At 43.8% G+C, this 144,179-nt stretch overlaps 2 protein-coding genes across 4 annotated transcripts; one reads left to right on the plus strand and one right to left on the minus strand.

Moving 5' to 3' along the window:
• The first annotated feature begins 1,098 nt into the window (after nucleotides 1-1,098).
• RMDN3 (regulator of microtubule dynamics 3) lies at nucleotides 1,099-64,015 on the plus strand. 3 transcript variants are annotated; one of them, XM_027831532.3, is made up of 13 exons: nucleotides 1,099-1,308; nucleotides 2,162-2,370; nucleotides 8,503-8,698; nucleotides 10,158-10,304; nucleotides 19,693-19,960; nucleotides 21,262-21,364; nucleotides 22,351-22,411; nucleotides 43,836-43,911; nucleotides 44,614-44,691; nucleotides 51,481-51,579; nucleotides 53,303-53,356; nucleotides 57,788-57,868; nucleotides 62,497-64,015. In XM_027831532.3, the coding sequence occupies exons 1-13, from the start codon at nucleotides 1,277-1,279 to the stop codon at nucleotides 62,548-62,550; spliced, it is 1,458 nt and encodes a 485-aa protein (XP_027687333.2). In that variant the 5' UTR covers nucleotides 1,099-1,276; the 3' UTR covers nucleotides 62,551-64,015. The 3 variants fall into 3 exon arrangements, with proteins under 3 accessions (XP_027687333.2, XP_007069444.2, XP_037756404.1); XM_007069382.4 differs by having other exon boundaries at nucleotides 1,227-1,375; XM_037900476.2 differs by lacking the exon at nucleotides 1,099-1,308 and adding an exon at nucleotides 1,666-1,814.
• A 17,679-nt stretch (nucleotides 64,016-81,694) lies between these two features.
• Nucleotides 81,695-86,054, minus strand: LOC102933069 (cytochrome P450 1B1). Its single transcript, XM_007069410.4, has one exon. The coding sequence runs from the start codon at nucleotides 85,222-85,224 to the stop codon at nucleotides 83,635-83,637; it is 1,590 nt and encodes a 529-aa protein (XP_007069472.3). The 5' UTR covers nucleotides 85,225-86,054; the 3' UTR covers nucleotides 81,695-83,634.
• Nucleotides 86,055-144,179: the final 58,125 nt, after the last annotated feature.

A 144,179-nucleotide genomic window follows, 5' to 3' on the forward strand; every position in this document is an offset into this window, starting at 1 on the left:
TGATAGAGCCTCAAAAAGCATCTTTTCTTCGCCTATCACCTAAATACAGTGAAAAGCCAAAAATTATTTTAAGGAAGAAGAATTGAATTTAAATGAAGAATAAGTTTAGTGCCTGAATGTTCCAAACTTGTATCAGAGGAGGCTTTGAAATCCTCCAGTACTGTTCTCTGGCTTTCTGACATAACTAATAAACCCATCAGCAATCCAAATTTTACCTTGGTGATCACTTCAAAATGAAATGATGTAAGGGTGTTCCTGCTTGGGGAAAATCTGAGTGTCCCTCCACTGCTGTTTTTTTTTTTTTTGGTCAGGTGTCTCTATAGCAGAGAGGGTTAGACACTTGGTTGTGAAGCCACACAGGGCCCTGTGTTCTGGGGGCTCCACATTTTGGACCTCATCCTTGAGATTACAGAACAGTTGAGTTAGCAGACCTGAAATTCCCCTGGGCTCTAAGGCCCAGATTCTCAAAGGTAGTGAGGGAAATCAATAGCAGTTAGGAGCCTAAATACCTCTGGGCCCCATCTTTGTGAGTGTAACCAGCTACAGGGACAGAGACTCAACCAAAAGGGTTCAGGGGAAGAAGGCTAGAGGCAGCCTAAACCACTGCACTATGTCCCCATCCGATGATCAGAACCTCTCTCCCCCATAGGTCCTCCTGACGCTCGCACTTCTTTTGTTTTTTCTTACACGTGCCCTGACTCCACGGCTACTGAAGCCCGCCCACCTAATGACAAGTGCGCCCTAGATGACGGTACCCGGCACAGCCAGCTCCCGCACAAGCCGGGTTAGTGAGCAGCCGGGCCCTGCGCTCAGCACAGCCCTAGGTGAAGCCTAGGGCAGGGGCTTGCAAAGAGCTGGAGGCGGGCACGTGGGAGCAGCGCGTGGGACCGGGGGGGGGGCAGAGAGGCTAGCCAATGAAAGAGCAAACCATGCAGATGCAGCATCGGGCTGAGAAATGAGCCCACAAGCAGCCCAGCAACCCTCGGAGCTTCCATTCAATCTCCACCCTGCTCCCCACACCTCCACCTGCCCCCCGGACATGAGCACACCCGGCCTCATCGTCATATACACGCCCACCTCCTGGCCCACGCTCATTGGCTCCCCGGAGTCACGTGCCCTTAGCCCAAGGGCAGAGAGACACGTGATGTAGTCTCAACTGGCGCTTTTAGCCTAGTAAGGCGGAGCTGATGACATCATCCCACCGGCGACACTTTGGGCGGTGCTGAGGGCTGGAAGGGGCAGTGCGGGGGCGGCTGGCTTTCCATACGTCATCTCTATGCACCGGCGGGAGGGTGGCTCATGGGCAGGGTGAGGGGCGCGTGTGGCAGGCGAGCGGCAGGACGGTGGCCGCGCGGGGAGCGCAGGGCTTCGCGGTGTGAGTAGCCCCGAGTGCCCCGTTGTGGAGCCTAGGGCGTGTGTGTCACCGCGCAGCGCCGGCCGCCGGCTCCGCTCTCCCGGGCTGCTGCGGGTAGCTCCACGCTCCCTGCGGCGACAGTCGCTGGCCGGCAGCGTCGTCCCAGCCCTCCCGCCCGAGCCTGGCGCGAGCCGGGTGTAACCGCCCGGGCTGCGGGGTGATAAACGGCCGGCCCCGCCCCCGGCTCTTCCCCGGGGCCGGGCCCGAGCTGCGCCCTCGGCCGGTGGGGCGGTGCGTGCCTGGGTGACAGGCGGGCCCCGGGGCGGCCGTGTCAGCACAAGGCTGGTGCGGGGCTGGGTGAGCGGGGTGCCGCAGGGCTGCGGAGAGCACGCCTCCCCCCCGCCCCTGCTCGGCAGGCTTAGACACCCGTGACTCGGGGGCTGCTCGCTTGGTTGCAGAGGTCAGGGCTGGCTCGAGAGGTTTCGGGCTGGAGCACTGGGGCTGGGGGGGGAGATAGCTCAGTGGTTTGAGCATTGGCCTGCTAAACCCAGGGTTGTGAGTTCAGTCCTTGAGGGGGCCATTTAGGGGATCGGGGCAAAAATTGGGGATTGGTCCTGCTTTGAGCAGGGGGGTGGACTAGATGACCTCCTGAGGTCCCTTCCAACCCTGATATTCTATGATTCAATGACTGCTACCCCTGCGGGAGGCCGGCGTAAAGGGGGCTCGCCTCCCTGCCGTCCGAGGTGCTGCAGTGGGGGGAGGTGGTGACTGGCATTCATGTGACTTGTATCTGTCTGCTTATTTCAGGCACATCATGTCCAAACTGAGGGTGTCCCGTGTGGGGCTTGGGATACTGCTGAGTGCAGCTGCTGGGATCGGGTTCTTGTATGTGCTCTACAAACAGAGGCGGAAAAGGCCCTGGTGGGGAGGCAGCTCCGGGCACTCTCTGGTTCAGCTCATGCAGAACTCTGTGGGGCCCCATGAAAATGCAGAGACTCTGGGGCACCATAACCAGGGTACAGTAATTATTTCTGTTTCTACTTCTGTGTTATCTGCAAAATTGGTCTCTGACTGGCAAGGGTGGATTTGTCCTTCATACCTGAACTTCGGTTCAGTGCTACCACTACTGCTTTTTCTGTTTGTAGCTCAGAAGTGGTTAGTATATAATTGGGATATTACCATTGTAGGAGGTAAACTGCGCACCCTAAAGATGATCAGTAGATCAGCTTAAAATAACTGACGTAAATTAAAAATAATCCACTGTTACTCAAAAAACTAAATGCACACTATCATCAAATTAATACAGTTAATAAAATCTGACTGACTGCTAATAACCTGTTAAAGAATTTTAAAGATCCAAGATAAGCAACCTTCTTCCAGACAGTTGGTAAGTACTGAACAAACCCCAATTTATTTCAGAGAAGAATTAAACAGAATAAAATATTATTAAACATTTTTAAGAACACAAATCCTAAACAAGCAGGATGCAAAACATCATTGTTCAACCATTTTGCAGTGTGTAACATCACATTCTCCAGTCTTTGGCCCTAATTTTGGAGGGAGCTCTGTGTGGTGGACCTCCCACGCATTGAAGTCAGTGAGGCACATGCAGCCAGTTGCAGGGTCTTGCCCTGAGTGATTACCATAATTTGTTTTTCACCATTTATGATGTTTCATTTGTTTTAGGATGCTATTTAGCTTGGATACTAAATAGTAACTTTTGCTTTCTTATTTAGTCAGTTTCTGTTCCCTTTCACTTTTGCAGATATACTAGCACAAGGCTATTCTGCAGATTTGCAAATCTGTAGTAGGGAAACGCCTCAAGTGACACAGACTTTAAGGTCAGAAGGGACCATCATGATCATCTAGTCTGACCTCCTGCATATTGCATGCCACAAAACTTTACCCACCTCCTGCTGTGATAGACCTGTAACCTCTGGCTGAGTTACTGCAGTCCTCAAGTCATGATTTAAAGACTTCAAGTTACAGAGAATCCACCATTTACACTAGTTTAAACAGCAAGTGACCCATGCTGCAGAGGAAGCTGAAAAAGTCCTAGGGTGTCTTGCAGTCTGACCAGGGGGAAAATTCCTTCCTGACCCCAAATACAGTGATCACTTAGACCCTCAGCATGTGGGCAAGAACCTCCAGCCAGACACCTGGAAAAGATGTAGTCAACTTACCAAAGTGACTTTTTTTCATTTAAAAAGTCATTTGCTACATGTGTTATAAATAATACGGAAGACAAAAGAGAGATGTTTTTTCTCTGCTTTTTCTGATTTGTTTCCTTTGCATACAGTCAGTGTCATTGTTTTCCCCTATATCATTTGGGGTAGATCCTGCAACTGGCTCCACCTGGATTTGCTCTGGTGTTCATGCAGAGCCACATCAGCTTTAATAGGGCTTACTTTACAGGAGCTAGACCAGTGGTTCTCAACCAAGGGGCTGCAAGCCCTTTCGGGGAGGGGCTGAAACCTTGAGCCTCGGCACTCCCCTGCTGTGGGGCTGAAACCCTGAGTCCCTGTGCCCACCCGCAACGGGGCTGAAACCTCAAGCACTGGTTCTCCCCCCACTGCAGTGCCAGAATGGGACAGTTCTAGGGGCAGCTCCACTCCCACCCCTTCCTCCTCTCCCCGGCCCCGAAGCTGGAGTCAGGCAGTGCGGCGTTCACCGAGGCAAGTCATGGAGCAGGCAGCCATGGCATTCTCCCGTCTGCTGCGGGTGCCCGAGGTTGTGGCTGCTCCTGAGCTCACGCAGTCGGTAAGAGCTTCCCAGGCAGGGGGACCCCCCCTCTGTGGCCGGCAGAGCCCTTGGAGGAGCAGTGATCACAGGGGAGCCCTTCTGGCACACAGCCCCTAGCTACCCCTTCCCTACATCCTGAGCTACCTCCCTGCCCATGCACAGCTCCTAGCTACCCTCTCCTTGCACTCTGAGCAGTTGCCAAACTTTTTGAGCAGAACCCCCACCGCACACAACCCACACAGGCTAGGTGGCCTGCTGAGGTGAGTCAGGGGGTGGAGGTGGCATTGCCTTCCTGGACCCTGCTGTGCAGAACTGGCCCAGGCCCTGCTGGCCTCTGCCTCCCCAAAATAGAAATACCAACTACACCTATGCCTGAGGGCCTGCCCGGAGCCCCAAGTCCCCCATCTCTCCCCAGCTGGGCCCTGGACTTTTTATAGCATGTTGAGCAGGGCCTCAGGGGGAAAAAAAAAGGTTGAGAACCCCTGAGCTAGACCATAGTAAGTTTCTAAATGTTTTGTTTGTGGGTGTGTGCGTGTGAGAGAGAGAGAGTTTTTTATAAGCAAATAAGGGACAAAATATTTTATTTAAAGAGAACCAGGACCCCAGTGTGCTAGGTGCTGTACAAACACAAAATAAAAAGACATTCTGTACCCCAAAGAGCTTACATCTAACTGATGTTAATTTTCTTTATACTATTTTACTTCTCTTAAAACACTTGTTTAAAAGTTGTGATGTGGACAAGGGCATGGAACTGAATAATTAGATTACAGTAACTAGATTGTGTTCAGCTGCATAAAACTAAGGACATAAGGGCTATGCTGGGACAGGCTACAAATCCACCTAGCACAATATCCTGTCTTCCAACAGTGGCCAGTGTTAGATGCTTCAGAGGGAAGGAACGGAACAGGTCATTTATCAAATGATCCATCTCCTTTTGTCCACTCCCAGCTTCTAGCAATTACAGGCTTAGGGAGACCCAGGGCATGGGGTTCCATCCCTGACCATCTTGGTTAATAACCATTGATGGAGGTATTCTTCATGAACTTATCTTATTCTTTTCTGAACTCAATTATAGTTTTGGCCTTCACAGCATCCCCTGGCAACAAGTTCCATAGGTTGACTGTGTTTTGTGTGAAGAAGTACTTACTTTGGTTTGTTTCAAGTTGTAACTGTAGTGTGTAGGTTGTATGAGACAAGTGCACTGAACCACTTTTTTAAGTGGGTTTTTCCCAAGGTCATTCTCTATCAACAGTATTTGAAAACGCATTATTTCTCTGCAAAGAAATTTCTCTCAGGTCCTTTACTTTTCCTCTTAGTTTTTGCATTGCTTTTCATTAACAAACTTTACTGTGCCATTTACAGGCTAATACAGGTTCTATTATGTGGAGAGTTGTTTTTTGTGGTGTATTTTTAGGGTTTGGTTGAAGTAAAACGTAAAGGGACACTTACAATTTTCTTAAAACTAAGACCAATGAAATTGTAGAAATATTTTGTTACAAACATTAAAAAAATAAATCCAGTTAAAATATCGTAAAAAATTGATATCCCCTTGCCTGTCCATGACCAAACTTTTTACAGCTAGGAATTTGAAAATGTAACTAACTTGATTGATAGTAATTGTCCAAGCTGAAAAATGGAACAAGTTAAACAATGATTCTAAATTGAGTGAAACAAATTGGAGTGTTAAATGTTTCACTTTCAATAAATCATGGTGATGTTAGTAACCTAGATAAAGAAACTTGCTTACACCAGAGGACTTTTTTTTTCAGTTGTATCCCTCTAAATATTTTGAAAAAAGTGTAGTGATTTCAGTGTAGAAAATAAAGGCTAGTTGGAGGACAGAATCTTGTAATTCAGGATATTCAGTACATCAGTTTAACTAGTTTTACGGCATGAGCAGCAAGCTTTCACTCAGTTTGGGTTTTAATTTTTGTATTATACAATATGTTGCTATTATATTTTAAAAAGGGACAGTCAGCCCAAAATTTAATTTCTTTTTCTTTTGGGGGGGGGGGCTTGGTGACTTGTTACCAGGGTGCTGGGTGTGCTTTTGGAAAAAAAAACACTGCATATTTGCAATAAAAACATTTTCACTGAAATCATAAGAAATTTGATTTTTTTACTTAGCATTCTTCCGCAGTGCTGTGTACCATCCCAGCAATGTAAAATTTTGTGAACCAGAAAGTGAAATCTAGAAGTCTAACCTCGTTTGTTTGTGGTGTTAATGTCCAAATCAACAGCATAAGTAATGAGAAGCAAAATACTTATCATTTTTTAGTTTTAATAATCTGAAGGGTTGACAGACTGTTTTATTTAAAAGATTCCTTCCTTCGAAGTCCTTAAGTTATTTTTCTTACTATAGTCATACTTGACTTAAGGTGTGATTATTTGTGTCTTATAAAAATAAATTTCTGGCCTTATGGTAAGAAATAGAGAAACAAGTTTAAAAACAAGACCGTTTGTAGAGAGCTTTGATAATAGTTAAATCAGTGGTCATACCAGCAGTACATGTTGATCATGTTGCAGCTGGAGCAAAGTACAGCATCTTAACAGATAAGCTAAAATATCATAAATATTTAGGGCACAGCAACCATATGTTTGAATTTGCTCATCTGATATTAAGAGTCCATGCCCCTGTCTGCAACAGTAGAGATTTTTCCTCATGTCCTTGGCTGGAATTAGTTTGCATACCTCTGTTCCACTGTCGTACATTATTTTATGAACTAGTTGATCTTCTGGCTGATATTCTGCATTCCAGAGTTGGTTGCATTTCAGAAGTAAAGTGAAGTGTGGCTATTTAAGACTATTTTAGAGCCATATAAATAGTATTTCATGTGCTTAATTATGTGTAACTACATAATCATAAGAACAGCCATACTAGGTCAGACCAAAGATCCATCTAGCCCAGTATCCTGTATTCCGACAGTGGCCAATGCCAGGTGCTTCAGAGGGAATGAACAGAACAGGTATTCATCCCCTGTCACCCATTCCCAGTTTCTGGCAAATAGAGGCTAGGGACACGGTCCCTGCCCATCTTGACCAATAGCCATTGATGGAACTTATCCTCCAGGAACTTATCCAGTTCTTTTTTGAACCCTGTTATAGTCTTGGTCTTCATATCTTCTGGCAAAAAGTTCCACAGGTTGACTGTGCATTGTGTGAAGAAATATTTCCTTTTGTTTTAAACCTGCTGCCTATTAATTTCATTGGTTGACCCCTAGTTCTTGCATGATGAGAAGGAGTAAATAGGACTTCTTTATTTACTTACTCCACACAAGTCATTATTTTATAGACCTCCATCATCTCTTAGTCATTTCTTGAGTGGTAACAACTAATTTAGACCCCATCATTTTATATGTATAGTTGGGATTATGTTTTTCAATATGCATTACTTTGCATTTTTCAACATTGAATTTCATCTCCCATTTTGTTGCCCAGTCACCCAGTTTTGTGAGATGTCTTTGCAACTCTTCACAATCTGCTTTGGACTTAACTGTCTTGAGTAGTTTTGTATTATCTGCAAATTTTGCCACCTCACTGTTTGCCAATTTTTCAGATCCTTTATGAATATGTTATTTAGGGATCTGGGGCAAAAATTGGGGATTGGTCCTGCTTTGAGCAAGGGGTTGGACTAGATGACCTTCTGAGGTCCCTTCCAACTCTTATACTCTATGATTCTATGTTGAAGTACTGATCCCCATACAGATCCCTAGGGAACACCACTATTTACCTCTCTCCATTCTGAAAACTGACCGTTTATTCCTACCCTTTGTTTCTTATCTTTTAACCAGTTACTGATCCATGAGGGGACCTTCCCTCTTATCCCATGAGCGCTTACTTTTCTTTAAGAGTCTTTGGTGAGGGATCCTTGTCAAAGGCTTTCTGAAAATCCAAGTATATTATATCCACTGGATTACCCTTGTCCACATGCTTGTTGACCCCCCTCAAAGAATTCTAGTAGATTGGTGAGGCGTGATTTCCCTTTACAAAAATCATGTTGAATCTTCCCAAGCAAATCATGTTCATCTATGTGTCTGATCATTCTGTTCTTAACCAGTTTTCCCAGTACTGAAGTCAGGTTTACCGGCCTGTAATTGCTGGGATTACCTCTGGAGCCTTTCATAAGAATTGCTGTCACCTTACTCTTAGTGGGAATATAACTTTAAAACCTGCCTGTGACAGACAGATAGTTTTAACCAAGGAAAAGAAAGGGAAGCATGCTTAAAAGTAAGCAACCTCCTCGATTGCAGTGGTCACTGATGTATTCATTTTTTTCTGCAGTGCACTATTACATGGTTTTATTCCCCTCTTTGAATGTCCAGAAACAAGCATCTGGTAATGTTTTCCTGTTTCTAATCTTTGTCACTCACCTCTATGTCTAATTAAGTTTTTTCTCACTCTTTTAGTTCTGCTTATAAGACAAGCACCAATGGAGGCTGGTGATGGCATTACGTACACCTCTCTTTTAACACGAGAAGAGCAAGTGGAAGTGCTGAACCGTCTGGACTTCGTGCTGAAAAACATTATAGAGCTACGAAAAGAAGTGGAGGAACTGAAGAACAGCCTGCAGAGTTTAGCTGGGGAGATCAGTGGAGAAGTCAAGTAAGTACAAAACCACCTTCCTTTTGTCAATCATAGACAATTAGAAAACCATCTCTCTATATGCCTTGAAAGAGCTCACAGATCAGCAGGTTTTAGGTGAAAACAATCTTGTCCTCTCTGCCTTCTCTAATGAAGAGATCAACCTATGTATCTTTTATAAATGGGAATCAGGACAAGTCTCTCATGCAAAGAGCATATCCACCCTTCATTACAATAATGCTCTAAAAATGGGCAAGGGTGTAAGCTACTGTTTTCTAAAATTTGTCCCATCTTCCCCCACCTAACTCCCCCAAACAGAGAGCCAATGCCAGTCAAGGAAATTTGAAATCCAATGTATGCTCGATATTCTACAATTTGGATAATCTGAGCATGCACAGGCATGTGTTTACAATCTCTTTTTGTGTAAATCCCACTAAAGGGTAGGATTATTGAAACTGGAAAGGAGAAGATCCAGAAGGAATTGGCTTTAAGTTGTCAAAATTGTGACAAGAATAGTGAAAACTAATCATTCAGTCCTTTTTGATTTGTTCGTTACACTAGAACAAGGAGATATTCAGTGAAATTAAAAGCCCAGTAAATCTAGAACCAATAAATGGAAATATTTCTATTACACAGTTTGTTTGTTCACTAGAGGTGAAATTCTGGCCCTACTGAAGTCAAAACTCCCTTTGACTTCACTGGGGTCAGTATTTCACCCTAGATGTACACTTACTCAAAGGTCAGTGGAACAGTTACTCTGGATTCTTAGGCCTATAACTTTATGACAATCAATATTTATAGTTGTACAAAACAATGACAGTATGAGAAGTCGTATCTATGCTTCAGGATGTCTGATCATCTCCCTATTTCAGGAATTAAGTTTTCTTGTCATGTACAACACTGTACATAAGACTAGGTGCATTGTGGGTGTTTTCCTTCCTCTAAGCATTGGGTGCTCTCAGCTATCTTAGACAGATGCTGAACCAGATGGACTAGTGGTCTGTAAATTTCTGGCTCTTGTCTCTGTAGCAATGGTTGTCCCATTCATATCTACTGTAGATTATGTAGTGAATGGAATATCCTGTAAAACATGAGCTCCTCGGGGGCAGGGGCTGTCCTTTTGTTTTGTGTTCATAGAACACCTAGCACAGTGAGGCCCTTGTCTCTGACTAGGGCCTTTAGGCACTATGATAATATGAATGATAAATAATGTTCCTTCATCTTTCTTCACAGGAAGGATGATTATATACACTTTCTATTTGCCTGTGGGTTTCTGTTTGATCTCATTTATAGTGTAGCCCACAGTATTTTAAACTTGGCAATTTGTGACTTCACCCACACAAAGCAGGAACAAGTACCATTTTAATTATTGCTCCTTTGGTGTGGAGTGGATGTAATAGATTATGAGGGTAGAAGCAAAGAAATTGACATGGATTGAAATAGACACTTCTCTAGTCATTACTGTGTTTCTGTCTTTCAGATCCCACCTGGAAGAAACCCAGAAGGTAACTCGGCGGAGGAGGTACCCATTTCCTAGAGAGAGGAGTGATTCCACAGGGTCCAGCTCTATTTATTTCACAGCCAGCTCAAGAGGGGCCAATACAGATGATGGTGAAAGTGAGGGAGGGTAAGCAGAACATCAGTTAGGAACTGTTCTTGGTCTTGGAAACTCAGTAGCCACTTACTTCGTTGTATTCTGTATCACAGATGGGATGTTTCAATAGATGCATTTTTTTTCCTGCTCTACTTGCATTCAGTTTCATTGCATGAAACCTAGCTGTTGATTTTCTTAAAAAAGCCAGAAGTTTTAGATACTACACCTGCCCCTGAGTGCTCCTACCAAGAATTGTAATTTTGCTACCACATTTTATAATTTAAAAAAAAAAAAAAAATTATCCCTTCCAGTTCCTGTTTGATCAACAGTCAGGGTGATGTGTGACAGTTTATATGCCATTGCAGGCAAACTGGCAAGGAAATTATGACAGAGCTGGAGGGAAATAAGAAATACTCCAGTTGGCTCTAGTTATAATTGTGGAGTATGGTGTTCTTTGAATTGTAATTCAAGAGAGGTGCTCTAGTTAGGGGCAGGCAACTTTCACTGAGAGTTTGAGCAGCAGGGCTCCATTTAACACAAACCTATGAAATCTTCTGTAGTTTGAACCAGAACTGGCAGTTAGGTACAGCTGGAGCAAGAACCCACTGTTGAGGGTGAAGCGGAGTTCACTGACTAAAGGGTGATGGGAATAAGCCTTTGGCTGGACTGGAAGGAGATGGGTGCTATAATTCTAAACGTGACATTCTGGGAGAGATTATGTAAATCTGGTTTACACTAACAAATCATTTGGGGTCAGAATGGCAAAAGAGCAACAGCAACTGTCAGACCATAAACCAAAATTACTTTTGAAGTAATGTTTTCTAAAAGATCCTGAAATTAAAAGGAAGTTAAACAGAATACAGCACATCTAATTCTAAGACTATGTAAAGCCTCGTTTTGACAGAATCATGCTTACATGTTTGTCATTTTATTTAGGTTCTTACCACACCTATCCTTGTACTATCTGAGTACCGTAAGTCACCTGATGCTTTATAAGTAGGATGCCTACTGGGTGCATGTGCCTCTGGTCAAGAGGAGGAAAGTCTTCTCTTTCCTGATTTTTTTTTTTTTTTTTTTTTTAAGTCAATAGATTAAGAAGGGCATGAAGCAGATTCCTGAGCATAAAATTCTCTGTCAGTATTTTCTCATGGAAAGGCAAATTATATGTTTTTTAGACCGAGGGTTCCAAACACCATGTGTGTTTTCTCAGTGTCACTGGCAGGTTTTAATGAATCTTCAAATAATTTTGCCAGTGCATATAACTAGCATGTTGCCTCTACCTGCTGATAATGGGTAGGCCAACTTGTAAAGTGTGTGTGGCTGCATGGAGGAAGAAAACTGAAAGTTTCTATCTCTTTGTACAGTGTTTGTCTTCAGCTGATGGTAAAACTCTTCCAGATTCTCATATTTTGTGAGATCTTCCTTAGAGGAGGAATTTGAGCTGATCTCATTGTCATTTTTTAACCCCCTGCAAATGATATATGATAACTAATGTGCTTCAAAGTGACTAAAGAATAGTTCCACAATAATTCTGCTTTATAAAAGGAAAAAAGGCAATTCTTGACTTAGCAGGATGTTGTTTACAGTATCTTGGAATTTGGAATATGCTTTCTTGGGATTCCCATGCTTATTCTACAGAGGTGTAAGATTTGTCTGGGTTCTTTGGCTTTGACAAAACAGAAAACATTACTCCTAAGAGACATTGAGGAAAGTATTAAAATAACAAAGAAAAGCTGTCTGAAGAGAACAGAGAATCATTTGTAGGACATGGAAATGACGGAGATGTTTCCAGCTGCAGATATATTGAGAGCATTTTACAGCTTGTCCTCTCAATCTTGTTTTGATGAAGATGGTATTCCTTTCAGATAAAATATGTAAGCTTATAGTTGATTCAGAGAAACTTTTTTTTACTTGTACAGACTATTCAGGGTGATTAAAATCCAGTTATAAATATTTCCACAGGTTTGATCATCCTTCTAGTAAGGTCACTTTTAATTACGCTCTGCAAAAGACAGTTTTGGAACAATCTCAATATAAGGATGGCAATTGTTCACCGTTGTAACACCATCCGCACCATGGTGCTAATTACTGAACAATCTTTTTGATCACTTTTGACTGTAGCCTATTGATTAATAGTTTGGGAGGGAAGGTTTTAAATTAATCTTTTATGTGCTCACTCACCTTGATTGACACAGCACAGTTGGTTATAACTGAATTGCTGTCTCCAAGTGAAATGCCCTGTTTTTTCTTTAATACTGACAGCTAAGAGGTTTTACTGAACAGCTTGCATATGTTGTTTAATGGGTTTTGTAGGGTGATTTGTAACTTTTTGAAACAAGTCACGTATGTCTGTTTTTTCTGAAGTGAAAGGTGGTCAGTAAGCCCCAATTTTGTGTGGCTAATTCCTGTTAGTTGTAGGCTAGGTACTGGATCCTAACTGCAAGAGAAATGTAATTATGTTTGTTTTGTGTGAGGATGACATTATGGAATATAAGGGGACAGGTTAAAAAAAATCCTTATTATACAAATAATACTTTAATATAATTGCACCAGTTATGCTCATCACTTCTTACATTTTTCTTGGTGTTGGTCGATGACGAGACTAGTCAGTTTCATTTTAGTCTACTTCACTTTGAGAATTTCAAGGGGTTTGTTTGCAGGAAAATGTGTAGACACTTATCTGCACTCACAGCTTGCATTGTTGGCAGCATATTGGTAGACCATGTCACTTAACCATCCGCTCTACCAGCACAGATAAATGTTCACAGACTTTCCCACTGTAAAGAGATCTGTATAGTCTGTAGTCTACCTTGCAAAGGTGTGTTTAAAAGTTAAAGAATGCTTCTATTTAATTAAAAATGGAAATATTAACTCAGTTTGTTTTAACAAAAGTCTTCAAGTTTTATAAAAGCTAAACTTTGGGCCAGATTTGACCTAACAACATTTTTCTGAAGCTGACCTAAACAGATAGTGTTTTTTAAGATTTCAGGTTAATAAAGTGTAGAGACTTAAAATTACAACTTTAAAACAAAAGTGTCTGTCTCATCCATTTATGAACAAGAATATGAAAAGGTGCCTGCTCCCCCTGAAATCATTGACTTAAAAGGGAGTAGGAGCAGGCCTATGGTAGTAATATTTACACAGGAAGAAAACCAACATCCACCATCTTACCTACCAATCAAAGTATTTTCAAAAGGCTTTGTTTGACTGTCAGACATGTCAGGTATTCCTTTATATGGACGTTCTACTCCCCTTCCATTACTACCATATTAATTTATAACCATATGGGTCCACATTTGCCCTAAAAGTCCATGATTCTTCTAGAACAAAATTGAGTGTCACACCTATTTTTTGCTTAGCAGTTAGGAGCTAAATTCAGGGCCCTGCAATATTTCTCTGCAATAGCTGGAAGTACCTACAGCAGGATAGAGTATTCATTTCTCTCTTTATTTTGTGTGAAGGATCTTCAACTATCACAGAAGAAAATCAACCCTAAATCTGGATCTTGGAATGCTAAAAGCTTTTCAGTTCATCTCATAAAATAGTAGTTAGAACAAGGCATTGACAAGACGGATTGCACAATCACTTCATTCACCTGGAAATAGTCTGAAGACATTAAAAACATTTGGCTAATGGGGGAGTTACTGAGTAACTGATTCATGGAGGGTCAAAACTGAGATTCTGGTAGGAGGAAGGTTTAGTTTAGTGATTTGGCTAAACAAGACTTTACTCTGTGTAACTGGTTCTGAAAAAGTCCTTGTGTTAAAGAAGTTCTGTATGTAATAACAGATGTATTAAATCTTCATTGTCACAAGTTACTATACTGACATCTTTTAGAAGATGTAAATGTCAATTCCAGAACCCAACGGGCACAGTGGATAATGGATTTTTTTTGAGATGTTGGTCTAGTGCTACTAAAGAGGCATTAACTAATAAAGATAATTGCAATGGATTAAAAGGTAGTGCTCCTACTATTTACAGGTTGCAGAAAAGAGATCCTCTGATAGAGGAAACAGCTTAATGTCATTGAGCTGCCTCAGCCAGCAGTATTCTGTTACCCTGAGATAGGGCAGTACAGACTTGTTGCAGGGCTGTTGGGCTTACTCCTGTCTGTCTTTCATGGTGGCTTTTAAATTACTAATAAGTATTCAGGTTTCAGAGTAACAGCCGTGTTAGTCTGTATTCGCAAAAAGAAAAGGAGTACTTGTGGCACCTTAGAGACTAACCAATTTATTTGAGCATAAGCTTTCGTGAGCTACAGCTCATTTCATCGGATGCATACTATGGAAAGTGTAGAAGATCTTTATATATATATAAAAATATAAACACACACATACTTCTATATACATTTTTTCATGCTTTGTGTGTATATAAAAAGATCTTCTACACTTTCAACAGTATGCATCCGATGAAGTGAGCTGTAGCTCACGAAAGCTTATGCTCAAATAAATTGGTTAGTCTCTAAGGTGCCACAAGTACTCCTTTTCTTTTTAATAAGTATTCAGTTGAACCTTCTTGATTGACTGTAGTACTGATCTAATAACAAATGCCTGCAGGTGGGTAAAATCTTTGTAGAACATATCTAACAGAGGAAGACTAGTGAAAGGATAAGTGTCACGATAAGACTTTTAAACTTGAGAATCACCATAGCAAGTTAAATCCTTTTAACTTGGCTAACCTACTTTCTCAGTTAATACAAATAAGGAAAAAGCTTGGAGATAAAGTTCCATAGTGGAGGTTGCAACCAGCTTTCCATTATAAACTTGCTTTTTTCTCTCCTTTCTTTTTAAAATCCAAAATCTATAGCTTAGATGTGAGTCAGGGAATGACTTTAACGTGACACCTTAAAAATGGGTGTTCAGGAGAGTTCAGAAAGTTGAGACTTTTTGCCATTTTTAGAACAGGTAATAAATGTAGTTTACTGGATCCCCTAGCTGAGAATTAGCTCCCAAGACCAAAACATATATTTGATTACAAATGTAAAGCTATTTGACTTTAATGTCATTATGAAATGTATGTTTTAGCGCGCTTGATATAAGATATCACAGGGATGCTGAGAAAGTAAATTTCAAGCTTTTTTTCCAACAGAGTTCAAAATGTCTCTTGATTATTAGAGAGTAAAGATAATTTTTCAGCCAAAAAGCTTATGAGAGAGGACTGCAAGCCTCCAAAGACTTAGCTGTGATTCTCTACAGCAGACCTTAAGAGGGCCACCAAGTGGGGAGAGGCCCCTCTGATCTCCAATATTGCTAACACTTGTGATTTAATTGTGAGTCTTGTGTTTAATAGGTGTTTTTCTTAATTCCACAGCTCCTGAAATCATGTTATGATAATCACAGCTTTTGTTTAACCTCTCTACCTAAGTTTCTAGCCCTCATGGTTGCAGAGAGAAGTTTGAAAATGTGAAGCTCAGAGCAGATTTTTTTAAATTAAATTTGACTGTTAAGCTTGCCTCATGATTTTGGGGAGCATGACTCCTGGCACTGGCAATACTGTATCTTCACATTGCCAACTGTCAGCTATCATCCAGTTCCCACTTGCTGTGTCCCTTCTGACATTTGTGGAAAGGGAGCCCTGCTCCTGCAGACTCTAGCAGATATGCCAGTGGGAGAGGGGTGGGGCTGGAAGGAGAGAAGGGACTTTGTGTGGGAAGGTAAGAAATTGGGGCATTCTCTATATTCACATTTGCACTCCCTCCCTGTGAATCAGTTGTAAGGATTTGGAAGTCAGCTTCTGTGTTTCATTGCTTCTTTGCAATTCTTTGGTTTGTTTAAAATATATTTAAACAGTTCAGACCAGTAGCAGGTCAGTAATTTAAAACTTTGCAGACAGCTTTAAGAGTCACTGTGATGAATTAGTGGATAAGCAATCCTGGCCTAATGTAAAACAAGTTTGTGGTACTAAACTGAAGATTCCACGTTACTTATGCCTCCAGTATTAATCCTATGTAGCTGTGTATGGTAGCCACTCTGGAACTGACTTGTAACTTTCTGAATTAGCACAGATTATCCTCGGATTCCTGCAATACATTTTTTTTTTTTTTTTGGCAGTTGCTTTCTTTTACCCTTTGGTGAAATCTTATAAAACTTCTGCTGCTGCTACTTATAATCCAAACAGGCATCAGTAGCGCCTCATGTTTCACTTCCAGATGACCCAAATTGTTCCATGCTATCAGCAGCAAGAAGTCTTGGATTGTGGAGTGGAAGTTAATTGTCTTGCATTGTTTGGCACTGTGAGGGGCAGACAAGCCCACTGGGGCCTTTTTATTTTTTTCACATGCTTATTAGCACCAAATAGCTTGTTGTTAATTTAGGAAATGTGCCACGTAGGGACTTTCACATATTAATGCATTTAAGAACTGCCTGTCTTCCTAAAGTTGAGAAAAACAGGATAAAAACACTTAAATCCCTTGGTCTTTTTGAATACTTTTGTTTTTATTGAATTATATTCAGCACGATTTCTTTTTTAAACTGGAAGCATCTCATACATGAGCCATCTCAGTAGAGCGAGTCTATCTGGGTGAGAGGAAAATGTATACATCACGAGCCATCACTGAATAGTAATTATCTTTTTTCTAAAAACAAGAAGAAAGATTGACACAGCATTTTGAAATGATTTTTAGATCTTGTACTTTTGATTGTGCTTCAGGATAAAAAGTCATTTTCAGCCTAGATACACAAATCATTCTAAGCACCTTTAAAATGCTGCCAGTCTGGAATGTGGCATGGCAGCTGTTTATCTGCCCACACCCACGCTGCACAGCTGTGTAGGACAGAAAATGAAGAGTAGCACGCTGAATTGGAACTGCAGCATGAATTAAGGGAGACTGAGCAGTTACATTCTAACAGGATTTGACTAGGGAACCAAGTTTGTATCGTTGTTCTTATGAAAGTGCCACAAGATGTTTAATAACAAGTGGTCAGTACCTTAGGTTTTACAACTTGCATAAAATATGGCAACACCTCTAGTACAGCATGTCCTTCACCATACTGATTCATTGCTTCACTATGGATTCAGAGGGAAGAATATCTACTGAATCTGCAACATAATGATTAAGTGTTCTTAGAGGCGTCTCCTCCACAAAATGACAAGACAACACGGCTTAGCCTGAGATTTGGTCTGATTACCTGGTAGTGTACAGTTCATGATGATCTAGAGAGAGTGATGGGGCTGGTGTGGTGTCTACCCTCTGAGTTGACAGTATTTGTTGGTTCTCTACCAAGGAGAGAGTGAGTTCAGGGATCCAACTGTACTGCTCATGACTCCTGAAGAAACAGTACTCTGGTAGCCAAGAGTACCTCTTTTCATCTGTGTTTGGCAAAATTGCTATCCACCTTTCTCTTAGATGTGTACCTTGGCACATGCCTTCTGTCTCTAGATTTGATAACTGTAATGTTCCCTGTTTGAGGCTGTCTTTGGAGAATACTTGGACATTTCAGCTGTTGCAAAATGTGATGGTCTGATTGCTTAACATAGCTGACCGTAGGTAAAGCTATGATTTAGCCATGCGTATTTTTAGTAAAAGTCATGGACAGGTCACGGGCAGTAAACAAATATTCATGGCCTGTGACCTGTCGATGACTTTTACTATATACTTTTACTATAAAACTTGGGCGGGGGACTGCAGGTGCTCTGGGGGGGCAGTCTGAGGGCACCATGGGTGCTGGGAGAGGTGGCCCGGGACCCCCGCTGGTGCTGGGGAGGGTTGGTGGGGCTGTTAGGGGCTCCCTACCCAGTTCCGCGTGTTCCTGCAGCTCCTAGGCGGCAGAGGAGCCAGGGGGCTCTGTCTGCTGCTCCGGCCGCAAGCACTGGCTGCACAGCTCCTATTAGCTGGGAACTGCAGCCAATGGGAGCTGCGGGGGCAGGGCCTGCGGGTATGGGCAGCATGCAGGAGCCCCCTGGCCCCTCTGCCTAGGAGCTGCAGTGCTATGCCAGTGGGAGCCAGGGAGCCCCCCCATCCTAAGTAAAGCACCCCCCCGCATCCCCCTGACCTGAGCCCCCTCCCACACACCCAAACTGCTGCTGCTGGCCCAGGGGCTGCCCGTCTCGACCTCCATGACAGACTTGCAGCCTTAACCATAGGCAGCACATTATGCTAGTGTCCCATAGGCTGCAATGGTTTCCTACTTGCTTCTGGTGCAAATTCATGCATTGAGCTTTTAAAGTTACACATGGTTTGGGTCTTAGTTACATCTGGTTAATCTTCCTTTTCATTGCTGTAATAGTTGCAGTCAGGGTCTGTAGTTAAATGTCATGGGGGCTTATGGCAGGCTGCTTGCAGCAGAGGGCCCTCTCCTTTGGACTAATGAGGGAAACAAGTTCCAACGAAGCCTGAAATTAAAACTGAACGTTCTTAAACAATGAGGGCTAATGTAGTGCTTCCTCCTTTGTGAAGAGCTCCTTTGTGAGTTAGAGAAGGGACACCTTAGGCTAAGCTTTTTTTTTTTAAAGGGAGGGTTCTAAATTTAAGCTTCAGAACGCATATTTCATACCTTAATAAGTGACCTGACTTCAATGAGAGCTGCTGGGTATTTAGCGCGTTTTTTTTTTTTTTTTTTTTTTTTAAATCAGGCCACCTATTTAGATGCCTGAACATAATTTTGGGAACTTAACGTTAGACAGTCCCTTATGGAAAATCTTGGTCTGAGTCATACCCTGTCTAATCTGGACCACTTTAATTGTTAATCATTGTCTGCGTTTACATAGATATCATGTCTTTACATGGCTCAGCTGCTAGTCCTTAATTTGTCTTTTTGTACATGTGCAATGATTTTGATCACTCACCCACCGTTTTCACACCTTTTCCCCCGTCAGCTTGAACAAGCTGTTTCATATTTAGTGCTCAGACAGTCTTGATCAAAATACTAATCTTGCCAAGAAAGTTGTGTTTGAAATTCTCTGGAACAGACCAAAAACCTCAAGCTGTATCTCCCACCCAGATAAGTCTGTTAAACTTCCTGCTGAGGTATCTGATGTATAATCTGTGAGTTCCCAAGTGACTTGCTTTGCTGGTTCTGTTCTGTGTATGCTTTTGTAGGCTTTAAAGCTAAATGGTCTAAAAAAGCTCTCTCACGAGGCCAGCGGATGCAGACTCCTGTGTCTTGACTTCCACGCTAGCTTCCTTTTGAATTTATTTTCTTCACCCCTTTTGTATTTGTCTGTACTACATGGTGTACATGGAATTGGTGAAAGATGCATAACTGCAGAGATTTAAAATTAGACTGCACAAAATTCTGGAGAATACAGTGTAGAGAAAACACTTCTGCACTAGAGAAGGTTGGGCCTAGGACATCTATTAGTCCACCTCCCATCTCTCTGATTTTTTTAAATATTTTCTCTTGGTTTATAAACTGTTTGCCCTGCATCTTGTTTTGAGTACATGTGATGTGACTTAATTCTATATTTTAATTTTTACTGAAAGGTACACCACAGCCAATGCAGAGTCTGATTATGACCGGGAGTCAGAGAGAGAGAGTGAGGAAGGAGAAGATGAAGTGAGCTGTGAGACAGTGAAGACTGCACGGAGGGATTCACTGGACCTAGTCAATGAGGATGAAACTGTTTTGGTCTTTGACTCAACAGTGGAGGAAGAATTTGGTCAACTGCTGCAGCAAGCTGACCAGCTGCATAGTGGGAATAACCAGGAGAAGAGGGAAGGATTCCAGCTGCTGCATAATAATAAACTGGTGGTAAAGTTTGTTTTAATTTCCCAGCAAAATTGTGTGTTCCACTAACAGGGAAAGATGAAGTTGGGCTTTTAGTTGTCATTGTGCGAGACCTAGTCCGTGCTACAAATGTAATGGAGTCAATGGACCTGGTGATAATATGGCTTAGAAGTGTAGTGTAGATGGTACCTAACAAAACTAAAACCCTGACAGTCCAAGGACTTGGCTTTCTTAAATGTACCATCTTGCATTCTGTCTATAGTACAAATCTAAACAGTGTTGTAATTGGGTCCCTTGACTCAGTTATAGAGTTCAAGGATTGTATAGTCAGTACAGGAAATTACATAGCTTTTTTTTACATAGGTGCCTGTTTAAAAAGCAAAACAATTTGGCTGCTGTATCTTCAACATTAAAATAAAAAATGATGTAGAGGCGAGAGATAACAAATGACTTAATCAACATTAAGCATAAGTAAAGTTTCTCTGTAAGCCCCAAAAGGGATCATGCCATGAATTTATTTAATGCTCCAGTGTATCCCTTTTCTTAAATGTTTCTCCTGCTTATTAATAGTCTAAGATAATACCAAAGTAAGCCAACTTTAGTGGATATTGTCAAGTAGCTTAGGCTTAAAACTTGTACTTTTTAAAAAAGGGTTTAACAAAACCTAGTATGAAGAGTTGGGTTTTTTAATATTTCACTGAAAATACATTGGTTTCTGTTTTTAACTGAACTTTGCCACTGCAGTTTTGGCAATCCAGCCACAACAGCCTCATGGCTGTTTTGTGTAAACCAGAATATGAAACTGTCCAATCTTCCTATGTCCAAGCTGACTGAAATGCAAAAAGTGAGCAGACAGCATAAATAAGTAAACTGAACTTTTTAAAACTTGTGATTTTTCTCTTGCTTTTTGAGATGGAGTCAGACAAGTGGATGTGTGGCTCCAATGCTTGTCCCCTCATCCGAACTAAAACGACTTTGAAGGAGGGTAGGGGAGAATCCATTTATGGTGATGTGATAAATTAGACCTGTTCTGATCTCCTTTGAATTGTGGGTTTGGTTGCAAATTTGGACGTTCATTTTACTCTTTTTGTACTTCTGCTGGAATTCTTGTTGGTTTGGGCCCATTAAAGTTTTTTTCAAAGTGTTTTTTGCATATGTTTACTCTGTGTAGCTAGATATATAAAAGAATCATCCACTTGTTTGAATAAAATAACATACTGCCTGTTACTGCTGCCACTTGACGGTCCTCTTCCTTATATCTTTGTACCAGTGGAAGAAAGGGGCTCTCTAACAGGTGATCTGAAATACTTATGTTCTGTCTGCAGTATGGAGACCGACAGGATTTCCTATGGCGCCTGGCTCGAGCATACAGTGATCTGTATGAAATCACAGAGGATGCAGACGAAAAGAAATCATATGCTTCTGATGGTAAGAAAAAGTGTTTGTGAGGCAGCTCAGTGTAGGGTTTTTATTGGATAAACTTTTTTTTTTTACTGTATCTTGTTAAAAAGACCTTATATTACTAATGCAAATTTTAAAAATACAGTTTTCTTGTTTTGTTTACTTGATCAGTTTCACTACTTCTCATTCACTAGTTCAGATGCGGTTTGTTTGGGGTTTTTAACATTATACAGGACTTGAAATAGAACCAGGAGATTTTAATTAACACTTCTGCTCCTATCAACTTTAGGAAATCATCTCCCCTTTTTAATTTAACCTAAACTTTAAGCCTGAATTGCCTGAGTAGTCCCTTTCAGCAATTGATAGCAGTCATTTAAGGCAATCATTTTCAGACTCTTTTAATGTATATAGTCCTTTCTGATGGCTTGCGAAATTCCCACATTTTTGGGAATACAAACACATGGAGCAGAGAGAGGAGAGAGCTCCATGAAATTGTGTGAGTGTGTGAGAGAGAGAGAGCTCTGTGTGGTGGTAGGTGCCCAGTATCACTGAAAGATACTTAGCTGGTAGTGAGTGGAAGAGCAACTGTCCATCTCAACAGACAGTGGTGTAAGCACCAAGGCACCTTTGAGGCCTGTTGCACTTTATTTTTTGCTCTCTGCTTTTTTCTCTCTCAGCCACCTCTTTTCAGCCTCTTTGACTCCCTGGTACAGTGCAGCCAGCCACTGTAGCCTGTTGCTAGCTGCAATCTCTCAGCTTGCAGTGTCGATGCTGAAAGTGTCCTTGAACCTGATCTTAGGTCAGCCCAGCGGCCTTGGAGCATCTGAGTTCTCCATACAGGAGATCTTTTGGAATGTGTCCATAGTCTCAAGCTAAATTTACTAGGTGGCTAACAAATGTTTAACTTCTTTACCCTTTCCTGTCACTGTAGAGACCCTAGCACTTTGGGAGGTACGTATTCAGAGAAATTCAGTGACTTTCACTCTTTCTAAATTAGTGCTTTCTGTCTGCAGGGAAAGAAGAGGCAGAGGCAGCCCTACAGAGAGGGGATCAAAGTGCTGAGGGTCACCAGTGGTATGTAACTTTCTGCTGTGTGGGAGAAGAACAAGGGAGGTTAAAGATCATATTAAGAGTTGGGCTTTATCACAGTCTATTCAGTAGACAAGTTTGTTTCTTACCTTAAATATACATTATTGAATCTGCTTTTCCTAACAGACTTTATTTTAGTTTCTTTTCCTTGTTAGTAGGCATGAATAAGCGACAAACAATACTGGTTACAATTAGCAAGATAAATTTTGTTTTTATTTGGTTCATGACAACTAATTAAGAACTTGGTTCCGAGGGGAGATGGCCTGGTGGAGTTCTTGAACAGAAGATGGAGGCAGCTATAATAATGTGTGTTCTTTAGTTTCTGAGAAACTGATTGTATCAAGTTCTTATGAGTCTGCATCTCATAGCTTAATGAGCTTCATCAAGGATGGTAAAAGATCAGCTTATAGATGAGTCTTGCAGAAAGGGGCTTCTAGGAAAAAGAAATTGAGATGCAGAGTTCAGTGCGCTCGGGAAGTTTTTAAGCATTTTAAATTTGGAGACTAAAACTGTGTTTTAAAAGGATTCCCTTTGAGTTATTAAATTGATCTCTGGAAATCCTAATTATATCTTCAAAAAAAGAAAAGGAGGACTTGTGGCACCTTAGAGACTAACAAATTTATTTGAGCATAAGCTTTCGTGAGCTACAGCTCACTTTATTGGATGCTTTCAGTGGAAAATACAGTGGGGAGATTTTATATACACAGAGAACATGAAACAATGGATGTTACCATACACACTGTAACTAGAGTGATCAGGTAAGGTGAGCTATTACCAGCAGGAGAGAAAAAAAACAAAAACAAACAAACACAAAAACACCTTTTGTAGTGATAATCAAGGTGGGTCATTTCCAGCAGTTGACAAGAACGAGTGAGGAACAGAATGGGTGGGAGGGAATAATTGGCTGCTACTCTGAAACCTATAGTTATATCTTCTAACTGTGTGTGTTGTGAGAACATGAGTGTGAAATGGAGGAAAGTTTGTTCCAGCATTAAGAGGTTTTTTTCTTAGTTCAGCTGGAGTTTTTCTTTTCAAATGACAAGAAAACAAGGAATTTGTAAACCGCTCTGCCAAAACAAATATTATATTCTATTAATGGAGTAATTCTTCTTGCTGTATCTGATGTCTCCTGTGGCCAGTGAGACATGTTGTTGTGGTTGGTGATCTCACACACTCTGGGTCATAGTCCCACAAGCAATTCTTTCAGTTAGTAACTATGAATGATGTTCATGTAGGAAGGATGATCCAGTGGCTAGTACATTAGTCTGAGATTTGGGAGTTCTGGTTGAATTCCCTGCTTTCCTCAAGGTCACACAAGAAGTCTGTGGCAGGTCATTTCTGTCTCTCTGTGCCTTACTTCTCCAACTGTAAAGTAGGGGAGTACCATTATCCCGATCTTACAGAGATGTTGTAAGGATAAGTACATTAAGGATTGTGAGATGCTCAGATACTGTGGTAAACGGGGCTGGATAGAAGTAGCTAGAAGAGACCTCATGAAAGATCTTGGCTCAGAAATGAGCTGAACTTTATTGATGATCCTTTTGGTTCTGTGTGTCCTGGGAAAATGACTACTTATGTATCCTGCTGTTATGTGCTGGAAATTAATCTGGTAGGTGAGGGTTAGGAAGCCCATTTCACACAGCTCATTTACAGAAAATTGTAATTCCTTTGTTCAAGAACTGGAACTGGGGTGGCCTCTCTTATTTTCTTTCTCATCTGCTCTGTTTCTGTTGGCCCCTCTTTAGTCCCCTACAGAGCAACCTCTTATGTCATTGAAAGCCAAATTAACAGCCAGCTGCACAAGCTACGGGGGCAGTAACTTGAGAGCTAGATGGTTAATGATGACCTGACATTCTTCCTTCTTCCTTTCTTGTTTTACTAGGATTAGTTGCTTTTCTTATTTTCATTTCTTATTGACATTTCAAAAGCTTACACAGTGCCAGGTAAAGTAGAAACTCTATTTTAAGAAAGGCTAATCCCTTGGCTCTAGGGTTTGGAGAGAAAGCGTCCATATTTTTGGGATGGAGGGAATAAGGGAGAGATTTGACCGCTACAGTTGTCACTGAGGTATTGGGCAATTTATCTCTTATGTCTTCAGAACAAGATGTCCCTTGCAACATGAGACTTCCATAATTCTGAAATCTGTCATCTGGGCTTGAAATGTATGGATTGTTGGAGTTTGTTCGTGGTTAAAAGGAAAAGAATTTCTAGTTACTCTATATGGCAGGTTCTCCTTGGCCGTATCCAGAGGAGGGCTAAGATAGTGGCTGTCTCTCTGTAGTGGAGGGTAAGCATTCTGCTACCATTACAATTTTGCTTTAAACTGATGGCTGTGATTGACTATATGTAAACGTTATCTAAACAGCTTACATTGTATGTCACAACTATACTCCTACAAAATAAAGGGTTTTGCCTTCAGAAAACAGGAAATGCTAAATTAACATTGAACATGCAATCTTAAATTGGTGCATTAAGTATTTATTTTACAGTAGACTAAGTTGTTGTCACATGCTATTTCCTCAGACAATACAACTCTTTCTTCAGCTTCTCATACTTACATGTAACTAAGATAATTTGATCACAACAGATTATTATCTTGAAATCTAGTTAATTTCAAAAATACATTAAGTATTTTTGGGTACTTTACCTGGCCCTGAGTTGCCCTCAGTTTAAGTGGTATTCACTGAACTTTTTCCACTCTCTTTACTTAGTTGCTATGTGAAAGACCTATGTACATGGAAAAACTTCTTATCTACAAGGGAAACCGTAAAACTGACTACACTGTTATACAATTTTTTCTCATCTTGATCTTGTTCATTTTTAGTTTTATCATGGCCATTGCTAGAGGTTTGCAAAAGCCTTGGCTTTTTGTATTTGTGAGGTGTCTTAATCTAGGTAACCTTTTATACAGGGTCTTCCAGAGAAACCAGTGCCATGCCAGAACACAATCTTCCGATCCTATGCTCTTCTCATTTGGTTCAGTTATTTTACATAACTGAATGGCTCTGAAATAAGTCTAACCAGCATAAGTAGTAGTATTGGCATACAGCTTCCACATAGGCAAAAAGAAAAGGAGTACTTGTGGCACCTTAGAGACTAACCAATTTATCTGAGCATAAGCTTTCGTGAGCTACAGCTCACTTCATCGGATGCATCCGATGAAGTGAGCTGTAGCTCACGAAAGCTTATGCTCAGATAAATTGGTTAGTCTCTAAGGTGCCACAAGTACTCCTTTTCTTTTTGCGAATACAGACTAACACGGCTGTTACTCTGAAACCTGTCACATAGGCAAAGTTTTTATTTTCCTTCGTGATTTAAACTAAAATTATCTGTAATAAATACCTTTGTTTTTTCATTGCTATTTTTGAACAAGTGTTGTGGCTGGCTAGAAGTGAGGAGTTTCTCATTTTCCCTACCATCCTCAGTGGCTTGAGTATCTACCAGGCTTTTGTAGAAACTTGTGTATGGAGCTGATGGTTGCTGATTCTGCTGCTATGATTAAACTAAAGCTGTTAATCGTGAGGTAGCCTAGTTTAGTACAAATGATGGTTATAGAGAGAAGAGAAAATTCCTCTGTTTTTTGGAGTGAACTGCTTGATAAATTGTGTTGGATTTCTGACATGACTGATGCATTACTGCTGGCAGGTGGGATTTTGAAGGTGGAATGTTAAACACATTAACAATCAGTGTTAGGATCGCTGGATTGTCAAGGGCATGGAGGTTAAAACTCTTTTAGGGAATAATCTCTCTTCTTTTGCTTTCTGAAGATCTGCTTGGACCATTACTTCACAGGAGAAATACCTTGTAGCCTAGAAGTTGAATTTGAGGTTTGGAGAAAATTCTTTTCATATTAGTAGTTAGATGCCTTTGGTCACTAACGTGTTTGTCATGTTGGTGAGAGGCAAAAATAGGGGAAGAAACCAGCATGACTTGATCTCTGTAATGGAATCAGGTGTTTGGCTCTTTCTGCTGGTTTAACTACTGGAATGTTGGTGAACCACCACGTTGCCTGTTAAAGTTTTAAACAGTTCTGGCACTTGAGCTTTGCATATGTGACAGAGTATGATTCTGCTTCTGAGCTAAAGAGTGATGGATTAGCCTAATGATTCAGAGTTTTATTGTGTCAAAAGTAAGTAACTGATCCAAAGAAATGTCAGAGCAGTATTGAATTCTGGAGATGGAGTGAAATCTGATTAGCCACAGATTATATGCATGACACTTGTAGTATTATGGTTACATGCTGTCAAAAAAAGGCTGATAGTGCAAGTCACTCCCTCCTCTCATCCCTTCTGAAAGACCTTGATAAGGCCCCTATAGATGCAGAATGTTCACGTCATGATAGTTCTGTGGTAACATGTTGCTTAATCATTTGTCTCCAGTGCAGTATCCCCTTGTGCTGAAACAGTCTTGGCATATTCTAAGCGCATGTGTTGTCGTCTGTACCCACCTCTTCCAAGAACAGCATCATTGGAAAGGTGCACAGGCTTAAATTCTGTCTCTGTAGACTTGCCCTTTTGCTGAGTGGGGGCATGCACTTCTATGTCTTGCTTTTATTTCTTCAGAACAGCTGCAGAAAGGGAAGAAAGAGGACAGCCATAGAAAGGAAATAGCAGAACAGCATGTGGGAGGCATGGGATATGAATAATTACCTTTATTAGTAGAAAGACATAATTACACTTTCATGAATATATAACTGGAAATGTTCTCCTTCCAGCGCCATCTGGGTCGTGGGACAGTTGCAAGCTGTTTTAGTCGCAGCCTGTTTTGTTTATGTTAATTAGCCACCCTGAGAAAAAGCTGCTTCTTCACCAAGGAAAAAACAAAGAGGAGTCCTTGTGGCACCTTAGAGACTAACAAATTTATTTGGACATAAGCTTTCATGGGCTAAAACCCACTTAATCAGATGCATGGAGTGACACATACAGTAAGCAGAATATATATCATAGCACATGAAAAGATGGGAGTTGCCTTACCAAGTGGGGGTCAGTGCTAACAAGCCAATTCAATTAAGGTGGAAGTGGCCTATTCTCAACAGTTGACAAGAAAGGGTGAATACCAAGGGAGGGAAAATTACTTTTGTAGTGCTAACGAGGCCAATGCAATCAGGGTGGCCCATTTCCAACAGTTGACAAAAAGGTGTGAGTATCAGCAGAGGGAAAATTACTTTTTGTAATTTGTAAAAACATGTCCCCATCCCCCCCCCCCCCCACTTCTGATTTTTTGTATACTGGGGAACCCAACATAATGACAAAGTATCGTACATCCTAAGGTCTTCCACTTAGGATATGTCTACACTACCCACATTACAGCGCAGCCGCGGCAGCGCTGTGACGTGGGCAGTATAGACACGCTTTATCACCGGGGGAGAGCTCTCCTGGAGATTTAAAAAAAAAAAAAAAAAAAACAACCCACCCCTGACGAGCAGTGGTAGCTTTATTGCTGGGAGAATGGTTCCCAGCGATAAAGCGCTGTCTATACTGGCGCTTTTCAGCACTAAAATTTTTGTCGCTCAGGGGGGTGTTTTTTCAAACCCCTGAACGACAAAAGTTTTAGCACTGAAATTGGCAGTGTAGACACAGCCTTACTCACACCTTAATGTCTCTGCATTATCTAGGATGTAGTTGTGCTGCTTTCCCTCCCTTTGTTTGTTTCATTGTGTGCTGCTATCTTACTACTGCATGTTACCCCAGCTTTCTTTTCCTCTCCTAATTCTGGATCATGATGACCTGGAACAAGGTAGGATTGTTCTCATGTAGTGCGGAGTTGATAAGGGTGTACTATGGTAGTGGTCTCCTCTTCGTAGAGACGAACAGTCTGACTACAGTTGTAGGAAAGACTGCTACTTTTCCCTGCTTTGGTCTCTGGCATTTTCTGTGGTGTTGGGTGTGGTTTAAAAAACCACTAAACCTTTGTAGAATAGAATAGAATCATAGGGGCTAGCTGAAAACACTGAGCAGGAAATGACTGACTAACCACAGCTCTATAGCATGCTTTTGACTAGCTGGCTTGGATGCTATGGAAACATGATCACAGATCCTTTCTCAAGAATGATTTAGAGAAAGGGAGTTTATATAGGACCCTGTCTGGACTGGCCTTGGGGCCAAAACCAAGTAGGAAAGGGAACCCTCACATTGATTCTTGGAGTCTGTACAACACAATAATGCAAATGGCAATTGCTACAGTTTACACTCAGATCTTGGCAGATCCCAAGCGACCTCTCCACATGGAGGAAACAGAACTGTGATCTGATCCCAGTGGTGAATAGAATATTAATCCTTTGTACAGCAAAGCAACTTCCATGTCTGTAGTTCTCAGGCAGGCACTGCTTTAGGAATACATGGAGATGGGTAAGAAGTGGTCTTGTGTATTAGATGCTGCTTCCAAATGATTCTGGACCAAATTCGTACCTCATGTAAAGCCATTTGGGACAAGAATCTAGCATTCTCTTACTACTTTCATGGGCCTGTCTAATACATTTTGAAATTTGATTCCTAGTTCTACAGCTCTTACCAGTGTAGCCTGTGCCATAATATGAAAGCTCTGAAACCAATATGTACATTTTACTACTCAACTAGTTATCTTGTAACATCTTTGTAAAACGTGCTATATCCCATGGTTGAATGCTTTGTAGAAATTATGGAAAAGGAGAAAACAAGCATGAGTGGGGAAGGTTTTTTTTGTTTAACAAAAAACACAACCTGGGGCGTTGCATGTGGGACAGGCATGTGTATTAAGCTGCTGAGGCCCGAATAAACAAACTTCTCAAGAATTTAGAGAGAAAAACAAATGATTCCCTATCCATTTCAATGCGTCTGTGTGCTGTGCAATTCTAAGCGCACAACACCAGCTTTAAGGATCAGGAAGAGAGGGAGCTGTGTGTTTGCCTTGGCTTCAGCCGTGGTGCTAAAAGAAATATTGGAAGTACAACTAGAGTAGCAGGGGATTTCAGGGGTCCGTCTAGGGAGGATTTTGCAGGTGCAGCATTATTCTCCTTAATTGTCAAGGGGAGAAATAGTCAAATGGAACAAGATGGTATTTGCTGATTGCTGAGAGCTCTCATTGTAGATGAAGTAATAAGTTTTTGTTGCCTGTTTTTGAAATGTGATCATTCCATGTTGGTTATTGGAAGTGATAATAGTCTTCTGGATTGAAAGAAATTTTTTTGAAACATGGTCTCTTTTCTTTAAAGGAAAATCAGTTACTTTGTTCAATGTAGCATCTTCAGAGTTCACAGGAGAACCACTTACACAAATGTATTTAAATACTTTTTAATTTCACTTGGTGTGTCTGGACTTCTTGAGGTGGGCACTTTTGTCTTACTGTAAAGTGAACAGCATTCTGGACACAGAACAGGCTTCTGATCCTCAGCTCTGGGCTAATTCGCCAATCAGCAGGACCTTGCTGATTAACTCTTCACAGAGTACTGCATGGAACTCATGAATTTTGAGCTAAATCTAGACTTATGCTGAATGCTCCCTATTAATCATGTGGATTAAACAGAAGAGCGTTAGAACATAAGTCAGGAGCCAAAGAAAAACCCTCTCCTTTCTGTCTAGCTAATCTCCTTCTAGTAATACCCCTCCCCTAAAATTAAGTTTTTGTGGTGGTTTTTTTAGACCTAACATGTCATTGCAAGTATCATAGTGTCTAGCACATTGTGACCACATTTGTGGCTGGTCCTTAGGCATTACTCTAATAAACATGATTAATAATACATGTTGGGTGGGGTGAGGTGAGGTGGGAGGGGAAAATCATTTGTCATAGAAATAAATAAGTTTTCAATTGCCTTAAAATTTCTCTTGTCCCTCAGTTAGTCTTTTACTAACAATGCTCCAGAAGGTAGCAGGAATCTTCTGTTAAAACTGAAGGCCTGGAAATATAGAGACTGTATGAACATGATGTAATGCCTTAACTTGAATATTTCAATATGCATCACCTCATTTGTATATCAGGCTTTAAAATGAAAAACATTTTATTTCTACTGTTATCTCAGTTGCTTTGCTACAGTGATGGACATGCCATAAGTATAAACTAACTTTAGTAGACATTTAAGTGCTTAATGAGACTAAAGCATAAATACAGACTGAGGCTAAACACTTAGTTTTCTGATTTTTAAAAGTAATATTTGCTGACAATCTGATGGGAGAGGTCATCTGTCAGAAACTCCAATAATCTCTAAGGGAGGGAGAGTGAGGAGCCAGGCACCAAGGAAAAATACCATGGTAACTCTATTAATGTTAGATATCCAACTGGAGTCCAGGCTGTTGGCTCCTTTGGGACGGGAGAGTGGGGGAGAGGCTTTCTCTGGAGATGAGGAGGGAATTGTATCAGACCCACTTGTCCGGCTCACTGAAAGCTGGGGTTGTAGTCACGGAAATTATCATTCCATGCCATTGATGGTGGCTGGACACTGCTCCTGCTGCTGCTCCCCTACAGCTGGAGCTGTGGATCTGAAAGGCCCTTCATGCACAAAGGAGGTGTGAGGCATTCTACCCCACACAGTGTTTATGCTGTGAGACTTTCTGAGAGATACCAGAATGTAAATAGTAAAGATGCCAGGCAGTAGTACTCAGGAATATGTAGCATGGTCCTACAAAACCCAGGAACTAATAAAAACTTGTTCACTGGAAATGGCTTTTTTAATGCAGCATTTTACATTCCCTCAACACAAGTGTGATACTCTACCCAGAAATATTCAGATCCCACAAACTATGAATGTTTTCGGGTAGAACATCTTGCCGGCAGTTTCTGTTAAGTCTCCCTGTTTCCCTGGAAGATCCAGGCATCCACTTATTAGTCCATGACAGGGTTAAGTAAAATCGGGAGTCTCTGGAGGAAAATGGGAGACTGAATAGATATGAAGTTACTACCCAAAATATATTCTAGAGCATCTTTAGTTGAATCTAGCTGTGTAACTGACTATTGTGGAGGAGGGAACTATTAGTATCTTTTACAACATAAGTTTTAACTTTTTTCTGTTCTGTTCTAGATCCCTCCTTTCCCCCCAGTCTAGTTAGAGACCGTAAGCCCATAGATCCAGGACTGGCTCAAAATTCACCCCATCTTTGCTAAATCTTGCATATATTAAATCTTGAACACTTTGCTTGGAATTCGTTTTATCATAGAATATCAGGATTGGAAAGGACCGCGGGAAGTCATCTAGTTCAACTCCCTGCTCCAAGCAGGACCAATCCCCAATTTTTGCCCCAATCCCTAAATGGCCCCCTCAGGGATTGAACTCACAACCCTGGATTTAGCAGGCCAATGCTCAAACCACTGAGCTATTCCTCCCCCCAGTATTAAGACAAAATGGAACTGGTGGAGAGCAAAGGAGGTGAAGAGGACTGGTATGTTATCATTTCTCCTCTTGTGACCATGATTCAAATCCTGGTTTAAGTCACAAATTAAATTAATTTGGCTTCAGCCAAGTTAAGTCTCAGGCTTCCTTTGTGCATGAAGGGCCTTTCAGAGAGGGAGCTCCAGCTGTAGGGGAGGAGGAGCAGGAGCAGTGTACAGCCACTATCAATACACATCAGAAAAGCAACACATGACTTTGCACAATTTGCCCTGATTGACTGTCCAAAATAGGCACATGATAAAAGTATGAGGCCAACCACCTGGCTCAGACTTATGCTGTTCATTTCCTTGCTCCTTTTTCATTAGCACAGGATTAATTCACAAATTAGAAGCTAGTTTTTAGTCCCTGGTGTTTCACATTCACCTTGGTGGCGTATCCAGAATTCATTTTTCAGCAGTAAGAGGCTCATACAGTTTCAACCCATCTTTAATTACTGGTAGTTTTACAGCTAGTAAGAAGTGCTGCTCTACTTATGAACTTTCTAAAGATGAGCGTGAATGAGGGGTGGGGGGAGGCAGCATTGTTTTCAACCGCTAACAGAATTTACCTCTGCTCCTGGTATATCAGCTGCTTGTTTCACTAGGAGAGGCATACAGTTGTAGGCAGTGCTTAATTTGTGCCAGGGCTGAGCCCCCCAGCACTTCTATGGTTGCTCTTTCAGAGTAACAGCCGTGTTAGTCTGTATTCGTAAAAAGAAAAGGAGTACTTGTGGCACCTTAGAGACTAACCAGTTTATTTGAGCATGAGCTTTCGTGAGCTATGCATCCGATGAAGTGAGCTGTAGCTCACGAAAGCTCATGCTCAAATAAACTGGTTAGTCTCTAAGGTGCCACAAGTACTCCTTTTCTTTTTATGGTTGCTGTGTTAGTTATAAAAGTTTAAAAAATTACTTGAGGCCCAGCATCTCTTTCATTACAGATTAAGCACTGTAATGAGGTTGGGTGTTGTCAGTTCCTAAGCAACAGGAATACCCGTGCATTCTATTATGGGAGGGAGAACAAGCTGCATTGTCCCCTCCACTAGGCTTTCAAATCTTATTGTGTGATCTTTTTGATAGCATTTATCAAGTAAACTAATATATATGAAACCCAAGAGCTCTAGTCTAGGGTACTTCTCAGTCATGCTTGTGTCTCTGTCCTCCTGTATGTCCCCATTCATGCTACCATACTGCAAAAAAGATAGAAGAGAACAAACTTGTCCCCTGAGGAAAATGGCTCTGTGCGTGCCTGCTTGGTGGCAAAGGATTATGGAGTGTGCACTTATTCTTCACATAGTGTTAATGGAAAAGAGAGCTGCATATGTTTTGTTCTACTGATGCAGTAAATATTGGTTTGTTTTCCTTCACCACCACCCTCAAATCCCACATGGAATATGCTAGTGCCTTGATTCCAGTTGCTCATCAGTTGTTCCCTGGGACAAGAGCCCTCACTTTCTCTTGTGACAAGGGAGGGAGCTAAGCTTTCAGGAGGACAGTAACAGTCTTCAGCACACCCTCATCCTGGATGTTTCCTAACTTGTGAGTGCTCTGCCTGCTCACTTCTGCCGAGGGAGGGGAATTGCAGTTGGCAGACAGTGTGACAAAGTTCCTCCTCTACCTTGGTGGGTCTTGCGCTTATTGACTGATTTGCTTGCCTCAGAGATTCACGGCAACCCTCAGTTTGGCCATTTTCGTGAACCCACAGTCCAGGTCAACTTCTCCTGTGTCTGATCAGGAGTTGGGAGGTTTGGTGGGAACCCGGGCCCGCCCTCTACTCCGGGTTCCAGCCCAGGGCCCTGTGGAATGCAGCTGTCTAGAGTGCCTCCTGGAACAGCTGTGCAACAGCTACAACTCCCTGGGCTACTTCCCCATGGCCTCCTCCCAACACCTTCTTTATCCTCACCATAGGACCTTCCTCCTAGTATCTGATAATGCTTGTACTCCTCAGTCCTCCAACAGTACGCATTCTCTCTCTCAACTCCTAGTGCCTCTTGCTCCCAGCTCCTCACACGCTCACCACAAACTGAAGTGAGCTCCTTTTTAAAGCCAGGCGCCCTGATTAGCCTGCCTTAATTGATTCTAGCAGTTTCTTCATTGGCTGCAGGTGTTCTAATCAGCCTGTCTTAATTGTTTCCAGAAGGTTCCTGATTGTTCTGGAACCTTCCCTGTTATCTTACCCAGGGAAAAGGGACCTACTTAACCTGGGGCTAATATATCTGCCTTCTGTCACTCTCCTGTAGCCATCTGGCCCGACCCTGTCACAACAGGTATATGGAGAACACAGACTATGAGTGGTTGCCATCACAAGGGGATATGGTTTGTGGTTAAGTGTCTACTTCAGGCATTGAAGGGGAAATTGGTGTGCTTAATCATATTTTTTAAAGTAATGTAAAGAATTCTATATAAACAAAAGAACAATGATAGGTGTAAATAAATGGGTGGATGTGAAATGGCTCAGAAAATAGGTCCTATAATAAATAGTAATTTTCTTTAGAAAGATGAAGTCTGAGCAACTTTTTAGGTGTTGGTCAAGAAGCCAAAGGAGAAGATTTATACTTTACTCTTACTTTGTACGTGTATGAGAAAGGAATCATCAAAACATGCATAGCAAATCTAAATGATCAGATGACCTTGTAATCCTCATCCTCCCTTCCCTCATTCCCCCTATTGTATGTAGTTCTCACTTGTTACGTTTGTTTACCATTAGATTATAAACCCTTGAGGCAAGGAATGTCTGTCTATATGTTCTGCTTTGTACACTTTCTAGGCATTGTGAATAAATAATAGGAGTCCATGGGCATTTTGGGAGCCTCTGGACAGTGAGAGAATGTTGCCTCTGCATTTCTTCATTTCATGAACACCTTTCTGATGGAAAATTCCCTTTTTTCAAAGTTGAAATTTAACTTTGCCACCAAAAAAAGCCTTCCGTGTTCCATCAGGAAAATCGTAATAAAAATCCAGCTGCTCAACTGGAAGGATCTTAATCTCACTTTCTGCCTGCAAACAGACAGACAGCAAGATGAAAAGTTTATTTTGATCCTCCCAAAATCTAACTTTTCTGGAAATCTCCATGTGAAAAATTTGGCATTTGTCTTTACATCTATTTGGAATGAAAATGTTAAAAATGTGGCATTTTTAAATAGGAACGGATTTCCATTTGCCAGCTGTGTCTGTTCTAGACAAATATAGTGAACGAACTATAAACTGCTATGCAGTGGCTATGTTCTTTGTGATTATTCTGTTCTTCCATTTCATGGAACAATGTACTAATCCTGGAACATGGGATTCAATAGTGTAGTAGCCAGGAGTAAAATATTAAATCCATTCCTCCACCACCAAATTTTTATTCACATAAAGGTTGGCAGAGTTTTTTCACCCAGAAGATGGAATAGCATTCTGGGCATATTTTAGGATAGTACAACTATCCACTACTATCTAGTGAATCCATTCTAATATCACTGACTTGAACTTCTAATGTCTCCTAGTCTACCTGTGGTCATACTGGAGTGTAGAAACCTCTGATACTATCTAGCCTATTGAAGTTGCAAATTCTTCCATGACCATGAATAGTTCTTGTTTCATACGCCGGTAGGTTTTTATGAAAATTTACCTTTTTCCACAGCTAATTTCTGACATTCCAAATATACATCAGCAGAGTAGTAGCTGGGAGATTTAGTGATGTAACTTCACTAAATTTAATGGGAGTCACATGTTTCAGTGGCTTCTCAGTAAGGGACAGTGGAGAGGCCAGTGATGTGAGGCAAGCAGATTTCTGCACACAAGTGTATTTGAAAGTACGAGGTAGACAGTTCAGCACGTAATTATCACCCTGTGCAAATGTTCATCATCTCACAGGACAGAATCTGTACATACTAACACTGGGATTTTGGACAGCTATTGTTTGTTGGAAGAAAATTAACTAAGCTTTTGAATTAATGGAAGTAGCACTTGAGAGGGGCTTGTACTGTTTCCATTTGAATTCACCTAGCAAAATGTTGTGTGGTGATGGTTTTTCTCGTATGTCCGCAAGATTTAATGCGTACATGAATAAAATCAACTCCTCAGCACCTCATAATGAGCAAAACCACTTTATTTTCATATCAAAATCAGGCATGTACTATCTACCACACAGGTGGATAGGGCAGATTCATAAGTAAATAAGTTGACTAGTATACCATTCCTTCCTCAACTGTGCTTTCTGGACTATGAAAAGAACCAATAATCTCTCCAAATTCCATTTTCGCTCCTATGATATGAATACATTGCAGACCGTGTTCCTGCGTATGAAGAGAGCTACTGAAACCTTAGGGTGTTTCCTGCCAGGCGAGGTTGGGAATTGTCATTGTTTTGCTGTCCCTCAGCCACCATGCCAAGACTGTTTCTTAGGGAGCCTGCTGTAAACATATGGGGACTGGAGTCTGATGTAATGTGTGAAATCGGAAGATTACCAATAAACTCCATAGAAAATTTTAAATAAAACTGCTAAACTGAAACTATATTAGTGATGATAAAGTTCCAAATAACCATATTATGGGCTGCAACCAACCCCCCTCTTCCTGAAATCCAGGTTACTTGGCAGCTCCTGAAATTTCCCACTTCAGTTCATCAAAGCTCTTCCTTTCCTCATGCTCAATAGAATTAGCTTTATGCTGTGCCAGCATAATTGGGAAAATGGAAGATTGAGGACACTGATAAGCAGAAGTGCTAGTTGAATACTAACCTGCAACGAAATGTTGCTCAGTGCAGTGTTTGTTTGCCTTAGTCAAATATCCAAACTGAGGTGCTTACAACTGCATTGTTCCTATCTTCTGAGTTGAGAGACTTATCCTTTTAAGCAGTAATTCTCCACAGCAAGCCTTTAATGTAGCATAAGAATTGTTGTTCTTCCTCTTTATGGGATTTTTTGGGGTTGTTGCTTTAATCTTTGTAGCTCTTGATCAAATGAAGCATTTCCCTGATTTCCGTTTTGTCCAGATGTGAGCCTTTTGGAAAGGAGTAGGCTTTGCTTATACACAGCAAGCTTCCACTGCTCATTCCTGAGGAGGAGGTTCACTTTCAGGTCATCTTGAATTGCTGCTTTGATTGAGTAAACTTGGTGGCTTCATCAGCGTGAAGATGAAAAGCTTGCTTTTTTGGCACTGTAGACCTTGGTCTGCATTGAATATTCAATGGGAGAAAATAGTGTTGTCTTTATTCTTTAAAAATTAAAAAAAGCCCTTTTCATAAAGAACAATGAATGCCCCTCTCTCTCTCTATACATACACACATACCATAAAATATTTCTGTGAAAAGTTGGAGTTGTAGGGGCTGGGAATAGAATGATATTGGTAGGCTTGGAATGATTAAATTTTTATTGTTAGATGTCCATAATTATTGCTTTCACTGTATGCACACAAACCGATGACAAAATATTTGTCGTCAATAGTCAAAACTTACAGATAGGCAAAGCAAGAAAAATACTGCTTGAGAATATACTAGAGTTTGAATTAAGAATACTTTGTATATTTTGATATGGGATGTTGACCCCCCTCCCCCAATTTAATGCAACTGTGAAAATTTTAATTGATATATTTATAATTGAGCTAAAAGTTACTTTTTGATGTAAGCAAGAGATCCCGTCTCTTAAGAGCTTGATAAATTTATGGAGGGGATGGTATGATGAGACTGCCTACAATGGCATATGGCCCGTTGGCAACTGCCAGTAGCAAAAAACCCCAGCTGCTGGAGATGGGACACTAGATGGGGATGTCTGAGTTACTACAGAGAATTCTTTCCCAGATATCTGGCTGGTGGGTCTTGTCTGTGTGCTCAGGGTCAACTGATCTGCATATTTTGAGGTCAGGAAGGAATTTCCCCCACGTCAGATTGCCAGAGACCCTGGGGTCTTTTGCCTTCCTCTGCAGCATGGTGCACGGGTCAATTGCAGGTTTAAACTAGTGTAAATGGAGGATTCTCTGTAACTTGAAGTCTTTAAATCATGATTTGTGGACTTCAGTAACTCAGCCAGAGGTTATAGGTCTATTACAGGAATGGGTGGGTGAGGTTTTGTGGCCTGCAATGTGTAGGAGGTCCGACTAGATTATCATGATTGTCCCTTCTGACCTTAAAGTCTATGATGTGGACCACTTCACACACCACTGGATGCAACTGTTGTCCAAGGACTTGTCTAAACACACAAATTGTACCACATTATCTATTCCAGTATAGTTAGTAGAATAACCCCACCCGACTCCCAGTGTGGATGCAGTTATACAAATTTACTTCCATACAGGAAAGGGAGTAAGCTATTTTGCTATATGTGTGCCGTAGGCCTGGCCTATACTTAAAAGTTAGGCTGCCATAGCTACAGCACACAGGGGTGTGAAAAATGCTGACCTACTCCCCAGAATAGTTGTGGCTAGGTTGCTGGAAGAATTCTCTGTTGACTAAGCTTCTCCTGCTCGGAGAGGTGGATTATCTGCAGCAATAGAATGATTATTTCCATTGCTGTAGGAAGTGTCTAAGCATAGCTATAGCTCCATAGCTGCTATTCTTCTTTTAGCACCCATAGTATAGATATGGCTTTATACTGATATAACTGTGTTCACTCTAGGGGTTGTGGTGTGACTGTGGAGGGGCGGGGGCAAATCTAACTGAAATAGCTATAGCAGTATGGAGAGTGAATAGACTAGGTTTTGGCTCTGTCTAGATGGGGTATGTGTGAGGTGGTGGTTTGTTTTGTAAAACATGTTGGTTAATACATTTTAATATGATTTCCTTAATTACCACAAGGGTCAGAACTTTTCATGCAAAAGCCAGCACCTTTGGCACCTGTCATGCTAGTTACAGTATTTAATCAGAGGGACTAGTACCACCCACTGAATTGTCACAACCATTTTTTAGAAAGCATCTGGGTGTTCAGTTCTTGTCCAAGAACTGACCTGTTTGCCTCATTTGTGTGAACTGAAGGGACTACTGCCCAAGGTGGTATGGCTGCAAGTCCTGTTATGGTAGCATAATTGTGCTTGATGAAATGAGATGGCCCGGGAGAGCAGATCCATACTTGTTTACAGTAATGCTTCCTTCAGTGGTATGAAAAACAGGTGTGTCTTGTGGTGGTGGTCATAGGATGAAATGGACCTAGAGAATTGCCCAGGGTGGCAGGGTGTATGTTAAAATATGAAGTCTGTATAAAACTGTTTTAATTGAAATAATGCCTAAGCACGAAACTTGCTTTCTTCCTTGTTTTACCTGACCAGTGCAGTAACTTGTGAGAGAAAGAAAGCGAGCGTTCTCTTTAACTGGAGCCAGACCTGCAAACTCACCACTAATTACTAGCTGTTCAAATACTTCTTGTAACCAGCAGTAATGGGAACTCCCAATGCAGTCTCCCAAGTGTGGTAGGATTTACAAGCAGTCATGCTGAGTAATAGAACACCTCTCTAGGGTTTCTTTCTTTGTTAATGCCAAGCCTCAGGGCAAATATGGACAGACTGAAAGCATTTTTATTTAAAGATCCATTTGAGTTCAAATGGGGTTTATATGGCTTGTTGTTAATGTTGTAAAACTGCATTTTAAATCGCAATTTTCAACCCCATTGTAATTATCCTAATTATGTCAGCTTCTCCTAACACTGATGTAGGCTTTGTCCATCCCTATTGAATTCCTGAACTTTCCGTTCCCTTGCCCTTTTACAGTCTTCATTCTCAAATATTTGTGTTGCTGCCATTACTCTTCCACCCTAGGGAGAATGATTGTAGCTCCCCTTAAAATCTGAGGGATTCAAAGCAGCCCATCTCAATTTCCTTCCCCAAAGCCAAAAGCCCTCCCTGCCTCCAGAGTACTCCTGAACCCCATCAGCCTGGGAAATAATATTTTATAATAATAAAAAATGTGCACTTCTAAATTACTGTACTGTACCGTGTGAGTTAGATAAGGAATATAATCCTGCTCATTCTTCCATAGCTATATTGACTAGTGCAATGCTAATAGGAATAAAAGTATTTGTTGATGACTCTTGAAAGTACACAGAGCAGTTCTTTTAGTTCAAATAAATAAAAGGAAAGCTCTTTCCCATTGTTGTAATGGTCACCTATCTGAGTTTCAGACTTCAAGCCTCACTTGGCAAAATAAAATGACCTGCTCAGTTCCACTATATCATTTTGGTTAGAAACAGTTTTCCCACCCCACATCTCCCCTCCCCCATTTCGTTTTTTACATTTACTGTCTGTACTGTGTGAAAAGGAACCACCAACACAGTGTTGCTATTTCGAAGGTCTATCAGTTGAGGAAGATAAGGGGGTTGTTTGGTTGGCATGACCCCCTAAATGCTACTTTGCAGGTGCTGGGCTGTGGAGAAGTGTGTATTTTACGTTTTGTCAGCCCACGAGGGCAAAAGTCCTGCTTAAATTGGAGTCAGCCGAAGTGCAGTGTTGGAAATGAGGTCTTAAAGCAGCCATGTGACCTGAACTCTGGAACTTGAGTAGGGGAGGGCAGACGTACGTGTGTGTGTGTCCTGCCTATATCATCAGCCACTCCTGATCCGTGGAGTTCATTTCTCAGCAAATGGAGAACCCATTATCGTGCTGAGACCCCTGTGGGAGCTTGTGGTTTGACCCAGGTCAACAGCTTAATGAACAGTTCTGGTTAATAATGAGTGCTGCAAGTGGCATACTCCAAAGTTTCAGGAACTGCTTAGACAGCTGTCTGAAATGGGACTTTCTAATTCATGCTGTATTTCAGATATTACCTAATGTTTATAGGAGATGAAAATCCCCTCTTCTAACTCCTTTTAAAAAAAAAAAAAAGTCTTATCACACTTAGTCAATCCTCTTATAATTCTATCGGGCCTCTCAAAGTGCATCCCAAGGCACTTTGCAAAATGAATTAAAATGAACAGCTCATATATTGAAGAATAAGCCAAATTAAACAAATGAAAGAAGAAACAATATTGGCATTGCAAACTGACTGAGGAGGGGAATTCCAGATCTAAAAGGCACAATGAGAGAGTTCTGAAATAGTCTTACAGATAGTTAAGAATCACCAACAGGCTGACACCCCTGGAACTCAAGGCATAACTTGGACCAGGAGATTGCAGTATAGAGCTAAGATGTGCAAGCTAGGTTTGGCCTATTGTCTGTAATACTGGGATCATAATCAAGAGCCAGTTTAGTGAATTCTTAATACATAGTTATTCTCTATTCTCTGTTAATTTTATTGACAAGCACTATTATAGCAACACAGTTTACAGGTTTCTTAGGTCAGGTGAATCGTAGAATTGTAGGACTGGAAGGGACCTCAAGAGGTCATCTAGTCCACTCCCCTGAAGTGTATTGAAAACACCTGGTATAGGTAATAACACTAGCAGCTGGATACAGCACCAGTTGAAATCTGTGTAGCTGTCTAGCAGAGTTCACACAGGGCTCTAATTGGACTGGGTTACTTACCAGGGCTGGGGTAGGTGGGTGTTTTGAGGCTGTCATCTTGTTCAAAATGTCAGCTTTCATTTTTTAACAAAATGCAGTAATTCTTAGCTGCTATGGTTGCTAATAAAACCTTTAAAATCTGACCTGGGTGTAGTCAGTGCAGCAATGCCCAAGTTTGCAGAGAACCTGATACAATCTCTGAGAAGGATGAGTTTCCCCCACTCATCTCAGCAGAATGATCACTCAGATGCCCAATGATGATTTAAATGTCAAACATTAACTATTTCACTGTGTTCCTCAAAACATGTGAGAAGGAGAGGGACTGTCATACTATGAAGAGCTGCACAGTCTGTTTTGGTGCCATGAGCGGGTGGCACTTGGGGGAGTTCCACAATTTTATTTTTCTTCTTCATTATGACCCATGAAGTCGAAAAGCCAGAGAGGATCAATCAAACCCAGTGTGTCAAGATCCCAGCAAGGGCAGTCAGGACCAAGGGTCAGTGCAGAGGAAAAACAGAGGCTGGGAGCAGCAGAGGAGTTTGTAGTCCAGTCCAGGCCAGGGTAAGTACCAAGAGTCAGAGTCAGGAGGCAAAGTCCAAATCAAGCTGAGATCAAGCCAGAAGTTCAAGAGCAAGGAGCAGGAAAAGTCATGGCAGCTACAGAAGATCCACACTGTTGCCTGGACACTTCCTGGAATGCCCTGTGGGTTTATATAGGGCAGGGAGCCAATCGGGAGCTATGGGGCTGCTGTATGTCAAACCCTTGAGGTGGAGCTTTCTATGGTCTGTGTTCACAGCAGGTCATGGGAAGTGGAGCGCAAGTTGATTACAGCTGCCACTGGGTAGCAGCCTGGAGATATCAGCTGCCTGGTAGCTCTACAGGCCTTGGCTTGGGCTCTAGGGGCATTCCCTGACCTCCGAAACCTTTATGGAGTATGGTCTGTTCTGGTGGTGGTTGTAGGGCCAAATGGCTTCCAGTGGCTCTAGTAGCTGGTGCTCCTGCCTCTGCTGGAAGCTTTCTGCAGGCTCAGGCAGACATTTAATCTGTTTCAGAGCTTTTCTTCACAACCACTAGAGCTAGAATTTTTATTTTGTTTGTTTTTTTAAGGAAAAAAAAGCTCAGATTCTGATGCCCTAGGCATGTGCCTCTTGTTCCTAAATTGCAATCCAGCCCTGTTCATGGGTGTATCCATATGTCACTGAATGGGAGCCAAACCCAAGGAGCCCAGCAGAATATGCACAGTCATATTTTGAACATCTGTGAGTGGCATCTCCATTGGGTGGAGTGTGGTGGAGTGCTGCTACTGCTTTTCCAGTTTGGACCAGGAATCTATCCATTAAGGCATCACTCTACTAATGTCTGAAATTAGCAATGGAAATCAGAACTTCATTATTGGACCAGAGTATGGAAACGTCTTAATTCTAACTTATACATTTATCATTATGATGTTCAAAGTACAAAATTGGGTCATGCATTACACCTCAGGTTCTGTAAAACTGATATAGTATCATCTTGGGCACAATCCTGTGTTCTGAATATGCAGTCCTTCTCTTGACTAATCCCCGTACTGATACTGAAGGAGTCTGCCATGCTCTCCTAGTTGGGAAGTGCTGTTACTAGCAGTAGATGTAGAAGTGCTATCAGTCAGATGTGAGTGGCTGGAGGGAATTTGAAAAAGGAAGAAGCATAAGAGAAGACAGAACTTTACATCATAGTTTGCACCTTGAAAAGTTAGTTCAAGCATTTGGAAGTGGTAGGAGTAATAGGGGAAGCAAAGCTTTGTGACCTGAAGTCGTCATGACTTTAAACAGAGATTCAAAAGATTTTTGTGACACAGCATTACAAACTGCCAGGGTTAAGAGCACCAAGGCTAGTTCAAGGAACTCGGACAGTAAGGTGAGAGGGCAGACTATCAGCATAGTTGACCAAATAGAACTTTAGTTATTGAAAAATGGCTGCCATTGAAGTTGTAATCTTGTTTCCATCTTTTTTGTTAGTTTATTTTTAAGAGGAGTTAAAAATTACTACCGTCTTTACAGGACAGTTTTGGGGCATAAACTAAATGGCTTCATGTCAGCTATTAACTACACTAGCCTGAGCTTGGATCACTGGAAATGCCTGCTATCTTTGTTTTCCAGGTGTGGAGGTGCTCTTGGGCTAAGGGAGGTGGGCAGACTTTAAGAATATCTTTTTACTCAAAGTAGGATTCCATACCTCCTCCAGCAAGTTCCATGTCTTTGCTTGTGCATGGATAGTCATCCACCTAATAGTGTGTTAGTGTTGCTATTTACTCTTCAGTTACCCTAGTGTTAGTATTTTGACACTGACAAGGGAAGAGGAGCATGTTGTAAAATAAGTATGTTACTCTTTCTTACATAGAGGAAATGTTGTTGTCTGGTGATTGAGATGGGGACTCAAGTCAGGACTCCTGAGATCTAGTCACTGTTCTGCTGTTGAGTTGTTTGCACACCTTGGACAAGTCACTGCTTCTCTCGTGCTTTTATTTCTCAATCTGGAACACATGTATGATGCTTCTCTTTTTTCACAGAAAAGTTGTGGGGCTTAATTGATGTTCATAAAGCCCTTTAAGATCTTTGGAAGGAAGTGTAAACCATTATTGGGAGTTGTGACAATATGTGACTTTTTATTGTGGGCTTGTTTTCTATGTAGGTATGCTATTCTTTGTGGCCAGTTCTCGGAACATGAAAGTATTCAGAAGCGTATTCAAGCTGGGTATGTTTTTAAGGTGAGTAAAGAGCAGCTTCTTCATATATGCGAGTTACTGAGAGCTTGCTTCTAGGGTGGAAAGCAAGGAAGATTGGTTTGGAATTTTATGTGCTAAATTATAAGAATCTAATGGAGGGATTCAAAAGTAGGTGGCCTGAATTGTGGAAGAAAACTACAACAGTCCAGTCTCAGAGTTGACCTGTGTGAAATGAGTGAGTTGTTTCAGTTCAGTTTTTACTCTGCAAAATCTCCACACCACCACTACTTTGTGAAGAAGTTAAGGATTGAATGGACATGGAAAAAGAAATATTTCACCCTTAGTAGCAGCCCCTCTGCTTCCAGGCTAAGAGATGTTGGCAGAATAATCATAGAATATCAGGGTTGGAAGGGACCTCAGGTGGTCATCTAGTCCAACCCCCTGCTCAAAGCAGGACCAATCCCCAACTAAATCATCCCAGCCAGGGCTTTAATGAGAGGGAGGCCTGCACTGTTGATGCCCAAGCTGGTAGATGAATACATAACTTCAGTTTTGAAGGCTGCAAAAACAGCATTTTTTTATTTTTATTACATTTGCTTAAAATAGAACTTTTCCAACTATGATTTTTATTTAGCAGTGGCACTTATGTCACTGATTCCCCCTTCCCCCCCCCCCCCCCAATCTGTTTATGGGCTACAATAATTTTATAAGTTAATTCTGTGTCTTGGCTCTGGTTTTCTTTAGGAACATGTTGATAAAGCAATTGCCCTGAAACCAGATGATCCCAAGTCTTACTATCTTCTGGGCAGGTGGTGTTACCAGGTAAATAGCTTTCTTCAGCCTGTATTCCTGATTTCCATGGTACAGTATCCTGGATGTTCTAAATCTTATTACTTTTTTCTTCTCCTCTGGAAGATGATCTTCCATCTGCATGAAAATGATGGGGAATTCAATCCAACAGCCATAAGTCTTAGGGGAATTCCATTCAGTTGTTGAATTTGCATATTGCATAAGAAAACCCTAATACACCCTCATAGAAATGGCCTAGTTTCTGAAGCTCCCTGTTTGTATATATAGATTGAAAATTATCCTTATGGGAGGTCCAGGGCTTCCTATATTCAATCCTGGAACAGTGCTAAAAAACTGTGACTCAAGTGTGATATACTTGAAGTTCAGAAATCTCTCATGCCATTAGGACTATAAATGAATGTTCTCATATGATTGGCATCCCAGCTTGCAAATGAGATAATGCATAATGTTTAAGGCCTACCAGGGTACAACATACCTAACCTTAGAATCTGTTATTCAGATTCCCATGTAAGTTATTCTTCCACTTGAATACTTGTGATTTATGCAATCTTTCTCTCTAACCGCTAGAGCTATAAATCAATGCCTTCTACTATCTTACCACTTGGAATCCAAGCTTTTAAACATTTTTTCAGAGCAGTTTCAGGCAGCTCATGAGGGAGGGAATGTTGAGTGCAAATGCTTTCAAGACCAGTAGATATTGCTGAGGGAATTCTATGCTGCGCCTCCCCCCTCCCCCACCCCCACCCCCAAAAAAAAAAATTCTGTGCACAATAATTTAAAAATTTGCACATTTTATTTGTCAATTAATAAACATGGATGCTCCAGCATGGCAATGGGGAACACAGGCCACTGGCTGCATGGAGGTGAGAGATCACCCTGCAGCGCCCCAGACATAGATTGCAGTGAGGCTGCATCCAACCCTGATGCAGTGCAAGGGCCGGGCCTGCCCCAAAGGTCCATGTCTCGGAGTGGGGGAGGAGGGCTGCAGGATGATCTCCCACCTCCTGTGCTCCCCACTGCCATGCTGGAGCCTCCACATTTATTTATGGACAAAATTTGCAGAATTCTAAAATATTGTGCACAGAATTTTTAATTTTTTGGTGCAGAATTCCCCTCAGGAGTAGCAGGTGAAGCAATTCACCAGGATTAGCAACCCTGCACCAGGCACACCAGGTGTGGAATGGCTTAGTGTGGGGTGAGAGAGTTCTATGTGGGGCAATCAGGTGGCTCAGTGAGGGAGTACGGGGGGATCTGGATGTACGCGGCCTGGTTGGAGGCGGTTCCAGGTGCAGCAGCAATGGGACTCTGCAGGGGGGTCCAGGCGAAGGTGGTTGGGGCTCAGCGGGGGTGGTGGTGCTGGGGAGTGGGGTTTGGTGAGATGGGGGTCCACATGCAGCTGGTTGGGGCTCAGTGGGGTGGGGATCCAGGTGTGGGGGGCTGTGGGGTGGTCCAGGTTCATGGAGGTTGGGCTTGTGGGGGTTTGAGTGCAGAGGGGCTCAGCGGCGGGTGGTCTGGGTGCAAGGGGTTGGGGCTTGGTGGAGGGGTGGGTCTGGATGAAGGGGGATAGAGCTTGGCAGGGGGTAGTCTGCAGGGGTGGGAGTCCGCATGCAGGGAGGTTTGGGAGATGGGAGAGCAGCTCCCTACATAGTGACCTTTCCCCCTGCTTCTGAGGAGCGATGGGGGTAGGAAGTGGGGTCTGAGGGGTGCAGATTCGGGGAGGTTTCCAGGAGTGGCCCTGGCCCAGACCCAGCCGGACATATGCAGGGAAAGTGTGCTGCTCATCCTCCCCCAGCCCAACCAGGACTAGCAGCTGAGCCTGGTGCAGGGTAGGAGCCACCAGCTGGAGTGAGGCTAGGGAGGTCTGGGTTTGGGGGGGTGCAGCTCAGTGGGGTCTCTGGGTGCATGGGGGTTCCAGATGCAGGGGTGAGATTTGGCAAGGTGGGGGTTCGGGTGCAGGGGGTTTCTTGTTGCTGAGGCTCGATGACGGGGGGTCTGACCTGGCACTAGCCAGGGTGTACTTCTCGCGGCGGCCCCCCCCCCCCCCCCCCCCCCCCCCCCCCCCCCCCGCCACTGCTGCAGGGATTTACCTCTCCACCACCTGCTCCGGGCTTCCAAAATGACAAGCCCTTGCTGCTGGAGAGCGGCGCATGATCGTTCTTCCAGCTTTCCTTTGCTTCCCCGTCAAAGTCATTTTTCTGCAGGGAAGCAAAGAAATCTGCATGAATATGAATTCTGCACACAAACAGTGGTGCAGAATTCCTCCAGGAGCAAGTAGACCTTTTCCATGCACTGGTCCAGGACTAGTGATCAAAAGTCGGGGAGTAGGATCCATGATATTAGAATACAATTGGCTAGATTTCTTTTTAAAATAGAGCTTAGGGAATGGTGGCTCAGTTTGGCAAGGCCAGTTGTTCCTACTGTTAGAGTACTTGCCCTTTGCATCAGTTAAGAGCTTTTGAAGTACTTGCTATACCTCTTCTTTCTTACCATGAATATTGAGTGAAAACTATTGACTTTCTTGTCTCTAAGCTTTGGTAATAATGATTACATAATTCTGTTCCCCTCTTTTTCCTCTGTAGCTCTGGCAGATAAATGCAATCACTTGCTAAAAGTAGTGCTTTCACCCTGAAAAAAATCCAAATTCTGGATAGTTTCCTGCCCCGAATCAGCCCTTTAATCATTGCAGGGGGCCTGGGAAGTGGAAGATAAAATAGTTCAAGAAAAGCACTGGCTGCAGACTAGCTCATGCTCTTTCTTTTTCCCATGCTTTACTCCAGTAAAAACAAACGACCTCCAATCTCTTAAGCACACATAGATGTGATCAAGGATATTTCAGGGCTGGCCAAGGCTCCTGCCTACAGTACATCTCTGCATGTGTTGCCTCTGCTAGATAGTGTTGCAGGTATTAGAAGCGTGTTGGTTGCTTTATAATTCTCAAGAGGGCAAAGCTTGGAGTCAAACACTGTCATTCAGTTTTAGTATCTATAAAAAGAAATAAGAGTTTGTTGTGACCATCCATTCCTTCATTTATGAGTTGGAAGTACTTTGCTATTGTTAAAAGTGAAATCACATTGACAATTCTAGCTGAGATAATTGGCGTACTTACTGCAGATGGGCTGCTGAAGTGTGGCTAACCTAGTTCGATTTTTGATATCCAGAAGGAAACTCGGCTCGAAGTCCCTTACTCTGCCTGTACTGACATTCACACTCAGCCATATTACTACTCCTTGTTCTGTCCCCCCATCTGAAGGCTTGATCCCAATATCTACTGTCTGCTGTCTGTGCTGTCAGTATTTCAAAGGAGGCCCCTTTCTGTCTACTTATCTGAGCATCCTGTCTCATTGTCCTCCTTCTTGTCAAACCCAGGTCCTGTGTCATTTAGCTCTAGTCTGTCTCACTGCCTGTGATGTTTAGGGCAGAATCTCTGGTTACAAAGATTTTGATCCTTTGACTGGCACCAAGATAATTACCTCTTCTGCTGGAGTTGCAAAAACATTTCTCCCCTCCACAGCATTCCCTTAATAGTCTTGATTTCTGCATATTGTGAGAGTCCTACAGTGAGGAAGATGTTCTGAGATGTTCTCTGAAATAGCAATTCCTTGTTCTATGGAATTATAGTAGAGCGTTGTATGGCTGCTGGAGGCTTATTTCAGGTGGATAAGAGAGTTGGGAGAAGGACAATGAGATTTCAGGGAGTAAGTACTATAACTATACTGCTGCATGCTTTTCAACTATCCCCATGGGTACATATCACCTCAGGAAGGGATGCTGAGATAAAGTTCCTTGACACCTTAAATGACTGTTTCTTGGAGCAGCTGGTCCTGGAACCCACAAGAGGAGAGGGCAATTCTTGATTTAGTCCTAAGTGGAGCACAGGATCAGGTCCAAGACGTGAATATAGCTGGATCGCTTAGTAATAGTTACCATAATATAATTAAATTTAACATCCCGGTGGTGGGGAAAACTCCACAGCGGCCCAACGTTGTAGCATTTAATTTCAGAAGGAACTACACAAAAATGAGGAGGTTAGTGAAATGGAAATTAAAAGGTACAGGACCAAAAGTAAAATTCCTGCAAGTTGCGTGGAAACTTTTTAAAGATACCATAATAGAGGCTCAACTTAAATGTATACCCCAAATTAAATGTATACCCCAAATTAAAAAACAGAATAAGAGAACCAGAAAAGAGCCACCGTGGTTAAACAACAAAGTAAAAGAATCGGTGAGAGGCAAAAAGGCACCCAGTGGAAGATAAATTCCTAATGAGGAAAATAGAAAAGAGCATAAACTCTGGCAAATGAAGTATAAAAATATAATTAGAAAACCAAAAAAAATTTGAAGAACCGCTAGCCAAAGACTCCAAAAGTAATAGTAAATTTTTTTTAAAATACATCAGAAGCAAGAAGCCTGCTAAACAACCAGTGGGGCCACTGGACGATCGAGATGCTAAAGGAGCACTCAAAGACAATAAGGCTATTGCGGAGAAACTAACTGAATTCTTTGCATTGGTCTTCACTGTTGAGGATCTTGGGGAGATTCCCCACCTGAGCCATTCTTTTTCTGTGACAGATCTGAGGCACTGTCCCAAATTGAGGTGTCATTAGAGGAGGTTTTGGAGCAAATTCATAAAGTAAACAGTAATAAGTCTCCAGGATCTGATGGTATTCACCCAAGAGTTCTGAAGGAACTCAAATGTGAAATTGCAGGACTACTAACTGTCATCTGTAACCTATCATTTAAATCAGCTTCTGTACCAAATGACTGGAGGATAGCTAATGTAATGCCAGTTTTTAAAAAGGGCTCCAGAGGTGACCCTGGCAACTACAGGCCAGTAAGCCTCACTTTAGTACCGGGCAAATTGGTTGAAACTATCATAAAGAACAAAATTGTCTGACACATAGATGAACATAATTTGTTGGGAAATAGTCAACATGGTGTTTGTAAAGGGAAATCATGCCTCACCAGTCTACTAGAATTCTTTGAGGGGGTCAACAAGCATGCGGACAAAGGAGATTCAGTGAATATAGTGTATTTAGATTTTCAGAAAGCCTCACTAAAGGCTCTTAAGCAAAGTAAGCTGCCACGGGATAAGAGGGAAGGTCTTCTTATGGATTGGTAACTGGTTAAAAGATAGGAAATGAAGGGTAGGAATAAATGGTCGGTTTTCAGAATGGAGAGAGGTAAATAGTGGTGTCCCCCAGGGATCTGTTCTGGGCCCAGTCCTATTTAACATATTCATACACGATCTGGAAAAAAAGGGGTAAACAGTGACATGGCAAAATTTGCAGATGATACAAAACTACTCAAGATAGTTAAGTCCCAGGCAGACTGCGAAGAGCTACAAAAGGATCTCACAAAACTGGGTGACTGGGTACAAAATGGCAGATGAAATTTCATGTTGATAAATGCAAAGTAATGCACGGTGGAAAACATAATCCTAACTATACATATACAATGATGGGGTCTAAATTAGCTGTTACCACTCAAGAAAGAGATCTTGGAGTCCTTGTGGATAGTTCTCTGAAATCATCTACTCAGTGTGCAGCGGCGGTCAAAAAAGCGAACAGAATGTTGGGAATCATCAAGAAAGGGATAGATAACAAGACAGAAAATATCATATTGCCTCTATATAAATCCATGGTATGCCCACACCTTAAATACTGTGTGCAGATGTGATCGCCCTATCTCAAAAAAGATATATTGGAATTGGAAAAGATTCAGAAAAGGGCAACAAAAATGATTAGGGGTATAAAATGGCTTCCTTATGAGGAGAGATTAATAAGACTGGGACTTTTCAGCTCGGAAAAGAGGCGACTAAGGGGGAATATGATAGAGGTCTATAAAATCATGAGTGGTGTAGAGAAAGTAAATAAGGAAGTGTTATTTACTCCTTCTCATAATACAAGAACAAGGGGCCACCAAATGAAATTAATACAGGTAGCAGGTTTAAAACAAACACAAGAAAGTATTTTTTCAGGCAACGCACTGTCAACCTCTAGAACTCCTTGCCAGAGGGTGTTGTGAAGGCCAATACTATAACGGGGTTCAAAAGGGAGCTAGATAGATTCCTGGAAGGTAGGTCCATCAGTGGCTATTAGCCAGGATGAGCAGGAATGTTGTCCCTAGCCTCTGTTTGCCAGAAGAGGGGATTGGGTGACAGGGCATGGATAAGTTGATGATAACCTGTCTGTTCATTGCCTTTGGGGCACCTGCCATTGGCCACTGTCAGAGGACAGGATACTGGGCTTGATGGACGTTTGGTCTGACCCAGTATGGCCGTTCTTATGGTGTTGGTGGAAAGCTTGTCTCTCGAGGTCTGAGTATATATGGTAAAGGCATACTCTGGTACAAGACTTAATCCCCCAATTTTTTTCTTTTCGGAGGGGGAGAACATGGGTCTGCTCTGGTGTGCAGGCGAGTCACCAGAAACAGATGTGGTTATAATAAGGTGATGGTCAGATTTTAAACAGTCCAGAGAGCTTCCTAGACAGAACCATCCAGTTGCGGAGACCAGTTTTATTCTGAACCATATTTGTGTCACTGTTAATCATCCAAAACTGTAAAATGGTGGTTGAGGCAGGGGGGAGAAGGAATGCAAGTTCTGCAGATGGATTGATTTGTGTACTTGGGCAGAGTCAGCTGATGTTAGCAAAATGGTTTTGTACGTGACTTCGAGGTTGCTGCAGATACTGTGGATATGAAGGTGTCCCTGTATGCTTTGCATATACTGCGGGAATTCCTAGGGATGCATGCTGGCTACTGACTTCCTTGCTGATAGTTTAATGTTACTGTTTCTGTGCAGATTGCTCATCTGGGATGGCTTGAAAGAAAGACTGCTTCTGCCTTGTATGAAGCACCCCCTACAGCCACTGTCCATGATGCACTGCAGAACCTTTTAAAGGTACTAAAATCTGGGGGGCAAGGAAACTGTTACATTTATAGCTCTAATACTTAAATATTGCTGGAGACTGTATGATATGGATCAGTTAAACATACTATCCTGATTTGGACTGTACTGGTATATAGTGCTTTTGAATACTGTATGAAACTATTACTCTACAATTTATAGGTGGGGCTGGCAGCACTGCCTATTAAGGTTGCCCAGCACTTCCTATTATAAGATCCTGTTTTTCAGTTGCTTATAACTCTGCTGGACTGTAACTTTTCAGGCTGAAATTTTTCATGCTGGGTATCTGCCTCGGGATGAATTTTTTTTTTAAAATGTCATCCAAATATGGTCCATTAATTTCTGAGAACAAGGCTAGGGAAAAATGTATTTGCCCATTTAAAAAAAATCTGATTTTTGTGTTTGACAAGCGCTCTCACCCCCATGTTTTGGAGCATGTTTTGAAATTTGGCAAGTGGTGGCCTTGGTGTCAGCGATGCCTTTTGCCATCCCTTTAAAAATCTGTCCAAATGTATGTTCTAAACCTTTAAAAAAAATCACAGTTTGCACAGGCTTGGACTTACTGGAGTTTCATAGCTAAAAACTTAAGATTCCATCCACCACTCTGAGGTTGTTCCAGCTTGGGATTGAGCAGGACTTTTCCTCAGTTGCAGATCTGGGCTGCTGCAGGCTGGGTCAGTTCTGGGTCCAGCCACCAGAACAGAGCAAGGCGGACTGCCTCTTTTGTGCATTCATTGTCCTTCATTGTCCCCTCCTCACTCCCCAGCTTAAGCGCCATGGAGGAGGAAGCTGCCTCATTTGAATGAAGAAGGGACAAGGGCTTGAGCTGGTGGAGTGGGTGGTAAATAGTTTGGGCCCATGAGCCTGGGAGATGGAGACTGGAACTGGAGGCTGGTGGGGTAGTGGGAAGAAGTAAGTTTAGAAGTTGGGGTGGGGGAGATTGAGACCCATGAGGGAGGAGGAGACACATCTGATGAGTCAAAAAATTGTGTCAGGTTTCAGAGTAACAGCCGTGTTAGTCTTTATTCGCAAAAAGAAGAGGAGTACTTGTGGCACCTTAGAGACTAACCAATTTATTTGAGCATAAGCTTTCGTGAGCTACAGCTCACTTCATCGGATGCATACTGTGGAAAGTGTAGAAGATCTTTTTATATACACACAAAGCTTTGTGTGTTTATAAAGAGATCTTCTACACTTTCCACAGTATGCATCCGATGAAGTGAGCTGTAGCTCACGAAAGCTTATGCTCAAATAAATTGGTTAGTCTCTAAGGTGCCACAAGTACTCCTCTTCTTTTTAAAAAATTGTGTATTATCTTGTAATGCTTAAGCACAAGGGGGACGAAATAGGCCTCCACAGGCAATCTTAATTCTGCTGTTTCCTAACTTTTGAGCTCATGACTTTGCAACCTTATTGGTTTTTTTAGTGTGTAATATTAGAGTAGGACATAAACATTGCTCATTAAATCTCAGGCACTTTGTGGAAATCCGAGGGGTGATCTATTCCTAATTAATCTAAATTGATATAAACTACTCTTGGGGGGATTGCACCAATTTAACTCCATCTGTTTCTAAACAGATAAGTTAAATTGGTGCACAAACTGTTTGTAAGCCAGCCCCATGTGTTAAAGGCAACATTTGTTTGAGTTGCAATAAAAAACTGTTCAAATTGCGTCCTTCTGAAATCCTACTGAATCCTCCTCTTCCCTCCTCTGTAGGCTGAAAAGCTGAGCTCAGGATTTTCCAAAGCAGGAAGGGTGTACATTGCTAAGGTAACCAGTCATTTCTTACACTGGAACAGTTCATTTTGTTTTCTTCAGTCCATATGCTTGTACAATATGGCGTGTATGTAAAGCATTTGGAGGTCCGTGGATTATAGATGCTGTAGAAATGCAAAGTGTTCTATATAAATATAGTCACTGATAAGTTAATATTGTGTGTTTTTTACAAATGGGGCAAGGACATAACAATTCATCTGGGGCAGGAGGATATGGAACTCTAAGCTGCTCTTTCTTTGTTGGTTATTTTGCCTTTATAGATCTTCCAAGGGTCACTCAGGTTACTTTACGCAGATATATATATTTTTTTTTTGGTTAAAAATTAACATTGTTAACTTCTGAGCCAAATCATTTGTTTACTGATCCTCACATTTAAGCTGTGTGCAAGAAGAGAGTCCCGGAAAGAGTGAAATACCCAGTTTGACCTTCTTTTTCCAGCATGGATGGCAATGATTAAACAGACCATGAATGTGTTGGCCTGAAGCAGAGGATTTGCTGATTTTGTTGTTGTTTGTGTTGAGGGAAATAATTGTTTTTGAATCTTTTAAATGCTAAAGCTGATGCTTAGTTCCTTTGGCCTCCTGTTGGAGTCTAGGAAATGTTTAAAGCCCAAACAGCTTTAGTAACAGCAGCCAGAGTGGGCATAGCAAAGTGTAGCTGTAGTCATTTTCTGTGAAATCACTGTATTCCCAGTTCCCAAAGATAATAATTTTTATCTGGGTAGCGTGCTAGTTTAATGTTGGTTTCCCAGCCTGGAATTTATTAGCATTTGAAACTAGGTGAAGAGTTTATTTGACAAGAAAAGTCTGTTTTATGAAACCTTGAAAGTTGATCTCAAACCAGGAAGGGAGCTAATAGGTGCTTAGAGGCCCTTGCACCTACCACAGTTCTGCCTTTGACATACCATGTCTAGCTGTATGTGCCTGTGTAGGAATGGAAATTATGTATCCCATTAGATTAAATTTCCCACCCACAAATGAGCATCACCTTCTAGTTTCCAAATCCTTTTAGTATTTACGACAGTGAAAGTTCATGTAGGTATTTTTTCCCATTTGCTGCCACGCCCAACCTGTATCTGTGCATATTCAAAATCCCCATCTTTCCTGTATGCCCCTTTTAAGAATAAAAACCACCACCACACTACTACTTCCATGTTTGATAGAAGGGGGCAGCAACTTTTGCAGTCCCATAATTGGAAAATCTTATGGTTTACCTTAATTATTCAGCTAACATTTTAAGAGTTACAGGAAAATTTCTCATGTAGGGCTTTAATGTGGTTAAATTGTAACCTCCTGTCACAGATCCACAGGATCTGCACTATGCCCCAGCTTTTAAACAGTCTCTTGGAGGAAACCCTCCAGTGTGCCCGACCTCAAGGAGTCCCACTTTTCCTTCAGGATAGGCCCTGCAGCCTCACTACTGCCTAGACTGAGCCTCTGGCTTCCAGAACTTCTGCTTCACACTGTGAGCTCTGTTCAGTGAATCCAACTGCGAGAACATGTCTACACTACAAAATAGGTCAACTTACAGCCACCGTAGTAATTTCTGTGGTTTTTCGTGTTGACACTACCCTCCTTCTGTCGGTGATGCACATCCTCACCAGAAGCACTTCCAGTGACTCAAGAGGGGAAGTGTAGGGGCTGAGATCTCAGGCTCTTGGGTCCCCGCAGAGCTCTTTGCCAGGAGCCTGGCTGCCGCTGGGACTCTCAGCTCCCCGTGGAGCTGCCTAGCTGCCACCCAGGCTTCGGGCAGGGAGCGGGGAGCCTGGCAGCTGCCTGGGGGGAGGGAGGGAAGCACTGGGAGCCCAACCTGGGCACCAGCTAGTTAGCTCTGCAGGGAGATGAGAGCCCCCCACCTGCCCTGGGGTGACAGCACAACTGAGAGGCGGGGGGAGGGGAGTGTTACAGCAGGGAACCTACCAGCATTTCTTATCAATTTCATGGCTGTGGAGGCACTGTATGGCCCTAACTACACCGACATAAGCCATATGCCTTTCGTGGAGGTGGAGTTATATGGATGTAGTAGGGCACTTACATCGGCTGGAGCAAGGCTGTAGTGTAGATGCTGACATAGGTTGACATAAACTGCTTTACCTCAGCCTAACTTTGTAGTGTAGACCAGGCCCAAGATAGACGCCTGGTAGAGGCTTGTACAGTCTTCAGGGATGAATGAACCTCAGCAAGTATTTGCAATGACACCCAAGCAGCATTTTCCAAACAGATTAGGATTTATTAGTCAGCTGGAACACAGCATTGGATGTCCTTAGGCTAGCACAGAGAGAGATTAAAGCATAGTCCATTCTAGGCAAGCCAGAGCAATTCACCAGCCAAGTTGCATTGAACTCCATTTTCAGGCTCTGTCTCTGACTTCCTTAGTCACTCAGCCTCTCCCAGAAACCAGCTCTCTCTTTTCCCCCACCTGACACATCTCTGTCCTTTATTCCCAAGCTGGGGTCCTGCTCAGCTTCCCTGCTGAGGGGCAGGGAAATCCTCCTCCCTCTGGATTGTTGGTTGTTAGGTGTCAGTGTTCTGGTAATTGGGGTTTTCCATGGTTCTGTTGGATTGTCCACTGATATAGGTAGGCCTGGGCCAGTCCTTTTAATGACCCATGCAGTCTGCTCAAACCGCACACAGGACACCCCCCACACCCAGTGTCTCATAATCTGCCCTGAGAACAAACTTAATCCTTTCCTCCTCCTCCCTCCCCCTCCCATAGCAGTGCAAAGTATAGGAGGAAATTGTGGCACACATAGGATTCTTAAAAATAGTACAGAAAATTCCTACTTTGTCATACCTCCCCATAATGACTAGATTCACTGTTATCCTAATAAAACACACACAATGTTTCTGATAGAAGTGCTTGAGTTTCAGAAGAGGAAATATTCTGAAGACACAACCTGTCAGAGAATGTGGTGGGGTCCCAATGTGCTTTGTCTCTTTCCCTATATCCCACACTGTCTTCTTGAGTTGAATATCTGATCACAGGATTTCTAAATTCACTTGATATTTAATTACTTTGAACGAAGTAGAATTTAACTAAGGGATCAAAATGCAGAAGAGGAAAAGAAACCTGCTGTGCAGTTGCTTTCTGAGACTCTGGGCCTAATGCCGAGAATTGGAGCCTTTTTGACAAGTATCAAACATGATACTTCCTGAGTTCATAAATATGTAGCAGAATCTATCCATTGACAGTTTGTGTTCCCGAGTCCAAGCTTAAAAACCAAAAAAACTTATGGCCCTTAACTATTTTAAAATGTCAACTATATTTAAAGATGCCATTAAGTGTAAGAGCCTGAAACAATAGCTCTGAGAGGTGTGAACTGACCCATCAATCCCAATGGAGTGTCAGCTCTTGAAACTAATAACAAACCTCAGCATTGCTAACTTTCACTGCTGATCACTTGTAGCAACAGTCTCTCTAGATAACATGCATCTCCCACAATCCCAAACTGCCTCCCATGACTCTCTGGGAACTAAAAGTTCAAATGTCACTATCCAGCTGCCAAAGCCTCCAGCTTTCCTCCATGACAGTTTCTACAAGGCAGTAGGAGTTATGGGCATAAATATGTAGCACAAAAACGAAAATTATGGGGCAGTGTAAAAATAACTGAATTTAATTGAGAACTAAAATCAGAAGGAATTGTATACTAATTGCATTAGTCACCTATTAAAGATTTGAAATTTTTATTAAAATTACCTGAAGCTTCTTCAGAATATATTGCAAACTAATCTAGAGCACTACAGAACCTCGAGGGCTCTGCTGCCGAATTTAATTCCAGCTTGCTACATAATACAGAGGGTCCAGAACATGGCTTCTCTTGCATTCAGCATTGGAAAGATGGGGTTAGAATTCATTTTAAGAAAACTTGGGCCTGCTTATGCCAATGGGATAACTGTTTTTGGTGCTGTTGAAGGTGGGGGAAGTGGGTTTAGAAAGTCTGTCAAGTTTGACAGTAGGTCTCAGAGCTTGGAATTAGATTTTGGACTCTTGTTCCTGGGCTGTTGAAGACAAAGGCACTTGATAAAATGCCGTGCTTACTCTGGAGGTATGGGAGTCCATACTGCACACTGGCTATTTAGGTGACTCAAGGAATAGTGAGAACAGTGAGAAAAATAGGTGCTATACTTCCAGATAAGAACAAGCTCAGGGAAATGGTGCCCATATTAGGGGAGGAATAAGGGACTGTAAAACCTCCTATCAAAAATAAATTATTTATTTTGTGACATGGTATCGTTTATAGTGCTTTGCATGAAGGGGTCTACAGGAAAGATGGCAGAGTCCTGAGATTGCTGGATGTAGGTGTTTAAAAGGTGAAAAGAGCCCTTTTCATCAATTACAGGCTGGCTTCTCCAATCCCTGAGTGGCTGACTGACATCTATTTTCCTGTTTCTTGACACTTTTCATTATTGCCATTTTTCTTTACAGTGCTACAGAGACCTGGGGAATAACTCTGCAGCTGTTCAGTGGATGAATCTGGCTTCAGAGCTGCCAGTTATCACAAATGAGGTAGCAATTTCTGCTCTTTATCTCACTGACACTCCAATATGATCATGTAACAAAAAACCCTTTAAAACTTAATTTTAGATCCACATATAGACTTTTATATGTATTTGACCTCTAGGATCAGATGAGAGAACATTTATTCAATATCATTCTACCTGTGAAATTGGTAATTTGGTAAAATTTGTCACTGGGCAATTTTATGAGATCCAAAAGCAGGTAATGTAATGGCCAAGTGTTTATATGGAAATCTTGTTTTGAATATTGCCTAAGCCCTTCAAAATGTTTTGATGGACTCCCATTAAAATCAGCTTTTAAACTAACAGTAATTTGGGTGGTAGTAACTTATTAAAAATTTGCAGATAATACTTATTTTATAGTATACAAACTATGTTTAAGCAGGCTTAGACATAAACTTCCTCAAACCCTATCTTTCAGCACTTCTTACTTAAGTGTATGGCAAACTTTAATCTATGCTAAAACTTCACACACTGTAGTCCACTAGTGAACTTTCTCTTTAAATTGTATGTTTTTGTGAATTTACTGCTGGTAAGAGTTGGTGGGTTGAGAGCCCTGGAGACTGAAGTCCACAGAAAGATTCAGCAAAGGTTCCTTATGCTGCCCTGCGTGTATATACCTTAACCCTGATTTGGAGAGTTGGGAGAGAGGTCTCTAAGCTCGCTCATTTTGTCTTCACCTTCAAAGATGTTCTACCTTATCACTTTATAGTTGTCTGTTCCTTAGCACAGACACTTGCCTTTTCATTGCATGTAGTTTCAGAATGCCCCAAGTGATCAAGCAACATAATGAAAACCATTGAGTGGTTGATACTGTATCCAAGTATGGCTGTCCTAATAGCTGTAGCAAACTAAAAAATACCAGAAAGAACAGTTGGCAAAAAAAAAAAATGGAAATACAGCTTAGTAATTTTAGGTAGGCTTCCATGACTATTAATATTATGTGACATATAGAATATGTTAAATACCTCAGGCATGGGAAGACATCTGTATCTTTTAAATTTTAGCATATGGCGTGGTAGAAGATATATATCATGCCATATTTATTATAGAATATAAATATATGTAAAAAAAATTTCAGGTCCTTATAACTTTGTTTCTCACATTTCTCTGTACGTGGCTATCCTCTTAAAAAAGGACTATATGAGAATGGCATGGTGGGGCTCCCTGTTCAATGTTTTCCATATGAATCTTTCCAGGTTACAAGTTTAAAAAAAAAAAAAAAAAGCCCAAAACCTGTTGGTCAAGCTACTGCAAATTCAAAAGTTAAACAGATTTTTTTCTCTTCATTATGGGTCATGATACATTCCATTTGCAGGATCTTGCTGTAATTGTTTTGATGATACACAAATAGAATAGAATCCATCTCACTTTTTCCTATAGCAGTCTCTTTTGGCTTTGCACTGCTAGCAGCTGTAAAAATGTATTTTTGTCATTAAAGTAGATATGACCGAATACAACAACAAAAAAGCAGATCTGAATAACATGGTGCCTTTTTATATAGCTTTCTCATTATAACCACACTTCAAGTATCACTTGATTGCCATGCATTTGAGACAACAGATGAAACTGAACTGGTAGGCTAGTATCCTCCCTTACGCTGGCCTGACAATAAGTTCACCCTGTCTACTGTGTGGGGAAATACAGTTATGGCGTGGGTATTGCCAGTTTATTACTGTTAGTCAAGGACTGATCAGAAACCCCCCAAATTACTTGTAATCAGTTATTATTTACATCATAATTATCAAAAATGCAAGTAAAGTAATCTAGACAAGTCAGCCAGATCTTACTCCTTCATTCTCTGTATTATTGAATAAACACTGACATGTAAGGCAACATTATAGAAGTATGCAACTTTGTTATGACAAACACAGTATTTTAAAATCTGTCATTAGACTGTGTTGCTGTATCCGAATTATTCGGCTGGGGTTCAGGCCGCAGGTCGGCAGGGAGTCTCAGCCAGATATCTGCAACATGCTGACTTGATAGTGCTGCCACCTCCAGAGCATTATCCATTACTGCATGAAGGTACTCAGCTGCTAAATGTTGCCAAACCAAAGGAAACCAGGGTATCAAACTGATGAATTCCAGAATGTGAATGGGAAATGGCCATATTCAGCCAAATGGGTAGCTTCCTCAGCTCAAGTTCCTCTTGACAGAACTAGGATGAAACATTTAACTGGAAACAGGAGATATTCCAAAAGAATAAGTTTCAGAGTAACAGCCATGTTAGTCTGTGTTTGCAAAAAGAAAAGGAGTACTTGTGGCACCTTAGAGACTAACCAATTTATTTGAGCATAAGCTTTCGTGAGCTACAGCTCCACTTCATTGGATGCATACTGTGGAAAGTGTAGAAGATCTTATTATATACACACAAAAAGCATGAAAAAATACCTCCTCCCACCCCACTCTCCTGCTGGTAATAGCTTATCTAAAGTGATCACTCTCCTTACAATGTGTATGATAATCAAGTTGGGCCATTTCCAGCACAAATCCAGGTCCCCCCCCACACACACACACACACAAACTCACTCATGTCAAGGTTCCTTCCCCACTCTGAACGCAAAGCAATGCATGAAAACCTCCTAAGCTTATCTTTACCAGCTTAGGTCAAAACTTCCCCAAGGTACAAAATATTCCACCCTTTGTCCTTGGATTGGCTGCTACCACCACCAAACAAATACTGGTTACTGGGGAAGAGCTGTTTGGAAACGTCTTTCCCCCCCAAATACTTCCCAAAACCTTGCACCCCACTTCCTGGACAAGGTTTGGTAAAAAGCCTCACCAATTTGCATAGGTGACCACAGACCCAAACCCTTGGATCTGAGAACAATGAAAAAGCACTAAGTTTTCTTACAAGAAGGCTTTTAATAGAAATAGGAGTAAATAGAAGTAAAGAAATCCCCTCTGTAAAATCAGGATGGTAGATACCTTACAAGGTAATTCGATTCAAAACATAGAGAATCCCTCTAGGCAAAACCTTAAGTTACAAAAAAGATACACAGACAGAAATAGTTATTCTATTCAGCACAATTCTTTTCTCAGCCATTTAAAGAAATCATAATCTAACACATACCTAGCTAGATTACTTACTAAAAGTTCTAAGACTCCATTCCTGTTCTATCCCCGACAAAAGCAGCATACAGACAGACAGAGACCCTTTGTTTCTCTCCCTCCTCCCAGCTTTTGAAAGTATCTTGTCTTCTCATTGGTCATTTTGGTCAGGTGCCAGCGAGGTTACCTTTAGCTTCTTAACCCTTTACAGGTGAGAGGAGTTTTCCTCTGGCCAGGAGGGATTTTAAAGGGGTTTACCCTTCCCTTTATATTTATGACACGCCCCCCAAATCTCAGCTAGGGTGAAACACTGGCTGGGATTTCTACCTGGAGCTCTAGGAAAAACAGAGTTAATAAGACACATGCATCTCTAAATATACTACCAAGTACATAAAGACTAACAATATTTTCCACATCTCAAGGACGATTTTAACCAGTTGATTCTGGGAAACTTTCACGGGAGAGTGCATCAGCCACTTTGTTAGGAGCTCCTGAGATGTGTTGGATGTCGAAATCAAAATCTTGGAGAGCTAAACTCCACCGAAGAAGTTTTTTGTTAGTTTCTTTGACAGTGTGAAGCCACTTCAGTGCAGCATGGTCGGTTTGCAGGTGGAAACGCCGTCCCCAAACATAGGGGCGTAGCTTTTCCAGAGCAGGAGAGTGAGTTTGTGGGGGGGGGACGGACCTGGATTTGTGCTGGAAATGGCCCAACTTGATTATCATACACATTGTAAGGAGAGTGATCACTTTAGATAAGCTATTACCAGCAGGAGAGTGGGGTGGGAGGAGGTATTTTTTCATGCTTTTTGTGTGTATATAATATCTTCTACACTTTCCACAGTATGCATCCGATGAAGTGAGCTGTAGCTCACGAAAGCTTATGCTCAAATAAATTGGTTAGTCTCTAAGGTGCCACAAGTATTCCTTTTCTTTTTGCAAAAGAATAAGCAGTATATTGGAGGAATAAAACTTAATAAGAAAAGCAGGGGGGTTTCAGGAAAGAGACAAAATCAAGGACTCATGAGCATTTACTTCCCTTTTCTGAGATGGCATAAAGAAAAGAGCAGCATGCCACAAACAGGAAAACGAGGGTCTAGTAAGGCGGTCCAGATAATATTTATATTGTGGCTTTCATTTTTAATGTAATTGCACACATTCAGCCTCTTCACCCCATAAGGTAGATAGGTAACTTGATCATACTTATGGAAGAACAGAGGCAAAGAGGTGAAGTGGCTTACCCAGTTCAACAAAGAGTCTGCATGAAAGCCAAGGTTAGAACTCCAGAGTTCCTGGTACACAATTCTGTGCTTTCAGAAGTGAAAAAGAAATAAGAAGGAAGGCTTTCTCTTACTGCTTGGAAAACCTGAATAGAATTTTTAAAACAACTATAAAGACATGTATCCAGTAGGAGGAGGGATATGAGAAGTTGATTTAAAAAAAAAAAACCAAAACCATAGGGTTGAATAAGAAAATGAAACCAAGTGAGTAACCTTTAATTTTGTAAATGGAACTGGATTAGACCCACTGGCCATTGTGATGTTTATCCTTTCTTTGCTTTCTCAGGATGAAAAACTCAAGAGGGAGATTGAGGAGATGCAAGGAATCTCAGAAGAATAAGTATTTTTTTTAAAAGCCCAGTCCTCTGATAATTGTGAACAGTACAAATTCCAGTCTAAAGGATTTCACAATCCAGATAATCTTGGGCTTCATGGGCAAACCACAGATCTTACAAAGAACTAACCAAACTGCAGTTTCAACAGCACTTCCCAAAGGAGTTTAATCTTGGCAGAGACTCACAGGACTAAACACTAATTCTGTTCATCTGCCTGCCTGTTACACCAGATATAGTCTAATGAATCCAGCGCTTGACCTGTTCAGTGCAGCAGCCATCAACTTGATTGGATTTTAGTTTTCCTGTATGCCTTTGATTTTAACATTCATCCACCTTCACTTCTCAAGAAGTATTTATTGCTCAGCTTCCACCAGGAGAGGACATAAACATGTGAAGTTCAAGTTGTGATGGGATCCTGTGCTCTATTTAATAAAATGTCAGAGGCATGGTTCTAGTGTGTCATGAAGGCAGGGAATCAACAGCCACCCTTAGCTATACCTATATTTCTTAGTAGTTAGTGACAACCATTGCTAGTAGGCAGAGCTGAGAATGTCAGTCTTTCCTTACTGCTGAGCTCTTTGATTGCTCATGGCTTTTTCAGCATAATACCAAAGGCAAGAGTTCTGCTCAGCCCCTCCTCACCTCCTTCTGAAAACAATCAGTGATCCTGTTGTCTCTTTGCAAATTCATCTGACTAGTTAGTGGTTTTAGTCATCAAGGTAAAATCAGCAATACTCATCAACATATATCTAGGAGGTTAACATCACGGGACCAGTGCATCTGCTTTCAGAGACGTTCTTCAGAAATAAGAATTTATGTTAAAGAAACGTATCGCTGCCATAAGAGACAAAGTGATAAAATCTTAAACTTGGAACACAAACTGGATTTTCTTCACTCATCAAAAATGCTAATCTTTTAATCCAAGTGGACACTTTCAGATTCTTTAATTATGAAAGATTGATGTCTTCTGCACTCATCTAAACCTTACCTACCTGATGCAAATGAAGTTGCAGAGGCTGTTCATTATCTTTGTGAAGCACTTGCTGCAGAAAGGGAGGAACCACGTGGGAAAATTGACAGTTCAGCACAATGTCTTTCCACCTCATTCTGCTAGCTAACAAATTCAAAGTATAATCAAAATGACACTTGGGGTGGGGTGGAGAATCAAGGTAAACACTCATATTTGTTCCAGTCAGTTCCAAATAGCAGAAAGTTTGTTTGTTTGTTTTTTCTCCTCTAACACTTTTTTCCAGAGGACAGCACAACTCACCTTGTTCTATGCACAGTGATTTCTCCCAGGAATCTAACTGGGCTTCCTCTTACCTTTTAATTTTTTATTTTAGCTGGTAGCTATCTGTGTGTGGGCATTAAACACTTTATTACATGTTGTATAATATCATGTCTGATTTGCTGTAGAGTGGGATTACAAAACCAAACATTTAAGCTAATTACACACCATCTAATAGAAAATGAGATCTGATTGCCTTTCTTAACCACATATACATATGTATTAGGGGGGCACTTTGGGGGCGGGGGGGTGGGGAGGGGGACAACCTTGGCTGAGTTTTCCCAGGTCCTGATAGAAATCAGAGCCTGACAATTCACCATCCTCTGTGGAGGAGGAATCGGAGGACTTCTAGATCTTTTAAGCTTTTGCTTCCCCTTTTTAGTTTTTGCTTTTTTGTTCGCTTAGAGAGCGTACTAGCTCCATCACAGCTTTGGTGAGGCCTTTTGCATCAAGCTTTCCCAAGGGCCTGAAGTCCTCTCTCAAGATTTTTGAGTCCTCGCCTGCTGGGTCGCATTCCCCCAGGGAGGGGAAATGCTTCTAGAGTCCTGGCCAAATTGGGAAGCAGGGGGCTGTTTATGAGCCCTGCTTCTTTTCCCAGGCTACTCAGGACCCATTTTAAGATGTGGGGGAGGGGATTTGTGACCCTGTAAGTCTCACTTCCCTGTTTTCCAGGCATCCCGTGGGCCTTACCCCCTGAGTCAGCTGACTGCGGTCCTCTTCATCCTTCCCAAAGACACCTGGTCCGTTATTGCAGAGTTAATTACAGCTGCTCTGGTGGGTTGGATCCCCATGCCTGTTCGACTCGGGGTAAGTCCTGAGGGGGACTGTCCCAGGTCACAGCTGGGGGACTGTTTAGATTTCATACTCTGCTTTTTTAGGCTTCTTTGTCATTCCTAAAAGGTGCTGAGAAGCTAACAGGGAGGTGCTGCAGTGGAGGCTCTGGGTGGGTTCCAATACCTGAGTAAAAACTGGCCTGGGGGGAAGAGGGGGTTTGGGAGGGAGAACACTGCTCACTGGTGCCCCCAAAAATTAGTCAAAAAACCCCTGTTAGGCAGATAAAAGGCAGGAGCACTGAAGCTGCTGTCCACACACTGCCATGGAGGCAGAATCTGGCTAGAAGTGTGAGTCTTCAGCAAATCTCCAAATAGTTAAATGTTATGACAAATTCTAGAAGAGAAGACTTTAGAAATATTCAGGTTTTGAAGGTATGGGACCTACCAAGAGAATATTCTAGTTCGGATGATGTCTGCTTGTTTCTAAATAGACATGAGAATACAATTAAAATTGGAAACTGCCAATTGAGCTGGGTGAAGTGAGATTAATGAGCACCTAATTAACTGCCCCTTTCTCCATTCTACTCCCTGGGAATCCATTCTGGATGGATGGTATTTGAATGTATGTGCAGTTGGGCCCCAGTCATGCTTCCACTCAAAACTGATGGCAGAACTCCTATTAAATAGGAGTAGGATTGGGGTGCTTGCAGAGCATTCTTCTGTTATGTAGAATAGATCCTCAAGTAACCAAGGAGTAGATCAGCTCCTTGTATGGCCATGTGATATGCTGTAGTTCATGAGGAGACTTGCACAAACGTAGCTGTCTCATGAAGAGACTTGCACAAATGTAGCTGTGAGTTAAAGGTTAGGCAGGCAGGGATTGATGTTAATACCAAAATCTGAGAGGGTTTTTTTTCCCTCCATTGGTTGAAAGTTGAATTGAGTCTTGTGGGGTATTAGATAGAATGCCTTGAAAAAAGACATTTAAGGAAGATTGGGCTGTGTGACCTCTTTTAGCTTTGAGAGCTTAAATTTCTTCATTGAATGGGGAGAGGGCAGTAATGAGGCTAAGGAAAGGGATGTCCTTTCCTCTTTTTAACATTTTAGTGGGAGCTCTAGTTTTTAGATTCATTCAAATGATGAATGCTGTCTTCTCTTTACCCCTTATTTTATCCCTCCATTTTTTGTTTGTGAACATTTACTCTAGGCTTTCTATGTATTTGGTTCCCTGCTTCAATTGCATTTTTTTTTTAAAAGCAGACTTCCATTTGTTGCTTAAAAAAAAAAAAAATCTTGGTCTGGAATTCCATTTTAATTTAATTTTACCCATTGTGCTTTTTCATTGGGAACTTGAAGTTCAGGGCTGCGATATTCAGGGCTGTGCATGTACAGGGAAGATTTCCATTGGAAGCTACACTTCTGGCTTAACGACTGGATGGAGACTTGAATTCAACACACTATTTTCTAATCAGATATGTTTGCTGGAAACTAATTTAATGTGGCTCTAAGAACATGAGGAAAGGAGATGGTAAAGTCTGCAGTTCTTTTCAAGCTCAAAGGCTCTATTTTTGCTGTTTCCCTCCTGACCATCTATCACAGGGGTGGCCGACCGGAGCCTGAGAAGGAGCCAGAATTTACCAATGTACATTGCCAAAGACCCACAGTAATACGTCAGCAGCCCCTCATCAGCGCCCCCCCCACCCCCACCCCCCTGCTCACAGTGCCTCCCACCCATGAGGATCAGCGACTCCCCCTCTCTTCCCACACCACCTGATCAGCTGTTTTGTGGCATGCAGGAGCCTGGGGGCGGGGGGGAGGAGAGGGAGGAGCGAGGGCATGGCAGGCTCAGGGGAGGGAAGGGGTGGAGTGGGGACAGGGCCTGTGGCAGAGCCAGGGGTGAGCAGTGAACATCCCCTGGCCCACTGAAAAGCTGGTGCCTGTAGCTCCAGCCCCGGAGTCGGTGCCTATACAAGGAGCCTCATATTAACTTCTGAAGAGCCGCATGTGGCTCTGGAGCCACAGGTTGGCCACCCCGATCTATCGCGGTGATCCTTGGTATGCTGTGTTGGGGATCAAATGAATTTTTTTTAAAGGTTCTAGCTTTCTGTGTTTCTTGCTGGTTACAAATAAGAAATCTGATTGAGGAATGCAGTTTCAATTCTAATGAACAGCATATCTTTCAGATTGATGTGGCGAATCATGGAAGTTTAATTAAAAACACTCTCCTAGCCATGCTGTTTGGGATTTTAGGTTTAAACAACTAAATTTTAAGACTCCTCTTGAGAGGATAAACCTAAGATACTCTGACAGAGAGTGGCTTTTATATGCAGGCAGGGAAAGGTGGCAGGGGTTATTCCTCCTGTTAGAAAGGGGGATGCACTTTAACAGCCTCAGGTAAACACACAGCTTGTTTTGGGTTGTTTTGTTTTTTACATTTGCACATGTTTTACTGACCAGTCCTGGATGTTACTGTTAATTTCATGAAGTTGACTGCACTGTAAACATTCCAGGGCCATAAGAGACAGGAGATTTGGATGAGTAAATCTTAATTGAAAGACACTTCGGAAGCCTGTTTCCAAGATTTATTGCAGGGATCAGAGATGAGAATTATTTTTCCTGCAACTCGTCTTGTGTTGCTTTTATGGCATATCTGTCTGTGGTTAATTAGTATTGTGTTAAAGAATAACTGTGAAATGACCAAACTACTTTTAACTTCACTGTGTTGTTTTGTTTGAAATAAAACACTTCAAGTGTCTAAGGAGAAAATTTCCCCTTATTTAATTGTAGTGTTGACACCTTATTCTTTACAGTAATGATTTAGGTAATTGAGCAAGTCCACTGACAGAAATACATCTTTCTGTTAAAAAGTCATTGAATGCATATGCACGCATAATACTGAAAATACCATAATGAACATATGGGAGCATAACATGTCACGGTTTTGTGGCTGGGGGGTGGTGGGGAGGGGAGAATGTGTTACCCTTGTAGATGATATAGTGTGTATATATACATAGCTGCTGATACTTTCACTGTAATACATATGTACACTTCCTGTTTTTTAAAAAAAGGAATGTTACTTATACACACAACTTGATTTAAAGTGAATTTGTCTTGGTAATCATTTGTACTGATGAGGATTTGAGTAATCTAAGTCTCTAGCCTCTCTTACCCAAATGACCAGCTCTTTCCCCTTCAGAAAGTGTGACAAGTGTTAAATCAAGTTAGTTTTAGCATTTAAACTCTTTAGAATCTTACATTTTATAGCTCCTTTTATTCTAAAGCATTACACAATGCCAGCAAACGAATATACCAACTATACAGAGCGATCACTTCTGCCTTTGCTGAAATTCAACTGCCCTCTGGAGTGCAATGCACTAACTGTTTAACAGTGCAGAGTAATAACATTTGTGGAAAGCAAAGAATACTGTATCTAAATGAAGCTCCAGGAGGAATTTAGGTATAATGTAATTATCCAAGCCTGAATTTTAATCATATTCCTGGTCTAATACCCCACTCCTAGAAGAGTGCCATCAAACCATCAATTACCATAAGTGCTGGGGAAATTGGTTTTATATCTCATAGCAAAGACAGAATCTTAAGCATAACTGAATTCTTCCTGATGTTCTGGGTAAGTTCTGACTTTCTAAGCTAGAAAATAAAGTTAGAAAAAGCACACCCCTGAGTGATAGCTAAGCCAACCTAAGTCCCCCAGGGTAGACAGTGTTAGGTCACCTACCACCTCTCGGGGAGGTGGAGTACCTATGCCGATGGGAGAACCCATTGGCATATGTAGTGTCTACACAGAAGTGCTACAGCAACACAACAGCATTGTAATTGTAGATGAGCCTTCAGTGACAAGTAACAGGGTCAACATCATTTCCAATAGAAATGGGCCCTACAACACCTGTTTTACTTTCTACAACACAAGACTGTTCCTTGGAACATCTCTGGCAAATACTGACCTGCTCTGACCCTGTTGAATTTGAGAGGGTGGTTGCATGCAACTTCCTGTGTGTGCATTCTCTCATTTTCCACAGCAATCCCTGCTGCTGACATCACTTAAGTTTTCCTTTTGTTGAGTGGTCAGAGCAGTCACTGGTTCATTTTGAGGGTTTTTTTTTATCATCATCCCATTGCAAGGTCTCCTGAATGTCAGTATGGGTAATCAAAGTTTTTTCCAACTGCAAATGGTACAGCTAAAGTGTGTATGTTGTTTCTGCTTATATAATTGATGTCTCACCCGCAAAACTTCTCCAGCTGAACAAAATGACCAGTGGAAGTTATATTTTCACTGTAAAAGGAAATCGGTCACAGTGTGGAGGGGAAAAAGTTAGTGGTACCTTTCTAGGCTCCAGGCACATGAGACACTGGCACAAATCTACTGTGAACAATGTTTAAAATAGTTCCACATACTCTCTGGGCATCTTGGGCTGAGTTCCCTGTCAGTGGCATCTGAATGCACCATTTGGGCTTAGCTTGGCTCTTTCTCTGGTGAGTCTCATGTACCCTGCTGTGCTGTTTGAGCTCGTCTCCCCTTGTGGTCTTGGGTAATCCACTGGGCTCTGCTAGGTTCCTTGGCTGGGCATGGGTGGAAAAGTGGCAGCACCCTCAAGCCCACTCACTGGTGTTGCCAAAATGAGCTGTCAGTCCCAGCAGATTGGGCAGATCTGCGTAGTATGAACATGTTTTCTTATGTGCTTTTGAGGAGCTAACAATGTTGACATCAAAGTGATAGCTGTGGCATCTGAGTGCCCATTGAAATGAATGGAGCAGATCACATCTCTGAGCTATTGCTTCAGCTTCTACAATCGCAGGCAGACATCATGTTGTTAAGACTACTCAGCAACCAAAGTAGCTAGAGACTTTTTAAAAAAATAAAAATTAAAAGCTTTAGATTCTACAAAAATAAGGGCAGAAACATGAAAGAGGTATAAGTGTGCTGTTCTGCTGCCTATCCACTGCATCTGAGCCTTGGGGGAAAGGGTTTCTCCCACTTGAACTAAAGTCTTCAGTCTTGGTTTAATTTCACCATTAATTTCATGTGGACAACATGCCTCTACACTACAGCTTGATTCATCTTCCACCAAGGCATCTCTGTGGAGGTAGGTGCAGTCTTGATCTGAGTGGATAGTTTTAATCCACAATCAAATTCTACTCACTGGATTGTTTGTTTAAAAGCAGAGCATACTCTCCAAAAGCCTGTGTGCGTTCCGTATTGCAGACCTGCTTAATCGTAAAACAAGGTATATTTGTCAGATCTGCTTTCTCCAGTGGGATTGTTGTGCCATCACAGTTCATACTTCTCTTCCCCCCATTTCTCAACTTCTTAGGTCTTTAGAGTTTCCTGTGGAACTAGTTTGTTCTGCATCCTCTGCAAGGTTAGTGTCAAGTCTGCAGAGCTTCAAGTCTTGAAACCTTTATGGGCCATTTACAAATAATGCTGTAATCTCTTGGATGATTTTTCTGCCTTTTTCCTGCTTCCCAAAAAAATCTCAGTTCTTGGGAATCTCTCTTCCTGCCTGCTTTCCCCCGGCCCTGCACTTGAGAAATGATCTGGTCAACAAAGCATTGCAAAATTGTTCAAATAACTGCCTTTAGCAGTTTTTCCCTGTAGAAAAGAGCTGTAGCCAACCTGCTCTGCAACAGCGTGCTGCCAACTGGCACAGCAAAGGAAAGATTTACTGTTGCATACAAACATCTAGGCCTAAATCTTCAGAAGTTATTGTTGGGGGGGGCCCCCAACTTGATATACTTCAAAAAATGGGGAAAGGCCACATGGACACATAAGAAGGTTTCTTCACGAGCTAGAAATTTAATCAAAAAGCACAGTTCTGCAAGCCAATACTGAGTAATCCTAAAGCCACTGAACTGTGGAGCACACATGAATCTGTATGTGTGGATTCCTAATTCATATCCAGCACTGTAATATTGAAGGGCCAAATATGAATAGTAGTGGCATCATGGTTTTGGTTCAGCTGAGACCACTTTCCTCTCTCTCAGGTGTTGGTTCTGCAAATGGCTCTGTACTGCTTAACCATTATTGTGTGGAAGCCTGTGCACAGAGTTGAATCTTGCATTGTGATCTGAACTCAGGCTCTTGCAGGGAGTTCCACAGCCAAGAGCTGATGCCTCTCGCCTCCAGCGTTTTCATTCTAGGTTTTGTTGGCCAGGGTGGTCCTGTTGATCATAGTAATGTTGGAGGGGTGCAGAGAGAGATGGTCCTGGAGATAGCTGAGTCCTCATCCACTGTGCTCATTTGAAAATGAAGACTATGATCTTGCAGGAGTTCCCATGTTTTTCCCATCCATGCTGTTTTCATAGAATCATAAAAATGTAGGGCTGGAAGAGAGCTCGAGAAGTCATCAAGTCCAGTCCCCTGTGCTGAGGCAGGACCAAGTAAACATAGACCATCCCTGACAAGTTTGGCGACCCTGCTTGATTACCAATTTTTACCTTTCAGTCAAAAAGGCTGTTACTCAATAAAAGGTGGTCCTTCAGTCTACAATGCCAGCATCGCCCAGAGGATAGATTTAGATATCAAGTAAGTCACCAGCTGGATTGCAAAACCAGAGATTGTCCACAGAGCTGGGGTAAATGGACTGTAAAACTCTGAGCTGTGCAATAACGGTGCTGGAATGCTGCTGTCTGGCATCTCCAGTGACATTTTGCGTGCCAGTAGTTCAGACACGTTCAAAAGCCTGGGGTGAAGAGCAGGAGGAAAATGAGATTTAGGGCTTTTAAAATTCTGCATTTTGAAACAGTTGCTGAATGCTGGCTTGTTTATGTACGTAGTTTTTATTTGAGTTTAATTAGGAAATTGCTTTGTCCCATTCATTGGACAAAGTAAATAATTTCCCTCTTAAATATGCTGTAAGGCCTTGTATTATTTGGTCCAATAATCATACAATATAATATTTTGTGATAAATATAAATTGTCCCTCTAAATGAGCAGAAGAGCGGGGAGAAAAAACCTTTTGTAGTGAAATGGCCCACCTCGATTATCACTACAAAAAGTTTCCCCCCCACTCCCCGCTCTCCTGCTGGTAATAGCTCACCTTACCTGATCACTCTCGTCACAGTGTGTATGGTAATACCCATTGTTTCAGGTTCTCTGTGTATATAAACCTCCCCACTGTATTTTCCACTGAATGCATCCGATGAAGTGAGCTGTAGCTCAGGAAAGCTTATGCTCAGATAAATTGGTTAGTCTCTAAGGTGCCACAAGTACTCCTTTTCTTTTTTAAAGGTTAAACAGGCACTCTCACCAGAAATAGTGAGCAAACTTAAATCAATTAGTCCTGATGGTTGGGGTTTACCTAAATACTCGTCTGCTATTGGTCCAAAAGGCTGTCCGTAAACTGCACCATTCCACCTTCCCTTTTTGTTTTGACACCCTGCTTCTTCTCCTAGGCTAAACTCTAGTCTAGGCCCCAATTCTGCCAGCTACTCCATGCTGGTAGACTCCTATTGACTTCAGTAGGGCTCCAAGGGCATTCAGGGGTCTGCCTGCCTCCCCCACATGGCATTCTTTGCAAGATCAGGATCTAGGTGGGCACATTTCTTACTTTTAAGTACTTCATACACATTTTGAAAATTGCCCCTGCCTGAAGAAATACAAAAGATGCTCTGCTTTAAAAACAGAAGTAAAACACTTGCAAACTGGAGAAGCAGCAGAAATATGCCCTTCATTTTCAGTGCGTCAGCTACCACAAGCAACCTGGGAGACTGAAATACCGTGTGCTTGTCCCTGCTGGTTTTTGCTTGCATTTGTGGGTTACTGTTGTGAAAGAAGCAGAGCAGTTCTTGTGCTACAGTCAATTTGCATTTGCTCCTAGCCTTATTACAGATGTAAGTCAATGTTTTCTGCACTAACATTATTAATTCAAAAATCACTCCACTATAAATCAATATGTAACAGTATGCTGTAAAATATTGGTTTTATCTTCACAGGAGGGGTGTGTGTGTGTGTGTGTAATGGAGACTTTCATAAATTATGACCTTTATGTCCAAGCAGGGATGTAAAACCTACTGTTCTATTTCTGCCCATATTCAATAATATCTTAGAATAAGCTTTTGTATATGATGATTTTGGGGACATTGTAGCAGTCACCTCTCTTTTGGATGTGGCAGGCGAGAATGGTAAAGTTTTTACATGGACATTTTTTAATCTGAATTCATAATTTATAGCAGTCTTAGGCCTGAAGCAACTATGCACAGAGGATATCTATAAGCCTGTGTAATCCTGGTGTTTCCTAAGTGGCAGTTGACTGTAACTCCCACCCCCTAAATTACTTGGAAAGCATTGAAATACCAAAGTGCACTCTTCTCAAATGGTTTTTAAGACTTTTTGTACTCTTGGCTGGTTTTTTTTTTGAAGGGGGGAAAATAGTTTACTTGAATGAACAGCTGTGCAGTATCTTTCCAGCTACTCAAACAACTTGAACTATTTTCTTAAGTCATTTGTATTCTTTTCCATTTAAATAATCTCATCATAATCTCATCAATATTGCAAACAATATTGCAAACAAGAAAAAATTGAGTCTTTGTAACAGCTTGTCACCAAGCCAAGCACTCTTCTTGTGCACTCCACAATGATGATCAGTACACTCAAAGCACCTGTTTGGGGGGGGGTGGGAACTTGTACCATCCAGCCGGTTATCAATTTCCTGGCCTCTTCCCCAAGTGCTAGACGATGGGGTCGTTCTTCCTGGGGCTTCCCGATAGTGGCTGTCTCTATCCCAGTCCCCACTTTCACTTGCCTTTTACTATTTATTAAAAGGAATAATTCAACATACAAATCTAGTCCAAGTCAAAAACATAGTTTATGGACCTTTCTGTGGTAGGTAAAATGGCAATTAACAGGGCAGAGAGAGACTTGGAGGAGCAAATAGTCAAAAGAACAAATACGGAAAAAGTATGGCTGGCAGTGTGGACTCTTCAAACCTTCTGGAGGGAAGAGATGGTGATGAAAAGCTTAGACACATGGAAAGGTTTTCATATGAAGAGAGAGTGATAAGGTTGGCCTGCTTAGTTTAGAGAGGAGACAAATGAAAAAGGACATACATGCTGGTGATATACAAAGTTGGGCACTCCTGTTTGCCCTTCCCTATGGTACAAGAACAAAAGGACAGCCAATGAATTTAAAAAACAACAAGTCTTGAAGTAAGCTCATTAGCAGACTATCTCATTGGGAGAGGGGGAGATAAAGCTTGGTAGGATTTAAAAAGGAATGAGAAGGGGTGAGATCCTCATCCCAGTTCTAGCCTCTTTATGCTGGATAAAAGGACCAGAATGGTGTAAATTAGTCCTAAAAAACCCATCTCCTGCCAAAGGAGGATTCCTCCTGAGCAAGCACTACAGAAGCCAGCTTTAAGGCTGCCCTCAGAGGACCCCCTCACAAGGTGTAGGAGGCATGGTGCTCGGGGGCAGGGATGCAGCCCTGCAGAGATTCCGGGTAGTGCTGAAGCTGAAGGAAGCTGATGTAATTTAGACAGACCCCCCCCCCCCCCCATACCAGGATTGTCTGTATTACTTTTCAGACCTCTCCACACCTGCGAAACAGCCCAGGATAGGGAGGTGCAAAGATGACATAAAACCACTTAATGACACAACCTGTGCTGTGAGTTCTGTGCTGCACTTCTTAGAGGTGCAGCCCCAAGTCTCACCCCTGGTATTTATGTTGCTTTTAAGATCATCCACAATTAGGTTACATATTATAAAGTATGTGTAAGGGATATAACTCGGGGTTGGGGGCATAAGCCACCAACTCAAGCTGATCAGGAAACTGGATTTCCACTGTGTGAGAAATTCTAACCTTTGAAAATTTGTTTTCATTCTGACTTGGAAGGAAAAATCAAAATTTGAATTTTTTCATGTAAACAAAATTCTGAAAAATTTAGTTGGAAACACTGAAACATTTCATTTTGGTAATGTTGAAACAAATATACATATGTGTGACTATAATACAGTTAATAGAACCTAGAGATGAAACTAAATGAATTGAAAATATAAAGTTGAAATGAAATGTTTCTGCCTTATCAAAATGAGTCTCAAATAGTGTCAAAATCAACACATTCACATTAAATGCTTTGATTTTGATGAAACTGCATTTTCCATTGGAAAACTGTTCTACCAAAAATCTTGACCAGATGTACCAAACACAAACTGCCTTGAGCTAGGTAGAAACTTCCTCTGCTGGCAGATTAATCCATCATTCTCCTTTTGGGATATTCTGCACCATGCTCTGAAGCATCTGGTATCTAGACAAACCACAGGTCTAGTTTAGTATGATAATTTCTATGTTATTCTTTTGGGACAGGAAGCTATGGAGGGTCTTGGATACTGTGATGAAGAGTACAGTATCCAATCTTAGATTAGATATATTATCCAATTATGTAATTAGTGATGCATTTTAAAGTAGTATGGAAAAGTCGGCATGAAGGAGTTAATAGCAGCAGCAGCAGAAGAAAACAGTAATTTCTGAGTTATGCATTTATTAATTGCTTACTGCTTGTGGGATTTTAATTCTTTGCACTAATAGGAAAGAACATTTCAAAAAAATGCAAGTCACTTTGCCAAATTGAATTAAAAAGCTAAATGTTGGGGAAAGAACATAATAAGAGTTGTATTCCATGTAATTTCCCTAATGGCAATTCTACAAAAGTTTTAAGAGTCCAGTTCAGGCCTTCCAAAATTTTTCTCCAGTTATGCTGGAGGTTTATAGGCAAGGAGACTAGTTCTGTGTTGGTTTCCACCTGAGATGTTTTCTTAGTGCAGGTTAAAAAAAGCAAAAAAGAGAGAGACCAAACAAACAAACAAAAACCTTCTGCTGCTAGAAAGCCCCATACAAAAATATATTCTGTCTGATGAACTGGTACCAGGACAGCACAATGAGAGGTACAGAGAGGATGCAAGTTTGAGAATGACTGTGTTCTAATTTTAAAGGATATAATAGGTTTAGACAGCCTGGCAAATATTTCTCTTGCATTTCTATACAGTGCCTTCCATGTGAGGATCTCAAAACACTTTTACAAATATTTATTGTATCTTTATAGCTCCCCTGTGAGGTAGTATATATTATACCCAGACTTCAGGTGAGGAATCAAGCACAAAGAGCTGGAGTGACTAAGTGCAGGTGAGATCATACAACAAGTCAGTGCCAGAGCTAGGAATAAAATTCCTTCTCAATATAACAGTGCTTTACCTATTCTACAGTGTTTGCAAATACAGATGTGTTTAGTAAAATGAACACAAGGTCTGGATATGGAATAATGTACAGTACTTAATGGAGTTTAAATAGTGAAACTGTTTTGAGATATTCCTTGGATTACATATAGCATGTGAGGGGTACGGTACATATGCCCCCGACATAGATCAGTAGTTTTTAAGTGCTCCAACAAGCAAGCTGTAATTGGACTAGTTCCAGCCTTGTACTTTCAGGGCAGATGGTCTCAGTCAAATTCTGAGCTGCTTCCCTGTCCAGTGGAATAAACCACTTCAGCTGCATTAAACCCTTGCACGCGTTTTCAAGCTGACTCTGAGGAACTTTTTCTCAAAAGTCTTTGCAATAACTAGCATTTCAGATAAACAGAGCACATCTCTCAAGTGGCGAAAGGGCCAACAGATGTTCTCTCATGTGTATCTGTGTGGGATTGGCTGAGGAAATCGTTCATGGCTGAAGCACCGCTGAAGCACTGGGAGAATTTGCACCAGTGTGAGGTATCTGTCCCACTATAGACTGCTTGCTGAAAAGGTGCATTGGCTGGGTTGTTTCCTGATCTACAGACTTTACTGCTAGAACATAAGAATGGCCATACTGGGTTGGGCCAAAGGTCCATCTAGCCCAATATCCTGCTTTTTAGAATGGCCAATACCAGGTGCTTCGGGGGAATGAACAGAGCAGGTAATCATCAAGTGATCCACCCGCTGTTGCCCAGTCCCAGCTTCTGTTATTAGCATCCATGGCAGAGTAGGTTGTACTACACTTTGCAAGTTTTGCTTTTCCAGCCTACCTTCTGTTTTTCCTGTTTAAAAAAACAAGAAAAAGTTGATCAATGATAACCTATTGCTACCCCCATTATGACTAGTGGAAGTTATGAAATTCACCCCATAAGAAATTATATCTGCATTCAGCAGATGCTGGCAGGAAGGAACACTGGGGAAGCTTGCAAGTCTCAATTGGATGCAGTACTTTAATCAACAGAATCCAGTTCAGTAGGGTTTTTATATGGTTCCTTCTGAACTTTATACTTAAAATGTAAGTTCCTGGGGCCATGGGTGCCAGGTTTGTATAATTTTTGGTCGTGCCCAGAACGGGTCCAAGCAGAGCCGTTCCATCCATAGGACGGACTGGGGCAACCACCCCAGGCCCAGCGCTTCAGGTGGACACTGGATCCAGGGCGGCCTGGAGGGTTAGCAGGGGGCCTGGTGCCGGCAGCAGCAAGCGACCTGGTGCCAGCCCCCCCACCCTGCTCTGCCGGCTCCCAGCGTCTGTCAGGGGAGGGTTTGGAATCCAGAAAGAGGCAGGGCAGGGGCGGAGCAGGGGCAGAGCAGGGCAGGGGCTTGGGGGAAGGGGTGAAGTGGGGGCAGAGCAGAGTTGCTGGCTGCTGCCAGCGTCAGCCCCCCCCATGAGCTCCTGAAGAGTGGGGCTCCCCAAAGCATGGGACCATTGCCCCAGTCCATCCTATGGACGGGATGGCTCTGAAAATATAAGCCCAAACAGTCGTGGAGCCGGGCCCACCTTTCTGAATATTGGTGGAGCACAGGCACCATGGGCCCATGTAACTCGCTGCCTGGGGCAGGGACTCTCTTTTGTTCTGTGTTTATACAGCGTCTAACAGAACAGGCGGAGTGATTTTTAAAAAAGTAAATGGTTACAAATATATTTTTTCTGAAGTCTGTGGCTTACACAGAACACAGGGGAAGACTGAGCTAAAGTTTTTACAGACACTGGTGTGGGTTGAACAAGGTGAGTCACTTGTGTACCCCCTTACTTCTCAGTAATGTAGCCACCTCGGACTCAGAAAGGGGTTGCCTACTCGAAGCCCGTTCTCTTCTATTCAGCCTACAAAATTGAGTGGAGTCTTGGCTGAAAGAAGATCTCTGCAAGTGGAAGCTCCTGCAGGAAATCAGATTGTAGGTCTGAATCATACCACTACCATCTCAAATGAACTATAGTAACAGCCATTATACTTGTTCGGGGTTAAAATAGACATCTGCATGTTCAGCAAATGGCCACTTTAAACAGGGTAAGTTATATAAACTAAAGTTTTAAAATAAGTAAGAGGTGTTTTTCAGAAATGTGTTCGCAAACACAAATGAACCTATTCTGGACGTATTCCTAGTGGAGACCAGTAGAAGTAGGTAGAATCAAGGAGAGCCACTATCAGGGGCCCCGCCGGCTCCCTGCAGCATTCACAAGTGCTCACAGGGCTGGAGTTGCTGGGATACGGAGCTGCTGCTAGGCATAATTAAACTAAGCAATTGCTTAGGGCCCAAGCAGCTCAAGGAGCCCCCTACTTGCTTTTTATTATAAAAACTTGCCTGTTTTAGTATGGAGCAGGAATATTCCTGCTTGGGGGCCCCAGTGGGCTAACACTGGCACTGCTGGGATATATAATAATGAGCTGTATGTGTATAGATTTGTTTCTCCTGCTGAGGTTTTCTCTCAGTCTTGGAGGTGTGTAGGTTCTAATGGGCAGCCCCTTGATGACTAGCACAACAGAGCTCAGCCCGCAACAGTGCTATTATAACTTTCTCAAGTACCAAATTACTCTAAAATGACTGTGTCTTACTTATGGATATTTAATCACATAAATGTTCTGGTTAACAAGGTAATCTCCTATTCTTTTAAAGGGAACCCTGATTTCCCCCCTTCGAGAGCAGTAAGTTCAGCCCTCGCTGTGAAGAATCCAGGCCATATGCTAGGGCAGTGATACGCTGACCTCACTGGTTCAAGAGCCAAATTAGCGATTACCCAAAAGAGCCACCGTAGTGTGAATTCATTGTTTCATTTATGATTATATAATAGATAATACACACACTCACTCACTCTCTCTTCTCACAGCAAATGTTAACATAGTACAAGTTGATAATTTAATTGGTTAATTATATAGTAAAAGCATCCTGACTGGTTAATAGCTGCTTTTAACTACCTGAAAGGTGGATCCAAAGAGGATGGATCTAGACTATTCTCAGTGGTAGCGGATGACAGGACAAGGAGTAATGGTCTCAAGTCGCAGTGGGGAAGATTTAGGTTGGATATTAGGAAAAGCTTTTTCACTAGGAGGGTGGTGAAACACTGGAATGCGTTACCTAGGGAGGTGGTGGAATCCCCTTCCTTAGAAGTTTTGAAGGTCAGGCTTGACAAAGCTCTGGCTGGGATGATTTAGTTGGGGTTTGGTCCTGCTCTGGGCAGGGGGTTGGACTAGATGACCTCCAGAGGTCCCTTCCATCTATGATTCTAATAATAACTTAGATTGGTTAATAATTAAATCATACAGTATTTTAATATCATGTGCTACAAAAAGCCAGGAGACACGTTACAGAAGCGCTTGTGAGCCTTTGGGTATCACTGTGCTAGGGGGGTCATTTCCCCCTCTACTTGCCACTTTCTAGTCTCCAGCTTTACACTTCTTCAGTGCTGCCCCATGAACTCAGAAAAGCCACTCTTCTTCTGCACCTAACAGCCCCTTGTCACCTTCATATCCTTAAAATGGATCGATTGTGTGAATCTTGACAAGTGTATTCACTACACAATTTCCCCTCCTTCACAAACCTGGGCCCTCACACAGTTCTGTCCATGTGTGAACGAGATCACAACCCCTGGAGCAGAGATCCTGTCTTCTTAGCTTTGTGCAGTGCCTCTGCTCCATAAATAGGGCCCTACCGCATTCACAGCTGTGAAAAACACATCATGGATGGTGAAATCTGGTCTCCATTGTGAAATCTGCTGGGAAGGGGCAGGCATGGGCAGCGGGTATAAGAAGCCAGGGGAGGCTAAGCCTACCCAAACAAGATGTGGCGCATCTCCCGCTGGAGGCGCACCAGCCTGCCACCTTTGGAGCACTGCCACTGCTGAAAGGATGCCTGGGCAGTAGTTCTGTCTGCACTCTGCCGTGAGGCCGCACTCCCGCTTGTCCTCTTCCTCTGTGGCCCTGCCCATACTGCTCCTCTTCCTGCCCCTTCCCCTGAGGTCCTGCCCTCACTCCGCCTCTTCCCCCCACCCCCGCACGTTGCTCATTGGCAGGTGGGGCGGAGGACTCGGGGGAGGGGGCAGAGTGGCACGAGTGGTGGGTGACGGGGTACTTGGGGGAGGGACAGAAAAGGTACGAGCAGCGGGTGTCCTTGGGGGAAGAGGTGAAGAGGCACAAATGGCAAGGGCTTCAGGGGCTGAGCGGGAGTGGGCCTCAGGATGCAGCCATGGTCCAGGTGCCAGTGGCCCTTCCCACTTCTAGGGAGCTTCCGAATGTGGGAGTTATGTGCTGCCCATGGGGGCAGGGCTGGGGGCGCCCTAGCCAGGGATCCTACCATAGGCACCAACTCCATGGGTGCTACGGGGCTGGCGCACCCATGGTGAAAAATTAGCAGGTGCTGCGCACCCACCAGCAGCCAAGCTCTCCCTGCCCCCACCCCTTCCTTGCCTCCTCCTCCCCCAGGCGCACCACATCCTCACTCCTTCCCCTCGCAGGACTTCCTGCCTGCCTCCTAACAGCTGTTTGGCAGCACTTAGGACTTTCTGGGAGATTGGGGGAGGAGTGGGGAGGAGGCAGTAAAGAGGCAGGGCAGGGACTTGGGGGAAGGGGTGGAATTGGGGCAGGGCAAGAGCGGGGCTAGGGGGGCTTCCAGCACGCACGGGGCAGAGGGGAAGTCGGCACCTATGGTCCTACCATGTGCCGGGTTATAGCTGCTAGTCCTGGCAGGGGTGGGGAGGGATGGGACTTCCTCTTCTGCAGGGGCTGCTTCTGGGGCCGGATCAGACCCACCTCCGGGAACCTCCCCCATCTTCAGGAAGGTCAGCACCCCTGCCCCTCTTCTTGCCCCCATCGCTCCCCAGTCACGGGGGGGAAGGAGTCACGGCACAGGGAGTAGCAACAGAGCTTCTTACTGCTGGGAGAGGTTCCCAAATGTGGGTCTGACCCGGTCCAGGAGTGGCCCATCTAGGGGAAATGGAAGTCCCGTCCCTTCCAGTCCCTCCCTAATCTGGCTGGGACTAGCAGCTGGAGCCTGGTAGGAGCCCTGGGCTTGGGTATCCCCAGCCAATGGTGCTGGAACTGCGGGGGGAGGCAGGGGTCATGGGCCATACCCACCACTTTTTAACATGGCATAGTTCAGGGGGATAGGTAGGAGTTGTTCTTCATGGCAGGGGAGCTGATAATGGTGATCAGCTCCCCCACTGTGAAGTGCAGCCCCTGCCAGTGCCACTCTGAACCTGCCCAAGGCTTACAGTTTTGGGGGTCAACACTAGCATGAAGCACAGACCCTGCCAGTGCTGCTCCATGCCTGCCTGAGGCTTGCAGTTTGGAGGGGTGTGAAATGCCACCTCTGTCCCCCAAACTACACCCATGTTAGAAAGTGGGGGGGATCTGACCCCCAGCCATCCCAGTTCCAGCACCAATTTTACCTCCCCCACTTTTCCAAAGGTTCTGGAGTCCTTGCCCTCAGCCATGCCCTTCCAGGCCCAGTGCTTGAGGGCTAAAGGGACCTTGGGCTGGGTGTGGGGGGGGGAGACCACAGAACCCTGCTGACCATGGGGCCCTAGGCAGTCAACCACCAGTAAGGCTGGCCTTGTCCCCCCCTGAAAAGTTATGACCCCCTATACCATGGGACCCTCAAGTCTGTGCTGCCTGCTGCTCAGCTCTGAAGGAAGCACCTGTCAGCAGCAGTGCAGAAGTAAGGGTGGCAATACTGCAACCCTCCTACAATAGTCTTGCAAAAAAACCCTCTTTTGGATCCGGACCCCCTGGTTACCAACACCGTGAAATTTCAGATATAAATATTTGAAACCATGAAACTGAGGATTTAAAAAAAGCCTATGACTGTGAAATTGACCAAAATGGACTGTGAATTTAGTAGGGCCCTATCCGCAAATAATAAATGGAGGGCACAATCTTACCCTTACTCTGCCCCTAGGCTATGACTGCCATTGATTACACACAATCCATGGGATCCCTGCTGTTTCAGTGGGCATGAGGGTTCGGAAAACATTGTCCCCCCCTAATATCCTTGTCCCTTGGGATAGTGATTTCAAGCCAGGAGAACTAACGCACACAAGTTGAGAGAGAGAGCCTCATATGTTACTTGCTGGAAGATTTTTCTGCTGGCTATCTTTGTGGCCAAATTCAGGGTAGCTCTTCAGAGCAGGGAAACTCAGTCTAGGTAGAAATTACACCCCCCTGCTTCCCTCCCCCAACCAACCAAAACCAGCAATGCAATACATTTGTGCCAAAGATATTTTATTGAGAAGGGACAAAGTCACATTTTGTTATTCCATGAATTAAAATGGAAATCATTCATATTACAAAAGAATAACTCAGAGAAGCACCATAGACAAATATATGTGTCCAAAGCTTAATAGTAGGGGGAGAGAGAATGCTGCGTGTAAAATCTCAGAGAGTATGCAGCGCTATCTAGATAAGCTAAAAGTTCTCCAAGCTCTGGGTTTGCCAGGCAGAGGGGGAAGCTGCCGGGAACAAAGTGCTACTCAGCTTGAATTCTCCTCCTGCTCAGAGAGTCACTCAGGACAAGCTAGACACGCACTTGTTCCCCAAGGACTGACTCAGCGGAAGGCAAAACTTGGCAGTCTGCTGTGGCGTCCAACAAGGATGACTTTCACCTCCTTGCATTCGTTAGGAAAGCGTTTAAAACCCAGACAGACTCTGCCAAACTTACTTTGTCCACCCCGCAGGAAACAACCAAGACACTCTTTGTACGGAGAGGGTGCAATCTGAAGGCAACCCAAGCTAATGGTGGGGCTGTTTATATACATAATGGAGATGCTGATCTCATGCCAAAGTTAATATCACAATGCAAACTTCTGAACACAACTTGCAAGGCTACCGGTAAATCGCATTAACCATTTAATACCCGGCCGAATTTCAATTTAGACTCCAGGGACGGGAAAATGATAGCTCATTGTCCGAAGCGGAATGCAAATAATTAGGACAGGTGAGTATCCGACTGCCTGCTGGTAGGTTTGTTTATGCAGTTCTAGGGGCTAGTGTACATTTCGCAGGTGGTTTACACGCCCATGGTCTGCTTTACGTGGAAGAAATCATTATTAATCTAGATCCCTTCACTTCTTGCTATGAGCTGTTGTAAGGCTCTGAAGTTTTAATAAGGGGCAGTGCGAATACGCCGACCCTTTTATGTCAACAGTAATTCAGGGCAGTTAGCAAAGACAGCGTTTCTTTTCTCCATCCTTTTGCCTTCAGGCTGAGCTTGCTGCTCAAACCTCTGCCACATACAGAAGCCAGGTTGAAGGACTTCCCCTGTGTAGCCAGAGATCGGAAACGTCTGATCTCTAGAAAGCGAAAATCGCTGAGACTGCGGACCTGCAAAAAGGCATCCTCAAGGTAACTACAGCTCACTTGGCAGTAGGCGCTGTGTTAAGGTCGCCTCTGGCTCCACGTGCTGTCACTACCCATCGGAAATGGAATTAAACTGCATCGGAGTCAGAGCTGATCTAACACGGAGCAGACAGAAGATTACTGAGCAACAAGGCTGGTGGGGAGCAGCGGGCAGAAAGGATCGCTCGCTGCCGGAGGCTTTCTGTTCCCTCCTTACCGGTTGGAGGCTTTCTAAGGGGAGGTAACAGAAATTCACCGTAAAGGGCTTCTGACTTTCCTGGGAAAGGGAGTAACTGCCCTGCGCGGGGGAGAAAACCCTGCATACAAGCAGTGATCTTACCTAAAGCTATATAAAGAGCGTTCCCACTGGCAGATATCTGCTCTTGAATGTAGGCATGGCGAGCTGGCATGCCCAGCGCAGCAAACAGAGTGCAGCCAGAGAGCTCGGAGTAGGGTGGTTCTTCACTGGGCATCCCCAGCCCAGCCGCTCGGAGGGGTGTCTCTCATTTTCACCGAGACGGTGAAGGGCAGAGGTTTGAGGGCCAGCCCGTGGATGCAGTCCATGGTGAGCCGCTCGGCCGGGTTGGCCTCGAAGGTGCACTGGTGCAGGAGGATGGCGGTGAAGAGGCAGATCTGCAGCTTGGAGAGCTGGTCGCCGATGCACCTCCTCTTGCCGATGGAGAAGATCATGACGCTGCAGGTCAGGTCCCTGTCCAGCTTTTGCTCTCCGTCCAAAAACCTGGCCGGGTCGAAGAGGTGGGGGTCCTTCCACTTGTGCCGGTCGTGATTGACCGACCACTGGTTGACGAAGACCACCGTGTCCTTGGGGATGCGGAAGCCCTGGAGCACCACGTCGGCGGTGGTGGCGTGCGGGATGGTGACCGGCACGAAGCTGCTGAAGCGCAGCGTCTCGTAGATGAAGGCTTCCAGGTAGGGCAGGCAGCCGCAGTCCTCGGCCGTGGGCAGCCGGGCCCGGCCCACCACGCGGTCCAGCTCGGCCTGCAGCCGGCGCTGGAGGTGCGGGTGCTTGAGCAGCAGCAGCAGGACCCAGCAGAGGGCGGTGGAAGTGGTGTCCTGGCCGGCCCCGAAGATGTCGGTCATGGTGCCCTCCACGTAGTCCCGGCTGAGCCCCTCCTGCGCCCCGCCGCCGCCCTGCTCGATCTTGCCGATGACGACGTCGCTGATGTCCCGGGTGAGCCCCGGGTCGTAGGTGCGCCGGTGCTGGGCGACCTTGGCCCGGACGAAGTCGTGCAGCTCGCGGTTGAGCGCCTGGAAGTCGCGGAAGACGCTGCGCACGGGGTTGGGGAAGGCCTGGAGCCAGGGCAGCACGTCCACCAGGCTGCCCGCGCCCACCGTCTGCCCGAACTTGTCGTTGCGGCCCAGCAGCGCCCGGAACTCGCCGTCGTCGTGGCTGTAGCGCTGGCCGAAGCACAGGGCGCAGATGACGTTGGCGTTGGCCACCGTGAACAGCGGGCAGGGGTCGAAGTAGGCGCCGCCGGCGCCCCGCCGCAGGAAGCCGCGGATCAGTTCCCGCGCTTCCGCCGCCACGTGCTGCTCGAAGAGCTGCCGGCTGCGGCCGCTGGCGGTGGAGAAAGCCCGCAGGCTGGCGTGGGCCAGGCGGCGGTGGGCTCGCCACAGCTCGCTGTAGCGGCCGAACGCCATGCTCCGGCCGCCGGACACCAGGCGGAAGGAGGGGAAGTCGGGCCGGCCGGCGAACTGGCCGCCCTGCCGGACCAGGGCTTGGCGGATGGCGGCCTCGCCGTTGAGCACCACCACGACCCGCCGGCCCAGCCGCAGCTGGAAGACGTCGCCGTACCGCTGGGCCATCTTGCAGAAGGTGAGGTGGGGCAGGCGGCCCAGCTGCAGCACGTTGCCCAGCAGGGGCCAGGCGAAGGGACCCGGCGGGCTCCCGCTCGGCGGCCTCAGGCGCCTCCTCGCCCACAGGCAGAGGAAGAAGACGCTGGCGAGGAGCAGGGCGGGCCGGACTGTGTCCTTGAGCCAAGGGGCTGGCTCCCCCGGGCGGCCGCCGCTGCTCTCCCCTCCCGTGGCCATAGCGCTTACCCCGCCCAGACTCCGGGTCCCGGCCTGGCGAAAAGTCTAGGGAGCTTCTTGTGACCCCAAACTGTCTGGGGGGAAATCTCTTCAGTCCAGCCAATCACTAGTGCAGCACCTGAACCGTCTAGGAATCCCCTTGTGCGCTCGCCGGGAGATGGCTCCTTATTGAGCTTGGAGACCCAGTAAATCTCCTCTCAGCCTATAGATCCCTCTGCAGTTTCCAGGGTCTCATAATCTCATCCTGAGTTCCTATAGTTTTTGCGTGAGCGAATGGGTTTCTTCAAATTGCCTTGTCAGGTTGATCCTTGAGACTCAGTACCAGAGAGCCCCCCCCCCCCTTTTTTTTTGTTGCCTGTGTCTTTGCCTAGTAATTTCAGTCCCGTCCTGTGTTAACCTTCTCTAAGATCCTTCGCTCTGCTCTGGTGATTGGGAAGGGTGCATGCCCTGGCTTTATAGCTGCCTTGAAAGGGGCTGAGCCTTTCTCCTCCCATTGTGGTGGTCCCAGAGTCCCCCGAAAAGTCCGTGCGAAGCGATTGCGTGATTTCGTCCCGGAGAGACTTGAAACAGCAGATTCATCCATCAAAAGAGGAAAGTCTGCAACTTTCCAAACTCTTCCCTGTGCCAAAGGCAACACGGTTCCCGGAGCAGGAGGAGGAGAAGAGCTTTTACCACGGGTCTCTGTGAGGCGCCTTAACAGGCTTTCCCCACTGGGAGACTTCAGCACAAGGAAGGGATATTCTTTTGTGCTTTGAAAGAGTCTCTTTCTAACTTCCAAGTTTGTTGATTGCAGCAGAAGCTGCAGTATAGAGCCGCCTCTCCCTCTTTGCCCAGAGGATGCTGCTGTGTGGCTGCTGAATGGCTGACAGTCTATGAAGAAGGACCTGCATCTCACCTGCAGGGCCACGTATCTCTCCAGCACTCTGTCACCCTTACCAAGCATCTCATATAATTAACATCCAAGCAGTGAGATTAGTCTACCATGAGATTAGGAGCCAGGACACCTGAGTTCTACAATAACTGGCTGTCACCTTAAGCAAGTCACTCTCCTCTCTGTGCTTGACTTTCTCCCCCTATAAAATGGGGCTTGAATGTTTGTGAAAGGCTTTGAGATCCCTTGATGGAAGGAGTTACAGAAGTGCAAAGTATTTTGATAGCACATCTACAGAAGTTGCCTGTAGGATACATTGTAAATTCACGGTTTTCTTAAGACCAGATGTAGAACAAGGAGGAGTCAGCCTGGGCAGGGTGATGGGGGAAAGTAGAGGGTACAGTATTCTGTTATGTTCTCAGCTCTACCAAGGGCTTGCTGTGTGATTTGGAGTAAATCATAAATCTGCCCCATCCCTCAGTTTCCCTGTCTGTAAATAAAGTGTTTTAGTGTCTACAGATGAAATGAAGAGCCAGATATATGAGCTAAGTATTGCTAACTCTTACCATTCAGTGCTGAGTTATGGATACAGTTGTGCCCATACAAAATATTCAGACCAGGAGGCATAAAGAGGCAAATCAAATAAAAACAAAGTACAAGATAAAAACAGGTGGCTGTCAGAATTTATTCCCTTACCAGGTATGTTTCCTGAGTGGTGTGTGACTTATAACCCTATGATATCTGTGTTATTAATGGCTCAATTTGGTCTGTGTCTGAGAATGTCCTTAACAGAAGAATCAAAGATTATTAGCACAGTGTGTTGGAGAGAGAGCAGCTGGGAGATGAGTACTAGTGAAGAGGGTCAGAACTGATCCTGTGGATTCTAGTCACCTCCACAGCATTCTGTGATGTATGGTACAAAAAAATCAAGTAGATTGTTTTGTCACATGCTGTAGTGATGATACCATCACATCTTCAAAGGGTTTTACAGCCATTGCCTACTGAATCCTCATAATACTTGGAGAGAGCGAGAAGTAGGTAGAATCACCTAATGAATTTCAGCCCCAGCTGTTAGAATCTTGTTTATAATTGCACAGGCAAACTGAGCAGTTCTGTTCCCCAACCTCTTTTATAGGTGTGCTTTCAGTACATGCTTTAATCAATTAGTTAGAAAAAGAAATTGACTTGATCAGATCTGGGCTCACTTGCAGACCTGATAAAAAAGTTTAAAGTTAACCCTTTCGAGCCTAGCCTCCAGGTATTTGTCAACTGGGAGTTTGCTATGTTATGGCAAGGAAGCGGGAAGGTTTCTGGATGTTTGGGAGTCTCTCCTCACCACCTGCTCGTCACAGTGACTCACTTTGCCCTGCTGCCACTTCTAGACACTACTCTTGGTCTGAGTAAGAAGTAGGCCACATTAGGAATTGAGGCCAGGAACAGGGGAGAATTGGCAAGGAACGGCAACTGATCCAGACAGGGAGTTGGAGCCAATAGCTAAGAACGCTAGGCCACTGGCCAGCTAGGAAGGGGCAGGCTGCCTTTCCAGTGCACAGTGGGGGCAGGGACCTAGGAAACTATGCCAGGTGTGTGTGTGTGTGTGTGTCTCATTTTGCTGAATGTTAGCCCAATCACATAGACTCAGATCCACAAAGGCATTCAGGCTCCTCAGATCCATAAAAGTGAGGAACCTAAATACCTTTGTGGATCTGGGCCATGGGGAATATGAGCTTACTGCTAGGTTATAGAGCAAGCGAAGAAGAGAAGCATTTTCAAGATAAAAAAATCATTGTTCTGATTTTGATCATTTAAAAGAAACTCTTATTGGACTAGAAAGTGTTGTTGTTTTGACTAGAGAACATTGACAAAAGGAGAAGCCCTATGTGAATATATTTAGGGAATTTGTTTCCTAGCTTCTTTCAAAAGTTAAAATAAACTTCAGTGAAGCTTGTGATTTCCCCTTGTTTTCAGGTTTCCCACTCCTTCCTTTTGTGCAGGAAGATGGCTCATCAGCTGACTGCTTTAGACCGCTCATCATCCTCTTGGAAGGACAGGGTTGTACCTCATCAGCTAAGGACAGGGTTGGGGTAAGTGTAAAAGGAGAAGAACAATGTGATATGAGCTCAGGGCTAGATATTCCTGAGTTTTAATTATAGAATCGTAGGACTGGAAGGGACCTCAAGAAGTCATCTAGTCCAGTTCCCCGCACACATGGCAGGACTAAGTGGTATCTAGACCAGGGCTTCTCAACTTTTTTTTTTCTGAGGTCCCTCCAACATGCTTAAAAACTCCATGGCCCACCTGTGCCACAATAACTGGTTTTCTGCATCTAAAAGCCAGGGCCGGCGTTAGGGGGCAGCAAGTAGGGCAGTTGCCCAGGGCCCCTGTGAAGCTGTATTGCTCAGGCTTTGGCTTCAGCTCCAGGAGGCAGGACTTGGGGCCCTGGGCTTCAGTCCCATGCAGTGAGGCTTTGGCTTTCTGTGCTGGACCCCAGGAAGTCTAACACTGGGCCTAGTTGGTGGCCCCCCTGAAACTTGCTCGTGGCCCCCCACCACCACCAGGGACCCTGAACCCCTGGTTGAGAACCACTGTTCTAGACCATTCCTGAAAGGTGTTTGTCTAACCTGCTCTTTAAAATCTCCAATGATGGAGATTCCACAACCTCCCTGGGCAATTTATTCCCGTGCTTAACTACCCTGATAGGAATTTTTTGCTAATGTCCAGCCTAACCTGCCCTTGCTGCAATTTAAGCCCATTGCTTCTTGTCCTATCCTCAGAGGTTAAGAAGAACAATTTTTCTCCCTCCTCCTTGCCCTGGTCTACACTAGGACTTTAGGTCGAATTTAGCAGCTTTAAATCGATGTAAATCTGCACCTGTCCACACGATGAAGCCCTTTATTTCGACTTAAAGGGCTCTTAAAATCGATTTCCTTACTCCACCCCTGACGAGTGGATTAGCGCTTAAATTGGCCTTGCCGGGTTGAATTTGGGGTAGTGTGGACACAATTCGACGGTATTGGCCTCCGGGAGCTCTCCCAGAGTGCTCCATTGTGACTGCTCTGGACAGCACTCTCAACTCAGGTACACGATTGTTTGCCATTGCTCTGACGTAGGGAGGGGCGACTGATGACACGGCTTACAGGGTTGGCTTACAGGGAGCTAAAATCAACAAAGGGGGTGGCTTTACATCAAGGAGTATTTCAGGCAGGACTTCACAGAGGGTTCCAATAAGAAATGGTGCATCTAAGTTATTGTTCTTAGAACAAGGAGGTTAGTCTGGCCTCTGATTGATACATGGCTAGATTTACCTCGCTGCACCTTCCCTGTGAGTGACTGCAGTGTGACCTAGAGGAATGAGTCCCCTAGACGGGGGGGGGTTTGCAAATGAGTACAAAACAAATCTGGTCTATTTCTTGTTTTGATCCACTCCATCTATCTTTTACATCTTTGGCTGGCAGCAGACGGTGCAGAAGGACTGCATGCCATCCACATCTCATGGCTGCTCGGCAGAAGATGGTACAATAGGACTGCTAGCCATCCTCATCGCTTGCCTGCCCGGCAGAAGATGATGCAATAGGACTGCTAGCAATCCGTATCACCTGCCTGCTTACCATACGATGGTTCAATAGGACTGACTGCAGGACTAAAGAGAATGACCTGATCAAGTCACTCCAAATTTAGTCCCTGCTCCCATGTCTGCCCAGGGGCTCCTGATCGACCTCACAGAGGCAACCAGGAGCATCTCGGACATGACGATGACGGCTACCAGTCCTATTGCACCGTCTGCTGCCGCAAGGCAATGGGTTGCTACTGCTGTGTAGCAATGCAGTACCACGTCTGCCAGCACCCAGGAGACATACTGTGACGGTTACCTGAGCGGGCTCCATGCTTGCCGTGGTATGGCGTCTGCACAGGTAACTCAGGAAAAAAGGAGCGAAACGATTGTCTGCCCTTGCTTTCACAGAGGGAGGGAGGGAACGGAGGCCTGACGATATGTACCCAGAACCACCCGCGACAATGTTTTAGCCCCATCAGGCATTGGGATCTCAACCCAGAATTCCAATGGGCAGCGGAGACTGCGGGAACTGTGGGATAGCTACCCAAAGTGCAACGCTCCGGAAGTCGACTGTAGCCTTGGTACTGTTGTAACACTCCGCCGAGTTAATGCACTTAGAGCATTTTCTGTGGGGACACACACACTCGAATATATAAAACCGATTTCTAAAAAACCGACTTCTATAAATTCGACCTAATTCCGTAGTGTAGACATACCCCTTGTAACAACCTTTTATGTACTTGAAAACTGTTTTGTCTCCGCTCAGTCTTCTCTTCTCCAGATTAAACAAACCCAATTCTTTCAATCTTCCCTCATAGTCATGTTTTCTAGATCTTTAACCTTGTTGCTCGTCTCTGGACTTTCTCCAATTTGTCACATGTTTCTTGAAATGTGGTGCCCAGAACTGGACTCAGTACTCCAGTTGTGGCCTAACCAGTATTAATTCTGGCTATGACACTAATTAGCAGGATGATGGATCCTAGGATCCTTCACTGTTCCTTCCCAAAGTCAGAATGCTTTTTCGTTTGTTATCTTTATAGAAAGTGTTTCAGTAGATGGGAATGTATTACCTTTACAGCAGTGTTTCAAAGGTGCTGATCACCTGTAGCTCCCATTGATTTCAGCTAGAGTTGTGGGGGCTCAGCCCCTCTGAAAAGTCAGGCCTTGAAAGTTTAAAGTTAGGAACCCCAAAGGAGAGGCCATTGGGGCTTACTCTATCTCTGCCTCACTTGTTCCATCTGTAAAATGGAAATACCTACCCACCTTTTGTAAAGCACTTTGATATCTGTAATTGAAAAGTGGTATTATGATTATTTTATAAAAAGGAAAAAAAACTTCACTTAGAATTCTTCATAGATCCAAGATGCAGTCATTAGTACTTGTTCATATGTTCTATGAATTACGAAGGACATCTTTAGTCACATACTAAGTAAGTAATTGCCTAATGTGCAACATATAATGGGGCATAATCAGAATAATAAGGGGACCTCCATGGCTAATCACCAACAGGACAGACCCAAATCATTCTCTGTAAGCAAACTTTCTGTCCACCAGATCCTCTCAAACGTTTTCCTTGTTTCTGCTTAATGACATACAGATTAAATATGTCCCTGAAACCTCTGCACTCTTTTCAGCTCTACCTTCTTTGAACTACCAGGTAATGCAGGAATCTGGGGCACACTGCAGGAGTAAAGAGGCCCACAGAGCAGAAACAGGGATGCCTTTTCAAAGGATGCAATTACAGAGACAAAGGACTGCTGAGCAAGATGAGTTGGTGAAAAAAAGAGAGGAGGATATGATGGCGAGAAGGTATTAAATCCTTTAACCCCCTAGCTTGCATCTAGAGCTTCTTGGCTGGCTGTAGGTAAACGAACTCATTTTCCTTTTAAAATGTTATAAACAAGCTGGATTGTTTTTATCAAAGAAGAGAAACAGAGAAGTTAAATGTCTGATGTTTAGAACAACCCTAACATTTTATTAAAGCACCCACATACTCCCAAGCCATGCATTAGACTGGCATTTCTGAGTGCTCAAAGCACTTAGGCCCAGATCCTCAAGGGCATTTATGTATCTAAATCCCACTGAAATTTATGGGAGTTAGTTGCCTAAATACCAGTGAGGATCTGGGCTTTAGCTTTCAGCAAACTCTTGGTCATGTCACTATATCATCTACCTGTCATATTTTATTGTTTCCATGTGGTGTGTTGCTTTCCCAGACACGTTCTACTGCATGTAATTAGCTGTATCAGACTAGATCGGGGTGGGCAAACTTTTTGGCCTGAGGGCCACATCTGGGTGAGGAAATTGTATTCAGGGCCATGAATGTAGGGCTGGGCAAGGGGTTGGGGTGCGGGAGGGAGTGCGGGGTGTGGGAGGGGGTGCGGTGTGTAAGAAGGGGCTCAGGGCAAGGGGTTGGGGTGCAGGAGGGGTGTGGCAGGGGTCTCAGCAGGGGGTTGGGTGCACTGGGGTCTCAAGGGTTGGGGGCTCAGGGTCGGGGGCTTGGGGTGCAGGAAGGGTGCGCTAGGGGGCTTAGGGCAGGGGGTTAGGGGGCTTGGGTGCAGGAGGGGATGTGTAGTGTTGGGGGGCTCAGGGCAGGGGATTGGGGTGCAGGAGGGGTGCAGCAGAGGCTCAAGGCAGGGGGTTAGGGGGCTCAGAGCTGGGGGTAGGGGTGCGGCAGGGGGCTCAGGGGTTGGGGTGAAGGAGGGGTTCAGGGTGTGGCTGTAGGTTGGCAGTGGCGCACAGCAGGGCTAAGGCAGGCTCCCTGCCTTTTCGTGTCCTGCGCCACTCCTGGAAATGTCTGGCAGTGGCTCCTGGGGATGGGGTGGCACAGGTGGCTCCGCTGCATGCTGCCCTTGCCTGCGGGTACCACCCCCAAAGTTCCCAGTGGCTGCGGTTCCCCGTTCCTGGCCAATGGGAGCTGCAGGGGCTGGTGCCTGCAGGCGAGGGCAGCTCAAGGAGCCCTCTGTCTCTCTCTCCCTTCCCTCCCCCCCGCCAGAGGTCGTAGGGACCTGGTGCCAGCCGCTTCCGAGAGAGGCATGGGGCCAGGACAGACAGGGAGCCTGCCTTAGCCCTGCTGCACCACGGGGCTGGTAATCCTGCGGGCTGGATTGAAAGCCCTGATGGGCCGGATCCAGCCCACAGGCCGTAGTTTTCCTTCTCGTGGACTAGATAGAGGCCTTGTGTCAAGTTCAGTGTTACTGGTTTCCATGCTAAAATGACCACTGAAGAGATTAAGTACAAGCGATGCTTGCCACCATACCATTCCTGCATGATATAAAAGATCATACTGCAAGAGTACTTAAGCACCACAGATTATTGTGCTTTATTTGTTATCTCAACTAGCAGTGCTCGATTTAGAGTTCAGGAGCACAGCCATATAAGCTGCAGCCTTCTAGCAGCTGCTTGAGAAGGTCAACCCAAATATATATTTGCAAGGAAGGTTACAGTCGGACATGAAGCTGAAAAGGTGGTTTATCTTGTCAGATAAAGTAATTGTCATCATTCTTGAAGTTGGAGAGGCCTTGCATGCGATGCTTCAGTACCTAACAATAGCCAGTCAGAGCTTGTGCTATAGAAGCCGCACACAGTTTATAGAAGTATAGTTTCTTTTTCAAATATGATTCATGTTACAACTGAATAGCTCCGAAAGAATCCGATTCCAGTGTTAATGCCCTCTGAACACAAATTGCATGTCTCTGTATAATCTTGCGGAGAAGGATTTCAAAAACCATAAGTTAATAAAAAAAACAAACAACTCTCCAAGTCAATTAGTCAGAGTTATTTCACTGTAGACAAGGATACTGAAATGTTCACAAGCCCATTGCACTCATTTCTGAGGTTGGTGTTAGCAGAACTAATTGCCAGATTTTTGGGGTCCCATTCAATGTTAGTGTTGGGTTTAGCGCTCTAAATACAATCGATTCCAAGTTGTGATGTTTGGGTCTTATCATCACAGGGTTGCCTCAGTCTGTGACTGTTGTGATACAATCAAATCACTTATTAATACAACATCAGGACAATGTGATGCTACATTGCAAAGTATCCAGTTTGGATTTTGTAATAATTCTGCAGATTAGACTATCCTGTGAAAACTGATTGTTCTGCACATTTTGTGTGGCGTGACAAACCTTCCATGACTGCAGGGGGCCATGGGTGCGATGTGGTTTCTAAAACAGCTTGAGTGTTAGAAGAGACGGATAACATAGGTTTGGGTTTCCTGACAGATGCTAACTATGCTTCCAAAATGTGACACAGCAAAGGCAAATCATGAACACTTGCAAGAAATTGATGTGTTCAGTACAGACTATCTCATATGAACATACCAAAATGGCTGCACACAGAAGTCCTTCCATATTTATGGGATGCCGTGCTAACAGAAAAGTGTTACTCATGCTTTCTGACTTGGTTACTGTCATAGCTATGCTGACATTAAAAGAACTGATACAGTAACATCTGAAAGCCAGTTTTTACTCACTGAGGGAAAAGGGAAGTAACACCATACCTGGTGTATTTGTCCCAGTTATGCAAGCAAAGATGAAATAAATTTAGAATGGAAAATAAATGGCCCATCAGCAGTTCAGTGAGGGATTCAAGATTAATATTCGACCCTTACTCTTTTTGGACATGGCTTCACCAAATAATTAGCAAAATAAAAGAAGTTTGAGGTGATAAGTCTGTACATCATCTTTAAGTTTAGCAGTCATTTCTGGTGAGCTATAATGCAGATCTGTGTAGGTCAGGTAAACAAAACATCCATGCTTGGATGCTTGCCTGATTGTGCCTCTCTTTGAGGACAACAAATTATTTGAGGCATGCCTACGCTCGAAGACCAAAGACAAAATGTACCAGTGGGTTTTAAACATCTGTTGTAAGCAGCTGATCAAAACTGGTGCCCAGTGGGTTATTTCCCTTTGTCTCTAGTCTTGGAGTGTTTCACTTCACTCTTCACAAAGATGGAAACTGCATAGGTTTGGTGGATGCCTTTGGCCAAAGACATATTGTCATTGCATTTGATGGATCAAATCATTTGAATGCCCAAGAGAGAATGGTGGTGACTAGCAGAATTCAAGGACAATGTACAGTACTTAGTTTTGGCAGCTTTTACACAGCCTTCATCTTTGCATCTATGTTTTGGATGTCACAGGCCGTTTTTCGCATGTTCTAATGGTGTAATAATAAAGTTATAACTGTCACCACTTCCATTATAAATCCAGATTTTCAGGGACTTTTAAATTAGTTGAACACAAAGTTTGAACTCTGCTCACAATGTCCAAAGTGTCAGCCTATAAGCAAGTTATTAAAAAAAACTTTTCAAGAAAAAGTAGAATTAATCTGTTTGTATAATGAGTGCCAAACAATAGCAGTTTATTAAATTAAGATGCATTTTTCTGCTCCTATAATTCAAAACCAGTTTTGCTTCCTAGCATACAATGTTGCATGCATTTAGGCTGTAATGACTTTTGGTGTTTATTTTAATTAAAAACACTGCAGTTACTAACTTTGAAAACTTCCTGTTGCACATGTGTGACTGTTTTGAGAAGCTTTTCAGTAGCCCTATCTAGATGCCTTAAGGTGAGATCATTCAGGACAAAAAATAGTCTGATGCTGGGTGCTAAATATCTTACAGGACCCACTTTTTAATTAATTTTAACTCATAAACGAATTTACTGATTTATCTGTAAACTCTCAGAAAGTTCATTCAGTACTCAAATTTAATTATTATTTACTTACTTAGTTCGGGGATAGGGGGAGAATACAGGGTCCCTGCTTTTAGTGAAAAACTCAACTCAGCCTTAGCTATGGAGCTGTAAACAGTGCTTGTATGATTAACATTCAATGACTTGTTTGATACTCAATAAAGAGTTATAGGATCAATGAGTCAGATGGAGACTATAAATAAAATAATCAGTAAGCACTTGCCCTGTAGACCAGAATGACCTCTTGTTTCTTACCCTTCAGGGAAATATTCCTCTTAAAATATATATCAATATATTGTTTATTATGGTATGTTAACATTTAACTATATCAACTGCTATCTGAGGAGTTAAGACCATATTGCTTTAATTTGTTAAGCCTTAACCCCACTCATGTGAGGTAGATATTATTAGAGCAATCACTTTATCATTGGAGTTTGCTTCTTTGACTTTCCCTTGTCTTCTCTTTATTTTTGTTCTTAAGGAGTCACTGAAGATTAGTTTTTGCTCCATCCCATTCTGCAGAAGCTAAATAAATGCTACGACTTTCCACATCCTTAGCTGGAGAGGGAGATGGAAAATGCCCAGAAGTCAGGGTGGATGGGGAGCATCACTCTCTACCATTCTTCTGCTCTCCTCTTTTTCTGCCTTGTGGTGGTAGTAGCATCAACCAGTGAGTTTCTCCTTTCAGTCTTCTGCTGCTGTGCCTGTATTGCTGCTCAACATACCAAGTAAGTGGGGATAACACACATCTCCTGTGCACATCACCTTTGAACTACTGTACTGGTATTCCAATGGAATAGCGTCTCTTTGACACTAGAACGTGTGGTGGTCACTGTGGAAGCTTGAATGTTCTAATGGACTGCTGTGGTCTATTGCCATGGACTGAGCTATAACATGTTTTGGGGGCTAGGAGAGATAGTTCTTTAGAAATATATTACAAGCATTAGGGGAAAGTCGCGTTTATATGTGTGTGTATAAATATGTTCTTAGAAAGAACATATGTTTCTATAATTAGACATAGTTTTCTTTTGGGGGAGGGGAAGGCGGAGTATTGCTCCTATGTGGTGATTCCAAGGCTGATCTGATAGTACCACCTGTCTTTTGTGAACAACTCAGTATAGCAGAATCTGCATATAGTGAACTTAGATATAGGTAAACTCTATTTATAGTGAGGTAGAAAGTCCTGAATTGTTTAATTGCCTCAAAGTATGAAAATTCAATTCTGGTAATAGTGAACTCAGGGTAAAGTTGCTCGGGGCGTGGCCGGGCGGGAGTACTTAGCTATTTATTGGTTTCACTGTGTATGGACCGTTTAGAGAGACAAGGTGGGTGAGGTAATATCTTTTTTTATTGGACCAACTTCTGTGGGTGAAAGGGATAAGCTTTCCAGCTTATACAGAGCTCTTCCTCAGGTCTGGGAAACAATCTCAAAGTGTCACTGTTAAATACAAGGTTTGGACAGATTGTTTAGCATGAGTAGTTAACATGTATTTCAGGGGACCATTCATCTTGTCTCTCTAATATCCTGGGATCAACGTGGCTACAACAATACTGCATATGGACTATTTGTCAAGGATCTTCTTTGTACAGTTGTTCTAAGCAGTAGGCAGTATTGAGTTGGGGGCGAGGGGTAGGGAAACTTAGCCAGGCACTAAAATCAAAGGCATGAAAAGTTCTTAGGTCTTTGGCGAGGTGCTCACTGTTACTACTTGCATACATGGGGACATGCTATAGTCATTGTGCTGCACAGACTCCTTGGAAAGGGTCCCCTGTAGACCCAGGTTTGCACCTTATGATTTTGTTTTTATGGTAACTAGTGGTTCACATATTTCCTTCATTTCTAGTTAAATCTTTACCTTTTCTTAAATAAACCTACTTTTGTTTTATTATAAGTACTGACAAGTGCTGTGTGATTTACAGGAGTGGTGGCTTACAGTAAAACTGGTGAATTGGGGTACACTGCATGTTTGGGGGAGATAATCTGGGATTTCTGTGAATAGCCAGTGTCAGAGGTTGGATATCACGGGGGAATGATTCAAAGGGATTTGGGTGTGCCTATTGTTAAACTGCAAGGTGAAGACAGAGCTGGCATAGCCCAGAGGAGAGTGCTTGAACAGCTGAAAGGCTGGTGGTGGTAAGAAACTGACACCCATGATCACGAGAAAGACTTCCTCTTGCTGGAGATGACAGTCCTGGGTACGTGGAGAACTATCGCGATCATCTCTAGTGTAACTCCACTGTAGTTAATAGAGATAAGCCAGTGATGATTTTGGGCCATGAGGAGCACATCCACAGACAGACTTTTCCCCTGGAACGTTTTCTGGGTCTATTGCCCTTAGTTAAAACGGATTTTCCAACATCTACTTGGAGAACAGTCTCTGTGGCCCAAATCCTGCAGTGGTCTTTAGTCAGAATTCTTATGGATTTTGCTGAATGTTCGAATGCATTTAGAAATGCAGAATTTGGCCTTGCATTTACATTTATGGATCTCAAGTAGATTTTAAGAATTTGAAAGGCTGAGGCATTTGTGGAACTTTTCAAAAACCTGTCTTGCTACATCACAGCTTTAGGAAGGAGTCAGACATGTTCCAGGATTGATGTAATCCTTTTCTGATGTTGAAGAGGAATCCAGAAAGACATGTGAATGTTTCAAGCAATGGAGTTTGGGATGTTTGTGTTTGGTGGTTGAGATTTATGTTCCATGTCAATCAGTTACCAAACCTTGGGCAAAGCACATCAACGCACCTTGCTTCATATCTCTGACAGCAGCATTGCACAATGATAGAACTAAGTTAATATGACTGTTCTCTTTTAGCAGCCAGTGATAATTTTTGGAGGGGTGTGATTGAAGCCCACCTTATCCAATATATGCGCCCCCCCACCACCACAATTGTCTGTAATCTTGATTTCTTTTGTAGCTTTCTTGCCTCCCATAGTGGCATAATAATTCCCGTAATAGGGGAATGGTAGATAAGAAGCTTATTGTTTGTTTACCAGACGGCCCTTTTAAATGTGTTGTTGGGTCGAAGGAACTCTTGCTGCCATTCTAACAGGGAATTCCATGGCAAGATTAGCAACAGTGGGGCCCTTCCAAAATAAAGATCTGATGCCCAGGCAGCAAGAAGTTCTGAGATTCCAACTTCACAGCTTGGTTAAAAGCTATGTTTACCTTGGTATCCTTTGCTTTTCTCATCAAGAATTGCTCCTGCTAGAGAGACTGCAGCATCAGCCACGGCAAGAGCATCCCTGATACTTCCTTGCATCGGGTCCAAGCTGCAGCAGCAACATCCTTTAGCTGCAGGCAGAAACCAGACTCCCTTCAGAGCAGTGCTTCCCACTTCAAAGTTCTCAGGTAAGAGAGCCACTGTGGCATTATAAAGCCCTTCCTCATCCCTGAAGTTGAAGGAATCACTCCCTGGATGTTCCCCCTTCCTGCCAGTCTGGAGATGGCAAAACTGAGATTCTAACTCTGATCCCCCTGCTCAGCATGTTGTCTTAGCACTGGCCACACTAGACCTGCTCAGGTGTTGGCTGTGCTGGTGTGTGTTTGACCTGAACAGTCTCTAGAAGTGCTAAAGCTCTATTGGCAAGGCCCCCTAGTGTCTTTTTATAGATAACCAGAAGAACGAATCTTTCAGATGCCATTTATTTTCACATTTAGAATTTAGTGAAATCATCATGTGATGTGGAGGAAACCCTTTTTGCTGTTACATTGAGGAAGCTCTACTCAGCGAGCCTCCTTGAGTTGGAGAAGGCTGCAATGGGACTAAAGCCTCTTTGAAAGAGGAAGGCTGCTGGTCCTCAGATAATACTGAAACTGATTTAGGTTATGTGTCCAGCCTCGCAGGTTGTGAAGCTGCATTGTTCCATCATGCTGTGAACAGACATTTGTGTCTGCATGGGAGATGCTCAAAGGTCTGCTCAATTTCGCTGACAGATAAAGCATTGTTCTCAAATAACTGATAATGAGGAGGAGACTGGACAGTACAATATTATCTTAGGTAATATATTGATCTGAGAACTGGGATAGATGGACAATAAGTAAAAAGTGATTATGTCGCTTCTTGTAATGCAAGTGGCCTGGACAGTCCCATAGGCTTTGCTGTTTCACATATTTTCATGGGGTGTAGGAGGGGAGGACTCACCACAGGGTCTGTGGTGAGTCAGAGGAGTAAGAAGTAGTGCTACCATGTCGTTTATCTGGTAATTGTTCCAGATCAAAGTAAATAAGGATCACTGCTTCAGGGTGGCAGACACAATAGGATCTCTGTCTAACTTTTTCGGACAGGTGAGCACCCAAAGTGCTATTTGGTATGTAGCTCAGTGTTTTCCATTGTGGGGGTAGGCCCTCCTGGGAGCATGGGGTATCAGACTAGTTTAGAAGAGTAGGAGCAGAGGAGAAATCAATGTGAACGGGTAAAGCTGTAGGATTCCAGATCCAACATGCTCACCAAACGAGCTATGGTGTCTGCAGGTAAAGCAGCAGGTGGTTCCTTTAAAACTATCTAGCTTTCCTCCCTGCTCTTTTTGAGGTTTCTTAGGGCTTGTCTTCGCTAAAAAAGGTGTGTTCTTTACCTCGTCCTAACCAGCCTCTGTGAGCTACTGTGTGGTAAAACCAAAGTGAAGACCATGCACTTCAGTTTTACCGGGAGGTAAACTCACCAAAGTCAACTCCAGGAGGTTGTACAGGACTGTTTATCTAATGATACAACAAAGGTGTCTGGCCTTCAGTGTTTTTTTACCTCAGCATAGTTCACGCATGGTAGTTACACTGAGGTTAAAAAAAAGCACCTTTTTAGCAGTGACGACAAGCCCTAAAGTAGGGCTGTAGAAGCAGCCTGTAGAAGCAGCTCACAAGTGTGGTGGCTGCAGGCTCAGGCAGGACCCACCAACCCAAGCATCTTATTATGTTGCTTCCTGGGGAATGGGGAGAGGAGCTGAAGCTACCAGAGAGGACGAGGAGAAGTCACCAAAAACATGGGGGGAAGAGAGGGGAGGAGAAAGAGACAGACAAAGACGTGAGGGAGCGGAAAGAGAGACAGCCAGGACTTGATACAAGGCGCCATGAGGAGGGATCATTCACACTCCAAACTGTCCTAAGACTGCAGTGGTGCCAATTCACATATTTTTTTGGGGGGTAGGGACCTGCTAATTCATGTCCAGACTCCCTCCAGTACCCCTCCCCCTGCTCCTGTGCAGGGACCTTGTTCCAGTCCATGTTCATCCCCCATCTTCCTCCCGCAGGGCCCCTGGGTCTCCCTCGGCCGGAGAGCGTCCCCTGTCTTATACCCACACAGTGCACAAGCCAGTGCGACCAGGAGTCAAGTTCTCAGCAACTCGCCTGTGCTCTGCCATACAGGAACAGGCTCCCCAACACCATTTGGCCTGGCCGCCCCTCCATCTGGGGAGAGTGGCAGCTGGGCCAAATTTGAATGGTACTGTGACCCCATGACCCAGGTCACGCTGACACTTTCTGAACCTTGGCCCGGGTGCCCCTCCGTCTGTACAGGGGGCTGTCTGAGTCAGATTTCACTGGTGGTGTGACCACGGAGCTAGAGTGAGGCTCAGGACTGATTTAGTATGGGGCCATTGCTTAAAAGTGGTTGGGCCCTGCCCCCTTCCCCTCTCCCCCCTCCCCCCATCTCCATTCAGTGGCCTATGGAATTTTGAGCAAGTGCAAAAACCTTGGGGGGGGGGGGAGTGTTTGCTCCCCCATACTACCCCAGCCTCCCCTAATTGGTGCCACTGCCTAAGAGGGCTCCAGCAAATCAAGGTTGGGAGCAACTGCACTAGGTAGCTATTCGCCAACTGTTTTGCAACTTCATTAAGGCCCAAATTTTCAAAAATGGCCACTGATTTGGGGTGCCCTGAGGATCAAGCCAGAGGCGGCTCAGGTTAGAAGTGCTGAGCCATCCACAAGTTCAATTGAAGTCGGTGGCAGTGGTGAGTGCTCAGCAACTCTGAAAAGTAGAACCCACGCTTCTTCGGTTGAGCAGTCAAAACTCAATGGACACGTCTGAAAAATGTTAGCCTCAGCCAACAACTCCAAAAAGGGAGTTAACACCACATCATGTGGTTTCATTGTTTGCTCAGTGTTCTGGGACTTTGGCATGTGGACTTCAAGCCAACAACCAGGCTAACTGCTTATTTAATATAAATGTTCTGTTACAATGTAATGTAAATACAAGTGTTTGTTTTGTTTTTTGCCATTTGTAGTTCTGCTGTCATCACACAGCAGTGCAAATGACAAGAGATCTTAAAGGTCCTAGAACAGTTAGTTTGTGTGTTTTCCTCTCCTATTTTTCCTTACGTAAAGGCAGTGAGATGAAAGAACGCATATTGGAGCAGTCAGGTTTAAATTAAACAGCTGTCTTGAAGAAAGCTCCCTGTGGGCCTTTTATAGTGTCTGTTCCAAGTTAATAGCTATCAGTTTATTCAAAGAAAGTAGCTACTGTATAGAAACGACTATCCCTGAAAACAAAATCTACTAGCAAACTTTAACAGGAAAAAACTCAGACCTGTAGCGCTTACTCAGGCCAAACTGCTATTGAAGCCAGTGGGAGCTTTGCCTACAATTAGGGCCCAGAGTCTGATGAACACTGATTAGTCCTGAGAGCCAGAGCTTTCCAGTGATCAATGAAAAATAGAAGTTCTACAGCGTTTTTCAATTTTGACATGCTTTGAGTATTAACTAAGAACCAGAGCTAAGAGAGTTCCTGAGCGAGCTGCATTGGTGAAGGAGAAAATAATCTCTCTTTTTCTTTTTTCTTTTCACTCTCTCTCTCTCTCGTACATTGTAGTGACTTTAGGATTTGATCCTGGATCACTGGAGACAACAGGGTTTGTTGTTGGCATCAGAAGATGCTGGGCCCATCCCTAAGTGATCAGTGTAACTCCATGGATGTATGTGGAACTACACTGATTTACACCAGCTGAAGAGCTGACCCAGAGTGTATTCAAAATCCTAATTACAAGATCTGTTTTTAAGTATATTTTTCCATCTGTCCACACTAGGTATATGTCTTGACTTGTGGGTTTTTGTTGTATTTGTGGCAGTGTTCCTGACTTTTTTTTTTTAATCTACATTTGCTGGGTGTTTGTTTGAGGCTGGATGCCAGGATGATCTGAGGAGTGTTGCTGTTCATGCTCCATTGGAAGTGTAATTCTTTTACACAGTGTTTGTTTATTGAAAGAATATTTATCATCACAACATCGGGACAAGTCTGAGCAGTTCTTTCATTCTACACCTGCTAGCTCTCACTTTTAAAGCATCGCTGCCAAGTGCTCGTAGGTTCAAACTTTGCATTTTAAAAAATTAAACACAGAAAGGGAATGGGGGGTAGGAAGGGAAGTCAGAATCTAATAGGATATAAATATTTCTCTGAAATATAACAAAAATCCATGAAGCTCTTTGTTTTCCTTTAAACATTCTCTTGCAGTACTGGAAACACAACAGCATTGTGCTAAGCAAGCACACCCGAACAGAGTGAAACTGACTAGCCTCCATTTCTGAGTGAAAAGCAAAAATAAAACCAGAGAGCTTGAATGGTAGAAAGCAAATCTGTTTTGCAGGAATTATTTTAAGTGGAATAATTGAAGGTGCTATTAACAGTAGAGGGAAGGAATTTCTTTAACTATATGATTTTTTTCTTTACTCTGTCCCTTTAAATATATTTAAGACATGCAGCTCAGACCCAGGTGGGTTTGGCAGGCTTGGCGTCAGGTGGCTAGCCTGAGCTCACAGCCCTTGCAGCAACATCCAAATTGCTATTTTTAGCATACTAGCTTGAGCTGCACTGATGTGAGTCCAACTACCTGTGCTGGAAACCTCACCCCTAGCTGTAGTGTAGACATACCCTAAGTGCCTTACATCACTTGTGAAATTGGGACTAAGACTCCAAAGTCATGTAGGTGCTTTTGAGGAACCTAAATAAGTGACCTTACTTTCAAAAATGCTGAGTGCCTACCATCTGCAGTTGACCTCAAAGGGTGCTGTTGGGTGCTCAGCGTTTCAGAAAAACAGGCTTATTTAAATGCCTAAATTTGAGTTTAAGATCTTAACTTTGGGCTCCTATCTTTAAAATCTTGGTTTCAGTAACTTAACCGCTTAACACTGTAGCAGCATGAGAAGAAAAACATGAAAGACTTTTAAAAGTATCAGTGCACCAAAATTTCTCCTCCATATCCTTATTAGGTGGAAATGCAGAATGAGTGACATCCTCCGTAAAATGAGGGCAGTGCCTTAATAATCTTCGAGTGCCTGCTCATGTCAGTTCCATTCTAGGTGTGTGAGTGCCCACGTGCACAGTCGCTGGAGATTTTTGCCTTAGCAGTATCCATAGGGTTGGCTGTGACGCCCTCTGGAGGGCTGCGCTCATGCGTTGATATATTAGATGCTGCCGGCCCTGCACCCTCTCAGTTCCTTCTTACTGCCTGTGGCGGTTGGTCGGAGCATCTCTTTTCCTTGCCTAGCAAGTGGTTAGCGGTTTCTCCTTCACTTTGTGTTTTAGTGCTTTGTAAATAGTTCTGTTGACAGTTGTTAGCTAGTGAAGTAGTTAAGCACTGTAGTTAGTAAGTTAAGGTCCTGGCAGGGACTTTGCCCCAGGTGGGGCATGCCCTGGTCACGGGTTTTAAGCCCTGTGCTGAGTATGATCTATGCCTGTTAGTGACCCCCATAGCAGCTGCCTGAAGTGCTTGCGGGAATCAGATGTAGAAGAAAAGTGTAGCATCTGTAAGAACTATCATCCTAGAACACAGAAGGAGCACGACATCTGTTTGAGGGCCCTCCTCATGGAGTCTGCTCTCCTCCCAGCCTCGGAGCTGTCCTGGCTGGACTCGGCTCCCAGTATTTCGGCCTCGGTGCGCAGTGCACTCCTGGCACTAGGGTCTACCCGGCACGGCTCCCCTTCGCCGATGCCCAAGAAGAAATCGAAGAGGTGTGACCCAGCACTGAGCAAGAAAGACCAAGGGGCATCTAGTAAAGGACCTTGTTTGGGCCGCAGCTCGCCCACACCGGAACCACATGGGGGTGTCTCCCCTATGGGGCCTTCTAGCCGCCAGAGGGATCCGCCACCGACTCCAGGGAGCGGTAGGGGTCCCAGACTCCTGGCGGAGCCACCGCTCTCCCGGCGCCCAGAAAGCAAAGGACTTTTCTAGCGTAGCCGGCACTGTATGGGGCCATGGTCCTGGCAAAGGCTCCGTACGAGGGCAAGCCAGCTGTAGCATCCTCCCAGAGGGCGAGCAAATGCCGACAGGCCCCGGAGCCGAAACAGCACTCTCCGTCTCCGCGCCCTAGATCTCTGTGTCAATCCAGGTGGCTGGTTCACCACTTTGGATCACCAGCACTGTGCTCCCGGTCTCCACCTTCTTGACGAGGTTCTCCCAGAGAGAGACGCCGGTCACCGTATGGCCAACTCTGGTCGTCCTCCCGCCAACCATCTTCATGACGTAGGTCACCGGCACTTAGACCATGGGAACATTCCCCAACATGGTACCGATCCCCTCGCTCCTGGCACCAATCCGCTTATTCAGGGCACCGTTCACTCACGGCGAAGCTTAGCTGCCAGACTCAGCTGTCGACGGCCCCACCGCGGTCACCAGAAGGGGATTCCTTCAGCACAGAAAGGGAGTTCAGCCCCTCACCAAGGCAGCACCAGCGCAACTGGGCACCTGAGGCTGCATCATGGCAGCAGGGCTAGTGGCTGGTGCAGGGCCCTACTGGAGTGCCTGGGGCGTGCCGGTTATGCCGATGCCTCCTTGCACCAGTCATCAGTAGCCACTTCAGAAAAGCAACAGATAGCACCGGGCTCGATGTGCGAAGCGCAATTGGACGCTGGGGTGGAGGAGCAAGTACCCACCCCGAAACCTCCTCTTCCCATGGGGAATGAAGCCCCGAGGCCTATCCCAGGTGGTCCAGGCATCCTCATCCTCTTCAGATGAGGCTGTTGCAGGGCCCTTTCACGCTAGTCCACTGGACGATTTTAAGGAGCATCAAGCCCTGCTCCGATAGGTGGCCATGAACTTAGGCCTGGAGGTGGTGGAGAAATCGGACACCTTCGTTTAATGTGCTCTCCCCATCAACCCCCGCATGTGTCGCATTTCTGGTGCCTGATGGGGTCCTAAAAATTGCAAAGCCTCTGGCAAACCCCATCCTCAATCCCACCCACCTCCAGTTGGGTTAAAAAGAAGTATTTTGTCCCAGCCAAGGGGTTTGAATACTTCTACACCCACCATCCCCTGGGGTAGTTGGTCATTTCCACAGCCAATGAGAAAGACAGACGGGCAGTCTAGTTCTACTCGGCCCACAAATTTGGGACCCTTGTTGAGGAGGCTACTACAGCGGCATCGTGCTCCCTCCAAATGGTGTGGGACGCAGCTGATTCGGTGGCCAGAGTGGTCGCTTCAGCTATGGTCATGAGGCACAGTTCTTGGCTTCTGGGCCTCTCCCAGGAGATGCAGTCCTCAGTCCAGGACCTCCTGTTTGATGGGGTTAGACTCTTTGCTGAGCAGACCGGTGTGAGGCTGCATGGGCTGTAGGACTCTCAGCCCACCCTCCGCTCGCCGAGTCTGCATACACCGCAATTGACAAAGAAGCAGTTCCGGCTGCCCCCAGTGCCCAGGCTTTGGCAACCTCACCAGGTCTGCAAGGAGAAGGGATAGGTACACGAGTTTTAGTCATCACCGCCCTTCTTCCTCTCGCTCACCCGCGTAACACGGAGGCCAGAAGCTCTCCTTTTGAGGGTGCATTCGAGAGTAACGCCCCAGTCAACTCCCCGGATCCACCTCATTCTTTCCTCAGCCATCTTTGTCCCTACTGTTCAGCCTGGTCTCAGGTCACCTCGTACCGTTGGGTGCTGGAAATTGTATCTCTGGGGTACAACCTGCAATTCTCGGCCACCCCCATGCCACCCCTCTTCACTGTCCCTCTTCAGGGACCCTTCCCATGAGCAACTCCTCGTTCAAGAGGTAGATAACCTCCTGCAGTTGGGGGCAGTGGAGGAGGTCGCTCAGGAAATGAGGGGGAAAGGATTCTACTCCTGCTATTTTCTAATCCTGAAAGAATAAGGGGGTCTAAGACCCATTCTGGACCTGCGGTGACTCAACAAATATCTCAAAAAGTTGAAGTTCCGTGTGGTCTCCCTGACCTCCATCATTCCCTCCCTGGATCCAGGAGACTGATATGCCACTCTCGACTTGAAAGACGCTTATTTTCATATTTCCATCTTCCAAGGACACAGACGGTTTTTCCATTTTATGGTGGGCCAGCATCATTTCCAATTCATGGCATTTGTTGGCCCTGCGGGTATTCACAGAAGGAATGGCCCTGGTCACTGCTTACCTGAGACGTCAAGGGGTCTATGTCTATACTTATCTTGACAAGTGGCTCATCAAGGGCAGATTGCAGGATCAAGTGCAGAGGTGTCTCGATCTGGTGCGTTCTACCTGTCAATACCTGGGCCTCTTAGTAAACAAAAAGAAATCGACCCTCATACCAGTGCAATGGATAGAGTTCATAGGGCGGTCCTCAACTCCACACGGGCCAGAGCCTTCCTTCCGGAGGTTCATTTCCAAGCCATGTCGGACTTGATCTCCCATTTAAGGGGCCACCCACTCACTACAGCCTGCACCTGCCTAAAGTTGTTAGGTCACGTGGCATCTTGTACTTATGTGGTCCATCATGCCTGGCTCCATCTCCGGCCGTTGCAAGCGTAGCTGATATCAGTCTACATCCCTAACAGGCACGATCTAGACCTGGTAATCAGGGTGCCGGACCACATCTGGTTGTCACTGGAATGGTGGTTGGACCCCGAATCGGTGTTGGAGGGCGTTCCCTTCGTGTCCCCGTCCTTGACCCTGGTTTCCGTTGCATCGGACCTGGGCTGAGGAGCCCACTTGGGCAAGCTCAGTATGCAAGGCCGTTGATGGTGGGACGGTCGCTTCCTCCACATAAATGTCAGGGAGCTCAGAGCCGTTCATTTGGCCTGCCAGGCTTTCCAGTCCCACTTGAAGGGCAAGGTGGTACAAGTCCTGTCGGACAAGCAAGGCAGAGCTAGGTCAACAGCCCTTTGCCAGGAAGCCTTCTGGCTCTGGGACTTCTGTGTGCAGCATGCCATTCTTCTCATGGCCGTGCACCTGCTGGGCATCAGGAACGTATTAGCAGATCGCCTCAGCAGAACCTTCTCGTCTCACCCCGAGTGGACTCTCCATCCCGAGGTGGTCAGCGTGATCTTCCAGAGGTGGGGAACTCCCCAGGTGGACTTGTTTGAAACTTGTCAGAACAGGAAATGCCACGTGTTCTCAATTCAGGGGATTGGCAGAGGCTTCCTCTCAGACGCTGCCTTATTCCTGTGGCTGGGGGCTTTGATGTATGCCTTCCCACCAGTGCTGATAATCCACAGTCCTCATGAAGATAAAATAGGACAGGGTGAAGCTAATAGCCCCGGCTTGGCCTTGCCAGCACTGGTTCGGCATGCTGCTGGATCTCTCATTGGCAGCCCCACAACAGCTGCTCTCTGGCTGGATCTGCTGTTCCAGAACCACCAGAACCTTCTGCACCCAAACCTGGCAGCGCTGCACCTGACGGCTTGCCTGCTGCATGGTTAAATGCCAAAGAGCAGGAGTGCTCGGCCCATGTCCAGCAGGTACCGTTGGGCAGCAGGAAGCCCTCTACCAGGGCAACCTATGTGGCCAAATGGAAACGGTTCACGTGCTGGGCCTTGGACCAGGGTATTGGGCCTGAGCAGGCCTTGCTGCGGTCAATCCTGGACCAGCTTCTACATCTTGCTGATCTTAAACACAAAAAAGAAGCTTACAAGAAGTGGAAGATTGGACAAATGACCAGGGAAGAGTATAAAAATATTGCTTGGGCATGCAGAAGTGAAATCAGGAAGGCCAAATCACACCTGGAGTTGCAGCTAGCAAGAGATGTTAAGAGTAACAAGAAGGGTTTCTTCAGGTATGTTAGCAACAAGAAGAAATTCAAGGAAAGTGTGGGCCCCTTAGTGAATGAGGGAGGCAACCTAGTGACAGAGGATGTGGAAAAAGCTAATGTACTCAATGCTTTTTTTGCCTCTGTCTTCACGAATAAGGTCAGCTTCCAGATTGCTGCGCTGGGCAGCACAGCATGGGGAGGAGGTGACTAGCCCTCTGTGGAGAAAGAAGTGGTTCGGGACTATTTAGAAAAGCTGGACAAGCACAAGTCCATGGGGCCGGATGCACTTCACCCGAGGGTGCTAAAGGAGTTGGCGGATGTGATTGCAGAGCCATTAGCCATTATCTTTAAAAATTCATGGCGATCGGGGGAAGTCCCGGACAACTGGAAAAAGGCTAATGTAGTGTCCATCTTTAAAAAAGGGAAGAAGGAGGATCCTGGGAACTACAGGCCAGTCAGCCTCACCTCAGTCCCTGGAAAAATCATGGAGCAGGTCCTCAAGGAATCAATTCTGAAGCACTTAGAGGAGAGGAAAGTGATCAGGAACAGTCAGCATGGATTCACCAAGGGCAAGTCATGCCTGACTAATCTAATTGCCTTCTATGACGAGATAACTGGCTCTGTGGATGAGGGGAAAGCAGTGGACGTGTTGTTCCTTGACTTTAGCAAAGCTTTTGACATGGTCTCCCACAGTATTGTTGCCAGCAAGTTAAAGAAGTATGGGCTGGATGAATGGATGATAAGGTGGATAGAAAGTTGGCTAGATTGTCGGGCTCAACGGGTAGTGATCAATGGCTCCATGTCTAGTTGGCAGTCGGTATCAAGTGGAGTGCCCCAAAGGTCGGTCCTGGGGCCGGTTTTGTTCAATATCTTCATAAATGATCTGGAGGATGGTGTGGATTGCACCCTCAGCAAGTTTGCAGATGACACTAAACTGGGAGGAGAGGTAGATACGCTGGAGGGTAGGGATAGGATACAGAGGGCCCTACACAAATTAGAGGATTGAAAGAAATCTGATGAGGTTCAACAAGGACAAGTGCAGAGTCCTGCACTTAGGACAGAAGAATCCCATGCACCGTTACAGACTAGGGACCGAATGGCTAGGCAGCAGTTCTGCAGAAAAAGACCTAGGGGTTACAGTGGACGAGAAGCTGGATATGAGTCAACAGTGTGCTGTTGTTGCCAAGAAGGCCAATGGCATTTTGGGATCTATAAGTAGGGGCATTGCCAGCAGATGGAGGGACGTGATTGTTCCCCTCTATTCAACATTGGTGAGGCCATCTGGAGTACTGTGTCCAGTTTTGGGCCCCACACTACAAGAAGGATGTGGAAAAATTGGAAAGAGTCCAGCGGAGGGCAACAAAAATGATTAGGGGACCGGAACACATGACTTATGAGGAGAGGCTGAGGGAACTGGGATTGTTTAGTCTGTGGAAGAGAAGAATGAGGGAGGATTTGATAGCTGCTTTCAACTACCTGAAAGGGGGTTCCAAAGAGGATGGATCTAGACTGTTCTCATTGGTAGGAGATGACAGAACAAGGAGTAATGGTCTCAAGTTGCAGTGGGGGAGGTTTAGGTTGGATATTAGGAAAAACTTTTTCACTAGGAGGGTGGTGAAGCACTGGAATGCTTTACCTAGGGAGGTGGTGGAATCTCCTTCCTTAGAGGTTTTTAAGGTCAGGCTTGACAAAGCCCTGGCTGGGATGATTTAGTTGGGGATTGGTCCTGCTTTGAGCAGGGGGTTGGACTAGATGACCTCCTGAGGTCCCTTCCAACCCTGATATTGTATGATTCTATGATCGTAAGCTCCAGGGCTTGTCCCTTTCATTAATTAAGGCCCTGTTGGCCATTATATCAGCCTTTCACCCTCCAGTCCAGGGCAAGTTGGTCTTTGCTCACGACATGACAGTCTGGTTCTTGAAGGATCTGGAATGACTCATTTCCATGTCTAGGACCCTTCTTGGGACCTGAATCTAGTGCTGGCATGGCTCATGGGGGCCCCCTTTGAGCCATTGGCTTCCTGTTTCCTTCTTCTGCTCTCCTGGAAGGTGTCATTGCTGGTGGCAATAACATCTGCCCATAGGGTCTCTGAGATTAGGGCGCTTACCTCGGAGCTGCCCTATATAGTGTTTTTCAAGAACACTAGAACAAGATTTTCAAGAACAAGTCTAGCTGCGGCTGCACCCAGCTTTCCTGCCCAAGGTTGTTTCACAGTTTCACCTGAGCCAGGACATATTCTAGCCAGTCTTCTTTCCAAAGCCTCATAAGTCTGAGGAGGAGAATAGATTGCACTCTCTAGATGTCAGGAGAGCACTAGCCTTTTACATCGAAAGGACCAAGCTGTTCCGTAAATCAACACAGCTGTTCATCGCCGTGGCGAACAGGATGAAAGGTCATTCTGTATCCACTGAGAGAATTTGATCGTGGATCACCGCCTGCATCCGTTTTTGCTATGAACAGGCGAAAGTGCCTCCTCGACTAGAGCGTAAGCCTCTTCAGTGGCCTTCCTGGCCCAAGTACCTATTCAAGATATCTGCACGGCCGCTACCTGGTCGTCCGTTCACAAGTTCACATCTCACTACACACTTACACAGCAAGCCTGAGACGGCGCTGGCTTCAGTAGAGCAATGTTGCAAGCTGCACGACTGTGAACTCCGAGCCCACCTCCAGGGATACTGTTTGTGAGTCACCTAGAATGGAATCAACATGAGCAAGCACTCGAAGAAGAAAAAACGGTTACCTACCTTTTGTAACTGTTGTTCTTCGAGATGTGTTGCTCATGTCCATTCCATTACTTGCCCCTCTGTAGGAGTTGCTGGGAAAAAGGAACTGAGAGGACGTAGGGCTGGTGACGCCTAATATACTAACGCATGAGCGTGGCACTCCAGAGGGTGCCTCAGCCGACCCTATGGATACTGCTAAGGCAAAAATCTCAGATGACTGTTTAAGTGGGCACTCACACACCTAGAATGGAATGTACATGAGCAACACGGTTTCTTTCTCCCATGCTGACCCTCATACATAGGAGGAGCTCCACAGGAACATCTGCAAAACTAACTCCTTAGCCTCTTGCAAGCAAATCCCTCCTGAAAACTGTCCTACCTGCTGTGATACCTTTAAAAAAAACTTTGATAACAGGCTGCTGGTGTGCTAAGAGCACCCACTGCCCAAGCGCTGACCAGTATTCTCACATTGAGCTCCCCCCGTCAGTCTGTCTGTATCCATTTGTTGTCTTTTGCCTTACACTTAGACTGTAAGGTCTTTAGAAAAGGACGGTCACTGTTCTGTGTTTGTACAGCACCTAGCAGAGTGGGGTCCTGGTCCATGTCTTGGGGCTCCTAGGAGCTGCAGCAATGCAAATGATCAGATAATCCTTACCTGCCTCATAAGAGTGTTTTGGAAAGCTTAGTTCATTACTGTTTGTGAAGAGCTTTGAGAAGGGCAGAGAATTATCAGACTGCAATGGGACATTAGGATTTCAGCTGATGGGGAAGTGACTGACCATACAGGTTACAATTTGTCCTCTGCCTATTTTGCAGGGTACATAAATGGTGTATTAATTTTTCCATTCCCATATTTTTTGGAACCATTCTTCTATGATTGGGCTATTCTTTTCCCCAATAGGCTACCAGTGGCGAAGCGGCGACTAGAAGATAAGAGATGAATTATTCATTTACTTTTGTATGACCATTTCTGCTAGGAAGCCCTAGGAGGATTACCAAAGTGTCATTGGGTAATAAATATCCCACAATTGTGATATTTTGTTACAGATCGCATCCCAATACTGTCTAATGACTGGACATATCCACCATATATGCATAAAATCGCCTCTTTCACCACAATTTTTCCAACATTTATCCCCAGTCAATCTCTCTATTCTTTAACCTAACTGGTATGAGGTACCTTGAAACAGTATCGTAAAGAAATTTTCTTTTATTGTGCTACAGATTGAGGTTTCTGGTCCTCTTTTCCAGATCAAACCCCATTCCTCTGGGGCATCTTGTCTGTCCACATCCTTTTCCCAGCCTGTCAGATATGGACACTTATTTTTTTCTTTTGGGTTAGGGAAACTGTCTGCAAATATTGATATACATTAGTTATACTTTTTGTTTCCTAATTGACCGGATGCCATCACTTCTATTAAAGTTAGCTTTCTGTATAAAACAGGTTTCTAGAAAGTTGAGAAACAATGCCTGACTTGAAAGTACTGGTACCAGGAGAGCGTGGGCCAATTATAAGTTAGTTTTGATCTCTAAATTAGTTAGAAAAGCTTCTTTACTGAATAGCTGCCCAACGTGTTTATTCTACGACTCTCCCTACCTTTGAAGCTCAATGGTTTGCAGTTTGGGTTAAGATCTGGATTATTTGCAGTGGTGTCACTGGTGAGGGAAAAGAGCTTATCTCATCCCTAGTTCTAGCTTAGACTCATAGAGAACGGTTGCTAAGGGATGTGTGTAAATTTCTGGCAGGCATGACTTTTTATTAATCCATGGTAGCCTAGCTGCAATTTTCTTGTTCAATAAAGACCCAGTGTTTGGCTGGGTTAGACCTCCCCTCAGTCCACTACCACTTTTTGTTGACAGGCTTGGTAATACAGAGAATGTTTGGAACAGCTAGTCCACCCTGTTTAATGGGTTGGTACAAAGTGTCTGCTCTTACATGTGGTCTTTTCTTGTTTCATATAAATTCTAACATCATCCTCTATATTATTGCTAGTGTGTTTTTTCTGGGATAATCACAGAAAGATTTTGAAATGAGAAAGATATCCTTGGCAGAATATAGTCTGTAGCACTTTGAACCGTGGCTGTTCTTCCCAACCAAGAAATTGCACACTTCTCCAGCGCACCAGCAAATGAAAAAAGATCGGAAGTAGTGGTTTGGCATTTAAATCACAGAGCTCCTCTAGATTGTGTGAGATTTAAATTCCCAGGTATCTGATAGAATTTTTTGTCCATTTGTACCCAAATGTTTTCTAGAGGAGTGACTTTTCAGAGTCTGGCAAATGTATAGTTAGCATTTCAGGTTTAGTATAATTTACTTTAAATCCAGATGCTTTCCCAAAGTCCTGGATTTCTTTAGAAACTAATTTTAGGGAAGTATTTGGTTTAGATTAAAATGTTACATCATCTGCATATATAATGCTATTTTCTGATATGTACCTGCAAGTTTTATTCCTGTGATGGATCCATTGTTCCTTATCCTCTGGTGGCACTTGTGGTTTCTTAGAATAGAACATTCTGAGACTTGCAACAAAATGTATTCAGTACAGGGCCCATTCCTAGAGTTTATGTCTGATAGTTCACTGGGGCTTAGCTGCTTTCAGGGCATAGTATAAGGTTTATGTGTTTTAGCCAGACATTTGGCTGAGTATTTGTATGGCAATGAGAGAGGGTTATTTGAGACCTGACCGGCAGTGAGCTGTTATGGTAGCAGTTCTCCTGAGCATTACAGAAGGGGATTATGAAATTATGTAATTGTTTGTTTTTAATAAAACAAAGTCCCATGATACACCAGCCATCGAACATTTGAGAGAGAGACTTGAGTTGCAAAATTCAGATGTGGGGCTGGAGCCAGCTGCAGAATTAGGATCTGATCCAGGTTCAGATTCCAAACACCACCTTAGTATTCACTATCAACAAGAATGACTGAGTGTAAGTTCTGCTGTGAGGTACCGTTTGTGGCAGTTGATCATATTTGAAGTTGTAGTGCAGTCCATGTAGTTCAGTTTTAAACAATAAACTGGAATAATGTTCATGCAACTGAGATCATCTCTCAAAAGCCATTTACCTCTGAATTTCCTTTGAAAAGCTCCTCCAAATATATCAGTCCCACAGTGCATTCTATTTACAACGACCATTCATCACACTTGTTTCTATTGTATTGTACTCCTTCCTACCTTTTGGTGTATAAGGACCTGATCCAGAGCCCATTGAACTAAATGGAAAAACTTCACTGGGCTTTGGATTGAGCCGTGTGTTTCGGTGGGGCAAGAAATCAAGACACACCAAATCTATAGGCAGTATGATATATTCAAGATATTGTAAAGTGCCTGCCAGACCTGACAATGCTATAGTGGTATGTAAATAATAATATATGTGTAACATCGCTTACAAATGAGATAATCTCATTATATAAGGGCAGGTCTACACTACCGCTTATGTTGATCTAACTTATGTCACTCAGGGGTGTGAAAAAACCCTCCTCCCACCCCCGTGAGCAACGCAAGCAGTGGATGTATTGTTTCTTGACTTTAGCAAAGTTTTTGACACGGTCTCCCACAGTATTCTTGTCAGCAAGTTAAGGAAGTATGGGCTGGATGAATGCACTATAAGGTGGGTAGAAAGTTGGCTAGATTGTCGGGCTCAACGGGTAGTGATCAATGGCTCCATGTCTAGTTGGCAGCCGGTGTCAAGTGGAGTGCCCCAGGGGTTGGTCCTGGGGCCGGTTTTGTTCAATATCTTCATAAATGATCTGGAGTATGGTGTGGATTGCACTCTCAGCAAATTTGCGGATGATACTAAACTGGGAGGAGTGGTAGATACGCTGGAGGGGAGGGATAGGATACAGAAGGACCTAGACAAATTGGAGGATTGGGCCAAAAGAAATCTGATGAGGTTCAATAAGGATAAGTGCAGGGTCCTGCACTTAGGACGGAAGAATCCAATGCACCGCTACAGACTAGGGACCGAATGGCTAGGCAGCAGTTCTGCGGAAAAGGACCTAGGGGTGACAGTGGACGACAAGCTGGATATGAGTCAGCAGTGTGCCCTTGTTGCCAAAAAGGCCAATGGCATTTTGGGATGTATAAGTAGGGGCATAGCGAGCAGATGGAGGGACGTGATCGTTCCCCTCTATTCGACATTGGTGAGGCCTCATCTGGAGTACTGTGTCCAGTTTTGGGCCCCACGCTACAAGAAGGATGTGGATAAATTGGAGAGAGTCCAGCGAAGGGCAACAAAAATGATTAGGGGTCTAGAACACATGACTTATGAGGAGAGGCTGAGGGAGCTGGGATTGTTTAGTCTAGAGAAGAGAAGAATGAGGGGGGATTTGATAGCTGCTTTCAACTACCTGAAAGGGGGTTCCAAAGAGGATGGCTCTAGACTGTTCTCAACGGTAGCAGATGACAGAACGAGGAGTAATGGTCTCAAGTTGCAGTGGGGGAGGTTTAGATTGGATATTAGGAAAAACTTTTTCACTAAGAGGGTGGTGAAACACTGGAATGCGTTACCTAGGGAGGTGGTAGAATCTCCTTCCTTAGAGGTTTTTAAGGTCAGGCTTGACAAAGCCCTGGCTGGGATGATTTAACTGGGACTTGGTCCTGCTTCGAGCAGGGGGTTGGACTAGATGACCTTCTGAGGTCCCTTCCAACCCTGATATTCTATGATTCTATGATTCTAAGTTACATCGACCTAAGTGTTGTCCACACTGGCACTACATGGGCGGGAGATGCTCTCCCACTGACATAGCTTCCGCCTCTCCGGGAGGTGGAGTAATTATGTGGACGGGAGAAGGCTCTCCTGTTGGCTTACAGCGTCTTCACCAGACACACTACAGCAGTGCAGCTGCATCAGTGTAGCGCTTCCACTGCAGACCTGCCCAAAGAGACTTGTTGAACATAAAGTCAGCTGAATAGTTTTCCCCTTCCACTCTGCTGGAGGCTTTTGGGTATTAGTTGTAAGTTTTGCTGTGTGTGCATCCAGCAATATTAAGAAAAATGAAGACTCCTGACCAACAAAAACAGATGGAACTTGGCTGGCTGAGGACACAAATGCTCACCAGTTGCACTGTGGCCTCCAACTCCCTGCCAAATGGAGGCGTTGTGTCCTTTACTGGAATTCAGTGTCAAAGGGTCTGAGGCTGCAGCCCTTGACACAGGGAAAACTCCCATTCAATTGAATGGGCATTAGCCTGCATCAGGGTTATAGGACTAGGCCCACTGACAGTAAGATAGAGAACGTGTTCCTCAGTAGTTTTATTAAATTGTACAGAAAGGGAGGATAATACTTGAATAATAATCATAATTTCTTTCTCTCTTAGATACATAATTTGCACTAGCGCCTTTCACCCAATGATCTCAAAGCCATTTGCAAACAATTGTTTCATTTTTACAACATCCCTATAAAGAAAGTATTATACCAGTTTACAGATGGGCAAAATCAGATCCAGAGAGGTGACCTGGCCGAGGTCTCTGGGAGAGTCCGTGGCAGGGCTGGGGACCAAAGCCAAGGGTTCTGATTCCCAGTCCCCTACTCCAGCCACGTAAAGTGGGCATTGATAGACACCATTTTGGAGGATGTATGTCAAATGGTCCTCAAAGCACCATGAAAGGGTTCGCATACCAAAAAAGCCATTTGATACTAGTTAAAGGAATGATCCTGTTAAAAGAAATGATATATGTTGTAATGCACTGAGAACATTAGCTGGGCATAACTGTTGACATAAATTATAAGTATGTAATAAGATTTATTTAAATAGTTAAACTACATTTACCATGCATTTTAACAGCTACATCAAGCACCTGATCCAAAGCCCATTGCTCATTTGGGAGTTGTTCTGTTGACTTCAGTGGGCTTTGGGTTAGGCGTGTATTCCCTACAGGACTATCTACCTACCTGCCTTAGGTAATTATAGAGTCACCACAGTATCTGGGTTGTACTTCTAACATTCCAGCTCTCTGAGCAGCTTCAGACAGCTATTAACATAAACAAACACTGCCAAAGAAGTGTCTCATTTTCTCCATTACGTGTGAAATGCCATGCCTCACCCACCCCTTCTATATCCCTCCCCACCTGCAATTACATTGGCCATGGCCGTGTTCAGGACAGAGGCCTATATGCTTTTTGGGATAGAGATGGTCTCTTATTGTATGTATGTACAATGCCTAGCACAATGAGGCCCTGGTCTCCTTTGGGATGCTAGTGTAATAAATAGCAGTATATATCATGATGTTTTGGGTAATTTTATAGCCATTTGTAATAAATATTATTAATTGTAATTTTCCTCTCCCTCTGAGACTCGGACAGGTGGGCTCATTGCACTAAGGAACTGTCTTGTCTTAACAGTCGAAAGATAAGAAAAATATTAATAGTTTTTAAAATATTCTAATTTTTTCCCTCTACATTATGGTATGGGATGGTGTAAAGGGTTTATCAGCACTCACTGGCTAACTTACTCGCAAGTAATACTTCCATCCCAAACTCCTATCAATAGAATCTCTGTTCCAAACTACACAAACATATATTTCATATTATAAATGAAGGAGCCCATGTTGGAGCAGAAGCGCGTAGCACAGAACCCGTCTTTAACAGGCAAGTTTACTTGACATAGTCATACTAGTGTTTTTCTTGCTGTGCTGTAATCTCTTCCGTTGTTCTAACAAGTGTGATTTACAGATGTGGTTTTATGGTTCTCATTAAATTCCAAGGACAGAAGGCATCATTGCATTCCACGGGTGGTCTGACAACATGCTTCCCTTGGGACCTGTGCAGCTCATTTCTAGTGACAGATGGATTGTACAGTTCTCAAATCTTCTGAGCTTCTGCTACTGTGCCAGGACTCCAATATCAAACCCAGGCCCTTAGGGTCCCTAGACAACATCCTTAGCTTCCATGCAACAGCAGTGATGCTGAACCACTGCCCCTGACCTGCAGCCGTAGTGCTAAGGATCTACAGCCACACCCCAACTCCTGATTGGCTGCACAGACAGCATTCCCATTGGATATCTGGACTCTATAACAGCAAGAGGAACCTCCCTGAGCAACAGGCCTACTACCCTGCTGCCTCGCCCGACCTTGCTTACCTATCCTGCCAACCTGATCTGTTGGATTGGATCTCTTGGCTACTGCCTCCCTGCAGGAACACTGACCATTGCCCCAGACTGCCTCTATATCAATAGACCTCCCAGCTACCAGGCTACCCATGTACCACTTGACCATGGCTTTAGGCTGCTCCTAGCTAGCTTGAGCTACTGGGCACTACGTAGTGCCAGTCAGCTCATGCAGCTTCTTTAAGAGCCATCCCACACTGCATTATGACAAACTTTAAATCAAAGGTATTCTCGAATCCCCATCGTGAAGTTATACTTTTCTGGGGTTTCCTTTCCAAACACTGCTAATTTGTAAGGTATTTTGTGTACCTAGAAGCTTTCTCCTTAGGGATCATCAGCTAACTCCTGCTGTTATACCCATTCAGTCATTCCCGTCACAATCCAGTGTTCGTGGCATGACAGTTCCTTTCAATAATATATCAAATCGTGGTGTCTCAAACTGATTCCTGTCTTTCCCACCAAACAGTTTAGTAACAGATGAAAATATGATCTCCGAGCCATTAGTGGTTAGTGAGCTTCAGAAGTCGTGGCTGTCAGAATGGGATCAAGAAGAGACACAGATGTTGCTAAGCTGTGTTCAAGCAACATGTTTCAATGCAGACAAATGTAAGGTCATAAGTCTAGGAACAAAGAATGTAGGCTGTACTTACAGGATCGGGGATTCAGGAAACGATTTGGAGATCATGGTGAATAATCAGTTGAACATAAACGCCCCGTACAACACGGCAGCTAAAAGGGCTAATGCAATCCTGGAATGTATAAACAAGGAACGTCAAGGAGGAGTGAGGAGGCTTTTTTCACTCTGGCACTCGTTCAGTCACTATTAGAATACTGACAGGTTTCAGAGGAGCAGCCGTGTTAGTCTGTATTCACAAAAAGAAAAGGAGGACTTGTGGCACCTTAGAGACTAACCAATGTATTTGAGCATAAGCTTTCATGAGCTACAGCTCACTTCATCGGATGCATTCAGTGGAAAATACAGTGAGGAGATTTATATACACACAGAACATGAAAAAAATGGGTGTTATCATACACACTGTAAGGAGAGTGATCACTTAAGGTGAGCTATTACCAGCAGGAGAGCGGGGGGGGAGGGGTGAAATGTTTTGTAGCGATAATCAAGGTGGGCCATTTCCAGCAGTTAACAGGAACGTCCGAAGAGCGGTGGGGGAAATAAACATGGGGAAATAGTTTTACTTTGTGTAATGACCCATCCACTCCCATTCTCTATTCAAACCTAAGTTAATTGTATCCAGTTTGCAAATTAATTCCAATTCAGCAGTCTCTCGTTGGAGTCTGTTTTTGAAGTTTTTTTGTTGAAGAATAGCAACTTTTAGCTCTGTAATCAAATGACCAGAGAGATTGAAGTGTTCTCCGACTGGTTTTTGAATGTTATAATTCTTGATGTCTGATTTGTGTCCATTTATTCTTTTAGGTAGAGACTGTCCAGTTTGGCCATTGTACATGGCAGAGGGGCATTGCTGGCACATGATGGCATATATCACATTGGTAGATGTTCAGGTGAACGAGCCTCTGATAGTGTGGCTGATGTGAGGGCCTAATCACATGGCTGCTACTCTGAAACCTGGAGTAACTCTGTTATGTTCCATGGAGTTATTCCAGGTTTACACTGGTGTAAACGAGAGAATGATTTAGTTTTCTGTCTCTCGCTTTAGTATCTGTAAAATGGGCCACAACTCTGACTTATCTCATGGGGGAATTGTGAGGATTAATTATACTGAATGTTTGTAAAATGATACCGCATATCTAAGCTTTGGATGAAAGGAGCTATATAAGTACAAATACTATGAATGATCTTGGAAACTTGGTTACTACATCAGAAAAAGAATGGGTGACTTTAGTGCTACTCCTTAACTCTAGGAATACATACCACTTCTATGCTTCTTAATTACAGTACAACTCCAGCCTGAGGTACCCTTACTAACGTTGTGTGGTTGTAGAACTTGTGTCTTGTCTTTGTTAAATCCAGCATGTGTTCTCTCTCACACCGTATTTAATACTCAAAATACTTAGCCTCTAAAGGAAGACAATTTATCAGGTAAGATTGTTAAGGTTTACAGTGGTGGTGCATTGTGTGCATCCACTGTCCATTACAGCGGTGTGTAGAGTACACAAACTGCACACCTGTCTCGCCTGGGTAGACGTGTCATTGTAGGCCATGAGGCACAGTTTAGGTGAGTAGAGCGCCCTATACACCCGAATCCCCAGGTGTATACCCTACCTGGGCTGTCTCTGCCCCCAAGCTGTGCCTCATGCTTCTAGAGAGCTGTTTTTAGCTGTGTGGCATCCTGCTGTCTCACTGCTGCCGGAGTCTTTCCCCACTGCCGCAGCCTTTCACTGCAATGTGTAGCTATCCATGTAGTGCCTGTACTCTACATGCCACTGTAACTGTAGACATAGCCATTTAATTAACTAGATGTATGTTTGAGCAGCCCATGACTAGTGCTAGCCTTTTCCAGCAGGTGGCTCTCTGCGGAGCAATCTGGCAACATTTGATTTCTCAAAGGGGAAGGGCAGTAATGACACTTTGCAATAGTTAGCATGAGCCCTTCCTTTCATTCATTAAAAACCAAAAAAACTCTTTTCTATTTGGCAGAGGCCTTTTCTACAGCACGGTATCTATGAATGAATGTTTAATGGGAAATGTATTGTGAAAGGGTATAAAGGTAACTTATAGTGATAAATATATTTAGATGATATGGTTTTATAAAGAGATCAGCACAATTTCATTTAAGACAAACAAAGTTACTTTCAACTGTTTTAGAATTGTGAATCTATGGGAGTAATACGAAGACATAGGGTTTTTTTAAAAAGGTTTCAGATTTAAAAAGTAGAAAAGTTTTAAATTTAAAGGAGTTAAACAATAACATAAAATAGGAAATGGTTGATAAATGCAAGAACAAGGGCTTGGTTAAAGCAGATTGAATTCAGTGGAAAAGCTCATGATGAGTTCTGTGGGCTTTGAATCTGAGCCTTTATGAATAAAAACTGGACATAGGAGAGGATAGCAAAAAACTAAACAAATCTTTGGGTCAGGGCCAGAATAGACAAGGGCTGGAAGGGAATGAAAACAGAAATAAAAAAAACAAATATTTTGTAACGTCCCATTTCCTCTCCTCTTTTGGTCTGTATGTTGGTCTATTCAGATTATAAGTGGCTAAGGTGAGGACCTGTCTTCCTACATATTTGTAAAGCACCTAGTATACTTTTGGGTGCAACATAAATAATAAAAATATGCATGAGAAATGCAGCATTATAAGTGTGACATGCTGAGCCTAATGCTTCATTGCAGTACACCAGTTTTATGTTGATGTAAATCCTCGAAATCAGTGGTGTTGCACTGGAGTAAAACTTGCTTAACTGAGTGAAGAATTCAACCCAATACAATAGCTATACTAGTAAGCGCAGATGTAAGAATCTGGTACAGTATAGTAACTTGCACTGCTCATCCCACTGGTCAGTAATAGGTGTAACATGTTAACACTTTGTCAAGCATAACATAAAGTAGTCTTAACCACTGTTAGATGGCTGCTGCCGAACAGAATGTTGGATAAATGAACTGTAATTGAGTCAGATTGTCAGTGAACCTCCTGAAAAATGTGAGCTCACCTGTCTGCTTGTGCAAAACCCCACAATTGTGCATACCCATTGTCTTCAGGTATGTAGTAACTCAGCCAGCAGGCACATTTTTGAAGCACTGTTGAAAATTTGACCCCAGATTTTTATCTACATACAATAATGCTTTTTCAGGACTGAAGTAACTATGAATTAAAACATAAATCAAACCATCCGTATGAGTGTGTGACAGAATGCACCCTGTGTTGGGATACCCGCCGAGACCTCTTTCTACTCAGCTTCCAAGAGCTCAGTTCGACTCCAACCTTCGTCACTCAGGTATCTTTATTTGGCAGACAGCAATGCTATGCATGTCTTTTTAAAAATATTCTATGGTAGAAGTGCTTACTGAAGGGTGGGGCGGGGTGTTGCATGTTAGTTATTATTCGCCACCAAAACAGCTTTATATACTCTTCCACCAATCATTCTGGGCCCACTAAAGTACAGTTGTTTTGCCTTAGAAACAAGTCTTGGGTTTTTCTATGCCATAACATTCAGCACCTTTTTAAAGGTGTCTTTCTGGAATGTATTATAGACCCATAAACTCTCAAACTATACAATCCCTGCCCCAGTTGTTCATTTTGGCCCACAGATACCATCCAAACGCACCCATTGTAGTTCTCCAACAGCCGCCAATATTACCCCAGTGTACAAACAAGACACATTTTTCAGAAAGGTACATTGGTTTTGTTTAGTTCTAGATGGTGGTTTGTAGATCATTTTTCCATCCATTCTAATGGTGCAGTTGGGTCTTTAGTACTTCTGCGGCGGTCATGGGACCGGAGAATCACTGATTGGAGAGTTTCTAAACTTTGGGACCAACTCCACAGCCTTCACATCAGGACACACAATGTTGTAAGCCTCCACCAGTTCATGACTGCAAATCTGTAAGACAAAAAGGGAAGAAACCATTTATTGCTTCTTTCTTTATTTTTTTCAGAATGGTAGCTGTGTTAATCTGTATCAGCAAAAAGAACGAGGAGTACTTGTGGCACCTTAGAGACTAACAAATTTATTTGGGCATAAGCTTTCGTGGGCTAAAACCCACTTCATCGGATGCATGCAGTGGAACATACTGTAGGAAGATATAGATATACACACAGAGAACATGAAAAAATGGGTGTTACCATACCAGCTGTAATGAGACTAATCAATTAAGGTGGGCTATTATCAGCAGGAGAAAAAAACTTTTGTAGTGAAATCAGGATGGCCTATTTCAAGCAGTTGACAAGAACGTGTAAGTAACAGTAGGGGAAAAATTAGCTTGGGGAAATAGTTTTTACTTTGTGTAGTGACCCATCCATTCCCAGTCTTTATTCAAACCTAATTTAATGGTGTCCAGTTTGCAAATTAGTTCCAATTCCGCAGTTTCTTGTTAGAGTCTGTTTTTGAAGTTTTTTTTGTTGGAGAATTGCGACTTTTAGGTCTAAAATTGAGTGACCAGGGAGGTTGAAGTTCTCCAACTAGTCTTTGAATGTTATAATTCTTGACGTCTGATTTGTGTCTGTTTATTGTTTTGTGTAGAGATTGTACAGTTTGGCTAATGTACATGGTAGAGGGGCATTGCTGGCACATGATGGCGTATATCACATTGGTAGATGTGCAGGTGAACAAGCCTCTGATGGTGTGGCTGATGTGATTAGGTCCTATGATGGTGTCCCTTGAATAGATATGTGGACAGAGCTGGCAACAGGCTTTGTTGCAAGGATAGGTTCCTGGGTTAGTGGTTTTGTTGTGTGGTGTGTGGTTGCTGGTGAGTATTTGCTTCAGGTTGGGGGGCTGTCTGTAAGCGAGGACTGGCCTGTCTCCCAAGATCTGTGAGAGTGAGGGATCATCCTTCAGGATAGGTTGTAGATACTTGATGATGCACTGGCGAGGTTTTAGTTGGGGGCTGAAGGTGACAGCTAGTGGCGTTCTGGTACTTGCTTTGTTGGGCCTGTCCTGCAGTAGGTGACTTCTGGGTATTTTTCTGGCTCTGTCAGTCTGTTTCTTCACTTCAGCAGGTGGGTATTGTAGTTTTAAGAACACTTGATAGAGATCTTGTAGGTGTTTGTCTCTGTCTGACGGATTGGAGCAGATGCGGTTGTATCTTAGAGCTTGGCTGTAGACAATGGATCATGGGATGTGGTCTGGATGAAAACTGAAAGCATGTAGGTAAGTATAGCGGTCAGTAGATTTCCGGTATAGGGTGGTGTTTATGTGACCATCGCTTATTAGCACTGTAGTATCCAGGAAGTGGATCTCTTCTGTGGACTGGTCCAGGCTGAGGTTGATGGTGGGATGGAAATTGTTGAAATCATGGTGGAATTCCTCAAGGGCTTCTTTTCCATGGGTCCAGACGATGAAGATATCATCAATGTAGCATAAGTAGAGTAGGGGTGTTAGGGGACGAGAGCTGAGGAAGTGTTGTTCTAAGTGGATTTTAGCCCACAAAAGCTTATGCCCAAATAAATTTGTTAGTCTCTAAGGTGCCACAAGTACTCCTCGTTTTTTTTATTTCCCCATGCTATTTTTTCCCTTACTGTTACTCACACCTTCTTGTCAACTGTTGGAAATGGGCCATCCTGATTATCACTACAAAAGTTTTTTTTCTCCTGCTGATAAAAGCTCCATCTTAATTGATTAGTCTCATTATAGTTGGTATGGCAACACCTATTTTTTCATGTTCTCTGTGTATATATATCTTCCTACTGTATTTTCCGCTGCATACATCCGATGAAGTGGATTTTAGCCCATGAAAGCTTATGCCCAAATAAATTTGTTAGTCTCTAAGGTGCCACAAGTACTCCTTGTTCTTTTTTCTTTATTTTTTGTGAGCTTTGAGTGCCTTTTTTTGAACCCAACGCTGCCCTTTACTTCCCAGGTCTACCAAGCATACAGAGGGGCCAAGTCAATCCAACACTAAGCAGAGCCCATACCACTTTGCCTTTGGAAAAGGGTGGTAGGGAGCTTGGTCTTGGATCATGACTTTAGATCCCACTTGATGCTCAGTTAGGGCTCCTTTGGCATCGAACCACACCTTGGTCTTCTGTACTTCTGCTTCATTGGTTGACACATTCTCCTTTCCATGGTCTTATTACCAGTGTTTGGTTCCTCCCCCCTCCCCAATATTAATCAGGTGAGTTACTCCAAAAACTCCCTGAATTCTCCCTTGTTTTGTCTTTTCTCACAAGTTCCCTGTCATAGTTATTACTGCCCTGCTGTTAAGTAACATTTCCTTTACCACCTCCCCACCCCCACTATAGTGGTTTTTACCATGGGGCATCTTCAGCTGTCCTGTGAAAACGGTGCTACAAAAGACAGCTGTGGTGCGGGGGTCTTGAAGTTTTATTGGTAGTTTACCAACTGAGGCTGCTCACTGGGCTGGCCCCCTTGGAGTGCTTTTAATCTCTTCACTTCTTCCTTCATTTTTTTTTTTCTTAAGATGCCTAAATTGCACCCCCGGTCTTCTGTGTTCCTGGTCAGCCTGAGCCTTCCCCAAGAATCTCTTGCCCCTGGGGCCAGATTCCACCAAAGGAGGTGATTGTATTGCATGTACCTTAATGATCTCCTTTTTGCTCCTCCAGCCCTTTCTTTTCCTTTTCTAATTTGTGGACCTTGATCTTTAAGTCATTTATTTGCTGATTCAAGGCTCCAATTCCCAATATTAAGCCTTGTAACAATATAGTCTTTTGCTTGTCCTTTTTGCATTTTTTATCCAGCGTGATCTGTTGGAGTTCTTTTTCCAGTTGGTCCCAGTCCCCTCCTAATACATCTCTGGGGAGTCCATAGGGGCATTCTTTGGATTTAACCCACTCCTCCAGTGTCCTGGAAACCTGTTCAAATTAGAACCTTTCCAATGCCGTTGCTGAGCTGCTGGGTTCAAAACTTAACAGCCAAGCTACACGTATAATAAACTATATGTTACCTGCTCCAGATTAATGGATCCAGGTTGAGTCATGGCACCGCTTATGTTGGGATTCCCTCCGAGACCTCTTTCTACTTGTCTTCCCAAGAACTCAGTTCAACTCCAGACTTCGTCACTCAGGTATCTTTATGCGGCATACAGCAGTGCTACGCTGAGTTGATCAGACTCAAATGCAGGGGGTAGGGGGTGGATGCAGGGTACATCATAGCTCCAAAGTTACAAAGAAACCCTGTCCCTTTATATACATTACACATCTCATTGCATTTACTATACATTGCATCACATGTTTTTTGACTGGCTTGGTTACTTTGCAGAAACCAATCCCTGTGCAGCATATGCTGTCCTCGCATTGTCTATGTTTTGACTTCCTCTTTACTTCATCTCTACAATCCTAACTTATTTTGTCCCTTGTTAGATAGTTCATAGTAAATATGGGTTTTCTCCCTCATATCTGAGTTGGCTCAGAAATTCTGTCAGGTGACTAATGGGTATATGATAGAGGTCTATAAAATCATGACTGGTGTGGTGAAAGTAAATAAGGAAGTGTTATTTACACCTTCTCTGAACACAAGAACAAGGGGTCACCAAATTAAATTAACAGGCAGCAAGTTTAAAACAAGCAAAAGGAAGTTTTTTTTTTTTTTTCACACAACGCACAGTCAACCTGTGGAACTCCTGGCCAGAGGATGTTGTGAAGGCCAAGACAATAACAGGATTGAAAAAAAAGAACTAGATAAGTTCATGGAGGATAGGTCCATCAATGGCTAATAGCCAGGATGGACAGGGATGGTGTCCCTAGTCTCTGTTTGCCAGAAGCTGGGAATGGATCACTTCGTGATCACCTGTTCTGTTCATTCCCCCTGGGACACCTGGCATTCAGAAGACAGGATACAGGGCTAGATGGACCTTTGGTCTGATCCAGTATGGCCGTTCTTATGTCCTTATGTCGTCTTAACCTACTGACATATTTACTTATCTTATTTAACACACATACTCTGTCATCAACCTTCAGTTACGTCCCTAATTCTATCTTCCAAAAGTTGAGGCCTCCCTGCATATGTAAATTACTCATGGCTGGCCAGGCCTCCGCTACACCCTGTGTCCACACCCTACACACTATTGTAATAATCTTTATACAAAGTATGCCTTGTGAGGGTCTGTGTAGTGCGGTATGGACACGTCCGCGTGGTTGGGAGGCCATGGCTGGGTTTATAGTGCAGTGTGGACACTCAACCGTGGGCTTGGAAACACAAGTCAGCAGGCAAGGTCCCACAGACCCAAGTTTACTAAGCAGTGTAGACATAACATACACCAAACCATAGCTGGAATGCAGTGCATTGCAGCCCACTGCTTCTCCCTGCCTGACGTGCCTGTCCACTCTAACATGCTATTGGGCTGAGTTGTTGGGGAGTGCCATAGGGGCTGAATATGCTGTCTCTGCCCCAGCTAAGAGCTCCCCAAGCCCCAGGAAATGCTCAGCGAGTCAGATCTGGCAGCTTATTGGGTCCTTTGTGGCACCTAAACAACAAACCTCCTAAAAACTGTAAGGCTCAAGGACCTCCAACAGACCTCATAAAGCTCCCCCATAGGGCTGATGCACTTATACACACAGAGAGCGCCCTACTACTGTGCAACTCCTAAGGTCTGCAAGGGACTAGGTCCTTTCCAAAGGATCTTAATTAGTGACACTCCCCATCTGCAGACCTCAGGGAAGAAGGGGGGATTCCCCTGCCAAGTTTCCTTTTCTCCCCAGTCCTATGTTATGGCTATTGTAAAACCAAAGGCAATTCCCAAACAAAAAACTTTTAAGGTTGCAACGTATATCAGTGGTTTCAGTGCATATCGCTCTTCGAACCAGACACCCAAGCTATCTTACCTCTTCCCTGTGTAGTAATGCCTTGTCTCAACCCTGATCTTGAGGGACTTACTTTCGGGTTAATTGGATCATTTATTCCATCGCCTCTCACAGAGACCTCCATCAAGGGTGCCAGTCAGTACCAACTCTTGTGATTTTTTTGGGTTGGTCTGATCCCTCCATATTTCTCTGTGTTGGGGCTGGAACATCATTGAGGCTTTACATATGTGAGTCAGCTTCCCAGTTCTACAGCAGAATTTTGGCTTGCGCACCATCTGTCTGCCTGTGTCTAATTTAATCCATTCCAGTCTGCAGAGCATTGTCATTCATAATTATTCCCAGCTTGGCCGGTGTGAGTGAGGGAGAGAGACAGAGAGTGAGAGTGTGTTTTGGAGCGTGGCGTCCTGCATCTGTGTTTGGAGACTGCGTAGTCATTTTGGGAGCTCTCCTCCCCCTCTCCAAACATTACATGCAGAGTTGGCTGCGAAAAGGGAACCTGACCCAGGGGCAACTCCAGCTGAATTTTGCGTGTGAAAAAATTGGCCGAGGAGCTGTCACGAAGGCCAGGGCAGTACATTCTGGATCTGATCGCTGTTTACTGCTTTCATTTCCCTTTCCTCCCAGCTTCTGTCACGCACTCCCAGGATGGCAGAGCCAGAGAAGGGAGTGAGGGAGTTGGACGTGGGAGGGAAGAGCTTTAGACAGCAAATGGAATATAGCTCTATTTCTTATTACTAGAAGAAGGAGAGTTCGGTATTTACAGCAGAGCGTTGCTTATGCACCAAGTCTGCAAGCCTGGGCCTTTAGAACAGTGTGGCACGTAAAGGCACATGCTTATGCCTATAGGATTATGCCTACAGTACAGATACACACTTACGTAACCACATTTAGGATTAAGAATCTGTCAGATTGCCTAGGGAGGGGACTGATAGGGAGGGTGAAGGACAAGATAAGCAGCAAGGCCATGTTGGGAGGGGCAAGAAAGATACAGAGAACTAGGGAAGGAAGTGAAAAGGGAAACAGAATGAAGAGTGGTGAAGAATAGCAGTGAGGAGAAGGCTAGGAATGCAACAGAGGAAGGTGAAGAATGAAGGAAAGAGCAGAACAGGAGAATGTACTAGAATCGCTTCCATGAAAATGTGAGGTAAAACCGTGAGTTCGAACCAGCTAGGAGGCATCTCCCAAGCCATGCCCTAGAAAAGGGCTGAGGAGGAAACAGGACGCTCCAGCAGCTTCCACACTGCTTCCCCTTTAGGTCAGACCCATTTATCTATTTGTTTACTGTTAGCCACATTTCTTAAAAGCCAGCTTTGTGGTTGGGGTGATTTACACACTCTATAAACATGTGGAAGTCAATGGCTCTCACAGCTGCCTGCATTTCCTCCCCTGCCCGCTGTTCCAGAAAAAATGGGCATAAAGTATGCCATTCTCCCTACCCTCCTCTTTCCACCATTGTTGCATGACCACACCTTGCCAAGCCCCCTTCTGCCCGTTACCAAACCACGTAGACTCCTGTGCAGCTCCGTGCAGGACACCTGGCAACACTTGGTTCTTTTTCCTTGTAAAGATTTTATACAGTTGTAGTTAATGTTTGCATTAGTCAGTGATACGAAAAGTTATGTGTTTAGTGTTTTTTCTCTTGAGACATAATGAAGACATAACAGCTGGGTTTGATTATCTAGCTCAGTGGTCTCCAAAGGGGGTGCGCAAGACCGTCCCTGGGGGTGCGCGGCAGGAGGAGTGCCGCCGGCACGGCGGCAGCAGCACTGCTGGACCTATGATTCTTCGGCAGCACGCCGGCGGCAGCTCCTCTTCTTCTTCTTCTTCTTTTTTTTTTGCTTCCCCATAGCTGGCCCTGGGGGTGCGCGATCCAAAAAGTTTGGAGACCCCATTCTAGCTATCTCTAGATAGGTATATCTCAGTATTATTTGTATTATTGTAGCATCTAGGAGCCCTAGTCATGGGCGAGGACTCCATTAAGCTAGGTGATGTACAAAAACAGAACGAAAAGATGATTCCTGCCCCCAAAAATGTGTTGCCTAATGCTTACATTTAAAAATCATAAGTTGTTCCCCACAGCCATCATGAGATTTTGATAAATAATAACCTGGGGGGTTCTTTTTATTTGGAGTCTGCATTTTGAGCCTGTAGGGTTCCTGTTTTCAAGCTTTCCTCTACAGCTAGAAGGGCTAGATATTTGTTTTTTTAAATGAAAGCTACGATTCTCATGTACACATGTGACTCCAGGAGCTTTAAGAACAACAACAAATGTCACAAGGCTTGCAATAAAATTGTGAGTTGACAATAGTCTATGTCTCTGTTTCTGTGGCCTCTGTCACCAGTAATCTGAGTGCCAAGTGCTGAGAAGAGTAGGAACAAAACAATCTTGGTCTCTCTTTCCTCCTCCACCTCTTGGAGTAAACTTGAATAATCAGTCGAACTAGTCTGTTGGTATGAAGGGCTTACCGAGGGAAAGCTGAATCAGAGATGAAGTCAGCGTTTGTGCTGAACATGGGGAGGTTAATGACTGCAGCACACTGGGAGATATAGCCTGTGGGCAGCAGGACTTCGGAAAGTGAGAGTTAAATTTAGGTTTCCCTCATAGTTTCAAGGCTGCCTCCTGTAAGGGTCTGGAACAGTTTGTCTCTAGGAAGTTTTTGTTTTGTATTTTAAAACTTCAAACTAATCTAAAATGCTCAGGAGCTGAGTTTGGAGCTTTGGGCCTTTTGCCTCTCAGATCAGATCCTGTGAGCAGCTCCTGTGACTTTGCGAGCGCCCTGGACTTCTGTTGGACTTGGTGAGAATTGAAAGGTCTCAGAACTTTGCAAGATCTGACCCTTAGACAGTAGTTTAAAGAACCTTATGGGAAGCAGTGTGGTCCAGTGGATAAAGCTCTGAACTGGAGCTCAGGAGACCTGGCTTCTATTCATGGCTCGGTTGGTGGGTGACCTTGGGCAAGTCCCTTCCCTTCCCTGAGTCTCTGTTTCCTCATCTGCAAAATGAGGATAATACTAGTGACCTCCTGTGTAATGTGCCTTGAGATCTTCTAATGAAAAGTTCTATATAAGAACTTGTTATTGTTATTACATATTGAAACCTAGCACTGTGACAGTCTCCAGCGGTTGAAATGTTCAGAGTAGTAGGTGAGCTTAGGGAGGTTTGTAATTCCCTTCATTTTGGGGGTGATGGGCCCACTTTTGCAGTCTGTCTCCTACAGTTTGTGTGAACTCTATGCAGTTGGTTGGGTATCTTAATAGTCCTTAGTGGTCATGTGCAGTTTCCAGAGAGTGATGGAATGGCTGTGCCATAGCCGACATTAGCATTCTGGTGTTTTTTCAACACCATGTAAACAACGTGTTCAGAAAAGGAGATACATTTCTTCTGGTGCTTGAAGTTCCCCAGATACATGCACACGGTGCAGAACTGGCAAGGGCAATCCTGCAATATGATGTCTGGTACATATATTCCAAACATTTTGGAATGGCTCTTGTGAAGCAATGCTACCAGCCTTAGAGCAGTGATCACCAAGCACAGGTAGCCTCTATTTCCAGGACTCTAAATGAATTGTGGGATATCTCATTGATGATAGGCTAAGGAGCCTTCTAACTCTAAGTCACTAATTTAAATCCAGCCCAGGCTGCAAATGACCAAAGTTGTTCCCTTCTGATGGTGGTTTGGTGAAATTAGTTGGCTGTCTCTCTTCAGTTCCTGATGGACAGGCATACACAGCACAAAACCCACCATAACAGCCTAAACTGATGGGCATCTTTGCTGCTGAGTGTCTCGGCAGCAGGACTAAGAACTGGGTGGGATGGAGATGGAAGTGTGCACTCTCACTTCTAGATGGAACTCTGTCAAATTGGTTTTGAGACATATGAGCCTGATGGTGAGACTTGCACTAGTGCTGCGTATTTTGTAACTGTTCTTTAGATACATGGAGGCCTCCAGGCCTGTCATTCTGGCACATTTAACCAATGCTGAATTTTAACAACTAATAATAATTCTGGACTTTAAACCTGAATTTCTGAGTGATGGGACAGTCCTGGGTCATTTCCAGGAATGAGTCCTTCAGAATCCAGTCTTGCTAGCACAGTCCAGATGGCCTTAATTTGGCCATGAACTATTTTGAAGGGAGAGGGGGTCTAGTATACTTTGCGTAAAATCTACCCCTATGCCAGTCTCTAATTGCTGAAATGCTCATTACAAAGCAAAATTTTGGCCCCAATTTAGCTCCCCAAAGGAGCTCTTAAATTTCCTCTCCCAAATGAACTGTGTTGCTTGGTTTACTCAATTCTTGTGAAATGAAAAAGTCAAATTTAGGTTATGTGTTAAAAATAATTGCTTAACAATAGGGGCAATTAGGTATTAAGATGATCTCGGGCTTCTTTTGGCACCATCTCTAGAGGTGTTTAGAGGGATAATGTCAAATAATTTAGGTCCAAAATGTAGGACTGGGGTCTGATTCACCCTCCGTTTATACCAGTTTAACTTGCATTCATAGACTTTAAGGCCAGAAAGGACCACCATGATCATCTAGTCTGACCTGCACATTGCAGGCCACAGAACCTCATCCACCCTCTCTGGCAGTAGGCCCATAACATCTGGCTGAGTTACTGAAGTCCTCAAATCATGATTTAAAAACGTCAAGTTAGAGAATCCACCATTTACTCTAATTCAAACCAACAAGTGACCCATGCCCCATTCTGCAGAGGAAGGTGAAAACCCTGCAGGTCTCTGCCAACCTGAACTGGGGGGAAATTCCTTCATGACCCCAAATACAGTGATCAGTTAGACCCTGAGCATGTGGGCAAGACCTACCAGACAGACACCTGGGACAGAATTCTCTGTACAGTAACTCTGTAGTATAGAGCTCTCCCTTTCTTGAGTCCCATCTCTGGCTGTTGGAGATATTTGCTAATTGCAGTCGCAGGTGGGCCACATGCCATTGAAGGCAATCTCATCATACAATCCCTTCCATAAACTTATGAAGCTGAGTCTTAAAACAAGTTCGATTTTTTTTTTTTATCCCCCCACTGCTCCCCATGGAAAGCTCTTTTAGATTTGCACTCCTCTGATGGTAAGAAAGCTTCATCTAATTTGAAGCCTAAAACTTGTTGATGGCCATCTTATATCCATTTGTTCTTGTGCCACCCCTGGCTCCTAACTTAAATAACTCTTCTCTTTCCCGATGTATATCCCTTTGATGTATTTATAGAAAACAATCATATCTCCCCTCGGCCTTGGTTTGGTTAGGCTAAACAAGCCAAGCTACTTAAGCCTCTTGTAAGGAAGGTTCTCCGTTCCTGTGATCATTCTAATAGCTCTTCTCTGCACCTGTTCTACTTTGAATTCATCTTTCTTAAACATGGGAAACCAGAGTTGCTCACACTATTCTCGATGAAGTCTTACCAGTGCCTTCTATAATGGTGGTAACTATCTCTACTGGAAATACTTCGCCTGATGCATCCTAGGATTGCCAGCAAAGGCCCTAATAGTTTTACTAAACCAGGGTGAATAGAATTTTTTTCATTATTTTTTGCAGCTCTTATTGAATACAACTTCTTTTAAAAAATGTCTTATTTTTCCAATCCCCTGCAGTGCTGGAAACCTAAACAAAACAGCATTATCCCAGGGCACGAGAACCTGGGGGTCAAATGAGTGAGCTATAGGGAGAAACTGAAACTGACTCAAAAGAGACCCATCTGTGGTAGTGTCACAGTACAAGCTAAAGGAATTGCAAGAAGTAAGCAAACTGCATACATGGTGAAAAATAAATGAGGATTTTGAAGGTTCTTTCTGTGTTAATAATAAAAATCATTAGTGTTAGTAATGCAGTAGGAACATTTTTTTAAAAAAAATCTGATTTTTATTTTGACAGGGTAAATTAGATAAAACACCTGGGGGATTAGAGTGTAGAGAACAGTCTTGCTCCATGCTGGATTTGGAAGTGGATAACCCAGGAGTCCTTTTCCATGTCCTATTACTTAAAATTCTAGGTAGGTAGCACTCCCATTGTAAATCAATGCAGGTATGAGTTGACAGGCCAGGAGCCATTACTGTGAATGCCTCCAATGGGAACCTGTGGAGGATGGGAACTTGTTAACAACGGGAGATTTGAAAATAGCTGTCCTGTCCTGGCCAGGTATGTCACAGTTAGCATCCATTAGCCAGACAAGGACACGCAATGTTAATGAGAGGGCTGGTGTTGGAGCTGATGGGGGAAGAAGGTGCTAGGCTCTCTTCTGTCTCTGTGTGACTTTGGGCAAATTGGTTGTCCCTTCTGTAAAAAGGGAGAACAGTTACCTATTGGTGTAAAGTACTTTTTTCTACGTAGCATTTTTCATTGGTAGATCTCGCTCAGTAGTATTATTTGTGTTAGTTTTGATGGAAGACTTCACTCTCTAGGGCCACCAGACTGGTAGGTTTCACTAGCACTAACAGCACACAAATTTTAACAAGAAAGTTTAAAACAACAACAACAACCCAGTAATAGCTAAAGCTACCAGACTGTCTTATAACTGATGTGGCTTCTGGGGAGTGGGGGGGGGGAAAGAAGCACTGGTCATCAATTAAACTGGGAACCGGTGTCAGCTGACCCAGAATCCAGGGTCACGAAGGTGGTGTAGGCGCCTTCACCTCCCCTCCTGAGCTGTGCAGAGTGCAGGTCAGCCACAAATAAGTCAGGCATGAAACTATGATGGAGGAACCGAAAATCAGGTGAAAGAAACCTCCCAATTCTGGGTTCTGGTCTCTCACCACGTTGGAAGGAGGGTCACTCATTCAAATCTCAGGCTGAGACTCTTGTCATTAGTGAGCAGACTGTGATACCTTTACCTGTGTGGATTCGTACTTTGCACTGGGAATAGTTCCTCTGACATCAATGGAGCTACTTGTGGAGTAAGATACTACTCAGTTGGTATATCTACACTAGGCTTTTCTCACCAGTTGATTGCCAGTTAACTTGAGTTGCCTAACGCACTTGTACGTACCAGTCTGGACATTCCTGGAACAAACATTTCTGCACACTAATGTTCATGGTTTTCCTAGAGCATTCTGGGTTAGGATGTTTTACACCCACTTTGCACTAATGTACATGGTGCAGGGCAGCAAGAGAATCAGGCCTGTTGACTTCAGGGGACTATGCAAGTGAGTAAAGTTATGGCCTGTGTGTTTTCAGGATCTGGCCCATGTTGGGGGTCTCTGAGGAAGCAAATATTGTCAATTTTGACCTGAGATGTTTCGGTTTTTGTTCTAGTTATAAAGTCTGGTCATAAAGAACAGATCTGCAGTGTTCCCGTTAAAGAATCTGAATGTAATTGTTTTTTGGCTTGTTGCTGCTGCCCATAAATCAGTCTCAAAACAAATTATATTTCCAGGGAGGGCTTGAATAATTTATTAGCTGCCTAAAGTTCCCAGCGATGTCTCTGTGCATGGTCAGCTTAATTGGACAGAATTTTCATTAAAAATAGCAGTGTGGGGGGGGACATCAATATTTCTATCAACTGTCTTCCCCAGATGTGTTCTCTCCCTCTTGCTGCCCGTCCTTTACATGCTCTCAGATTGATGGTTTCTTTGTTTCAGAGGGCTTGGAAGTGTACTCGTGGCCTCCTTCATTTACTTCGTCCAAATGCGCTGTTACACTCATGGCAACAAACTGGGTGGGGAAGGGACGTGCTAGAAGATGGGAGCCAAAAAGGACAGGCTTGAGGGGGACAGGGCTTAGCAAGGTCTGTGACTACTACAACGCACTCCCTTCCAAAGCCTGGAATGGTACCCAAGATTCCTGAGTCTCAAAATTCCTCTGCTGGCCGCAAATATCTGTGAAACCCACTGGCAACATGTGAGTCTCATCCTCCTGTAGTGGGACCTGCTCTAGAGATGAATCGGGGCTGTGTAGAGATGGAGACTGTTGACTGTTGGACAAGAATCCTGCTTCATTTGTTGCAGAAGTTGGAAAATCTGTAAATAAATGATTGAGGCAGGGAATTGCAGGAATAGAAAGGGTGGTTTCATGGTTAAGGCAGTTGAATGCTACCTTGGAGAACTGGATTCTATCCCTACATCTGTCACAGAGTTCTTACGCGATGCTGGGCAAGTCACTTAAACCAAACTTTTTACAGATGGCCACTAATTGTGCTGCATGTTCCTCATTTTCTGGGTACCCCAGTCTGACGCCCTGGGGTCTGACTCACAGCTGCAGATGGAGTCAGTGAGAGCTGTGTTCTGAACATATAAAGAGCTACATAACGCTAGGTTCTCTGAAAAATCAGGATCTGGGAGTCTCATACTGGAGCCCAGAATTAGTGGACGCTTCTGACATTAATAACTTTAGGCCTCAGTTCCCCCTCTGTAAGCTGAGGATAATACCACCATGAGCACCATTGAAAAGCCCATGGGGGAGTTAATTCTGTATTCAGTGCAGGGTGTGGACAGTGTGCGGTACATGTGGCATGGGTGTAAACACTGAATGCTGAGGATAAAAAGAAATATGAAATAGCTTCCTATTAAATGAACACAATGCACCCTCTGCACTGAATGAGGCAGGGATCCTGTAGAAAAAATAGAATGTGATCACAAAATTAAAGGCTGTATCATAATGTAATATGCACAAGGGGTGTTGAATTAAGGTTGCACAGGCAATCTTAATTCTAGCATTTCCTAACTTTTGAGAGCTTGTTTTTTAAACTTTTCAGGTTTTTTATATATGTAGTGTTTTGTATGTAATCTTTACCTATATATTAGACAGACCAATAAACGGCAAACTAATATAGTCCACAAATAAATAGAGAACCCTAAAAACCACAGTTTGTACTAAACCTAATTCAGCCCAAATACAGGTGTCTATCTTTATAAGTATAAAATAAACATGGAATTGGCATGAGCGAGAGGTTACGTAAACACACTCTTGTCTTCTGTAGCAAACACAAAACTTCTTACTGTGCTCCCATGTATACAAATAAAATAATAAAACATTGTGGTTCTAAGTAAATCTAAACATGTCTTTCCCGTCCCCCCATCACACAGCGCCAGTGAATGGAAACAAAGCCAGGCAGGGGTCTCTGACAGCTCTGGATTTAAGATTTCATCCTACCCTCGTTGTTAGGTACCTTTCAACAAAGTCAGTGGAGCTACACTGGTGTAAATTAGAGGAGAGTTAAGGCCTGGGACCAGATCCTCAGGTGGGGTAGTTCCAGTTACTCCGGTGAAGTTATGCCTGTTTATATCAGCTGAGGATCTGGCCCTATATTTTTACTAAAACCCTATTGATGACCTAATCGTGCATTGCTTGGACACCAACAATTTCTGCTGCAGCCAGTTGTGTCCTTTGGGTTGCACAAGGCATGTAAGAACAGGTTCAGTTGTTCTATTATTTTACTGTCTTTCCAGTCGCAGACCCCTATAATGAGAGGTGCACCCCCAATTTCCAGTTCCTTCATTAGGAACGGAGGGGTGTGCATCACCTCTTGGATTCAGACATGCTATGACTACCAGGCTATCTGAGTATAAATGACAGGTTTCAGAGTAGCAGCTGTGTTAGTCTGTATTCGCAAAAAGAAAAGGAGTACTTGTGGCACCTTAGGGACTAACAAATTTATTAGTCTCTAAGGTGCCACAAGTACTCCTTTTCTTTTTGAGGATAAATGCAAGCTTTCTCCTTTGTATTAAGCCTGCCCTCCGGTCTGATTCCATTAGTGATGTCACAATCCAGTGTTTGTGACATCACAGTCCATCGGAAGGCATGTGATGGGGATTGATGCGATGGGGATTTCACAAATGCTGGGTTATTCAGAAATCTGTGAATGAATCAGGCAGGAGGAGCAGGCTGATTAGAACAGGAAATGCTTCTCTTTATTCACAGATTTCCTGGTACTTGGCAAGCATGGAAAGTAGGAAAAGTCCATTGGTATGGACTTTTAACTGGGGGGCTTGATCAAATTGCATTGGTATGTGGTGCTTTTAACACGAGCAAATGAAGGTTGTGTTTTAACAGTTAGTTCAGTATTTTGTAGGACTTGCCCTATTGTAAACAATAAGCCAATAAATTTGGTGAAATTAGTTTCAGATGGGGAGCATGGTATAAAATGCAATAAGTGAAATGTTTGATCATGATCCAAGTTTGCAATTCACACTATAAATGAAACTGTTACGAGTGTTGTTTTAAATGGTAAAATCTGTAACACTTGTAAAAACTGCCGTGACAAGTCAATATGCTTACCCTGTGGGCACACTGAACAGACTAGCCCGACTGTATTTTTATGGCAACTGGAAGAAACCCCGGACGCTCTTGTTAACTGCTGGGGCTGATCAGCACAAAACTAAAATTGGAGCTAGACAGCCTAATATTAATGTGATGCATTTATTCCACGTTCTGTTGGTCATACTTTGCATTTCATGTTGCACAGATCCATAGATCAGAACCATAATTAGCCTCTTCATGGCGATCTCCCCATGCCCAAAGGAACAGGGGTCAGCCATGTCCATGGTACCTCCCCTCTGCCCCCACTGATGTGGTCTCTATGGTCTCCCCGCCCCCTTCCCCCTTCGCATTACTGCATCCAGAATGCTCTGTGCTCTCTGTGCTTCAAAGGAGTAGGAATACCTAGGAGAACATGTGTGCTTTCCTGCCCTCTGCAAACCAGAATGCTGGATTCCACTCACATCCATCTCTCTGCTCCAGGCTGCTGGGCAGATCTCTCTGAACTTAGGCAGACTTACACTCAGGTCTATCTTCCTGCAACTCAGATGCCAGTTGTGCACATTTTCCCCCACATCAAATGAGTGAGCAAGATGGCTTTATGATTACTTTAAATGGGCTGCATACGAAGACATTTGAAATGTGAGTGGCCTGTGGTTCTCTAACACAGTAATGTCCAAACACTTGCAGATAAGGAGGAGTCTCCCAAGGGAAATAGGGGAAGCCCTCTTAATTGATGGATTTAACACCAGGCTGGTTAAAATGCTAACAAATATACAACAGGGAGCGCTCCTGGACTGGAAGGGGCGAACTAGAAGACCTAATAGGGCTTTGCCATTGCTAGGCTCTGTGACTCTCAGTAGAAGTCACTATAGGTGAATGCTGGAGCTCCCAGGCCCTTGCTGCAGGAGTAAAACTGTGAGTGCAGTTGTGTGTTTCGTTCTCACTCTCTTTTTTTTTTTATTCTCTTCCTGCAGGTCTCTCTTTCTCCCTTCCTGTTACAGACATACAGTTCTCTGTCATACAGCCAGGATCATAACTGAACTGTGTCACTGGATGGTTAGTATTCCGTGATTCTTTCGACTCTCTTCTGGAAAGATTTGCTGCTCCACCAGTGACCCAAACGGCAGCTGACATTTAACAAGCTAAGAACACAGAAGGCTCAGGTAGAGATTGGGGGATTTTCTTGACCTTTTTGCCAACAACTTACGCAGAGCTGGCGACTGAGGCGGGCATCCCCATCTACTATATGCCAGGGGGTATGGTTTCAGTGAGAACTCTTTCCTCGCCAGGTACTTTCTAACAGGATGTCTCGTCCCTGCAATTGCTTCTTGAGTTCCAGGTCCTCTGGAGTCTCATATTTTTTTAGCCATATTCTCCTCCCTTTTTCCTAAACCCTTTTTGTCTCTCTCATTTATTTAAACTCCTGGGGCCAAATCCATTCCTAATGTAACCCCCTGGAGGTCAGTGGAGTTCCAGCAGAATGCAATCTGCCTGATCTCTTGTGTTCATACACATGGCTGCTGGTGTAAACCTGCATGTTTATAATAATGCCATCTCTTTTGGGCCAGACCGTGAAACCTCAGTGCCCGTGGGTGAGCCGTTAGTCCCATGAAAGTGTCAGTAACAGCTTTTCACAATCTGGCCCTAGGCATTGTTGATTATTATTTTTAGTATTTATTATTGTGTGGTGTTTGAGCTGTTGGGATTTTGTGTCTTTGGTGGGCTTCCTGGGTATTCTGTTAACTATTGCAGTGCTCTTGATGTGCTTTGGAGAGAGGGCATTGAATAATGGATTTATGATAACTATTTTTATTGTTGGTATCACATTCATATGCCAGCAGGCATACATTTAAACACACATCCATGGTCATGCACCCAGGCTTGTTTATATACCACCAGAGAAATACAGTGCGCTCATGTTGGAAACACGTGTGTCAAATTCTCTCCTGGCTTGACTCCCTCGACTCTAGTGGGAACAAAGAATGGTGAAACCTGCAGTAGGGAATATCTGAACTGAATATTGGTGTACCTTTTAGGCTTGTCATTTTCTTACTGACTGTAAAGTCAAATCTGTACTAAAAGGGGTGTTGAAGAGAATGGTGACATCTTTGTGAGTGCCACAGGTGACTCTCAAAGTGGTTCAGAGAACAAGTCCTTATCTGCCTATATCTCACATGCAGTTACATAAGAGCATAAGAGTGGCTATACTGGGTCAGACCAAAGGTGGCCAATGCCAGGTGATTTAGAGGGAATGTACAGAACAGGGCAATTATTGAGTGATCCATCCCGTCACCCATTCCCACCTTCTGGCAGTCAGAGGTTTAGGGACACCGAGAGCATGGGTTTGCATCCCTGACCATCCAGGAACTTATCTTACTGTTTCTGAACCCAGTTATACTTTTGGCCTTCATAACAGTCTCTGGCAATGGGTTCCTCTGGCTGAGTGTGCGTTGTGTGAAGAAGTACTTCCTTTTGTTTGTTTTAAACTTGTTGCCTATTAATTTCATTTGGTGACCCCCCAGCTCTTGTGTTATGAGAAGGGGTAAATAACACTTCCTATTCACTTTCTCCACACCAGTCATGGTTCTATAGACCTCTGTTATATCCCCGGTTAGTCATGTATTTTTTTCAGCTGAACAGTCCATTTTTTAAAAAATCTCTCCTCATACGGAAGCTGTTCCATACCTCTAATCATTTTGTTGCCCTTCTCTGCACCTGTTCCAATTCTAGTATCTCTTTCTGAGATAGGGTGACCAGAACTGCAGGCAGCATTGACACTGTGGGCATGCCAGGGATTTATACAGTGATATTATGATATTTTCGGTCTTATTATCTATCCATGTCCTAATGGTTCCTAACGTTCTGTTAGCTTTTTTGTCTGCTGCTGCATGCTGAGCAGACGTTTGCAGAAAACTACTGCTTTTAGCGTTTTTCTGCTACTTGGTTCTGTTTAAAATAGGTATGTGAACCAGTTCTGGTCTAACAGTCAACCTAAACCTTCACCCAAAACTTGATCCCAGATCTTGAAGCTCTTAAAAGTTGTATTTGTATAAAAAGCCCCAAAAGCAAAGGCACCAGGAAAGCACAAAAGGCTGCTGTTCTATTTCTGATCCAGACAAACGCAGAAAGCACTGAAAATCAGGTGAAAGTCTGATCTGTTCAGATTGATAGCCACGAGCAGTCCAAATAAGTTTACTTAAGGTCTGGATAACAGGACGGGAAGGAGTGGGGTAGGCTGGGATGGGAACATGGAGGATTTACTTCTGTTATATGATACACAGTTTGAAAAATGGAAGGAAAGGGTGAATTGAAAGCTGCTCCTGAGTGCAATAATCTACAGAGATGGATTTATAGGGATTTTCTGGGCTTCAGAAACTCAGCCAGCCTATAAAGAGAGGTCAGCATGCATGAGGATGATTAGAAAGCATAAAATAACAGAGGGGGAAAAAGGGAAAGTACTAACTGTTTGTAGCTGGGCCTTCGGCGAGTGTGGTGTTAAGGTATTTCTCTGAGCAGACAGTGAAAATAAAATGAGAAAACAGCTGAGTATAAGAGATGGTAAAGAGCTGATGCATCCTAGTCTTTCCCTCACCAGAGCAGGTTTGTTCTTACAGTGCATTTTCTGGTGTTCTTGCTAGTCCCATTTTAAATGTCCAAAGCAATCAGGCTGCCCCAACTTTCTGCCCTAGATGAATCATCTCACTGTCAGGAAACTTTCCGGCTATTCAGCCTAAATTTACCTTTTCTTAATTGCAGCCCATTACTTCTACTTATAGCCCCTTGGAGATCCCTAAATATTTTTTCCTGCTCCTGTGGGACAAGCCAATCAAGGATAAAATAGTTGTTATATTGTGTGCTACAGTTTGAAGGAAGATCACTCCAGCCCCTCCATCCCACTAGGAGTCTAAATATGGCTTAGATTATTCAGGCTGAATACTTAGACTTCAGGAAGCCGTTCATGCATTTCTAGCCAGCTTGGCTTCATGCAAAGTTGCTGTCACTAATTAATCAAAGAGAGATTCCAGTCATGTTCTCTGCTCTGGAATCAGGCTGCTTTGGCCTGACATATCCATGAAAAAAACAAGGCGCTGTTCTCCCCCCTCACGTTCCCTCCTCCCCAGAGAAGCAAGAAAAGGTCCTTCTGCCTAATTTAGCGATACTAGACATCCCGATTTTATTGGGCCCATCCCGATATTAGGGACTTTGTCTTATATAAACAACTATGCCCGCTTACCCCCGAAAAAAAAGTGTCCCGATTTTTCACATTTGCTATCTGGTCACCCTGGCCTAAATTGAATTCAGGTATAATGCAAGGAAACGCAAATATAGTAGGTGAGCAATAAAATGTGGTAGTGGCTACTCTACTTTCATTACAGCAAGCTGGTACTTAAACTTGATTGCCAAATCTTTGCTCTATCCCTGTTGCAACCCAAACTGACAATGTTTTACATCTCAGGTGACTCCTTTTCCCTCTTGTTTCCTGGTATTACTCCTGTGGCTGAGGGGAGATGCTGGTTGCTATTGCTTTAGGTACAGTGCTCAGCTAGTTATGAATTGTGCCAGCCCAAATCAGTCATAAAATCCATGTCAGTGCTGGGGAGTCCTTAGGTTTAGTTAGAGGACTTACGCTTCTCAAGTTTTCTTTTGTGCTCATTCCCTCTGGGATTCGCTTGATTGATAAGCAGCACTGTAAGCCAAGCTCTCAGAGATGTGTCAAGAGTGAGGTGGGGAGACTGAATTCTTTGACCCTCTGATTAAAAAAGGGTAGGAAATGAAAGCCTGGGTCTCCTGTCACATTGTTTTTTGCACAGATGTAACTTCTTTGACTTGATGGGCATGACACCTGATTTACACAAGGCTGTGTGACGGGAGACTCATGCCCTGTGCTTGGAAACCATGTTTAAACTCAGTTTAAAGCCCTGTAGCCTATTAGTCTGCAGGAATGGGTTCTAGCCCTGTTAAAAGTTGGCACTATGGACAGACTGTAACTGTGCCCCCATAATCATCTATAGATTTTGGCAGTCCAGGGTTTCAAAGGAGTTAGGGCATCATGATTAGGGCCCTACCAAATTCATAGTCCATTTTGGTCAATTTCATGGCCATAGGCTTTTAAAAATAGTCAGTTTCATGGTTTCAGATATTTACATCTTAAATTTCACAGTGTTATAACCATGGGGGACCCCACCCAAAAGAGGGCTGTGGGGGGGTGGGATGCAGTATTGCTACCCCTATGTCTGCACTGCTGCTGATGGAGGCGCTGCCTTCAGAGCTGAGCAGCCAGGGAGCAGCAGGCAGTGCAGATGAGAGGGGTCCATGGTATGGGGGAGGATCACTTTTTGGGCAGGGGCAGGGCCAGCCTTACAGGTGAGCGATTGCCCAGGGTCCTGTGGTTCTCCTCCCCGCCCCCACAGCCAGCCCAACGCCTCTTTAACCCCCGAGTGCTGGGCCTGGAGCTGAGGAGGGCAGAAGTGTAGAAGTGTGGCGGGGGTGGCACTACAGGGAATAGTCGCAGAGCTTCTTGCAGCCAAGGGAGGTTCCCAGAGAGCAGCCCCTGCAGGAGAAGAGGAAATCCCATCCCTCCCGAACCCTGCCAGGACTAGCAGCTGGAGCCCAGCACATGGTAGGAGCCCTAGCTGGGGGGCCCCCAGTCCTGCCCCTCCCCTGCAGATTTCACAGTGGAGACCAGATTTCACGGTCTATGACGCATTTTTCACAGCGTGAATTTGGTAGGTCCCTACTCGTGATTAAGTCCCCTCTATGGAGCTGAACTGGAATTAATTTGCAAACTGGATACAAGTAACTTAGGCTTGAATAAAGACTGGGAGTGGATGGGTCATTACACAAAGTAAAACTATTTCCCCATGTTTATTCCCCTCCCACACCCCCCACTGTTCCTCAGGTGTTCTTGTCAACTGCTGGAAATGGCCCACCTTGATTATCACTACAAAAGGTCCTGTCCCCCGTCCCCTCCACCCCCACTCTACTGTTGGTAATAGCTCACCTTAAGTGATCACGCTGGTTACAGTGTATATGGTAACACCCATTGTTTCATGTTCTCTCTGTATATAAATCTCCCCACTGTATTTTCCACTGAATGCATCCGATGAAGTGAGCTGTAGCTCACGAAAGCTTATGCTCAAATACATTGGTTAGTCTCTAAGGTGCCACAAGTACTCCTTTTCTTTTTGTCTATACTACCATGTGTCTTGTAACCAGGTACCCAGACTCAATTATAGCTGGTGCCAGTGAGACCCATTTCTAATAGGTTTGACTACCACTGAGGCAAGCCCAGGTTTTGAAAATATGATTCTAACAGTCCATCCCTATGCACACTGAGTGGGCAAGCCATGCTGTAACCCAGTGTAGCTGGAACTATGTTTAAACACAACCTCCAGACGCAGCTCACGGCCCAGTCTTGACAGGACCTGTGTTTCATCTGCAGAGCTCAGAATGCTCCAGCCTCGCACTCTGGCCTGTG

Source organism: Chelonia mydas, chromosome 6 (assembly GCF_015237465.2).
Source record: "Chelonia mydas isolate rCheMyd1 chromosome 6, rCheMyd1.pri.v2, whole genome shotgun sequence".
Taxonomy (NCBI): domain Eukaryota; kingdom Metazoa; phylum Chordata; order Testudines; family Cheloniidae; genus Chelonia; species Chelonia mydas.

What these genes read in the sequence shown, in the direction of transcription:
- RMDN3 (XM_027831532.3), top strand. Translation starts at nt 1,277, where the DNA reads ATGCACCGGCGGGAGGGTGGCTCATGGGCAGG. An exon ending in TCTGGGGCACCATAACCAGG is followed by an intron (nt 2,371 to 8,502) that starts GTACAGTAATTA and finishes TCACTCTTTTAG; the next exon opens with TTCTGCTTATAAGACAAGCA. An exon ending in AAGCTGGGTATGTTTTTAAG is followed by an intron (nt 43,912 to 44,613) that starts GTGAGTAAAGAG and finishes GGTTTTCTTTAG; the next exon opens with GAACATGTTGATAAAGCAAT.
- LOC102933069 (XM_007069410.4), bottom strand. Translation starts at nt 85,224, where the DNA reads ATGGCCACGGGAGGGGAGAGCAGCGGCGGCCGCCCGGGGGAGCCAGCC.